Below are 144,179 nucleotides of genomic sequence, written 5' to 3'. Positions count from 1 at the left end.
TTATTATTATTATTATTATTATTATTATTATTATTATCATTAAAATTATTAAAAGTATTTTAATTGATAATTGATAAATAGTTTAATAGTGCATTAAATATTGATTTGATATAATTATAATGAAGATATGTTGCTAAATTAGTATAATTATATATTATATATTATTCATTTAGTATTAATTATAATATAATTATAATAAAATAATTTAGAATAGAAAAAAAAATTTATTCATTTTGGAGGGAAAATGGAGGCATGAGAGATCGACACGTCACCTTTAGTAGCCGAGGGAAAACCCAGTTTTAGTATATTAAGTAGATAAGTTATATAATTTTATTTTTAAAAAAATTACAAGAGTATATAAATTAAGAATAAAATTGTTACTCAATTATAATAAATACATTATAAGATAATTATAAGTTAAAGTTGTGAACAAATTTGTAAAAGATTAAAAATATTTAAGAATAAGTTTATAAATATTCAGGGCAATTATTTACCATAATAAATAAAATGACTTCTAATATTACTAATATATACAATTTGTAACTAGATACTAAAATACATTTTTTTGTAAACTAGCTAAACCGCGATAGGGAATCCGTGATTTACAAATACACGTAAACTGCTACAGGAGTGTCGCGGTTTACGTTCTAGGCCAAAATTAACATAATCCGTGATAGGGGTGTCGCAGTTTATGTGTGAATGAGTAATGTGCATAAACCGCGACAGTTTACATCATTTATGAAAAAAATGCATTTTAGTATCCATTTTGTAAATTGTGTATATTGGTAATATTGGAAGCCACTTTATTTATTATGGTAAATTGTCCAAATATTCATAATTAATTCATAAACCAATGATGCAGTCTTGGTGAGATAGGCTAAAAGATAAGGTGATAATAACTATTGGAGGCTGAATTTTAAAAGAAATAAAGTATTTTTTTTGTAAAGTTTTAATAATATCAAAATTTAATATACTTTATACAAGGAGTTCAAATTCATCAACAATTTAAAAAAAAATCAATACATAGAATGAGAATAATAGAGTCTTGTGGTGCTAATGACTAATGAGAAACTGCATGATCACCAAAATAATATATGTGTGTAACTATGACAATGATTATAGAGATGTAACCTTATATACGGTACTCGAGATGGAATAATACAATAAAAGGTAGAAACAACTTAGCAAGAGTTATTGTAGTCCTAGTATTTAGTGGAAGAACTTTTTTTTTGATTTGATGTTAGAACTTATATTAGGTGTGATTTTTTTTTTATTTCGGATATTTTTATATTAATAGTGATGTATTATTCTTGATCATTATTCTTAATAGCAATACCAAAGGAGATATGACTGAAATGTAAAATTTGTTTTGCATCTTCTCTTTCGGTTTCGAATCGAATTTGTAACCAACAATTGAAAAAAAAAACAATTCATATAAAAAGATAATAAATTTGTAGAGAAATAGAAATGTGTAAAAATTATATATTATTAAACAAATTTTAAAATTATACATAATCAACTTAGGGTCTAAAAAATTTCTGAATAAAAAACATTTATGGTTGCACCTTTATAAGAATATTATTAGATTTAAAAAAATTAACTCTTAAAAAGGAATGTAATAAATAATTCACAACATTAAGCTAATTTAATTAAGCACATAATTACCTTCATAAATTTCAAATTCTAAACTTAAATTCAAAGAAAAATTAATTGCAAACAACAAATCAAACATTTAAGTTTATTCATACTTAGAGGTGTCCATGGATCGGATCCGATCTGCATATCCGTAGTGTTTATCCGAATCCGATCCGAAAAATACGGATATGGATCGAATCCGCAAGGTTTTCGGATCGGATCGGATCGGATCCGCACACTAATCGGATCGGATTGCGGATTTTGTGTTGGTATTCGCATATCCGATCCGCATATCCGTGTATCCACAAAATTAAAGAAATAAATAAATAAATATTCTTTTTATGTTTTATTTCAATTAATAATTATCATATATGTTATATTATTTTAATTTATTATTTAAGAAAAGTATGTTTAATATTATTTTAAGAGTAAACATATTTAAAAGAATAGAAAAAATGAATTTTATTGATATTTTTTTAATAAAAATAAACCTTTAAAAATATTTTTGTGTTTTGCGGATATATCCGATATCCGATCCGATCCGATCCGCAAATGTGCGGATCGGATCCAACCTTAAAAGCTGCGTATATTGGATCCGATCCGATCCGATGATTTTAATGCGGATCGGATCGAATTTTTTGCCATATCCGATCCGATCCGATCCGCGGACACCCCTATTCATACACCAAAGAAGGAAAAAAACAAACAGAAAGGGTGTTTATAAGTTTATTCCAAGGCATCAAAGTTCTTAATCACTTACCTCAAAGTTAGACCCATATCTTATTATTCTTATGCAATTGATAGGGAATTCTAAATAATGAAAAATCTTCTAAAATATAAAAATAAAAACATTAACCAAAATATATTTTAATAATCGGGCCTGCTACACATACAAGTAAAAATGCCCTACAAGTTTTACAAGTTTTCAGTCCAGATTTCATTCACACGCGCAGTCACTCACTTTGAATGGAGCGTAAAATACACGTACGCTACTCAACGGTTGCGCTTCGCGAAAAGCGCTCCTTAATGGCACACTCTTCCACTTCTCCAAGCCCTTCGAAGAAAACACAAACTGTTCATTTTTTAGCAACATTGCAAACTGCAGAGATATAACTCGTCGCGAAGAATAGAACTCTCCATCAACACAAAATAGAACTCTCCATCAAAAGACGAAGTTATAATACTCAAGGTACGTTACGTTACTATTTTACTCATCTTGTATATTTTCCACATTTCGAAATCGAAGAACTAGGTTATACTGTTCTTCTATGTTCTTCTCGGTTTTACTGTTCTTCTTGTTCTAGGTCTCATTTTACAGTTTTTAATGTTTTACTTGTTCTAGGTTTTACTGTTATTCTTGGTTCTAGGTTATACTGTTCTTTTTAGTTGTTCTAGGTGTTACTATTATTGTTGTTCTAGTTCTTCTGGTAACTGATTTTTGAGAGTATATTGCGTAATTTGGTGGGTGTATATGGAGTAATTTGTTGGGTGTATATGGCATAATTTGTTGGGTGTATATTTATGAACTGATATACTGTAATATAGTCAACAGTTGCAATTGTTCTAATATTTGCTTGTCCATGGGTGTATATTGCTTGACCTTGTATATTAATGCATGTTTGAGTGATATCCGACTGATATCTATGAGTGTATCTGACTCATATCTATGGGTGTATCTTACTAATATCTATGGGTGTATCTGAATCATATCTATGGGTGTATTTTTCATTTAAAAAAAATGGCAGGCAAAAACCAAGCTGCAAAAAATGTAAAAACAAATATATGTCTTAGATGAAATCAATTTTATGTAATAGAAATATATCTGACTATAATTTTGCTTTGTTTACAGCAAACCAAAGACTTTAAGTGTGCAACCCATTTGTTAAATGAGAAATTCAGAAACATGAGCGAGGAGAAGAAAATAATTGTTAGGAATTTGAGATTTGGTGTCCTGATGCACATCCCGCCACTAAGGGTGCATCACCAAATATTAAGGGAGTTAGCTAACTCCTTTAAATTAGGGGAAAACAGACTCGAAACGGGCTACAGTTTGTTTAAAGTAACACCAAAAAAATAGGGGCTGCGCTTGGCATCAATGCGTCAGGTAACTCGCTACAAACATAGGTGTATATGAGCCATATTCAGGTGTATTTCAATTGATGCTTGGGTGTATTTGAACTGATTTTCATACTATATTATTTTCCTTTTTTTAGGAGATCTATTTCCTCAAAAAGTCAATTATAAGAATCTTTCTAAAGATGACAAACAAATTTTTAGAAGATTCCAGGGTAAGATCCTCAAAAATCTGACAGATGAGATGATGGCTATTGCCGTTGATAATGAACATGATCGCCTAATGTTCAAGAGAATTTTCATCCTCTATATACAAATGGCGTTCCTATTACCAACGACAATAAATAAAATCTCACCTGTGCACCTGGCACCAATTTTCGCGATGGATACAATAACAGAGCGGAACTGGGGATGACATGTTTTGAGTTTTATCATCAAGGGCATAACAGATTACAAGATGAAAAAAAAAGGCAATTGATGACTGTCTCTTTGCCCTGATGATAATTTACTTTCATTTATCAAAAAATAAAGACAAGAAGAGGGCAGAAAGACCTCCAGAATCCTGGATTGCCAACTAGACTAAGGAGCAGTTGGTTGAAAGAATGAGTGTAGAAATGGAGGATCATATGATAAGTGAACAAAATATTTTGGGTGTATTTTATTTACCTGAATGCTGCTAACTAAAATTTCTAATGTTTCAGGAGATTGTAAAGATGGCCGACACAAAGGAAAAAATGAAAGAAATAAAGAAAAAAGAAAAAAAAGAAGAAACAAAAAAAACAAAAAAAGAAAGGCAAGTTCAACATCATCATCTGAGACTGAAACAACTGAAAGTGACCATTATACTTCTGAGTCTGAGACTGAGGACGACTCAGAGGATTCAACAAGAAAACAACCCAACCGAAAAGCCAAAAAGTAAGTAACATACTTGGGTGTATTTTGTTTATCAAGTTGGGTGTATTTTATTTATCCAGTTGGATGTATTTTGTTTATCAAGTTGTATGTATTTTATTTATCAAGTTGGGTGTACTTTGTTCATTCATTTGGATGTATCTTGTGTATTCATTTGGGTGTATTTTATCCATTTTATTATGTTTTTAAATAATGATTGTTTGCCTTCCAGAATGGAGTCCAAAAAAGAAAGAAGATTCAGGAGGATTTTGATGCAGAATCTGAATCAACTGATGAGTAATGTTCTGAAATTATTACTCCTTTCCTTTGGGTTTATTATCAAGATTTCATGTATTAACAGAGTGTCTCTGATTAACTTATAGAAGCAAAGAATCATCACTAGTGGAGAAGCAAAAAACAAAGAAAAAGACTCAGAGAACACCAAAAAAGTAAACACTTCTTTGGATAGTGTTCTGTGATCAGATTAATTTTGTATTTCTGATTCATACTTATTTTTTTCCCCAAGACACAATCCAAAAAAAAAGGTCATTGTGGAGGATTCATCTCATGAGCAAGCTCAATCCTATCATGGTACAGTACTTTCTAAGCTATATTACCGTCTATCATCAAAATTATATTTGTTAACATGTTCTTTTATGCATATACTGTCATATCTGAAATTGGAACTTAAGAATTAGATGAATTCTTAAGGGAAAACAATGAAAAATCTGCTGCACAAGGGTATGTCTTGTTGTGGTGTATATTTCAGATTTTAGGGTGTTTTTTTTTGCTAATAATTGTTTCTTGTTTCACAAGGAGAAGGAAGCCAACCTGCGATCGACGGAAGGTCACTATGTCTCATCTGAAATGTAAGAAGCTTTATTTGATAAAATCTTGTTATCATGATTTAACAGTATGGTATTTTTTGTGAATAACATGTACTCTATTATGTTTAGAATACCAGACGTAAACTTGGGAAGTGATGATCCTTCCTCTCAATGACACACAGAACAAAGTAGCATAAACAAACCGGCAGAGAGCATGTAATTTCTCTTCAAATAACCGTTGCTTTTATTCTTTTATTACCTTCTACTTCTAATTCTGTATATATTTTTTTAGAAAAAAAGCTCTTTATTGTTTTATTCGAGAAAAAAAAAGGCAGGAAAAAAAGCAAAAACTACAAGTATGTAAGTTCTCAAAAAACAAAGTCTGTCTTTCTTTTGAATTATTCAGGTGTATTTTTTACTTTCTTCGGGTGTATTTTAGGTTGAGTCTGTTTGAAGAGAATATGATGGTTGTGAGGGAAGAGACACAATCTAAAGGGCTTGCAATGTGAGTTTTTCAAAAATATTTCAACCTTGTAACATTTTTATTTTCAAAGGCATTCTTAACCTTTTATTTTTCTTCTTGTTTAGAGTTCCGATTCAAGTTTGTCTACCACTGTCCCAAACAACCTCTATGCTGAAAAATGAACAAACGCCTGAGACAGAAAATGAACCAACCCCTCTGCTACAAATTGAAGGAACTACAAAAAGGTAATAAATAATATTGGGTGTATATTTGGTTATAGTTTGGGTGTATATTGCCCCTGTTAGGGTGTATATTTTCACGATTGATCCAGGACTAGCTTTTTACATCATGATTAATTTTATGTAACGTGCAGCACTCCTGAACCCCCCAACAACTTGAAGAAAGCACACCCACACTTCCCCCAGCTCCATCTAAAATGTAAGTTCATCAAAGTAAAATCAATGTTTGGTTATCATCCGTATATTCTTATTCTTATAATACGTTATACATGATCACGCAGTAATCCAGCCCCAGAAGATGCTGCTGCACTGTTGATGATGGCATGGACAGCATCGTATATTCCTAAAGCAGATCCGTTGCCATCATTTAGCCTTGGCTTAACTAATTCAAGCCAAGAAGAAATAGCAACGCAAGAGGGGGCGTCAACGCAAGAAGGAGGGAGGGAAAAAACTCCAGAAACCCCAAAATTGCTAGAACAATTAGGGAATTTGGTGGAAAAAATAGCAAGTAGTGGGGTGAAAGCAGAAAGTAAAAGTCCATAAATTCAAAAGGAGAGTGGCGGAGAAAGTTCTGGAAAGTTTGAAACTCCTGCGAGAATAAATCAGAATACGGCTGAGATAAAAGTGAAATGCTACATCTGGGGGACGCGATTGAAGAAATACGCAGATGGCAGAACTAATGAGTATGACAACGTGTGCACTCTGATTGCCCAAGATAAATACATTTTGACAAGAATGCACCTTGCATCACTCAAAGCAGAAAGTTATATAGAAGTTGAGGTAATATTAGAATAACATTAATGTTTTTACACCAAAGTTAACTGCAATGTTTATTAATGTAAATTGATTTCGGCATATTTTTCTAGATTGTATCTGCCATGTGCCTCATCCTCAACCAGCAAAATGATAAAAGGTTTCAAGAAGAAGTATAATGTCTCTCCCCTGATATTGTGGTAAGTGTTACTTCTATGAATTTTGGGTGTATTTTATGTATTCCTTAGGTTGTATTTTCTTTGATCAACTGGGTCTGTTTTTGTATTCATTTGGGTGTATTTTTTACGTTTAATTGGGTGTAAGTTGTGTATTTATTTGGGTTTATTTAAAGTATTCAGTTGGGTGTATTTTCAGTATTTCATTTGTTGTTTCACAATTGTTACAGAACATGGCCATTGCGAAGCATCCAAAGGGGGAATTCATATCACCTAAAACCAATAAAGAATTCAGGGTGGAAGACTACCCAATGTTTATTCCCTTCATAGATGCAAAAAAATTAACATCATATCCATATGTAAGTTTTCATTTGTAAAATTTGTTAGTACCATTCTTTACTTATATGCCAAATAAAATAAAATACTGTTGAAATGTGGCCATGCTTCAGATTTTTGCACCTGTTTGCCACTCAAACCATTGGTGGTTATGGCTGATTGATACAAGAAAGCAGAGATTTTATATACTCGACCCGTATCACACGAAATGTCCAGCCGATGAGAGAAATGAGCTTAATAAATTTATTGTAAGTTGGCTCTGTGTTCTTTATTTTAATAGTTGGGTGTATTTCAATTCAATATAAGGTGTATGTATGTTTTGCTTTGGGTGTAAGTATGTTCTCCTTTGGGTGAATTTCCTTCGGGTGTATTACTGATTTGTTTTGTTTTTTAAGGGATATATAATTTCAAGAATGAGAGTATATGCTGGCGGGGCACCTCTGAAGAGAAAGGAGAAGGAGAAGAAAATTACACCACCATACGTTAACATCTCAGGCCAAAAGACAAGGTATAAATTTATGACTATGAATATTAAACTTTCCTAAATGTGATTTGTAATTTATTTTCTTCGTTTTCAGCTATGAATGTGCTATTTATGTTATGAAGTAGCTTGAGTTAATTGAGCCCGAAAACATTAAAAGAGCGAAGTATGAGTGGGAGAATTGGACACAGGTAACTGTCTTTAAAACTATATAACTCGGTATTATTTTACTGAATTAATATTGTTGTTTAAACAGAATAGTCTTTTTAATTGTAGGACGAGGTGGACCACTATAGAGTAGAATATGCTTCTCGGATACTATTCAGTGAAATAAATAAAGATAGAGCTGAAGCAATTAGAGGGAGTAATGCAATAAGACTGTCCAAGCCATCCTCAGTATTATTGAGTTCATTTTGTCAGATAGATTCTAATGATATAGAAACTGAGTAATGTAACTGCTAGCTAGTTTGTAAATTGAATACATGGTGTAAAAATTTGCCAATTATAAACAACTTCTATTCAATGAAATTTTTTTCCATAGTTAAACTGTCTGTGCTGTATTCAAAAGCTCTGTATTATAAAGGAAAAATATGAAGGAAAACATCAAATCAGATATAAACACAAATTATAAAATTTTACACCCAAGAAAAGTTTAATATACACCCAATATTGCTTAATAAACACCCAAACTTCTACCCCCTAAACCCAAAACCCTAAACCCAAAACCCTAAAAACCATAAAACCATAAATCCTAAAACCCTAAACCCTAAAAACCAAAACCCTAAACCATAAACCCTAAATCCTAAAACCCTAAACCCTAAAACCATAAATCCTAAACCCTAAACCCTAATGTGTGTGTGTGTGTGTGTGTGTAAAATGTCAAACACAAGAAAATTCACAAATACACCCAAAAGAACAGTACTTTTACACCCATATTCTGTAACTATACACCCAAAGAGTTATCCGCTACTGCTGGTACCCTGAACTAATAATTCATAACACGTCCTTGATATTGGCTAGAATTTGAATGCACCACTGATCCAGCATCAAAGAGGTTTAACTGAATATAACAAACTCACATATTAGCTAAACTATTAACGACAAAATTAAACTCATTTACCACATATTTAAAAAACATCACTTTTACCTCGTTTAAAGCTTTCGTTTTCTTCTTCTTTGAGGCATTTTTAATATGTTTGTCCAACTTTGAACCTAGCCTATTTTTTGGACGTCCTCTTGTTCTAATCCTTGGAGGGCTTTGAAGCTCGTTAACGGATTCCAAGTTGGCGTCTTCGTGAGATAAAGAAGATGTCGCCTTCCTTTTGGCTTTCAATTCTTCCATCTCAACCATGACGGTATCGTACGCACGGTGCAGAATTGTAGTCAGCTCCTCCGATTCTGATGCAAATTCACAAATATTTTGCGAATGAAAAACCAATTTGTCAAACCTCTTACTTCTTGGCTCCAACAGTGGCTCGTTGTGGCTGCTCTTGATGTGTGTGTGTCGCTTCTTTACCTTCTTGCTCCATCGTTCCAGTATATATCTAGGTGACACTTGGCTTACTTGTTCAAAGTTTAACACGCTTAGTGCGTGACGGCACAATATCCCTCTTGACTCGAATAATAAGCATTGACATTTTACCTCGGCTGCTATTGAGTCGTAAGTAACCACAAACTTGTTGAATATTGAGCTGGAAACTTGTTCTCCAACTTCGTATACTGAATAGCCTAGAGCAGAATTCGTTAATCTAGTGATGCAGTTCGCCTTTCCTCTGAATTGTGCTTAGACTTTTCTAAACTTTTGATGAGTGTACACATCTTAAAACTGAGCTTCAATGGAGGATTTGGTTGCACACGGTATGACTGTATGAAAATCTGCAGCATCTGATTCTCTCTCTGCTTGCTCCCTGCTTCCGAGTCAATTATCGTATTGTTTGACAAATTGAATAAGCGAGTTGTTCCGGGTAATAAACTTGTTAAAAAATGAATGCATGCTCTCACTCCTTTGTGTGCTTCTCATGCCTACCCAGAAGTGGTGATCCAGATAGATTGGAACCCATATATGACGGTTTTCATAGAGATCTGCAGAATACACCCAAAAATAGACTATAAATACACCCGAAAGAAATTAAAATTACACATCTGCTGCAGATTTTAAACAAACATTACCTGAAAGCCACTTGTTGTCCACAATACCAAAATTTAGTAGAAAATCATTCAAATTCCTATCAAATGAGTCTTTACTATGAGAGTTCCAAACAACTTAGCTCATTTCTTATTCAATTTCTGCATGTCCCTTGTACCCGTTTAATTTGCTTGGAATCTTCTTCATAATGTGCCAAATACACCAACGGTGAATTTTTGTTGGCATACAAGCCTCTAAAGCCATTTTCATTGATGCGCATTGATCGGTGAGAAATCCTTTCGGAGCATTTCCTCCCATGCAACGAAGCTAACATTGAAATAACCATTTGAATGATTCAATTTCTTTATTTTTCATCAAAGAGCATCCAAGAAGTGTTGACTGACTGTGGTGATTCACCCCGACAAAAGAACTATAAACCAAATTATACCTGAAATAAATTACCATAGTGCAGAATAAAAAATCATTAGGTACACCCAACAAATGCTTTGTATACACCCAAAAACACCCAATATACACTTCTGCCGTGGATTCATAAAATTACATTAATTTAGCATCATAAACAAGGACAGTTTGTTACCTGTTTGTACTGTAGGTGGTGTCAAATGAAATAACATCTCCGAAATACTCAAAGGCAGCTCTACTTCTTGCATCGGCCCAAAAAACCAGCTTAATCGATTGATCCTCCTCGAGCTCAAGCTCAAAAAAGAAATTCTGATTCTTCTCTTTTATTCTTAACAAATATTTTCCAAATTCCTTTGCATCTTCTTGTTAAAAAATATTACGCACTTCTCTTGTAATGTAATTCATCACATCCTTTTCAATAAAATTTAACTCGCGGTGACCCCTGGCAGCCGCAACAAATGATTGGTAACTTTTGCTTGGTCTAATACCAGCCTCCTCGTTATTCTCTATTGTACGACGAATGGACATGCTTAGTTTCCTGTGCTGTTTGAGCATCTCTGCTTTACTTGGACAGCAGGGGTGTGAATGATCCAGCACAACCTTTGAAATGATCCAAGCACCAACTTCTTTCAATGAGTGTATATAAATTCTTGCAGGACAGTTTAAACTGGCTGTCAGATTCATCTTCTCAGTCAGAGATATTTTAGATTTCCATTTTTTCTCTCTGCTACATGTAATCAATTGATTCTTAATCTCGTTTCCCTTCCTATTTGTGCTCCAAACTCTTGTAGAAAACCCTGCAGCCTTGGCGTAGTTCCTGTAAAATTTTTCAGCATCTTCAAGGGTGGTAAAGGTCATTCCAACCTTGGGAACAAACTGGTCATCAACAACAGAGAGAGACTGCAGAATACACCATGTCAGAAATAAAGAATACACCCAATCATGTCTGATCTAATACACCCGAACGACAACAACTCAACTAAAATAGGAAGAAACTGGTCATCAAGAACAGAGAAAGGCTGCAGAATACACCAAGTCAAAAACAAAAAATACACCAAATCATGTCTGATATAATACACCCAAACGACAACAACTCAACTAAAATAACAAAAAAAAGCCATAAACTGTAAATACACCCACACTTCTCCTAAAAATACACCAAAAAAAATTTGATCTACACCCGAGCGTCTGCTATAAATTGCAGATAATTAATCAAAACTAATACATTACATTCAAGCCACAGATTTATGTTCACGTGTTAGTTTCATAGTCAATGTTCATAAATTATTCAGCTACACAATGCTATACAAATAACTGCAACAAAATTCAGAGTAATCGTATGTAAATCAAACCTTAGGAACTTCGTTAGATTCAAAATCATAATCCACTTCGCCCTGATTCAGCTGACAATCTGAGGTTGAATCATCCATTATCTTCAAAACGAGTTCAAACTTTGATTTCAGAAAACAAAAAATCGAATAGAAAACGAAGTTGGAGTTACAGAGAGAGGAACTAACGTCAATGACGAAGAACAAACCAGTGAGAAAGTAGGAGAAAAGAACGATCGAAAAACTAGGGGAAGACGCGCGAGAAGAAGAACGAGCAAATTTGGAAAGGAGAACAAAGAAGGAAACAAATCTTTTAAATTTGGTAGTTATATATACGCGAGATCTTTATATAGCGCGTGTAAGGGACGTAGCAGTTACAGCGTGTTTTGGGGAAGAGGGTTAGGGGTTAATTGACTTATAATACTTACAAGCCCTAATCGCTTGTATACAGAGCTTTTCCGTTTAATAATACCATATCAGAACAGACAATAATACGTTGAACAATGTACCACTCAATCTCCATAGCCAATCCATAAAACCATACAAAATATTTCAAGATGCAATCCCTTGTACTTAATCATTCTTTCATTGATCCATTAAAATAATGGTATAAATGTCCATAATTTTTTACACGCATCCGATTCAATCAAATATAATGGCTAGGTTGAAAAACTTACTCTTAAGTCGAAAAATCTAGAGGCTGAACACAACAATTGAAGAAAGTCACAACAATAGCTGCAGATGAGGCTGAAAAGTGTGAATATACAAAGGCTATGAAGTCATTGAGTGCTCAAGTTATATTCTATTAATAGTTTTTCTCCTATTTTATATTCTATTGTAGCAACATTAATTCAAACTAAGATATACGCAATATTAAGCACGGAACGAAGAACATAATCATGCAGTAGCGATAACATTACCAATCTACGATTGAGAAAAAAAAAAAAAGAAATCCCTTAGAGGAAGCGTGCCTCCTCCTGATAGTAGGAATGTGCCTTTTGAGAGTGATCTGCTACCTGCTTTGAAGGCACATTTTATATAAAAAAAATAGTGAAAATTCAGGTACAATCAACTTTATGTGAAGTTGATAATTTAAATAAGTCAAATCATTTAATATAAGCAGAGACTATAGAATTATTGCACCAAGTCCGTTGCTGGCCACTTCTGGTCTTCCGTGCCATCTATCGCCATTGGAATCATCTCAGCCGCACCAAGCCGTATGCCCATTGTTGTTGATGCCAATATGCATCTCATCGTTCCTCCCTGTCATGTCTCTTCTTCTTCCTTCTGCTTCCCCACAACAAACACCATTTCATAATCCATGTCACCATCAAGCACTCTCCGCTCGACAAAGAGAAGATAGAGACATACAGCTGGAGACAGGCACGGACCCAGTAAGGGCAATGAGGGGGCACTTTCCCCCACTGTTTTTTCATTTTTTTAAAATAGTTATATATAATAATATATTTCTATTTTAAATTTTAAATAATCACACTACAAATAAATTACACACAATTGGTTAAAGTCCAAAATTAACTTTTTTATTTTCTATTATTTTTATTATTATTTAATCTAATTAAATTTAATTTTTATACCGTTACTCTTTTATTCTCTTAAACTCTTTTTTTATTTTTATATTTTTAATATTTTTTTATTTTTTGCCTAGTAGTCATTTTCTGTTCATCAAAAGATAAATTTTAAATTTTTCATATTTTTTATTTAACTTTCTATGACTCTATGTATTTTCCAATTTTATTGTTTTTCTTTTTGATATTTTCAATAACAAATTTTAATTCAAACAATTATATTTTAGATATTAATCTAATATTTCTTTTCATGACTTTATATATTTTATTTTATTCTCAATTTATTCATCTTTATTATTTATTTTCTATTTTTTTCTATTATACGTACTTGTATTGCATATAAATTTTAAAATAAATTAATTAATTTACTAATTTAAAATATATTTTTATTTTTAAAAATAATAAAATAAAATATTTTAATATTACAATACATTATTAAATAGATAAATAAAATCTTTCATCTAACATTATATCAAAATTAAATTAAAAAATATATAACAAACTTAATTATTTTAAAAAGAACGAAAGAAAAAAAATTGTAAATTAAGGTTATATTATTTTATATAAATATACTTTTATATACAGATTTAATTTTTCTAGTATTTATATATAATTCTAGTTTTAAATTATAAATACTAGTGTGTCATTAGTTGCTAATGTGACAATTGAATCAGTCTTTTATTATTAAATGTGTATAAAAAAATTAGTTAAGATAACAAATTATTTATAATTTAATTAAAATATTTTAAGTTCAAGTTTTAGAAATAAAAAAATATTTTTTATAAAAATAAAAGTGTTTATTAACTTTTTTTTAATTTTTATATCTTTATATAATTAATAATGTTCAACAAAATTTATTTTAGTGTTTATATTTTTGTCTCTACTTCTAAAATTTTTTAGGTTCGTTATTGGTTGGAGAAGAAAGACATAAGAGGAGATAGAGAAAGAAAGAGGGTTATGGTATGAAGAAATTGAAATTTATTATCTGAGAGATGGTTTGAGTGTTTGATAAATTTGCGCATATTTAAAATTCAAATTGCATGCAGATTTAGTCGAACTTAAAATTTGAAAAAATTTAAAGAGACGGACACTAGGAACATCTTGAAAATGAAGATGAATCCTTGTCCGAATACAAGTTTAGTATATATAGACAAAACAATAAAGACAAATATAAAAATATTATAATATTATGATGTCATTTACGGTTTCATGAATGGTAACTCCTAATGTCATCTGTTCATATAATGTTGTGTAAACTGTGATGTATGTATGAGTTGATTGGATGGTTACAAAGTAAATAACATGAAAAATATATTGAAATGTACCAAGAGGAAGCCATCTAGGATTTCCACTACTTAAGAAACCCTCTTTTTTAAGTTCTGTTATAGGATAGGATAAGATGGGACAACCCATTAAGCATGATCAAGAAAACTTTCAGAAGAATTTGGGTTTGAGTAATCACCGCAGTCGGAAACATAACAACAAAGTAAATCAACAGTTGAATTAATTAAACATACACCATCATATATAATAGTCTGAATCTGAGTCGAGCTTGTGCTTTCTCTTTACAAACAAGAAAGTAGGTAGCTATAAATTCTACTATATACTTGAGGCACCCATTTATTTAAATGAAACCTCAATTCCCTTCATTTTGACTTTATTTCTTCGGAAACCACAAACATCACAGCGAAAGGGACCACCTTCGATACATACAACTCAAAAGTGCAGTGTCTCTAACAATAATATTTGATGGTAACAAAGAAAAACTTAGCGTTGGCTTTTTATGAATTAGGCCATAAACATTCACTTGTTGTAATGTCACATTGCCAACAATAGATACGGAAACACTTCCTCAAGCTTCTGTAGGAATGCAAACAAATCAGTAAACACAAAAATAATAAAGAAACTTACAAGCAAAATCAATGGGACGGAAATGATGATTTATCTCATCATTAGCCCAAGGCCCATCGAAAATATGGATCTACCCGTTTAATACAAAAAAGATAGAGACTCTAACATTAGAAGAAAAAAAAAACAATATTTCATCTTGTGAACATTACGCTTGTCCCCTGTCTAAAAAAAAAAAAAAAAAAAAACATTACCCTTGTCTTTTCCTGAATTTCTATTGACCTTTTATGACAATGTTTAATCTAAAGTACTAGTATATTGCTGTCTTCACTCTTCCGTATTGGCCTGATATTCATGAACAAAAACGTGGACTATGTTTGATAAGTTTTAGGATAAATGATCAAATTTGTTCTTAAAAGATTACTCATTTTTTAAATTAGTTTCTAAAACTTTTTTTAATCAAATTCGTCATTTATAGATTTAAAATTAATTGTATTAGTCCTTCTATTATTTTCTTTGTTGACAACATCAAAATTTGCTAATGTAATATGTTAAAAGTGATACTACGACTTGATTTGGTAAAATTTTTTAAAGAGGTACTTGTGCTTTTTAAAAGTTCAAACGCTTCTCATGGTTTCGGTGGCTAAAAGAAGGGGGGTTGAATTTTAGCCCCCTTTTTGCTTGCTAACACTTGCTGGACTTAGAGGAGACTTTTCTGTTTTTAGCTCGTCCCTAGCCACGAGACATTTTCATTTTGTCTCGTCATTTGGCACGAGACATTTTTGGATTTTGCTCTTGAACAGTAGAAACAGAAGTGGAGTAGGAGAGAGAGAATATTACACCCAGATATTTCCTGGTTTAGCTGCTAAGTGCAGTGCAGCCTACATCCAGTCTCCATCACAATAATGATGGAATTTCACTATAATCAACTTGATTACAAACTGTAAAGTGCTAACCCAACTTACAAGGGGATTTCCACAGAATCATGAAACACAACATAGATGAACAAAGGAACTCTAAGACATCTATGGCTTTTTCTTTTAATTTTGCACTCTCTACCTTTTTTCGCTCTATGGCTTTTTCATACAAATCTCACTGTTTGCCTTTTTCCATGAGACTCAAGACATGACAAAATTAAACAGAAAAATTACAAAACAGAATATATTGAAGGAGAAGAAAAAAACTGCTAGCTTAGGTAGCTCTGAGACTTCTGTGCCTTGCACTCTCAAACTTTCTCCTTTAATCAAACCGTGACTGTTCACCCCTTTTATAGAGAAGTGAAGCCTTCACAGTTGAAACACAAAACCGAGCTTAGCTTCTTTTCCTTCAAAACAGAATCGGTTCGGCCACAGAGAGAGAAGAGGAAACTCATGCAAAAACCAACATGCAAATACCTCTAGTCCTTCCTTGGTCATCACTCTTCATCAATCCGAGCGCTCCATCCTTGGCTTCCTCTCCAAGATGGATTTCTGACCCTTGATGCTTCATGATGATGATGACTTCATCTGCTCCAATCTCTGCCTCTTCCATCACTTCGCCACTCTAGCTACTTCCTGTGGTGGTTGAGCAGAGTCAGAGACAAGCCATGCCTCCAAGAATCTCTTCCTTGCTGGCCGAATATTTTTCTTTCTTTTTGAGTATGAAGGATCCGAGATTACCTCACCAAATCTTACTACATTTGGTGATTATCTCAGACACAGCATATTTTTGGTTTTCCTTTTCTTGCCATCATTAGCTTGATGGTCTTGATGCATGCAGCTTCTTCTTTTCATTGAGTGTTGCTTCCATGGCTTCTTGGTCAATAACCGAAGAGAAGAGAGAAAGAGATGAGAGAGAATGTGAAGTTAAAGTAAAAGCAATTAAATGAAATGAAACATATTGATGGATTGCTTTTACTTCCCTTGCTTTGAATAGCGTATAGCATTAATCATAATGATTCCCATCAAATCAAAATCAAGTTCTCTCTCATATTTTCAATGCTAGCATATTAAGTTTTGAAATCCATCTTTAGCAAGCAATGGAATCCGTTGGAAAGCATGAAGCCTATATGCTTTCTCTTTAGCTTGGTTTCGGACCAAGCTTGGAAACATTCAAAAAAAGTTAATGTTGGGCTTGTTAGCTACAAAAATTTAATCTGGCCCAATTAGTAACATTTATTTTCCTGATGAATTTTGGATCAAGCATTGGATCATTCATCAAAACTAAATTGGGCTTATGGCAATGTTTGATTTCTGGCCCAAATGATAAAATCTTTTCAGCCAACAATCACAAAACAAGAATTACATAGGGCTGAAATTTAATTTATTGGGCTTGGAATCTCTCATTTTATTTCGGCCCAATTAAAAACCTGCATCACAAAACTATTAATTAACATATGTTAATTGAAGATTAAATTAATAATTTTGTAATTAAATATTTCAATAATGTTTGTTCATCACAAATATTAATTTGGAGTTTTCCAAACTCATCAATCTCCCCCTTGATGACAAACATTATTAAAATTGAAATGGAAAGAAATTTAAAGATTGAGTAAAGAATACTCTCTTTGTATTTGAATTTCTCTCCCTTTCTAAATGTCACATAGCTCCCCCTTAATGTATGCTATTTTACCAAGGGAGGCATAAACCTGTAACATTTTAATCAAGCCTCAAAATATCAATGTTATTTAGCATATTTATTCATGATGCTAAATGCTTGATTTATGAGCAGATTTGAATGATATACAAAACTCATTTGTTATCAGTAATCTGATTTTTTGCTCAATGTTTACACACATCAACTGAGCACAAAACAATGTTGTTCAAAAACATTTCAATTATTTTCCAGTCAAGATATCAGAGCCAAATTATTCAAGTAAGGAAAATATTTTTAAATCACACATGATCAAAACATGGCAGCTATTAGATATCACAATTTAAAGGAACTGCCAACAATAAGTTTTTCAAACCAACATGTTTATCAACAACTAGACATTCATATAATCAAACATCATCATTGCCAAATGCATTTTCAGCAGTAACCATAGTGAAACAAAGGCAATAACAACATCATGCATTCCTTAAACAAGGGTGATCATAAATTTTCAATTAAAAATTTCATCCCCTGTTTCAGTAGATCCTACCCTGTTTTATTAGTTTTAATTTCAATTTTGGAAACTAATTTTCCTCCCCCTTTTGTCATCAAGGGGTACCTGCACAAAAGATGAAAGACACACCAAAATATCCATAGTAAAGTAACAGGAGTGTATCAAAGTATCATAGAGTAGTGAGTATCAAGTCATGCTTCTACAAAAAAAAATAGATTGAGCCTAATGGGGCCAATATCAATTAAAAGTAAAGAAACAGTCATGAATCATCAGAAAGATTGAACTCTGAACCGGAATCATCTTCGTAATCCCCTGTTCCCATTTCATCATTAAAGCTCTTAATCATGAAGCCAACCCTTTCGTGACATTTCTTCCAAACCCTTTCCTGTTCATATTCCAATTTCTGGGAAGTCTTGTGGGATTTGAACATCAACTTGGACATGTTGCGGAACTCATTAAGAACCTCCCGGATTGATGCAGTGACATTTAAGGGTTCAGGACAGCTCTCCAGATCGCTGAGAGATGGTTCAGAGGGAACAGATCGCTTGCCTTTCTTGCCCGAAACTCCTCCTCCTTTAATCATTGAAACCTTATTCTCAACAGATTCATTAGACAAATCAACCTTAAAATACTCAAATATACATGTGAGGAACATGCCATATGGAAGATTAGCCTTTTTAGTACTTTTCACTGCTTCCCACATATGACGTATCATAATGTAAGCAAATGAAATTTGGGAAGAAGTAATGAGAGCAAATAGGATAATAGAATCAGAAACTGTTACTCTATGGTGAGAACTGCCTTGTGGAGTGAGGATGTGAGTGATGATATGGTGCAACAGAGAGTTCTCAGGGCCGAGTGCTCAATGAGTTGGGATTAGTCCATCCAAACCAGAGAAATTTGCACAGATGTGTTGCAAAACTGTTTGCTGTGCAACGCCAACTTGATCATCCCACTTATCAATCATGTAAACTTTCGGCCCTTCATATTCATATCCAAGGGCAGCACCTATGGTTTGAGGATTGAGGGTCATGTAAACACACTTGACGTAAGAGTGGATTGAGCCATCAATCAAGCACATGTTTGCATAGAACTCCCGGACCAGCCCCGGGTAAACAAATTTCTGAATGTGAATCAGTGGAGTCCATTTCAGAGCATCAAACAGGGAAGAAAAGTTGATTCCTTTGGTGGCCAATTTTTCAAGATTTATCAAGTAAGAGAGGCAGAGAGGATGTTTCAGCAAAACATCTTTGTGAAATTCATAGAAAGCACATGAATAGAACCGAGAGGGATCAAAATGGGAGTGATTTTTGTGAAATTTGTTCTTGAACTCTAGTCACTCCAAATTTGCAGGTTCCCTTGTATCATGCAGTACAAAGATTTTCTGCCTTTTTTGAGAGCTTTTTTGTATGTGGAGTAGATCTTTTCGGCGGTGATGGAGGTGGTGAGGTATGTGATTCCTCTTCTTCTTCTCGAACACTGGATTGCTTGTTCTTTCCCGTTTTGCCTCTCCCTCAAGTTTTCTGAGCGATAACCTTGCGGCGCATGGTTTTGGTCCTTTTGGAAGGAGGTGAATGAGTAGAGGAGGAAGTAGAATGAAGATGGATATGTGTATGAGTTTGAGGTGATGAAAAAGGTGGGCTTTTTGGAATGGGGGTTCGGCCACTTCTCTTATGTGCCGTTTTCTTTTTCATGGTAGGATGAATGGAGAAGTTGAATATGAAAGGGTGGGAGTGCCAAAAGAGAGTGAGGAGGGAAGGAGGTCAGTGGTGCAATAAATGTGGATTAGAGAGAGATGATGGGGAAGTTAATGACCATAATGGCGCGGTTATTAACAAAAGGGTTTTGAAAAAGGTGGTTTCCTAGAATCAAGGGATTAGATGGAGAGAGGGATTTGATTTGACAATAGCCACTTCCAATAAGATTTGAAATGACACACAAAAAGATTTTGATCATCATAAAATGAGGGATCATTAAAAATCACGGTGGGATCAAATAAGATTTTGTGGGGCCCATGAGAAGCAAAGTCTGCGCAGCCTCCCCCTTAATCATAGCTCCTCCAGCATGCCTTATTTTTATCTCGTCCATTCCTACGAGATAAAACTGGACAGAATCAGAAATTCACAAATTTTCAACATGGCTTAAATCAAACATTTCCAAGCTTTTTCTTAACAAACAAAATCTATCTTCACAGAGGGGTTTTGTAAAAATATCAGCAAGTTGTTCTTCATATTTTACAAATTGAATATCAATAGTACCCTTTTGCACATGTTCTCTAATAAAATGATATTTGATTTCAATGTGCTTTGTTCTTGAGTGCAGAACAGGATTTTTTGAAATATTTATTACACTCATGTTATCACAAAATAAGGGTATACTATTGATCTTTAATTTGTAGTCTTCTAATTGAGTTTTTAACCAAATTAATTGTGAGCAACAAGCATATGCGGATATATATTCAGCTTCAGCTGTGGATAGAGCCACTGTGGCTTGTTTCTTGCTTGACCACATGTTGAGTGAGCTTCCAAGGAAGCAACACATGCCGGAGGTGCTCCTTCTATCCACTCTATCTCCCACATAATCTGCATCACAAAATCCTACTGCACAAAAATCATCAGATTTTGGATACCATAAGCCATAATCACATGTTCCCTTAATATATCTAATGATGCGTTTAACAGCCGATAGATGGGATTCTTTTGGGTGAGATTGAAATCTTGAACATACACCCACACTTTGAACTATATCCGGTCTAGAGGAGGTAAGATACATTAATGAACCAATCATTCCCCTATACCGTGTTTCATCCACATCTTTGCCATCATAATCTTTTTCAAGTTTATTATTTGGATGCATTGGTGTTCCCATTGGTTTAGAATTTTCTAGGCCAAATTTTTTGATAAGTTCTTTTGCATACTTTCCTTGATGAATAAAGGTACCACTAGGAGTTTGTTTAATTTGGAGGCCAAAAAAGAAAGTGAGCTCTCCCATTAAACTCATCTCAAACTCACTAGTCATGAGTTTTCCAAACTCTTCACACAAGGACTCATTGGCCGATCCAAACACAATGTCATCCACATAAACTTGAACTAGAAGAATATTATCATTAGATGCTTTAATAAATAAAGTTGTGTCCGTGGTACCCCTTTGAAATTGATTTTCCAATAGGAAGGCACTAAGCCTTTCATACCAAGCTCTTGGAGCTTGCCTAAGGCCATAAAGGGCCTTTGAGAGTTTAAAAACATGATTTGGAAAATCTTTATGTTCAAAACTGGGGGGTTGAGCCACATACACTTCTCTATCAATAAAGCCATTAAGAAAAGCACATTTGACATCCATTTGAAACATTTTGAAACCCTTATGGGCAGCATAGGCAAGAAGCAACCTAATTGCTTCCATTCTAGCTACTGGAGCAAAAGACTCATCAAAATCTATTCCCTCTTCTTGATCGTAACCTTGGGCTACTAATCTAGCCTTGTTACGAACAACTTGTCCATCCTCACCAAGTTTATTTTTGAATACCCACTTAGTACCCGTTACCTTCTTACCATCCGGATGAGGTACTAGTGTCCAAACCTCATTCTTGTCAAATTGAGCAAGCTCCTCTTGCATGGCCTTGACCCATGATGGATCTTCAAGAGCTTGTTTGACATTGTTGGGCTCCATTTGTGACAAGAGAGCAAAGTTGCTAGGTTCGGTTTGCCTTTTGGTGGAGGATCTTAATGTTACACCTTGAGAGGGATCACCAATGATGAAGTCATGAGGATAACCCCTCATAGACTTCCATTCTCTAGGCTTTCAGACAGGTGTAGAGCTTTGATGAACTTCTGGTGGTCTCACTGTTTCAGTTGCTCGTGCCTACTTAGGAGACAAAATGGAAATGTCTCCTCCAATCTGACGAGACAAAACTGGACTGGCAGATTCTTTATTTTGTACAGATTTGGGATTTTCTTTGCTTGTTCCAGCTTCTTCACCATCTGAATCACTATCTATCACAGTACTGGGAATTAAGTTAGAATCACAAAAAGTAACATGTATGGATTCCTCTATGGTCCTATGTTCTTTGAGATAAATCATATAGGCCTTACTAGTGGTGGAGTATCCAACAAACATTCCTTCATAAGATTTTGGATCAAACTTGCCAAGATTTTCTTTGTTGTTAAGCACAAAACATTTGCATCCAAAAACATGAAAATACTTAAGATTTGGAGGAGTTCCTTTCCATAGTTCATAAGGAGTTCTTTTCAACCCTTTTCTAATTATTGTTCTATTCAAAATATAGCATGCTGTATTTATAGCTTCAGCCCACAGAAATTTAGGAACCTCATTCTCACATAACATAGCCCTAGTCATCTCTTGAAAGCTTATATTCCTTCTTTCAACAACCCCATTTTGTTGAGGTGTTCTAGGGCATGAAAAATTATGAGAAATTCCAAAGTCATCACAGAATTTTTCAAAGTCTTGATTTTCAAATTCTCTTCCGTGATCACTTCTCAAATGAGCTACTTTTAAATCTTTTTCATTTTGAATTTTCTTGCAAAGGATTGAAAAATCATGGAAAGCATCATTTTTATGAGCAAGAAAAAGTACCCAACCAAATCTAGAGTAATCGTCTACCACCACAAGATCATAGTGTTTACCTCCTAAACTTTGAGTTCTAGTAGGGCCAAAAAGATCAATATGTAACATCTCCAATGGCCTTTTGGTTGAGATTCCATCTTTTGATTTAAAAGAGGATTTTACTTGTTTGCCCAATTGGCAAGCATCACAAGTAAGATCCTTATCAAACTTGATGTTTGGAATTCCTCTAACCAAATTCTTTTTGACTAGCTTAGAAATTTCGTACATGCTAGCATGACCCAACTTTCTATGCCAAAGCCATTTTTCAGATTCAAGAGATGTAAAGCATGTTACATTTTGTTCCTTTAAATCCTCAAGAGTTAATCCATACACATTGTTGCATCTTTTAGCTTCAAATAGAACATTCCCAGTTTTCTCACAAACAACTAAACAAACAAACTTCTTAAAAATAACTTCAAAACCCAAATCACATAATTGACTAACACTAAGTAAATTATGTTTCAAGCCATTGACAAGAAGAACATCATTTATACAAGATGAAAAGTTTTTACCAACTTTTCCAACAGCCACTATCTTTCCTTTTCCATCATCACCAAAAGTGACAAGTCCTCCATCATATTCATCAAGTTTTATGAAGAAGGTTGTCTTTCCGGTCATATGCCTAGAGCATCCGCTATCCATATACCACATATTTTCCTTCTTCTTGGATGCTAGGCATACCTACAAAATAAGCTCAAGTGACCTTAGGTATCCAAGTTTTCTTGGATCCTTTCACGTTAAACCATCTCTTATGTCCCAAATCATTGTAATAAAAAACAACTTTGTAAATTTTATCACCAATCAATCTTTCACCAAAGAAACACTGAATGGGAAAATGACCTCTTCGGTTACACAACCTACAAAACCTTGGAGTTGCTGTTTTATTAAAATAGGTGGGATCTTGAAACCTTATGTCTTTGGATAATGAAGGTTTATCTTTAAAAGAAGATTTCTCATCAGATATATAAAATTCCAAACCAGTTTTATCAAAGAGTGGTTTTTGACTAGACAAGATTTGATTAAGATTTTCAGAACTTAGAGTAAATTTGGCTAAGTCATTTTCAAGATTTTTAACATTTTTCAGCAACTCTTCATTTTCCTTAAAACATTTTACATATGCAACTACCGAGTGATCACTTTCACAGCTTCTAAGTTGGGCTTTCAACTGCTTATTTTCTTCCACAAGATCACAAGCAGTTTCGGCCTCCCTTAGCTTTTCTTTGAGAAAATCATTTTTAGCTTTAAGAATGAAAATTTGTTGTTCAAGATCTTGATTATCAGTCAGAAAACATCTTATTTTTTCAGAGAGGTGATCTATCATAAGATGAAGGTCTTCAGTGTCAGGATTTTGAAAAAATACCTGATCTACATGATTTGCCATGAGACAAGGCTGTGACTTAGTCTCAGATTCTTCATCACTGTCTGAGTCATTTTCTAAGTCTTCCCATGATGCCATCAGATCTTTCTTCTTTCCTCCTTTTTTCTTCTCCTCCCTTTTTAACTTGGGACAATCAGATTTGTAATGCCCCATTTTCTTGCAGTTGAAACAAGTCACTTTGCTAAGGTCTTTCTTCATTTTCCTTGAGTTGTTGCCTTTGCCTTTGAACTTCATCATTTTCCTGAATTTTTTGGCAAACAACACAAATTCATTTTCAGATGAGTTATCACTGGATTCATCATCCAGAGGGTTAGTAACAGAAGAAAATGCAATTCCTTTCTTTTTTGACTCTTTTTTTAAATAAGTGTTTTCAAAAGCAAGAAGATTTCCTCTCAAATCATCAAGTGTCATGGTATCAAGATTACTGCTCTCAGGAATAATTAAAGCTTTTGTTTCCCACTCTTTAGTGAGACACCTCAACACTCTTCTCACAAGCACAGAATCAGAATCTGTTACTCCCATAGCATCCAAGCCAACAGTGATAGTATTGAACCATTCGAACAATTCATCGATAAATTCTCCTTCCTTCATTGTAAACATTTCATATTCCCTGTTTAACATGTCTATCCGAGTCTTCTTAACTATGGTGGTTCCTTCATGAGTGATTTGTAATTTATCCCAGATTTTCTTTGCTGTTGTGCATCGTGATACCCGTCGGTACTCCTCGAAGCTGATAGCACAGTTGAGTAGATTTATGGCCTTGGCATTTAGCTCCACTTTCTTCCTATCTTCCTCGGTCCAGCTTGCTTCTGGTTTAAGAGTGACTACTCCTTCAGCACTTGTGTTAGTAGGAAACTAAGGTCCTTCTAGGATGATCGTCCAAAGCCTGTAGTCTACTGCTTGCACAAAGATCTTCATTCTCTCTTTCCAATAGGTATAATTTTTCCCATTGAAAAGAGGCGGTCTGTTGCTTGACTGTCCTTCTGTGAGATTGTAGGACACCAGATTTGAGCCACTGCTTTCTGCCATGAGGATCTTTTCTCCAAGCTGCAAAGCTTGATCTCTTTGAGACCAAGCTCTGATACCAATTGATGGTTTCAGTGGCTAAGAGAATGGGGGTTGAATCTTAGCCCCCTTTTTGCTTGCTAACACTTGCTGGACTTAGAGGAGACTTTTCTGTTTTTAGCTCGTCCCTAGCCACGAGACATTTTCATTTTGTCTCGTCACTTGGCACGAGACATTTTTGGATTTTGCTCCTGAACAGTAGAAACAGAAGTGGAGTAGGAGAGAGAGAATATTACACCCAGATATTTTCTGGTTCAGCTGCTAAGTGCAGTGCAGCCTACATCCAGTCTCCATCACAACAATGATGGAATTTCACTATAATCAACTTGATTACAAACTGTAAAGTGCTAACCCAACTTACAAGGGGATTCCCACAGAATCATGAAACACAACATAGATGAACAAAGGAACTCTAAGACATCTATGGCTTTTTCTTTTAATTTTGCACTCTTTGTCTTTTTTCGCTCTATGGCTTTTTCATACAAATCTCACTGTTTGCCTTTTTCCATGAGCCTCAAGACATGACAAAATTAAACAGAAAAATTACAAAACAAAATACATTGAAGGAGAAGAAAAAAACTGCTAGCTTAGGTAGCTCTGAGACTTCTGTGCCTTGCACTCTCAAACTTTCTCCTTTAATCAAACCGTGACTGTTCACCCCTTTTATAGAGAAGTGAAGCCTTCACAGTTGAAACACAAAACCGAGCTTAGCTTCTTTTCCTTCAAAACAGAATCGGTTCGGCCACAGAGAGAGAAGAGGAAACTCATGCAAAAACCAACATGCAAATACCTCTAGTCCTTCCTTGGTCATCACTCTTTATCAATCCGAGCGCTCCATCCTTGGCTTCCTCTCCAAGATGGATTTCTGGCCCTTGATACTTTATGATGATGATGATGACTTTATCTGCTCCAATCTCTGCCTCTTCCATCACTTCGCCACTCTAGCTACTTCCTGTGGTGGTTGAGCAGAGTCAGAGACAAGCCATGCCTCCAAGAATCTCTTTCTTGCTGGCCGAATCTTCTTCTTTCTTTTTGAGTATGAAGGATCCGAGATTACCTCACCAAATCTTACTACATTTGGTGATTATCTCAGACACAGCATACTTTTGGTTTTCTTTTTCTTGCCATCATTAGCTTGATGGTCTTGATGCATGCAACTTCTTCTTTTCGGTGAGTGTTGCTTCCATGGCTTCCTGGTCAATAACCGAAGAGAAGAGAGAAAGAGATGAGAGAGAATGTGAAGTTAAAGTAAAAGCAATTAAATGAAATGAAACATATTGATGGATTGCTTTTACTTCTCTTGCTTTGAATAGCGTATAGCATTAATCATAATGATTCCCATCAAATCAAAGTCAAGTTCTCTCTCATGTTTCCAATGCTAGTATATTAAGTTTTGAAATCCATCCTTAGCAAGCAATGGAATCCGTTGAAAAGCATGAAGCCTATATGCTTTCTCTTTAGCTTGGTTTCGGACCAAGCTTGGAAACATTCAAAAAAAATTAATGTTGGGTTTGTTAGCTACAAAAATTTAATCTGGCCCAATTAGTAACATTTGCTTTCCTGATGAATTTTGGATCAAGCATTGGATCATTCATCAAAACTAAATTGGGCTTATGGCAATGTTTGATTTCTGGCCCAAATGATAAAATCTTTTCAGCCAACAATCACAAAACAAGAATTATATAGGGCTGAAATTTAATTTATTGGGCTTGGAATCTCTCATTTTATTTCAGCCCAATTAAAAACCTGCATCACAAAATTATTAATTAACATATGTTAATTGAAGATTAAATTAATAATTTTGTAATTAAATATTTCAATAATGTTTGTTCATCACAAATATTAATTTGGAGTTTTCCAAACTCATCGGCTTCCTTTTGTGTTTGGTAAATAAAAAATATCATGTACCTCGCTTGCAGCTTTTAAAAGATCGGGATACCTTTAAAAGCACCTAACATATTTTTAAAGTTGACTTGTACTTTTCAAAATTTAAAAGTCTAATATAACTTCATACATTAACTAATTTTTAAATTTAACACTTACATTTATATCTATTATAGTATTTTTAAATTTTAAAAGCTATTTTACCAAACGCATTTGTTATTATTTGTGTTTGTTGAAAGTTATTTTTGATTTGATTTGCCAAATATAAATGTTACAACTTTTAAAAAACTATCTTTTAAAAGTTAGGTTTTATAAGCTACTTTTGAACAGTAAAAACTTTACCAAACTAAGCCTACAACACACACATTGGAATTTTAATACCCTGACGACATTGGAATCCTTTAATTTTGGGTTGATTTGATTTAATTTCATAAATTTATTATGTTAATCGTCAATTAAGACTACTAAATGTGTGTTGTAGTGTCACATGATACATCAATAAACTTTTATGTCATTAACAATAGAAGTGACGGACTAAATGACTAACTTAAAATATTTAAAAAATAAATTTAATTAAAAAAATATTTTGAAGATTAATTTGATCATTTACTCTTATAATGGCAGCTTTTTTCTTGGCTTAATAATGCAACTTTTTAAATGCGTTGCATTGAACTCCTATATTCCAAATTCCAACCATATTGACATATTGTGTATATGCGTTTCTGTGTGTGTATGTGAGTGGACTCCATGAATAAGTGTTGTTTTCTTTTTGCCTTTTGCATTGCCTCGTCTAACTGCTAAGCTGAATTTGTAATCCAGAAGCAAAATAAACACACACATAATGAGATGAAATATAAAATCACACCATATAGTGTCCTTGCTTCGTCCAACAAGATTTAAAAAACAAAGGTTATATATATAGCAAGGATAAAAAGGGAAAACATCAAAAAATATTAACATGTTGCTGCCCAGGATCGAACTGGGGACCTTCAGTGTGTAAGACTGACGTGATAACCACTACACCACAGCAACTCTGTTCGTAAGTTCTATTTACATATTTATATATAAATAATTTATTTATAATAGTTATCCACTAGGTCAAACTTTCAAGAAATACAAAAACGAATTTTTTTATAATAAATTTAATTTTGATACACTGACCATATAAATAATTTTTTGTAATTTTTTAATTACATCTATTTTTTTATAATCATTCACGTAATTAAAGTAAAAAAATAATTATTTTACTGATATAACGTTATATAATTAGATGTATACTGACAATGCATAAAAATTAAATTCACATAACATAAGAAAAAGGAATAATTTGGTTAGAATATGTTTTTCAAAAGATTAATTTCTCTATATCTTTCAATAAAAGAATTGGGTAGAAACTCAAGTGCAGTTTATTTCACGTGAAGTTGATACTTGAGATCCGTTAGATAATTTAATTGATTTGACTAAATTTTCATCTAACGACTCTCAGATATCAATTTCACACGACTTCATATGAGTTTTCACGTAAAAGAATATGAGAAAAAAGAGTTATGAGACACTGTGTACGATGCAACTTAACTGAGCCAAGGCTAAAATGGATTTTACCATTGCCACACCCCATAGTAGTGCTTTAGACCTTTACAAGAACTAGTTAGAATTTAGATACATTTGGCGATCAAACTTAGTAACTTGTAACAATCGGAACCAACCACGAATATGCATTTCAAAATGTTATTGACTTAAACGTTAATGACAATGGTCACTTTGCTACGTGCGTGCATCTCACGTACCCCCCAACAAGTTGAAAACTTAGTTAGTTAATCATACTCATTATGGTTTACAATAAAGGGCATCTTCAAGTTCATTAATTAATAGGACTAATGTTTCCAAAACAATCCTATATCATCGATGTCATAATTCTTATTAGGTAACTACCATACGTTACAATGGAAAAAACCAACCAAACCCAAACCGCTGAAGTAGATCTTATTCTTAGGTAGCCACATAATCCGCATTCCACCAAAGTAAGAACTACCACCTAATTAAAAAGTAGTATTTGTATTCAAAATACTGAAATTTACTTTCGCAAAATATCACCTTTATTAATATCCGTGGCCGCATACCAATCCGATTAGAATTAATTATTGTACTTCCATCTTTTTTAAATACGTGTCTTTTTTAAAAAATTATTAAAAAAATAATAACTATATTAAATATACACCAAAAATAATTATTAAAATTAATAATTAATATAAAATATATATTAAAAAAATCAAATTATATATATTTATATATATTTTTAGTATACGAATAATATTTTAAAAAAATAATATATCTAGATAGAAGAATTTTTCAAACACATTAAATTTTTTATGAACATATAAAATAATGGTTTTGATCTGTTTTTTTGTGTACCGAAATCTTGTATTTAACGTCAAATAGTGAATAGACGATTCAAGCAATTAGCGAAACAATATTTTGGTGTATTGAAAAATTGTTGAACAGGAATAACAAAATTGAAATAGTGAAAGCAGGCAAGCACCCACTTTTATGGTCATCGGGGGACAATAGGCCACCACATAGTGAACCAACTCATGCATTTGCGGCATTTATTGGTCCCTATCTCCAATCCGTGAACTATCATACAATACATACATACACCTTGTGGTAACAAAAAAAAGGAACATAACTAGATACACAATGCATGTTTCTTCATCACAAGGAACGACCACAAGCCACTTTAACATACCAAAACTACTATTCTTAATTCTTAATTATATACCATATACTGTATTACATGCTTATAAGTTATCTCAGATTGTGATATTTAGTTATTAGGACAATTAATATGAAATACCGTATTTCCTCCAAATTAGGATTTAATGCATAAGGGTAAAACTAAAAACTTGCATAAGAGGAGAAAATATGGGTCGTTATCACATGATTTATTGTTATTAAGCAAACGCCGCCGCATTTGAGAGCCATACTACCTAAATACATTGCATTGTTAACTCTAGGGTAGCGGTTTTTTCACAAAATAAAGCAATTAGTAATTAGTCTTTAATTGGGGTTAGGCTCCTCCTTAGGCCTAAGTTTATGATAGTGATGCTTTCATTGAGATCTAACGTTCGTAAAATATCACAAAAAAAAAAAGAGAAAAGCTTAAGGCCATCAATTTTAATTTATTTTGATTAATATTTTTAGTCAATAGTCTAATATTTATAATTCAGTATCTTAGTATCATACTTTTAAATATTATTGACTAGTTGTTCAGGAAAAATAAATTATACTAATTCTATAGCACTGTTAAATTTTTTAAAAATGTCTTATACAAGGATCAATTAAAAAAAAACTAAAAAGCTTAGAGTGAATCTCTGAACAGTAATTAACCTTTGAAGTAATGAATTCTGTTTGGTTTAGTAGTTAGTTCTTTAATCAAATTGATTAAGTAAGTATTGGAAATTTGAATCTCACCTTGTACATATAGTTTAGATTCGCAATTGATTAATTTTTAACTCGTCAATTTAAAAGATACTGTAAAAAAACTAAAAAAGAACCTTTAAATTAAGAGCGACTATATGTTATAAATTTAATTAGTTAGGATTTAGGAACCTAACACTTATAAGAGTAGTTGACGTAGAAAAAAAAATACGAATATAAAGAATGAGTGTCTTGATCACGAACCTTAAAATAAGAGTGACAATGTTACAAGTTTTAGCGTGAGAGCACTAGATATAGTACTTGAGTAGTCACGATGTGGTGGAACGTGTGACAATTACATTATTGTACTCTGTCAAAATTAGCATCCTTATTGAATTAATTAGTTATTCTTTTTTATTTTTGCATTAAAAGGACATTGAATAATACAGTGTGTGATATGGTCTTATCTGGTCGTGACTAGTAACTAGATTAGTAATTTAGAAGGCCAACTTTCAAAGCGCTCAAAGCAGTGAAAAACTAAATTTAGTAGACATTGGACAACATCCTGAAATTATTATGGAAGAAGTTCATGGCATCATTGGTGAGATTATGGAAGAAATATATGTTGTATATGTTGAGTTATGATAGAGAAGTTAAGCGAGCAGAAATTAGGATAGGCCTAACAGAAAGAAGCAAATGAAATAATGTTTTATATTATATTAGTGTAGAAAGGCTCCTTATTATAATTTATAGCAAAAAAGAGGCTACAAAGAAAACATGTAATATGCAATGGGGAGGTTAGAGGACATGATGGAGTGAAGTTCCCAACCTACACGTGCTAATGTCAATGAGTAGTAGTCTCTCTCTATTTTTCTTATGTATGCATTCAGACACCTCACGCAATGTATGTGTCCACATGCTTCGCTTACCAGCATGGCAGCATTCACCAAAACGTGCATACATTACTAACTACTTTACATTAGTGCCTTCTCTAACTCACTCTTAGCTTACTCATACTGTTCCCTCTCTCTTAATTTAGCTAGCTAGTGTAATATACTCTAATAAGCTGTTTACATCTTTACCCTCCTCCTCTCAGGCCAAGACGGCCACTATTCTTATTTTTGTTATTTTAATTGGTCCAGTCCTTTTCTGATCTTCATTCTGTGAACTACATAAATGATGAGAGGAGGGTTATAACTAGAAACTATATATATATACGGATAACGGCAACGGGTATGCATGATGATGGGTCCAATCCAAATAGTAGCTAGTGGACCACAGTATAACTCAGATCCCAATAATAAAACGTTTGTTTTTGTGGTCTGAGAGTCAGCGCGCGGTATCTTTCTCGGGAGCATCAATTTTCTAATGACATAATCCCAAACTTAATCCGTAAATCAATTTTAATTAATTGGACAAGGCGGTTGGTTAATTAGGTGAAACTGTTAGGCTTATTGTTATAGTAGGTGGTGGAGATGAAAAAGTGAAAATCTAATAAACATTAGTTGCAGATGGATGATGGATGTAATGTAGGTAGGTGGGGTGTGCGTTGCTCAATGGCAAAGTGGTAATTTTGCAAATATTTTATCCATGTCAATAAATGGAAATAGAGAGCGATAGCTAGAGTGAGAGTGAGTAAGAAAGAAGAAGCACATACACAGAAAAGAAGCCTAATCCGATCCGGTCCATGATTATTGGTTGTGGTGCTGATGCAACCAAACCCTAGCCATGTTCATTCCACTAGCAGATTATATATATATAATAAAATAAACATGCTGTATGACGATGCTCACTTTTCGTGAATGTAAGGCAACCATCAACACTACTAATTAACCACTTACTCACTCAAAGTATTCCCAAAATTTCAACAACTAGATCACCCCCAATAATAATAATAATAAAATTCACAATCGTAATAATATAAGGTGTATTGCAAATTAAAATAAAGCTAATAATTCACATTGATCATCGATAATTTATGATCAAAACAATAATAATGATAATAATAATAATAACAGCAATAATAATAATAATAATTTCCCCCTTAGCTTAGCTTGTTCAACTAATTCCCAACCTGGCCTCCTAATTAATAATGACAATCCACCAAAGGCGGTGCAGCAGAAAGCATCATGGTTTTCTGTGTGGACGAGAACTGAAACTGGGAATCCCGGTGGTGGTGGTCGTCGTCCGCCGGCGCCGGAAGGTTAAGATCCAATTCCAGAAGATTCCGCGGCGGCTTAACGACCTCCAGCCTGGCAGGCACGTCACAAGTTGGCTGAGGACTAGTAGTAGTGATGACAGCTGTCCTATGCCTCCTCATGTGACCACCAAGGGCTTGTCCAGATGTGAATTCTGAACCGCAAATTGAACACTCATGAATCTTGGGCTTGCCGTTATTGTTGTTGGTAGCACCACCATATCCCAATTGAAGGGAAATTGGAGGGCTTGTTGTCATCACACGTACTTGCTTTGTTTCTTCAAAGTCGCAATTTGTGATTAGCGCCAAAGTATTTGGTTGTGGTTGTGGTTGTGGTTGCGGTTTCTTTTTGTCATCTGATGTGACCTTTGGCTTTTTATGGCTGGCCCTATGGCCTCCAAGAGCTTGAAAAGAAGGGAATGTTCGGTTGCACGTTTTGCATTCATAGATGTAGAAACCGATTTTTGTAGTTGCGGTTGTCGTGACCTCCGATATTCTTCTGCTCTTCTCTCTCATCTTGTTATCTTCTTCATCATCGGTTTCTTCTCCGCCTGTTTTTCCTTGAGCAAGGAGAATCAAGCAGTTAGCCATGTCTTGTTCTTCGTCTTGAAAGGTGGTGGTGGAAGAGAAGGAAGCAGAGTCGTTGGCGCTTGAGGAGCTGGAAGTGATGGCGGCGACGTCGCAAGGGGAGAAGGGTTTGTGCCTCTTGGTGCGCTTTCCCTTGGCGATGTGGGAAGCATCGTTAAGAAACTCTTCCGTGCCTATGCCTAATTCCATCTCCATCGATGAATATGTGTATGTTGTATGTATGAATTATGAAGACTCAGGAGAAGAAAGAAGTAGTATAGTAGGGGGGAATAATGACACACATGTATGTATTTATATTGGTCATTGTGATGAGTGACCAAGTTATATATATATGCTACTCTTATTAATTATTTTTAATTATTAATATTTGCAGTGAAATACCCTGCCACCCAAAATCTTCCTTGCTTTTCCAACCTTGCAAGTGTGGATGTGTTGTGTGTTTCTGTTACTCACAGGAAAAAATGAGTTAGTTCTCTCCGCTTTGTTCACGCGCTTATTCATAGCGCGTCACCACACGATTCAATGATGGCCACACTTTTTGCTTGCGCGCTCTTTTTTATTTTTTAACTGCTGCTTCATTCTATTGGTTTCTTTTATGTGGCTTTGTTTTGTAGCATTCGCTTCCCACGTCCCACGGTGTTGAATTGCTTTTATGACGGAATATTTTTTATTTTCTATTTTTCTTCACTTTCTTTTTTTAATTAAAAAAATGCGACATTGTGGTAGGCACATTGTATTTTTGGACATAGAGTGCTTGGAATGCCTGATTATGATTCATCAATGATTAAACATGCTTTGTATCTCTAAATTTAATGTTGAATTAACTAGCAGGAACATGTTATGGTGATTCGTTTAACTTGCGAGTGGCCTAAATTAATTGTGTCTTAATCTTAAATCTTACTGTTTCTAATTACATATAAAATTTATATTAACTTATTTTTAATTTTTATTCCCTTGTATTCAAGTAAAAACTCTTGCTCTATACTATACTAAATATGACGTATAAAAGTATATTATTACTGTTTAGGCAAAACAAGAAGGCGTTGTTAAAGCAAAGATTGCACGTTAAAAGCATGCCATCTCGTCATTCATATGTTCAGTTCCAAAAGAAAAGAACTAATCCCCAGTTGGAGTGATTATAGAATAAGGTGGCTTTGAAGCAAACCCTTTTTTCTTGTTGGTATGTGCATACTATAAAATATATAAGATAGAGTAATCAGCAACCCAACAAGAAAAGCAAGGGACATAAGTGGCATGTGATTAAGTGTAGGATTCGGTTAAGGACCATGGAATAACAAGAGTATATGTAGCATACAAGTATATGACATAAGCACTTTAATTAATTACGATGTTTCCTATGCTTTGAATATTGTTTTCCTTTCACTTCCTTATTAGCTTAGTTTAGTGGTTATACTTAATCTTCTTCATAAAGGTATTTTTAGGTGATGGCTAATCTCTCATAATAACCAATTATTGCTAAACCATGTTAATGTTAATGATTAATAATATTATTGCTCATTAATTATGTAGAGTATTGAAAGCTAGCGCGTGCTATATACTACATAGTAAATTAAAGAAATGAAATAAAAACAAAAAATCACTGTACTGCATGCATGTAAATCTAAGATACACCTAAATCACAACTAACTAAACCCTTTACCTGTACCCAACCTTCTGAAAATTAGCCTAATTCATATGTATATGTCAATGAAAGTGAACCAAATCACACTGCCATGTGATGCTTATTCCAGATCTAACGAAAACATGTCAGCAGTTATATGCATAATAATAACTAGAATCTCGGTTTAACTCTTAAAATCTTTTGATATTATAATTTTAAATAAGTCTATCAATTTTACGAAATTTATATTCAGTCTAACGATTTTACAATTTAACTCTTGTTAAAATTTTACGTTTTACGTTTCTAATTTACTTTTTTATTTTAGGTAAAGTCTCAATTTTCTCTATCTTAGTTATATAGTATATGAGAAGAGGTAAATTATATAGTAAATATATATATATATATATATATATATATATATATATATATTATGATATAAAATAGTACTTGAGAAAACTATGATTCATATTTTGAATGACAATAATATAATAAAAAATAATTATAAAAAATTTATATTCTTTTTATACAACTTTAATTTATATAGTAGAGTATCTATAAAAAAAATATTATATTAATATAAAAAAATTTGTTATTAAACAAATTATTATATATTTATATAAATATATAATTTAATTTATTTTTAATATATATTTTATATTTTAAGTATTTTTTTATACAGTTCAAATTAAATACTTTGAAAATATATATTTGAAATATATATTTTGGGGATATAATAAAATATTAATTAATTAAATTATTCAAATTATATTACAGGATAAAAATACTTTGTGAATATTCAAAATATATGAAAACTTATAAAGAAAAAAAACATGTTTAATTAATTTGTTTAAAAATTCCCCATTATTAAATATATAGCTAATGAAATCTGTATGGATTATGTTAAGCAAGTTATGATCCATATGATTATGAGGATAAGTGGGTATGAATATTGTACATATATTGTTCTGATAGATGATATCATTATTAGTACATATGAGTTATCGAGATGAAGAAAGTCTTCTCCTTCTGATGAAGTGGTCCAGAATGAATTTGATTAATAAAAAAATGTTTGTTACTGATTATAATTAGATCTGAAATCACTGAAATAATTGTCTCTACTAAAAGATGGTCCACTAGTAGGTGAGCAATATGTTACCCATTAATAAGTAATACCATTCGAAAGCAGAACATGCAACACAGACCACTATCAGTGAAAGAATAATAGTTCTTGGTCGGCAGCTCTATAGGGTTATCTCATCTGCTTCACTCAAACCAATAAGAAAAAATCTAGGAGCCAACAATTTTATTAAAATTTGACCAGCACTTAACCATCAAAAATAAAATAAGTAATTCTAATTTTAACAATATTATTTGTTAAATAAACAAAAATTTTGATAACTAAAAAAATTCTATAAAAAAAAACATAAAATATATTGAATAATAAAAATATTATCTGCATACAAAAAATAAATTACAAAATATTTATATATATATATATTTATTTATATATTGTTTCAAAAATTATTATTATATATTTTATATTTTAACATATATTCTATATGAGTTACTGATTTTTATATTGATCATGTATAGTAACATGTTGAATAATAAGTGGAATAAAAGTATTTTATAGAAATTATTGGCACTTTAATTTACAATCCCTTTATATTTTATTAGTACGTAGCTAGTAAATATCTATTTTATTTATTGACTTTAGATTTAGTAACATTTATGTTTTGGGATCATCATTTGAACATTTTTAAAATATGTAAGAGATAATATATATAGATAACTGTTAATCCGAAATAACCAAATTTTATTTACCAAATAAGTTAAATACCTTAACGGTGGAAACTCAGATGCAGTCGATTTCACGTGAAATTGATATCTGAAAATCGTTAGATGATTTAACTAATTTGACTAAATTTTTATCTAATGACTATCAGATATCAACTTCACATAAAGTCGACTTCACCTGAATTTTCAACTACCTTAATATGTTGCCTATTTTTTTTTTTGTTGTACAAACAACACTAATCTTCATTTAAGAAACAACAACGTTGCATACACCCAAATAATAACTACATTTGTTGTTTATATGAACTAACTCAATAATTATATTTGAGAAATACTAGGTTAACACGTTATTTTTATAATTAAGTTTAACTTTTTTTTTCGTTTTTCTTTTATATATATATGTCTTCTCTTTATTCTTTAACTAATTTTTATTGTGTCAATAAATTATTAAATTAATTTAATTATTAAACTTAATTATCAAAATAAATAATTTAATCATATAACATCACCGAATATATATATATATGTTCCACATAGCACTTGTACTATGATAAATTATTGGTGCATCTTATGGAGATGACCAATTTCACTCTTACATTATTATTACCACACAAGAAGTAGCCAGTAGTCACCACCCACCATGGATGATGGATCTTTAATTTCATTTGGTGAAAGGATTGTGTTTTGCTGGCTTAGATCTAAAGTAGTCCATTATCTTGTTCATGCACCGTTGACCAACATCTTATGATGCTTATAGCTTCGCGATCATATATATAGTACTAATTAATAAACTAGCAGTTGCTCAAACATCAACCAAATTGGTAATCGGTCCAAAATAAATCCATTAATATATACTTAAATTGCATTCAGGCTCATGTAATTAGACAGTATTGCATATAAATAATTGCGCATCTTTAAAAAATTGTTTTGTCAGAGACATAATACACTTATGACTTAACAGTATAAGTTTGACCAACATATATGTGGCAGTAATAATTTTGCGACAATTTTTATATGCCAAATATATCATTAAAATTTATTATTTTTGACCATAATCTATAGTCATAAATTTAATTTTTTTATTTTAATAATTTAATAATATATTTTAACTCACATTTTAAAATATTAATAACTAATTAATTAATGAAAAAAAAATAAATTCTGCTAATATATTCTAGCATTTTTTTTATATAATAGTCTAATATTAAAAATATAACTCAACTTAATCCAATATGAAATTGTAAAATAAATTTCTATTTTTTAACTCTATTTAACTAATACACAACATTTATATTTTTTAATTAAATTTGATTTTGATGTATTAATAATAGTTTAAAAAATTTAATTTATATGATTATCAAATTAAATTCATGTATTTAGATCATTTTTTAAAAGATAAATTTAAAAATTAGTTAGTTTATAATATACAATTGGTTGTATGTGTAATTTTTTTTATATTTATCGTACAGGAATTTATTTTAAAAAAATAAGTTTTTGGTGAACCTTTTTTATGATATAGACATTTGTAAGTAGCACGAAGCATTTGGCAGAGGATGAAGGTTGAATTCAATGGACTGTGAAGTTTGGTTAAAAAAAAGTAGAGCAAGAATGAGAGGAAAAAGGTATATAAGCTAAGGTGGTGATGGTTCAAAAAAGTAACATGGCCTTAGCTTCTTCCTTATCCCTTTTGCCCTCAACTTGAGAAATAATGTGACTACGCAGCTTTTTTCAACCAAGACCATGCTGCACCTCCATTATTATTATTTTCACTTTTTCAACGTAGCTTCTCATGTCATCATGAATAATTTTAGGTGCTGCACAAATTAAATAATTCACACCACCCATTATTTCTTTAGAGGATTAAGAAAATTAAAATAGTTAAAAGTTACTTCACATATATATGCATGTGATCGAGAACCTTATACCAACTAATAAGACAAATATAGAGGCTCAAAATTAATTCCATCTTGTATATATGCATGATTTTCATGGTGTCCATGATATCCTCCTATTTCTATTTGCCTAATGAGATGATGACAAGGACTGCTCAATTGTACTTGGACACTGTTTTATTCAATATTTTATTTAATTTATTTAAAAATAAAAAAGAAACTCAGCTTAAATTATGACAAAATAGACAACAATATAGTTGGTGGAACACGCTCCTAAGACGGAAGTGGGGAGTGAATACAAGTGTATGCATTTGTGTGAAAGTGAAATATTGTTTATAAGAATTTGTGTATTTATTTATTTATATATTGAGTGATATATATATATATATATACTAACTTGATACACTACACACTTTACGTGAATCTGATAATGTTAAAAGAATAAAAAATAGTCTAAATTTATTTTATTTAATATTTATTAATTTTAATAATAATTAGTAAATATTAAATAAAATTATTTTTATTTTTTTATTAATTTTTTTGTTATTAAACAATTCCAACATAAATCAACATTTACAGAAAACAAAAATATAATAGAGAGAGTGAAAGTAGTGGACTTAATACTCCAACTCCACTTTATAACACTTACTTCTTGACACGTCACCGTACCCAACGAGCTAGTGAACCACTCATCAATCATCATTAAAACAAAACTTACATGCAGGTGTTGGTTCTATCTAAAGCACCCTCACATAAACTATATTAAAAAAATATATATTAAAAATTAATTTTTTAATTAATTAATATTTTAATTATAAAAAATCTCTTTTTTTTGGGATAATTTAAAATTTAAAATTAAAAACATAATTTAGACTTATAAAAAGTCATATCCTCAGACTTTATTATTTCGAGACACTTGTATATTAGTAAAATCTATAATTAACTGATACATTTTAACTCGAATAAAATAAGTGTTTGTTTTTACTCTTTAAGTATATTTTAAGATAAAGAGTTATTATGTATTTATAAAAAAATAAAAAATAGTATATATACACACAAAATTAATTAACATATATATTTAACAAATATTTCATATTCGACCATATATTTTATACGATTATTTTTAATTAATGTACATTATAAAAAGATTTGTAAATTTCATATTATCCATACAGCATTAATTAACATCGCAAACGCATGCCATTGAAGGATATAGATAGTGACAGGACCAAAACAAGGCACCTTATTTTATTTAATTTTAATTCTTCTTTTGTTGTTAAGCAAAATTCCCACTTCACTAGCTAGCATATATAGTTCTCTCTTTTTTTTCTTTTTTTCTTTTTCTTTTTCTTTTTTTTTTTCCGTGGGATAACGAGAAAGATGCTTGTTGCTAGTTGCAGAATGGTATTATTGAGGTAATTCAGAGAGCATTCTGTTCCCTCACGCATGATATGCTTCAATTTTATATCTTTAATTTTTTTTTCTTCCTTCATTTTAGTTATTGTTGTTTCATAACATTATTCATGAAAAAATTCCTATCAATGGGGAAAATAATAGTCAAGCCACCTTCCTGCCTCTTTTAGGACTGCATTTAGTTCTCAAAACATATAGAACATTGGCTGCTTTTGTTTTCAGAAATAAGACACTGAAACAAAAATACAGAGAGACAAAATTGTATTTGATAGATGAGACATAGATAAAGATATTATATCCAAGGATATTGAATTAATATATTTTGTGTCTATCCTAACAGGAAGGACACAGAGACACTAATAAAAAATATAATTTATTTTTTATTTTTTTTATTATTTTTTAAATTTTTTATAATTATATTTTTTAATTTTTATATTTTTCTTCTCAAAATTTTTAAATAAAAAAATTAAGAATAATTAAATTTTCATAATTTATTCTAGTTTATCACCAAACAGAATACAAAAATACAAAATTTTGTATCTCTATCTTTTGTGTCTTATTTTCAATGTCTTATCTTGTCCTCTTCTCAGAAACAAACACTGCCATTGAGAACAAGAACAAAGAACAAAAACACAAAAATTAGTGTTTTTGTATTTGTTTGGTAATAAATTAAAATAAATTATAAAAATTTAATTTATTTTCATTTTTTTCTAAAAAAAAATTAGGAATTGAAGAAAAATATAATGATAAAAAATATAATTATAAAAATTTGATAAAAAATAATAAAAAAATAAATTGTGTCTCTTGTTAGTATTTTCATATTTTTTTATTAAAAAAATACAAAATATACTAATTCAATATCTCTGAACATAATATTTATTCACATTTTATCCGTCAAATATAATTTTATGTCTTTGTATTTTTATTTCAAATATCTCGTACCTATAAACAAATATAATCTAATGGCCAAGAAAATATAAGCACATATACATATGTTACACAAGAAAATATAAGCTACCAAAATTAATATCTCTCTTTATTATCAATTTAACATTCTGAGGATGAAATACTTGAGAATTGAAGGTCAACTACTCTCTCTCTCTCTCTCAAACACACACAAAAGAAAGTCAACTTTGAAATTAAAGAATAATACTAATAATTAAGCTAGTGTATGGAGTTAATAAGTTAACTAAGGTGTGCAAACTATAGTATAATAAAAATTTTATATAAGCTAGCACTAGTTGAAACTTTCTCAAGCGTAACCATTGCTTATGTACAAAGTCATGTATGTGGAATGCCGCAAATAAATTAAAACTGGTAAACCTAATACTCACTCCACCTCAATTCTCCTGACACTAAAGACAAGGTTCGTTGTTTGTTGCAACTAAGCATATGAACCATTCACATCATAAGTTTATCAAGGACCATATCTTCTCTGTCTTTTTTTATTCAATTCGTTATATTATGGTGGCTTTAATAACACATACAACTTGTATTTCCTTTTTCTAAAAAAAAAAATTCTATAATCACTGTCTTGAATACATTCTAACGTTACCATGTTAATATTTAGACTTATTCAACCTCTTGAGTTAAGATTAAGTCAGTTTAACCTTTAATACTTAGTAAGAAAGCAGAGAAAAGAAGCTTTGGTAGAAAAACACTTTATTACTCAAGTGTTTGTTACAAATGATTCACACATGACTCACACTAACTCTCACCTCTTATTTATAGCCATTCACCTCCTCAATGGATAGTTAGGAATAAATCTAATCAACAGTCTAGATTAATCATCTAAAACATTCTTTACAAATATCTATCCTACACTACTTTCTAAATACTTCTAGATTGTTCCATACTATGCTTCATATTTCTATATACATCCACACTCTTCTATAATATTCTATGATCTTCTAGAGTCTTCTAGAACCTTCTAGGATATTCCGAGACCTTCTAGGACATTGTAGAACGTTCCGGAACCATCTAGAGCATTCTCAAATACTCTAGAAAACTCTACAAACATTGTTAAATTTAACCTTCTAAAATTTATCGTGACATTCTCCCCAACTTAATGCGCAGACGTCCTCGTTGCATTCTCTTCATGATGACGCTCCAGGTGTTCTTGGAATTACCACAGATCTTCACGAGCTTCCCAACTAGCTTCGGTTATCAGGAGCCCTTTCCACTTGATCAAGTATTGGATACTTGGTGGTACTCCTCGTCGTCGCACGATGCGATTAGCTAAGATCTTTTTGATTTCTTTATCAAATGATCTAATCACCACAGGCGGAGCACGACTCGAGTCACCTCTACTTGGTTCGTCTTGGTCTTCATGATATGATTTAAGCATACTCACATGAAAGACCGGGTGGATCTTCATAGAGGGAGGGAGTTGTACTTTGAAAGCAACCTCCCCAACACGTCCAATGATTTCAAATGGCCCTTCGTATTTGCATATTAAACCCTTATGAACTTTGCGAAAGGTTTTGAATTATTGTGGAAGAAGTTTGATCATTACATTATCTCCCACTTGATAGCTTGCATGCCTCCTCTTCTTATCTGCCCATTTCTTCATCCTCTTGGCAGCTTTGTTGAGGTAATTAAGAACGACTGTCATCTGCATGTTCTTCCCATGACTTAATCATATGATAAGCTCCAGGGCTCTTCCCTGAGTAAGAGGAAGAAACAGAGTGAGGTGTAAGCGGCTGTTGTCCAGTCACAATCTCGAATGGGCTCTTCCATGTAGACTCACTCCTTTGCAGATTGTATGAGAACTGAGCAATGTCTAGGAGTTTTGTCGAATCCTTCTGATTAGCGCTTACCAAATGCCTCAAGTAACACTTAAGTAAGACATTCACTCTCTCAGTCTGCCCATCGGTTTGAGGATAGAAGCTTGTTGAGAAATGAAGCTCCGACCCAAGGAGTTTGAACAACTCTGTCCATAGTCGTCCTGTGAAGCATGGATCTCGATCACTAATGATGCTCTTAGACAATCCCCGGTACTTCACCACATTCTTGAAGAATAGTCGTGCCACTTCCTCTGCAGTACAGTCAGTAGGGACAGGTATAAAGGTAGCATACTTCGAAAATCGATCCACTACCACGAAATAGATTCAAACCCCTCGGACTTTGGTAAGACAGAGATGAAATCTAGAGAGACACTTTCCCACGGTCGCTCTGATGGAGGCAGAGGTTCCAACAACTCGCTTGGTGCCTTGTTTTCAATCTGATCTTGTTGGCACACAAGACAAGTCTTCACATAGCTCTCCACTTTATCTCTCATTTGAGGCCAATAATAAGAAAATTCAATTAGTGCAAAGGTCCTTCATTGACCTTGGTGACCAGCCCACTTGGTGTCGTGGCATTCTCTCACTAATTTTCTTCTTAGATTTTCCCATTTAGGGACGTATAGTCTTCTCCCTTTAATGTAGAGAAGGTCATTTTCTAACCAAAATCTTTTGGTCTTATCTTCTCTAGCCAACTCCACCAACTTCTTGACTTATGGATCGTGATGCAACCCTTCTTTGATGGTATGCACAATATCTCCTTCAACCATAGAAATGGTCACCAACTCAGCCTTGCAACTCAGCGCATCTGCTACCATATTAGCCTTGTCTGACTTGTATTCAAATTCAAAATCAAACTCAGCCAAGAAATCTTGCCACCTAGCTTGTTTAGGGCTTAACTTCTTCTGAGTTTGGAAGTAGCTTGTAGCTACATTGTCTGTCTTGACGATGAAGTGTGAACCAAGCAAGTAGTAACGGCAAGTTCTCAGACAATGCGCTACCGTGGTCGTCTCCTTCTCTTGGACGGTGTATCGCCTCTCTGTATCATTCAACTTGCGACTCTCAAAGGCAATCGGATGTCCTTCTTGCATCAGAACCCCTCCAATAGCATAGTCAGAAGCACCAGTGTAGACTTCAAATACCTTTGAGTAGTCGGATAGTGCTAGTACTGGTCCTTCTGTAATAGCAGCCTTCAACTCATCAAAGGCCTTTTGACACTCCTTTGACCATTCCCAAGAGTGATTCTTCTTGAGAAGATCAGTTAATGGTGCAGCCTTCGCGGTGTATCCTTTGATAAACCTTCGAGAGTAATTAGCCAACCCAAGGAAAGACCTCAATTTAGATACCTTATTTGGCGACTCCTACTCTTTGATAGCCTTCACCTTGTTAAGTGCTCGATAGTCGATGCATAGTCTCAATGAACCATCATGCTTCTTTTGGAACAAGACTGGTGCACCATAAGGTGCCTTTGATGGATGGATGAACCCAGCATCTAGCAAATCCTTGAGTTACTTCTTCAACTCCTCGAGTTCTGGCGGTGCCATCCTATAAGGTGTTGAGGTGGACGGCTTTGCTCCTGACTCCAATTCAATCTTGTGGTCCACCTTCCTCCTAGGTGGTAGTTGTTTTGGCAACTCGGGAGGCATCACATCCTTATTTTCTTCAAGGACTTCCTTAATTTTAGGAGGAACGCCTTCTCTTTCGGATGTTGACTCCTCTTGTAATAGAGCTAAATATGTAATCTCTCCCTTCTTGAACCCTTTCTTGAGTTGCATAGCAGAAAGTATCAGTAGTCCGCCAATTTTAGAGACTGTAGGGACCATGCATGGAGACCCTTTCTCCATGACGCATACTACGTCGTAGTATGACATAGGTATTGTATTTGCCTTCCTTTGGAAATCGAGCCTGATGGCTATTTTAAAATCGTCCATGGGTGCTACTGAAAAATCCACAAGACCTTTCCAAAAATCAAGAGTCATCTCAACCCCTTTTGCTACTCCTTTAAGGGGTTCACCCTTGGTATTCACGAGTTTGAACCAGTCATTCTTTTTTATGATCTTCAACCCAAACCTCTTTGCTTCATTAGGCGTGATAAAGTTGTGTGTAGCACCAATGTCGATCATAGCCATGACAGGTTTTTCATTGATAAAGATTTTGAGATACATCAAGCCTTTCTTTTCTACAGTGCTTGCCTCTTTGCCCTTAACAGCATTTATGTGTTGGATAGATCCAACACACTCAGTTACTTGAGTTTGGACTTCTCGTTCCTCGGCGATAGATGCCAAAGTCCCTAGCTTGGGACAATCCTTCATTTGGTGTGGTCCTTTGCACACGAAGCATCCTCCTTTGGGCACGAAAGCCTTCTTCTTTTCTTCGTACTCTTTCTTTGAAGAGTATTTTCCTTCCTTCTTGGTTGAGAAACTCTTTCCCTTATCTCCCCCACCTTTAGCAGAACTAGGCTTAGTGGAAGACTTGAGTTTAGACTCTCCCCTATGATACTCAGTGAGTGATTCGGCCACCACAATGGCCTCATTGACATCCTTAACATTCCATCTTTGTAGTTCTTGCTTTGCCCAATGTTGGAGTCCATCAATGAAGAAGAACAACGCATCCTCTGATACTAAGTTGGGGATTTGAAGCGTGAGAGTAGTGAACTCCTTTACGTAGTCGCTAATCGTACTCTTGTGCTTCAACTCCCTCAACTTCTTCCTTGCTTCATAAACCACATTCTCAGGGAAAAATTGTCTTTTCAACTTCCTTTTGAAATCTTTCCATGTGGCTATGTTGCAAGTACCCTTTTTCCATATCTACGCACTTTCTCCTCCACCACAAAGTAGCATTATCAGAAAGGTAGAGAGCTGCAGTGCGTACTTTTATTGCTTCTTCGACCACCCCTTGGCCTTCGAAGTACCTCTCCATTTGCCATAGGAAGTTCACCACCTCGCGAGCGTCTCTTACACCCTTGAACTCCTTTAACTTGGGAAGATCAATCTTTGTTGTCTCCCTTATAATGGTTGGTCGAGATTTTGCCTCCTCGAACTAAACTCGAACTTCTTCAAATAACTTTAAGAAATTCTCAAGTTTATCTTCGATTTGGAGCATGCTTTCTTTGAAAGCATCTAGTTCTCCTAACACGTGAGCCTCGAGGGTCTCCTTATCATGTTCTATTCTTTGGAAACGCTTATCCATAGAGGATAGAACATTCTCCAACACAGAAAGTCTCTCTTCTAAGAAGTTAGAGTCCTTACCTCTAGGCTCACTTGAAGAACGGACCTTCTTGCCTCCCCATTGAGAAGGAATAACATTCCTTCCCATTTGAGACTCAACATGCTCCATGGTGATACTAGAAGCCATACCCATAAGCGACTTGTGCTCCCTCTCGAACCTTGCTCTGATGCCAAATTGTCATAGTCTTGGACACACTTCAACGCTACCGTGCCAGCACTCAGACTTACTCAAACTCTTGAGTTAAGACCAAGTCAGCCTAAGCCTCAATACTTAGCAAGAAAGCAGAGAAAGGAAGCTTTGGTGGAAGAACACTTTATTGCTCAAGTGTTTGTTACAAATGATTCATACATGACTCACACTAACTCTCACCTCCTATTTATAGCCATCCACCTCCTCAATGGATGGTTAGGATTAAATCTAATCAACGGTCTAAATTAATCATCTAGAACTTTCTTTACAAATATCTATCCTACCACTACTTTCTAAATACTTCTAGATTGTTCCATACTACTTTTCATACTTCTATATACATTCACACTCTTCTAGAATATTTTATGATTTTTTAGAATCTTCTAGAACCTTTTAGGATATTCTGGGACTTTCTAGGACATTGTAAAACGTTCCGAAACCATCTAAAACATTCTTAAATACTCTAAAAAAATTTTACAAATACTGTTAAATTTAACATTCTAAAATTTACCTACGTACGTCCATGGAATATTATCTCATAATATGCCTAAAACAATATTATAAAGCTAGAAGAAAATAAAAAGAACCAAAAAAAGGTACACATGTAATCTCTATATATTGATAATAAAATGGTTTGTGAAATTTCATAACCTCTTCTAGTTGCCTGTGAATTTACAAGTAAAAGATTTTCTAAATGAAAGTAACGATGTTAACATTATAATTATAAAAAATATTATCTACATCCACATAAAAAAATCAACTATTAAATCAATCATTATGTATTTATATATAAATATATATATATTAATTAATTTATTTTTAATATATATTTTATATTTTAACATATATTTTATATTAATTGATAATTTAAATTGTGTTTGTTTACAAAGACATGACACTAAAACAGGAATACATAAATACAAAATCGTATTTGACAGAAAAGACATAGACATAAATAATATGTCTAAAGATACTGATTTAATATATTTTGTGTCAATTCTGACAGAAAGGACACAGAAACACTAACAAGAGACACAAATTATTTTTTATTTTTTATTATTTTTGTTAATTTTTTATAATTATATTTTTTATTATTATATTTTTCGTCTATTTTTTGAATGAAAAAAAATGAAAATAAATTAAATTTTTATAATTTATTATAATTTATCACCAAATAAAATATAAGAATACAAAATTTTATATCTCTATTCTTTAAGTCTTATTTTCAGTATTTTATCTTATTATATTCTTAGAAATAAACGCAGCACTATTGACTAATTTTTGTGTATTAGAATATAAATAAACTCAACTGATTTTTGTGTATTTATAATATAGTTGATAATATCAATTATAAAATCCTTCTATTTTATATATTTAATTTGGTTTCTTGATTTTCTATGGCTTTCGCACTTTGCATTTCCTTTCCCTTTGTTTATGTGTATTACAATGTAAAAATAATATATTTAAAATCTCATCATGATAAAAAAAAAATGTTTATTCACACACAACTGACACGAGTACCTTTTTACATTTATATAATGATTTATATACATATAATAAACGAATTTAATTTTAATGTACTAATAATATAAAAGATTTTAAATTAATGTAAAATATAATTATTTTATTAATGTGATATTACAACTAAATTTATAATACATACATAATTGTAAAACTCACTCATTAATTATATGATATGATCTTTTCATTTATTTTGTCACATACACAACCAGTTAAGGTAGTTTGGCGCTCAACAGTTAACAATTAAAGCAAATATATATATAACATGAACAAATAAATTAATGAAGAAACTCTGGATGTCTCTGGTAAATTGAGTAAATTCAGTGTTGGATTAAATGTGGAGGTTATAAGAGTATAGTAACAACAATAATATAAGATGATGGTAGCTAGCTTTAGTGATGTATACGTTGGAGTGCCACTTAAATGGTTAACTTAGTTGAGTGGATCGACAAGTTTGGAGAGAGTGGAGACAAATTAAAGTTGGTATGGTCACGGCTCAGCAAAAAACAATCTTGTATCTCAACTAAAATGACTTGCTGCCTCATCTACCTTTTCTTAAGTTTACTGCTTCCGCAAAACTATATCTATATGCATATATATTTCATGTTTCACTACATATGCTCCCTACTATACATTTCTCTTTAATTTCAATTCTCACGCCAACCTCGTGACGAAAAATAAAAACTAGTTTGAATTTGGCATCAAAATTCCACCACATCCTCTAACTGCAAATGCTAACCATCTACTTAGATATGCCGTCATGCAAATGCTTAATATTAATTTGCAACGTGTGCACTTTATTTTATTGCTGTAGCTAGTTAAGAATCATACACGTGTATTAGCATCTTAGGGTGGCCCTTATCACATGAACTTGTTTGTTTCTTTCCTACTTGGAGGATCTAATTACCTCAATGTGTATTATTGTGAGTGCAAGAGTGTGCAATGCAAGTATATTTATCGTTGCTTTTAACAAATTAATATTTAAATTTGGTTCGTGATGACATGGTTATACCTTTTTTTAATTGGATAGTATGGTAGAGTGTAGTCACTCTGTTGAATACCTAATTATTGGTTGTTGCTTCCATTCTAAGCCCAACCTCTAACTAGAGACAGGTTGCATATTGAGAAAGTAGCTTTGATGTATTATTCATAACGGATAAGGGGGTTAGCTAAGTTGAGTTTCTTAAAAGTTAGATACCTGTCTTAGACAATATAGTATCTACATACATCAGCAACACTATCCAAACTCGAGGGTATCCGTTCCGCCTCGCACGAGAGCAGGTTGTCAATACCGCAGATAAGAGTGTGATTAATATTGAGTAAAATAAGATAGGACAAGATGAGGTCAGATAGTGCCAAAATCCATCCTTACTCCACTCATTTCATACATAAATTCATATGAATCATTTTATAGTGCATTGCTGTCATGCTAAATTTTTTTGTGAGTATAAAAAAATTATGTTATTTAAGTTATAATTCATTGGTGCTGAACTTACTGTACAATTGTATTTATAGTTGTATACTTATACATATGAATAATGAAATTAAAAAAAAAAAAACTTTTTTTGTCAGGAGTTACCTGAACCTTTCAAATCCACATAAGATTCTGTTTTTTTGAAAGAGAAATCCACATAAGATACTAACATAGAAACTTTCTTAAGGGCTTAGGCTCAGTATTAGTTTGGTTGAGGCCTGCTTGTTACTCTACCCACTCCTTATTACCATTGTTGGGCCTTTCATATCCTACTTCAATAATATTTGGTATAACATAATTCATCAATATATCTTGATACCAAATTCTATCCAGCTTATACCTCAATACAATTAAATTTGGTTTGGTAAAATTTTTTAAAAAAGTGCTTATACTTTTTAAAAATTCAAGTTCCTCATTTAGTATTTAGTAAATAAAAAAAATTATGTTCATGTATTTGTATTTGCAGTTTTTAAAAGATTAGAGTACTTTTGAAAGCACCTAAAATAGAGCTTTTCAAAATTTAAAAGTCTAATATAATCTCATATGTTAACTAATTTTTAAATTTAATGTTTATATTTATATCTATTATCGTATTTTTAAATTTTAAAAGTTATTTTATTAAATACAATTGTTTTTGCTTGTATTTATTAAAAACTGTTTTTAATTTGATTTACCAAACATAAATGCTACCATTTTTAAAAAGTAAAAAAGATGGAGTAATATTATTCAATCCTATTATAATAAATACGGGAGTAACGGACTATCTAAGAATCCATTTCAAGCAGGCTAATAAAAAGAGCTACATAATATAGTATGCGGAGTCTCTTGGATTCTTGTTTTGGAAGGACATCATGCATTCATGTTTCATAGTTTACATGGATAATTCAACAACGCTAATAACTGATATGCTAACATAGAGTTGCATTCACTCTGGAGTCAGACCAACAACCCCTGAAAACAAGGAAGCAAAAGACACAAACATCAGGTTTATGATACAGATATATTGAAGTATAAGTACTGTGAACATTGTGAAATTAAAAGAGCACTGATTGAGGATTAAAAAAAAAGGAAGCTTCATGTTGGAGATGTGAAATAGATAAGTCTTCAATGCATTGGAAAAAGGCAAAAAAAGAAAAAACTTCTGAAAATATACTCTTTTTTAGTATCTTTAACTAGTACTCTTAGAACAATGGAGACACTGGTCAGCAAAACCTGAATCATACATACAAAAATCTTATGTTACAAGTGAAACTTAGTTTAACATGATTAGTTGATTATGTATATGGACCAATGGGGATTTTATCAAAGAAACGCAATTAATCACAGATATTGAGAATCCTTCATCTTTCGACAACAAAGCTAAAAGTGCATCAAACTATATAATCAGATGGAATGGATTGATTGATGTATTTGAAAAGGTTCATAAAATTCTTCATACCACATGCCAATCTTCCACCAGCATTTCCAGTGCTCAAGCTGAGTTCCTTCCCACCTGCAAAAGCATAAGTAAAGTAAAATGCAAATTAGACTAAAGTAAATAATGCTCTAGTTATGAGTAAGCAAGGAAGTCATGATGTAAGTCCACAGTTACATGGCAACATAAAAAACATTAGCACGAAGAGAATAAGCCAATTCCATTTTCATCTAAGGTTTACTTGGATCAGACAACAGTGAAGAAGCTTTTAAGAAATTTCTTGTGCAGCAGCAAGAGTTGTAAGGCAGAGATGTATATAAAAATGTATAACAAGGAAATGCTAACCTTTTCCAAGGTCATCCTCAAGCTCATGAACCACCAAGGCTCTTCCAACTACTGAATTGGGGCCAATCAGTGGTATCTACACAGAGAAAAGAAACACAAAAATGATTGGGAATTCAAATTAACAGACGGAAATGAAACTGAACGAAAGAAGGCACCTGATTGTCGACAATTGTTGCTTCTGCAACTCCTGCATTTCAAACATGATGTACAGATTGATTCAAAAATCAGTCCAAAGCAAGCAAAGACGAAAGATAAGAGAAAGATGGATTACCATCTGCATTAGCAACTATGTTTCCCAGGTCACCCGCATGGCGAATTTGATCTCCCGGAGCACCATGTTTCATCTTATTAGGATTAAAATGTGGTCCTAAATATGCCATTGAAGAAGCAAACACTTAAAAATTCATCAAATAAGAACCACATAGCAAAAAATAGAAGGGGAAAACAACGGCAATACCAGTTGATACACAACCTTTGGTGGTATCACCATACTCATGCTGCAACAAATGAAAATGACTTCAATTAAAGGACTTGCAAGCAAAAACCCTAAAGACTAAGAGAGAAGACTCACTAGGTGAAAACCATGAGGCCCAGGAGTAAGGCCAGTAACACGGACATTAACAGTTGTTGAACCTACAAGAAAGGAAGTTGCAGGATTCATCGAATTTATTGTTATCAATTATGATTGCGTAGAAGAAAGGAAGGAATACCATTGAGTTGTTGAGTGAGGGTGACGATGCCTTCGACGGGGGAAGTGCCCCTGAGGACGGCGACGGCTTTCTTGGTGTTGGCGGCGATGGCGGTGATGGAGTTGGTAGGAAAGAGAGGAAGCTGGAGTGGGGAGGAAGCAGCTGAGAGAACAGTGTGGGCGGCCATGGCGGCCAATGCAGCCTCTTGCATTGTGTGATTGGAGGAGAAGAGTGAGTCAATGGCGGAGAAGTTTCTTTATCTTCTTCAATCCACATGCCACACATTCCACGTGCTCTTCATTTCCTTTCACTTTTTCCTTCAAAATCAAATTAAATATTTTGAAAACATTTTCTCTCTTTCTATTAAAAGTTATTTTATTTTTAGTCTATACTATAATATAATTTTTGAACAACTATTTTAAATAGATTGATTTTAATATTTTTAATAAGATTCGTTTAAACCATTTTTTAAATATTGAGTTAAAAGATTTGTAATTTTTATTTATATGATAATATAAGATAAGTATAATTTTTTTTATATTAATAATATATTATTTAAGGAAAAATATAGGGAGCCAACGGTCTAAGCGTACAATGTGTACAATAGAGGTTTAGGAAGTATTAGAGATATGATCATTAGTGTTATATTGTCCTGTCAGGTTATGCTTTTGGGATGAGTGGGTTATGACATGATATTAGAGTTCTAGATCCGAAAGGTCAAGGGTTCGATCCTTGGTGAATTTCAAAATTAACTTGAGTTTTTAGGATGAGTGATTTTATGACATGAGATGTTTATTATTCCTGGTATTCGATGGTTATTCTGGATAGTGATTTAGCCCATTGTACACATTATACACTTAGGCCATTGGCTCTCTAGCACTACCCATTATTTAATTTTAAAATCAATTTCAAATTACTTTCGAAGTTTTAACGCATTTTTAATATTTAGCACTTTAGCTTGCATCTTACAAAACGAAAAACAAAAGTTTAAGATGTTCTGAAAAAAGTTTTTGTTTACTTTAATTTTGATGAACAACAAAAATTTAAACATACACGTTATAAATTTTCAATAAATTTAAAGTGTAGTGCAATTTTAGTAATAAAACCTGAAGTTTTGAGTTGAATCGTTGAGACCGTACACGAACTAATAAGAAGTCCACGTTACAAAAGGGGTAGAAAGAAAAGTAGTGAACAGTGATTAGCGAACTGGAACATATCAATCAAGCTCCCCAAAACAATTATAAATCAAAACAAAATAATTAGGGGGATGAAGATGAAGATGAAGATGTTAAAGGAAGAAGAGCATTGCCGAAGCTCCCAATCTTGAAGAACCACGCTATGGAAGCGCGAAAACGGAACCCTTCTCCCTCTCCAGTTCGTGTTCTCATCCGCCCTCCTCATTCCCCTTCACCGCCGCCGCTGCCTCCGCCTTCCTCCTCCGACCACCAACCTCCAGCTCCCCCTCGCTCCGACGGAGTCGTCGTCGTCGGCGTCATCGCCCGCCGCCACGATGACTCCGCCCAACTCCTCAACCGCCTCGTCGACTCTAACGTCTTCGGCTCCGGCAGCCTCGACGAGCCGCTGCTCCTCCACGATGACGACGCCAGGGAGTGGTTTGAAAGCAGGAGAATCAGTTATTTCCGCGACCGCGATAACGGGATTTTGTTCCTGCAGTTCTGCTCCACGCGCTGTCCCGTGATTCATGGATTCGAAGACCCCGCGCTGGGATTTGATTCTGTTGCGGAGGAGCACGAGTTCGGCGACCTCCAGGGAACGCTTTTCATGTTCTCTGTAAGACATTTTGATTCTCTCCAAGTATCTTATTTGCAAATGCTACAACACTAATGTTAAATGAATTTTGTTTTCCTAATCTAATCCTATTGTTGTTTCAAAACTTTAAAGAAGTGAATTTGCCATGGTGTTGAGCGTTCCAAACTTGAAGAATTAGAGTAGGGTTTTTCAATTATAGTTATACTGTTATCGATTGGAGTTGTGAGCTTAAGAAATTGGTACGGATGAGATTTAGATGATAATATTTGAAGTTGTGCAGAGTTGTTTTAATTAACAATCTAGAAATGCAGGTTTGCCATGTTATCGTATATATTCAGGAGGGGTCACATTTTAATACTAAGATTTTGAGGAATTTTCGTGTACTACAAGCAGCCAAGCATGCTATGGTTCCGTTCGTAAGATCCCAAGCTACACTATCGCAGGCTACTACGCCGCCATTACCGTCCCGCTCACATTCGATGTCATCCCCTTTGCAACCTTCCACGTCGGGAAACAGTTCTTCTTCTCCAGGTAGAGGTGGTGGTAACTTGAGTCGCAATGCTTCGGCCATATCTCTCATGTCAGGATTAGGTTCTTATCCTTCTTTGTTTCCAGGACAGTGCATACCTGTCATACTGTTTGTATTTGTGGATGATTTCTCTAGTTTATCCAATTCAAGCACAAATGGGGAGGACACTTCTGATGCCTCTTCTCTTAGTCAGTCTTCAAGTTTGAATACAGTGGCCAAAACAAACTTGCCTGCAAAAGGTTCTGGTTCAGTAGTTGTGCTGGCACGCCCTGCAAGTCGATCTGAAGGTGGATTTAGGAAGAAACTACAGTCTTCACTTGAAGCACAAATTCGTTTTCTGATTAAGAAATGCCGTACCTTGTCAGGTTCTGAAATAAATCATTCTGGTGTGAGAGGGGCTACCCCAGTCTCTGCACCTTTGTTCTCACTTGATGCATCGAGAGCAGTTATATTGTTAGATCAGTTTTCTAATAAAAAAGGTGAATCTCTTGACTTTGCCAGTGGACTTGTTGAAGATGTGTTAAATGGGAAAGCAACATCCGATTCCCTCCTGTTGGAAACCCATGGGCAAAGTTCAAGCAAAGAAGATTTAATATCTCTTAAAGAGTTCATTTACAGGCAAGCTGATATTTTGAGAGGGAGAGGGGGACCAGTCAATACCAACAGTGGCTCAGCTGCAGGTGTTGGTATGGTTGCAGTCGCTGCTGCTGCAGCTGCTGCCTCAGCTGCATCAGGGAAAACATACACTACTCCGGATCTTCCAAATTTTGAAGTTTGGTTAACTTCTAGTAATCATATTTTGAGCAGAGTTCTCTGTGCAAAAGGGGGTTGCTTGGATGAATTGGAAATGATTAAAAGAAAACCCCGTCAAAGGAACACTGCCTTACCAGCGGCAGAAGGATCTTTGAAGGGCACAAATACTTTTGATGTTGCAGTATCTTGGTTGCAAAGTGGTAGAGGGCTGAACACTAAATTTTCGACTTCATGGTGCCAAAAAGCCATTCCAACTGCAAAGGAGATTTATTTAAAGGACTTACCTCCTTGTTATCCTACTTCACAGCATGAAGCCCATTTAGAGAAGGCTTTACATGCGTTTCATGCAATGGTCAAAGGACCTGCAGTGCAACACTTTGCAAAAAATTTGGAAGAGGAGTGCACTTCCATTTGGAAATCCGGAAGGCAATTGTGTGATGCTGTTAGTTTGACAGGCAAACCATGCATGCACCAAAGACATGATGTTGAGATTGGTAATTTAGATTCAGGAGATTCACACAAGCCACATTCCAGTGGCTATTTTTTCCTTCATGCGTGTGCTTGTGGACGTTCTCGACAGTTACGTCCTGATCCCTTTGATTTTGAATCAGCTGATGCTATTTGCTTTTCTGACTGTGATGAGCTACTTCCTGCAGTCAAACTACCAGAAGTAAAATCTGTGGGACCTATTCAATCTTCTTCTTGGAGTTTGCTTCGTATTGGGGGTGCAAGATACTATGAACCTTCTAAAGGCTTAATTCAGAGTGGGTTTTGTGCCACTCAAAAGTTTCTTTTGAAGTGGACAGTATACCTAGAGAAACAGAAAAGACCAAATGGGTTGACAGAGAGCACAGGAAAGCAAGATTCTGTAATTCCGCCACCCAAGGTTGAACATATTGCAGATGCAAAGAAAACTGGAGTCAGACAACCCTATCCAGCTGTCCTGAATGGAGCAGAAGATCATAAAACATCGTTAGAAATTATGAAGCCTGATGATAAAAAGATAAGTTTTGGTAGAGGAATTCCTATGCCCAAAATGAGAAAACCTTTTTCTGAGGTTGTTGCTGGATCAGTGGCTGCTGATTCAGGATTCCCTCCTCTCCAGCAAAAGAAATTGCCTATATCAGGTTCAGAGAAGGGTACAAAGCAAAGTAATCCCAGTAATCAGATTGCAGAACGAGTTAATACAGCTACTGATCATCAGTTATCTCAAAAATCTCAAGATATATCATTTACTCAGGGACCTGTTGATAGTAATGGCAATAATAGCAACAGAGGTAGTGATCCATTCTTAAAGATAGGTAGCAACGTGGTGCCTGTACACATGAACGGTGGTGAGAGGAGCCAATCACATTCTTATGCAAAGAATGTGATGGTGTATGTTGGCTTTGAGCATGAGTGCCCCCGTGGTCATCGTTTCCTGTTAAATGCAGACCATCTAACCGAACTTGGATCTCTATATTCTTTCTCCGAAGAATCTCGCAGATCTTCTTCTATGGACCCTACTGGCAGAAATCAGGCTTATCATGCTAAAGTCAGCAAGAATGCTTCCTGGGGCAAAGTGCATCGACGCTCAAATGAAATTCATGGTGCTTTCATAAATAAGGAAAGAGATGTGGTTAAATCAAGTGAAATGATTGCTAACGGTGATTTGACTTCAGATGGACTAATATATACTTCCATTCCACCAAATGAACACAATTTGGCATCTGTAGCTGAGTTGGCAAAGGCCCCAAATCATGCAAAAGAATTTGGGAGGGATCTTCAAGCTATTAATATGGATGGTGATGATCTTGCATTCTCGATGTTGAACCGCAACTTGCCTATCTACATGATCTGTCCGCACTGCAGGAATTCTAGGAATAAGAAAGATACACCAAAGGTTAAGTTTGCCAGTGGTATCTCACAGCTTAAGAGAATATTCATGGTATGGTTTGCTGCTCATTTAAGCATTTTTGAGTTTCACTTAGCATCATTGATTTTTGTTTCCCCCCTCTTAACTTAATGCATATTAATACTTAAACATCAATGCTGGTTCCGATAAATTTCTCTCCATGCTGAGCCTCTTTTTGGGTGTAATTCTTATTTTACAAATCAGGATCCTGATCTATGTTATTGCTGTAGGTTACACCTCCATTTCCTGTGATCCTAGCAACATGCCCTAACATACAATTTGAGGTATGTCTTTATCGTTTCAGTATGCATGTCTTGATATCGTTAATGTAACTATATAATATTTTGCATATTTTAGATGGTAGGCTTTTGGTAGATAAGAGTGAAATATGTCAAGAAATGAGTTTAGTGACTGGCGGTAACAACCTTCTGTTGTGTAGTTACAGATTCCAGTGGCCTTGATATATTTAGTATTTTCCATAGTCTCATTTTTGCAATTGGTAGGAACACTTCCACCAAAACATTATTCAATCAGCAGAGGACCAGAAAACCTTTAGAGTTACTTGTTTCTTTTTAGTATACTATCCCTGAAAGGCTGCATTGGTGGAGTTAGATTAATAAGGTGATGGTGTTTGATTAAATCCAGTTGTGCATTGTCATTACCTCTTTGCCCAGCAATTTTTATTGGACTTCTATTATTATGTTGTGATCGTTGTACATTCTGCTAAATTCGATATTATTCTCCTTGTAGACATCATGCCTACCTATGTCAGTTCCAGATCGTGAACGGAAATTGCAGTTCAGCCTTGGATGTCAAGTGATCTTACCACCAGAGAGTTTCCTTACCCTTAAATTACCATTTGTGTATGGTGTGCAGCTTGATAATGGAAACAAGCATCCTCTTAACCCCTTTGAAATACAACCAGAAATGACTGCCTGGATTACCAAGGGTACAGTACTGCAGATCTTGTCCAAGGGGATCAATGATGAGGGCTATCAAACACAGTAAAAGCTTGTTAAAATCTTTGGGTGACATTGCTAGACTGAAAAGGGAACGATGTCCATAGCTTCTCCAAAACTCAGGTGAAGTTCAACTCCCATTTTATCTGACAGAAAAATTTATGGGCAAAGTATACCGAGTTTGGCATCAAATGTTAAGCCATTAATGCAGTTTTTGCATTGATAAAATTAATTGCTGTTTCAAATGAAATTATTTTCTGTGACTTTGCCAGGATATTGTTTATATTCTGGTGTGCCTTGAATTAATATTTCATGTATACTTTACAATATACTTGCTACATGATATGCATACCAAGTTATGATGGAAATGTCCTTGCAGGACAAGAGACTTTGTGGATGATGAGTGTGGTCCAGGTGGATGAAACTTGTTAGCTGCACACATAGTATGTACATCATTATTCAGGCTCTCTCATCTAGGTGCTGCGAATTGGACCTACAGAATGCTTATATCCCTGTGGGTGGCTTTCTAGCTTGTTCATCCATTCTTATATAATCTCACGTGGATTAATGCAAATGAACAGCGCAAATATTGGTGTCTCCGCAAAATGAGTACTCAATCATTGGGGGTGTCTGTATAAGCATCAATAAGCAGGGAATCAGAACAGTCCATCGAATGGTACTTGTTTTATGCAATCTTATCTTTTATATATATTTAATTTCTCAATTTATTTGTTATAATAGTATTTTACTCTTCATTCTCTTGATTCTTGAACCTCCTTACTAACTATTGTCCCAAATTTCAATAGTAAATAGGAGGCTTCAGCCTATCAGAGACCTCATTAATGCCAATTTTAACCGTGCTACGTGTTTACGTTCTTGTGAATGCCACTAAACATTCCTTGTAATGAACTTCATCTGCTACAAACTGATTATAGAGCTGAAGGTTGATTGCAGGAGATACCCTCAAATTTGTACTTGATGCAACGGTTGATGGCATCATCAACAAAGATCTTGTACTTCAAGTCTTCAACATGAAGCATTGCAACTAATGATCAGAGACCTCGATCCTTGTTCATTTCATTAATGAAGCTGGAGAATGGAGATCAACAATAAAATACAGAGCGCATTGCTGTTTGTTGATTTTCATGGTGATTAAGGCGTTGAAGTTGGCCATTTACTGCCATATTATATTCATGTGTCTCCTTATTGGTTTAGGTTTAGTTTAAGGTTGTGAAAATCAGGATGCCACAAATATAGTTTGACTGGAGCATGTGGTGCTCTTCGTGAAAGCTTTACAGTTTACGCATAATGTATTGCAATTTTTTTTTTTTTTTGGTGACTTAATGTATTGCAATTTAGATAACGTTGAAACACCGTTGGTTTACGCTCTGCATTCTCAAAAAAAAAAAAAAAAAAAAAAAGACGAACCTTAAAGAGGAAAACAAGCAAACAATATCGTTTTACGTGCCTCTTGTACGTGAATTATTTCTAACTCGATGGGTTGAAATTTAAATAGCTTCTGCTGCCTTCTATAATACCTTTTCTGAAATAATTAGTTGTAACAGCCAAAAAAGAAAATGAAATGGTACATTATAATTACTTAAACAACTGAAGCCTGTCCAAAAACTTAATTCTCCTATGCTGTTTTTTAATGTAGAAATTGCAAAACTACATAGAACGAAGTTATGAAGCAACTAACGGTAGAGTGGTAATAAGAGCCATCATATCAGGGTCAATTTAGATTGGTTTTTGAAAAAGTATTTTTTTTATAAAATATTTTTTTTCATTTTATATCTAGATAGATTTTTTTAAAAAAATTTTAAATATTAAAAACGTCTTTTATTTCTTTTTTTTAAAAGTAAGATATTTTTTTTAAATAATTTATTTTTTTAATAAAAATATTTTTTTTAAAAAAATATCTAAATAAATTTTAAATTAAATAAAAATATTTTATTTTTTAAAAAAATACTTTTTTGATAAAAAAAACCAATCCAAACTAACACTTAATCTTGCAGTTACACTAATGAGTGATGACTATAAAGGCTTACATTTGAAAAGTTGTTTTGATTTGGAATCATAGAAGTCAAAAACATGGGAAATGTCAATAATGAAAATTTGCCATGAATTCAAAGCCTTGGTTGAGAAGAGCGCCTGTCACCCATAGCTTCAAGTTTGGCAGGTTAACTTCTGGTTCAAAGCCTTTAACCTGTTTTCCAACAACACATAGTAGTGATTAAATTAATTATTCTTAAGAAAATTGTTGACTCATTAGAGTGAAGTAGAGTATTAACCCACATTCAATGTAAATGTAAGTAGTATAGTGTCACAAACAGTTTCAAAGTTTGAATTCCGAACACTGAAACCCACAAGAGACTCGAGAGCCCTGTAGAGTGATGCAGCAACTCCTCCTCCTTTGTTGCACACTATCTTCACATAATACCCTCTTTCTTCCACTTGAACCATCTCTATCTACAAAGCACACATAATAATATGTTAGTCACATGCAAAATCTAACTAGAAACTTATGGAAAATCAAATCATATAAACCTGCACTATCTTCTTGTTGATCGGGTGGCTATTGTGTGTGACTTGAAAAGTTTTTATGTAATTGTCATCAAAGGATGCTTTGTAATTTTCTGACACAAACAGAGATGCTTCAAGTCCTGCAACCTCTGCCTTTAGCTTCTTAGCTTGTGCTTGAAGCTCATGCACGTACGATAATGCATCTCCAATGATCGATGCCTTATCCATCTGACACATGTTTGTAACACATTTGAGTTGAGGAACAAGCATATAAAACAATAACCAAACATAACTTAAGAAAAGATTGAGACTTGATGACACACCTTTGTTATGTTAGGGACCAAAGAGCGGAGTGCATAAAGCTTCTCCTTCATTCTGCTTCTCCTCCTCCTCTCAGAGATGAGAGTCTTGGACCTATCAGCTTTCAGCCTTGGTTTACCACTAAGATTAGCCTCATCAGTTGCAGTTGTGGTTGCAGAAGAATACTCTCCTTCATTTTCTCTATTAACCACCCCTTCATCAAAGCAAGAGAAGGAGCTAATAAGATTAGTAGGGCTAGGATCATCACCACACACATTATTCATCATCACTTCATTGCTACTATTGTTGTTATGGCTCTGATGAATCTCATCATATGGAAGAAGTAAATGATTCTGATTCTGATTATCATCAAGGAAGCAATCATTGATGATAATGTCTGAACCATAGTTAAAGAACACAGCAGCATCATCTTCATTATTATTATCCCCTCTAATTAAATTGATGAGCTGATCAAAGTTGGGGTCCTCAGTGAAATCATGCACCTCATAATCATTGTTGAATATCAGTGTTTCTTGGTGAGCATCCATTGTAATTAAGTGAGAGTTAGAGGATCTAATGATTTCTGTTTATTTCTTTGAGCTGAGGTACGTACATGACCAGGTTTAAAGGTTGTTACATATATATATAGAAGTTGGCATAACCATATAATTATTATAATGTTAATTTGTGGTGTGTGAATGGAATAAGATTCTGGGTTTCTTTAATTTGAGTGGCAATGAAGGTTACTAACTTTTTAAATTATGGAATGTTAATTAGCTATAGAGATGTATGGAGGTTTAATTGTATTTTATTTTAAGCATGAAATGAAATATAAGTTATAATGGTAATAAACAAAGAGTGCCAAATCAGCACTATACCTATAAGAATAAAATATATGTTCAATTAGAGATGCAGAAGTCAGTTTTGAAACTCCTTATCCAGAGAAGCAGTTATATATATATATATATATATATATATATATATATATATATGGGGAGGTATCTGGTGGTCAAAGATTAAGAGTGGTTAAAATTTGATTGACCTATAAATACATGATATATGGAGAGTAGTATATAAGTTGTTAGTAAGTTTGATCACGTTACTTGTTAGAAATTATTGCAGGATAAAGTAGTGGGTATTTGTGTGAAGAAAAAAAAAATTCATTGAGTGGATAACACTAAATACTTAAAATCCATTAAATGTTAGATCAATAAAAACTTTTTAATTATTAATTTATTATTTATTATTTATTATCTATTATATCTATTATATATTACTAATTTTATAACTAAAATAGGTCATATGTTACTCTTTTATTGTAATTGAAATTTAATTTTTTCTTCTAAAATTAAAGCGTCCTCTCCTCTCCAAAGATTTAATTATTTTAAAAAATTAATTTTTAAAGTAAGAGATATAAAATTAATTAATATTTATATTGATAGTTATAAAATTAATTTAAATTAATATTTTAAATAATTAAATATTTATTCTAAATAATTAATTATTAATCATAATATTAGTATTCTCTTCACATTATATATAATAAATATTTAAAGGAAGATATGCGAAAATATATATTGAAAAGATAAACAGTAAAAATTTAAAACTAAAACTATAAAAAATATACAAATAATAATAATAATAACAACAACAACATATATAAATAATATTATAGGATTATTTTTTATAGTTTTATGAGTTTATTTAAATTATATTATTTTATTAATTTAATTTTTTATAGAATATCAATGTAGAGAGAAATAGAGAATGAGAGAGAAAAGAGAGAAAGATAAAAAATGGAGAGAGAGTTTGTTAATTTTTGAAAAAAATATTTTATTTTAATTGTAATAAAAGAATATCTTATGATATATTTTGGTTTGTCAAATTAGTAATATAAATTATAAGTTATATATAGAGTGGAAGGATAGAGAGAAATAGAGAAGGGGAGAGAGATAGATAAGAGGATAGAAGAAGAAAGTTTATTAATTTTTGAAAAAAAAAATATTTTATCTCAATTTTAATGAAAAATATCATGTGATATATTTTGATTGTTAAATTAGTAATATAATATAGTTATGTTTTAATTTTAATATTTTAATTTTAATTTTAATTATAATTAGAGAATGTGATATTATATATTTTGATTATCAAATTTGTAATTAGTCATTGATAATAATATATAAAAGAAATAGAGTGAGTGAAGAAACAAAAGAGATAAAGAAAGAAAAAGAGACGAGAAGATAACACTCTAATTTTGAGAAAAAAATTAAATTTCAATTACAATAAAAGAGTAACATGTGACACATTTTAATTGTAAAATTTTAAATATATAATAAAGAATAGATAATAGATTAATAATCAAGGAACTTTTATTGACCTAATATTGTAATGAATTTTTAATTTTTTAATGTTACTCACTCAAAAAATACTAATAGAATTTATTTTCACATAAAAGTCCAACATAATATACACATAATTTTTGTCAACTCATTTCTTACTTTATGTAATCCCTAGCATATAACGTGATCAAACCCACTAACAACTTATACCTACTCTTCGCATGTCATTCGTTTATAAGTTAGTCCAATTTTAATATTTTTAGCCACTATAACTTTGGCCATTAAAGATCGCTCCTATATAGAGTTAAACTCCAAAATGGTTTCTGAGATTGGCGTTTTGCACTAAAATCGTCTCTGAAATTTCAATTGCACCAATTATATCCATGAAATTGAAAAAAATGCACCATATTAGTCCCTGACCTATTTTTCATTAACGACATAATGACATGGCAAGATGACGTGGACTGTATGTGACACGTGTCACTTCATGATTTGGCCACGTGTAATGATATGATGATGTGGTGACCAGTGACACGTAGCATGCTGACGTGGATGGTTGTGCCACGTGTCACAATGTTATTTGATAACGTGTCCGGTTGTGCCATGTGTCGTAACAGTATTCGTCCACGTGTCATCCATTATGCCATCATTGTATATGCACCAAATTAGTCCATCACTTTTCATTAAGTGACTCATTTTAGTTCATGAAATTGAATATCGTGCACCAAACTAGTCCTTTCACAAATTTTTTCTCATTTTTTTTAAATTTAAAATTTTAATATCTTGGATACACTAATTTCAATTCTATTTTTTCATATATCGTTTAAATACAAGTGTTTTTATAAAAAATTTTAAGATTTGTTTTAATTATATAATTTTTTTAATAATTTAACATTGGTAAATTTTGTAATATATAAGTATGTTATTATAAAAAAATAATTATATGATTGATTAGACACATTTTTTTCATAAAAAAATATATTTTTAACAAGAAATTAATAATTAAAATAAAAATTTTTTTCTTATGAAATACACGTTTTCGTTATGTATAAATGAGCTAGATTGAAGGAACTTCAAGTACCTTCACTACCACCTTTGACCTCTGCAGTCTAGACGAAAGAAGTCGGAGATGGTAATGAGGGAAGCTTGAAATGTCTTCACGTCAACTCTAAGACGGCGGCTATTAGAGGTATCCGCAAGAAAATTTTTTTATAAAAGTACTGAAAGAGGTCGGAGATGGTAGTGAAGGTGTTTGAAAAGTCTTCACGTCAACTCCAAGTCGGCGATTAGAGTATTCGTAAGAGAAAAAATATTTTATAAAAATACTTTTATTTGAAGAACATGTGAAAAAATAGAATTGAAATTAATGCATTAAAAAATATTGAGAATTTTGAATTTATAGAAAAAATGAGAAAAAACTGGTGAAGGGACTAGTTTGGTGCGCGACATTCAATTTCAGGGACTAAAATGAGTCGCTTAATGCAAAGTGAGGGACTAATTGGTGCATATATAACGATGACATAATGGATGACATGTGGACGAATATTGTTGTGACACCTGGCACAACTGAACACGTGGCCAAATAACATTGTGACACGTGGCACAACCATCCACGTCAGCATGTCACATGTCACTAGTCACTACATCATCATATCATTACACGTGGCCAAATCATGAAGTGACACGTGTCACTTACAATCCACGTCATCATGTCATGTCATCACGTCGTTAATAAAAAATATGTCAGGGACTAACATGGTGCATTTTTTTCAATCCCAGAGACGTAATTGGTACAAGTCTTTATCTAACTTACTTTAAAAATAAAATATAAAATATTTAAAATTTATTAAATTATCAATTTATCTTTTTAAGTAAGTTAAACATCATGTTAAAGACACTATATAGCATATATATGCTATGTTTATTCTGAATTTTTTTATAATAAATATTGTTTTGATATTAGTTTTTTTAACAATTAAATTTATACTTTTGTAATTAATTAAAAAATTTAAAATATATAATTAATTAATAACAATTATATTTTTAATTTTTTTATACAGATATTAAGGGTGTTCGATCGGTGTATGTACCTGAACGGTAGCTATCATCAAATCATGCAGGTTATATAGCATCATTGTTGCTGCTCCGCATGCAGTTTTTTAGAATAAATAGGCATCTTATAATTAAAGGCATCAATAGTTGAATATGCCATGTTGTTGCATTAGTATATATGTACTATGCGGATTAAGCAAATTGTGTATTATTATTATTATCCCAATTAAGAAGGGTCACTTCCTAATTCTGGTGGCTGGACACTGCAATTATACTATATTATATATATTGTATACAAGTTTCATTGTGTGAACAGAATCAAGAGGGAACACCATGACGTTTCTCAAATATATTTTTAAAACTTCATCAAATAAATGTTGCACACCCTTACTATATATAATCTTACCCTAAATAAATACATCCTAAATAATCAAATGCAACTTGCTGATGACTTTACAATATTGCAATAACCTGGACCAAACATTTTCAGCCAGGCCTTTTATGAAGGAAACAAATGTGTCTAGTTTATGAATAAGTCTTCGAATGTTGAAGTGTGAGTAAACAATATCTGCAATTCTGGATTCTTTGACTTTTTTTTAGGCGAATAATAATGCATTTATTTTTTAATTGTATTTTAGATAAACTATCATAATTGCATTCGAAAGATCAAACTAAAAAGAATTGTTTCATAAAATACAAATAACAAATAAAGTTACTGATTTAAAAACATAACAAAAATAATAAAAGAATATCATATATTTTTATAAGTGACAAATAACTTTTAAGTTTGGTAAATAATTTGTGTATTTGATTCAAATTTTCAAAAAGTATTTAAATAACTATTTACATACAAATAACTGGAATAAAATTTGACTTTTAGACTTTTTTTTAATTTTTTTTAAAAAAATGTGCTCATTTAAAAGAAAATTACTTGATGTACAATCACCAAATTTTAAAATAAAAAAAATATTTTTTTAAAGTCCTTTCTTAAAATATATATCTAATATTTAATTGTTCTTATTATATTTTTAAATATTTCAAGAACTCTTTTAAAATTAATATAAATTTTAAATATTATTTTAGTAGTATTTTTGTAAAATAGCTAATAAGAATACGAATGGCACATGATGGCAGGAGTTTGAAGTAAGACTTGCACGTGCCATGGCTCTTCATACAAATTATAATATTTTCTATTCATAGATACCAAGGCCATGGATCTCATCCTGGCACGGGTATACCATAAGCTTCATATATAATCCAACGTTTTCAACTAAAAATGTGATAAGAGTATAGATAGGAATCACAGCTCTATTTCTAGAAATATTAAGCTCTGCAGACATAAATTAAATTGTTGTTTTTTTATATATTTTTTATGTTTATATCCAAGGTTATTATTTTCATGTGACGTGGGTGGGGTGCAGCATGAACCATTCTATTATTTGTATAAAAAATCACATCACTAAGTCAACATTGCACTGTTTTGCAGTCTCAACTCTCAAGTGCTTAATATAAGTTATTAATTAAATAGAGATATAATTATTTAATATAATTAATATATTTATAAATTAATTATAATTTAATTATTTAATATATATATATATTTAATATATTTTTTAATTTGTTTTATTAATTTACTACATAGTAAAAAAATTATTAATTATTAGAGTGTACATGATATATATCGAATTAGATACTAAATTAATATATTTATAAAAATCTATCAAGTTAGTCTATTTTTTTAATTATAGAAATTTTAATTCTAATATAACTTAATGACATTAAATTAATATATTTTTATAAATATATTTATTTATTAATTGAGTATGTTATATGTCATGTATGATATGAATTAATAATTTTTTATATTATTAATAGTAAATAAAAATTATTAATTAAGTGACTAAGAGACAAATAATATTTTATAATATTTAAAAAAATAATTTGATTAATAAAATTTTTAAAAAATAAATTTAAAAAATAAAATTATTTTTTAAAGGTTAATTTGACTATTAACCTGTAATATACGCATAACAATGTAAGCGTATAATTTCATGAATGATATGTAATATTCTTTTGAAAGGAACACGTCAGTAGAACAATGATATTAAAACTTAAAACAATGATGTATAATCTCTCTCTCTCACACATAATTTTGCTGCCAGTAAACTCAAACATGCGTCTTAAATTACCCTGTGTGCCGTTTCCTTTGAGGTAAACTAAACTGCTATTTTATTATAGTATGATGTTCATCAGATTTTTTTTTTGTGACATGATTTCATTTGTTTCTTTCTTCTTTTAGTATCTATTATCCATTTATTTGATACATTGATAGATATTACCGTCTTACCTTGCGGCCATAAATGCATTTCAACTGTGCCAAAGAGATGGAACAAGATTATTCATCTTATGCTGCATGCAATAATCTCATTGATTTTTAGACAAACTTAAAATTTGTTAATTCATTGCTTGAAAATGCAGTTATTCATGCCCTGTTTGTTCAATATCCGTATGTGACATGACAAATTTGTGGTAGAAACTCGACCAAGTGATATGTAAATAACATGTTTTAGTCTCTTTCAATTGTGATTAATCATATGAAATCATAAATAACATGCTCACAGTGATAACATTCTTTTATTATGGTCAGGTTGCCTCAACCCCAATGCCTCAGATTATAGTCGAAATCACAGGTATTCTTCTTAGTAACAATCTTGTTCAGAACTCAAAACTTGTCATACATGTGTAACTAAGATCCTGTTTGAAATCAAGGTATGGATACTGTGCAAATCATTATGGAGTAAACTCACAAGTAAAATTCAGTTAAGGCAATCAAGTGAAGTATAGATAACCTTTTTTTTTTTGGTCAGGGTGTAGATAACTTATTCAAGAAAAGTAGTCAAAATCCAAATTTTGTACAATCCCCACATAACATAAGGGAATGACTTGGGCCAGATGAGCCCAACTAAACTGGCTTTTAACATGTTCTTGAGGGCTGAGGCAAAAGTACAAGTTGTCTAATCAACTAGATTAGTCGAATAATCAGCTCATTCGTTCGTTTAAACAAGTGTAGGAATTTAAATCCCATATTGTATATGCAACAATTTATTGACCTATCAACACTTAAATAGAGCTCAAATCCATGGTGAATTAATACTTGACTTGTCAAACTAAGATAAACTAGGAAAAAAGAGTACAAGTTGTCTTATTACTTATTACTGTAATTTGTACTCACTTTACTTCACACATTAAGCTATACATAAGATAAAATAAGTACTAAATTATTTCTCTAGAAGTATATGTTTGACCTTGAAAAAGGAATTGATAGAACCATACAATACTGGAATCAAAGAAGGCCCATTTTTACCACATGAACAAAAAATCTAAATTAGTAATTAATTGGATAAAAGATGGAAGCATAGATTATGCATGGAATGTGGAAAACCTTAATCATGGGGAAAAAAACCCAGGATGTGTCAATATACATTCAGTTAGGTACAATATACACTTTTCTTTTCTATCATTGCACACTAATACTGTCATACATCATTTAAAAATTCCCACTATCACTCCAAAAAGAGAAAAATTAAGAGAGTGCGGACTGGAGAGCAAACAGAATTTCTCATGCTTTATGTGAAAGCTGATACCATGATTTATTAATTCATTTTTCCCAGTTTCTGAAGATCTCAAAGGCCAAACCATCATACATCTTTCCAGACAAAAAAGCATTCTGACAAATATTAAATTCCCTCTGCATGAAAGTCTTAGAATAAGGCTGTCTTACACGTGAATCTATTTAAGAAGCACATACCTTTTGTTTTCTTTTGTAATAAAATAATTGTCTTCAATAGCAATAAGAATGTCTTTTCTTCAAAAGAAGTACCCTACCTTGTTACATAAAAATAACAAGTTTGAACGGTATACTTCCAATTTACAGCTGCATTGTTTCCAAAAGGGTCTATCAATAATTCAATACCAAACAAACAGCATTTTGCTTCATTTTAACTTCAAGAATTAATATTGTTATTGATGATAAAGACAACAATACAATGGCAACTTCAATCTCACATGTTCTAGCAGCAAAACCAGCAGGAATGCCAAGGAAAAATGAGATAGAATACGACCCTACTACTGTTTTTGAAAGAAACAAGTGCATGGTTGCAAAAGAGATAGATCTCAATATCTATATTTACAATGTAAATAACATTGTGGAGTCAATTCATTTCAGATAGCAGTCCCTATGAACAGGAAGGTTTAAGGACCACTGAGACAGGGACTAAACCTGCACTATTATCCAAACCCCTTGCAGTGTTTCAGTCATATGTTTAATGCTTAAGGTCCAACTTCCTTGCCGTTACCCAGGCACGCCGTCATTCGCCCTGACACGCCAACGTTAATCCCACGAATCATTTACTCCTTACAGTGTCTCATTTGAAACATGCAGCAAAAGGCAATAATCACCCAAGTTTGAGGATGTCTTAGTTATGATTTTTGTGCTCATTGCATTAACTTATATGAAAAACCTATTAAACCCAATAACATGCCACTAAGGTCCATGCAGTAGGCACAAATATCATAACTAGGATGCTCTTAGGAACATTGGTGGTTTTTTTTTTTCATTGTTGCATGTTTCTGATGTGGTAGGGGAAAAAAATGAAAAAAATTCATACACTATACCACTGAGTCTTATAAAATGTAACAATACTATATAATACCAGACTCTGGGTTCTTACACTATTATATGTCACAACATGTCTTCATTTTTCAGATTTACAAATTTCATGTGTACCTATATACCTATACCTATATATATTGTATTTACTAGTGGCCTAACCTCTGAAATAAAAGGTTTTAAGAGCTAGATGCTGTGTGGCGAGATGGTTTAGATTCGATTATAACCCGAGCTCCTGAAGCAAGCCTGTTGATTAAAATTAAACTTGTCAATCAATGATTGAAGACTATAAGCACATAGTGTGAATCATTAGTAACGAAGATAATGTCAACACTTAACTTTCTTCAATTTTGATCACCTTCTCCTCCTCAAAAGACTCTATCATCTTTGATTGCTTTTTTGCTGATGAAGGTTCAGTGATTCTTTTGCTGCTACCATAGGATGGTACTGGGGATACGCCTGAGCCATCAACTCTATCCATGGATTTTCTTGGTCCATCAGAAACTGTGTATCTCATGGATTCGCTTCGTGGCTGCTTGGTCAATGAAGCCTTAACCGACTGCAAAATGCATTTGGAATGTCCTGAGGATGATTCCTCTATGCCTTGTGATTTCAGCTCTTCACTTGACCTGCACATTTGTCATAGGTTTCATACATATGAAAAACTGCTCAGGTTGTTAAACCTATATGTTCCTATCAGATGTCAATCAAAATCAATTACAAAAAGAAACATTAATCCAAAATTCAAGCCACAAAAGAATTCCTAGAGTTACTACTTTTCAATTTAATTTTACCTTATCATTAAACCCTGATTTCATCCCAAACTTTGTTTCAAAAGTATAGTTATTAGACCTTATTATAAATGCCAAAACTTTATTGTGCCTTGAATCCATTTTGTGGGATTCTAGTATTTCATAGGAGACAATAAAAGAAGCTCACAAGAGAGAATTGTAATCTCCATTTGTCTGGTATTTTGCTTTTCTTTTTTATTTTGTTTTCTTTTGATTTTTCCTTAATTTATGGATGATGCCCGGTAATGAAAGAACTAATATAGATGTTAATTCCTTAGTGTGATAACTTTATAAAGCAATGAAGCCCCTATCTTTGAAGACTCCATTTACATGACCACGAGACTTGATACTATATAATATTAACTAAATGAAGATCTAACATGCAAAAGCATTTGCACTTCAGTGAATATTGTTTTGACTTTTAAAAGGTAACTGGCAAAAGAAACACAAAGAAAATTAGCCGCACAAACATTTTAGAATCTGATGCCCTGAACAAATTCAGAACTGATAAAGTGATTGGAGGGCTAAAAGATGTTGAATTAACTTTTTTTTCTTACTATTCAATGTTAAAATGATGTTTAAATTTGAAATTTAAAGAACAAAAGCACAAGTAAAATACAGTAGTACTGCAGAATTTGGTCACGATTGCATCTACATGAATGTTGAATTTGTAATAATGAGAAGATCAGTGAACTTTTTTGTGTTTATACTTTATATAATAGTAGTGAAATATCCACTGAATAAGAAAATAATTACTATATGCCAAAAATGGGTCAAATTCCTTAGTAATAAGACCCCAGATACTGCTTATGTCATTTGCTCAGTGTTTCTCTTACAATATCACTAATGCAGTCCTTGTGAAACGAACCAAAAGGCATGTGATGCACCATCCAGTGTTGAAAATGATTTGCCAAACCATGATTCTTGCCAATGCTAATTTGTAAAGTTGCAAGAGAAGAATTGAAAGTAGAACCTACCTCTCAGCATTGTAGGAAGAAGAGCGTTTCAGAACATTAGGTCCATCTCCTTGTTCATTTGATAATTTAGAATCAACTATGCTCCCACTAAAGTACTCTTTGTCTTCCAATCTTAGACCCATAACCTTTGGATTCTCAGCTAGGCAATCGAATTCCCCTAACACGACAGAAGTCGAGAACAATGGGGAAGGGAATTTTCCATTGGAAAACTTGGCCTTATAGGAAGGAATAAGGCCAAGACTGTGGTTTTTCACCGATATTGATCCACACGAGATCAGTTGCATCAGCAGATTTGAGGCTTTCAGCCTTGTGTTGGTTGGCATTCGTCCCTCCTCATCCATGATCCTAAATCTGTTCATTTTACTCAAATCAGCTCTAATCAAGGATTCCAAAGTTTCAATCTTCCCTCCAGAAGATGTGGGACTAGAAGTCGAAGGAGGAGGAGAAATGGTTTCCCTACAGATTTCTGAATTTTCAGTCACATGTGGCACTTCATCTTGATGTATCTCATGGCATTCAGATTCCATTGATGCATCTTCTGTTGATACGCCCCTGGTACAAGTTTTCTGTGTTTTGGTTATACTCTTAGGTTCTTCTGTCTGAGTTGAAGCATCTGACAATTTTTCACTCTTGTAGATTTTGTACTCTGGCAATGACAAGTTAGTAGAATCACTTTTTCCAGCTCTAGACTCTGGAGAAACATCAGAGGAACCGCTGCGTTGTCCTGTGGAAAGCTCATCATCATCTTGAGAGTTTCTTGCTTCTTTCCCATTCAGGCTAGAAGAAGTGGAAGCTCCATCATGGCTCCTGCAAGAGACTGGCTCTGGTAACTGCTTCAGGCTTTGTATTTTGACATTGTTAATTGGGCTAAATCGATCTGTAGACACAATTTCACAATGACTAAGTTTTCAATCAGGACCTAGGAAAATACCACATTATGGAAATAAACAAAACCGAAGCATGATATTGTACTTGACCTGAATTTGATTCATCAAAGAGTTCAGAACCTTTGAGGACATACTCATTCCCATGGGCAGGTAGAATTAGATCATCCTGACAGAGATCATGCCACACAAAACCATTCTTGTAGCTTCTGAAAAGCATAATAATACACAACATACATGGTGAATACTGAATATAAACAATTTGATCACAACATGAATCAACTCAGAGCTAAACAATCTTGATTGCTTCATCTAAAACTATAATTTTAAGTTGCATTGACTTGGCCAAAATTTAAAAGAGAATATCAAGGACAAGTACAGAATGCAGATACTTCCAAAATTCAAAATTCCTGTTATTCTTGTACTTTTATTTCCCTGTATGTTTCACAAACATACAAATTTAAAATCAAATAGAGGAGAGAGTAAATGCAATAACTAGCTAACCTCTTACAAGACCATGAATACAAGGAAGCCATGCCTCTACCTCTCAATGCATTGAGTCTATCAATCACATCTGCACACAAAAAAACACATTCCATAAATGGGGGGAAATACATTAAGACATTAATTACTATTAAGGTAAAAATAAAAAAAAAAGTTTTTTTTTTTTTTGCCTCCCGTATATCTTGATACCTCTCAAGTATAGGCCTTCAGGGGATGTAAGAGGAACCTCCATGAAATGAGGGTGTTCTAGCTGCCTGTTCCTGCAAAGATAGTAAATGACAGGAACCTTCCTATTCTGGTGATACTTTGGTGACTTCTCTGTCCACACTTTGGCCCTTTCAGGACTCACTTGTCGGTATTTCTTCATCCTTGCTTCCATCATTCCCACGTTCAACACAACCCCACCACCCCCACTCATAAAAATGGAAACTTTATTACCACCTGGTTACCGGGTGGAACTCCCTGCCACCGTTACTGCAGAACCAGATCTAAACCAGCTCATAATACAATCATTGTAGCTACGGAAGGTGCAAGCTTTAATAGTAGAAATGCAATCATAGATAATGAAGTGAATAACTTTGACGAGAAAGGAAGAAGATGGTTAGGAGAATCTGTGTGGGCATTTATTGGTTTGGACTTTGAGCTTCGGAGAACGTGAAGAAAGGAAGAAGAAAGTTATGAACAAGAGGGGAAAATGAACGCACGCCCCCCAGTAATAAATGGCTGAGAGAGAGAGAGAGAGAGAGAGAGAGAGAGAGAGAGAGAGAGAGAGAGAGTGGTGTTGAGTGAGGGGGGTGAAACTTGAAAGAGTGGCGGAGAGTGATGAAACAGGAACAGAGACAACACAGGAGGGAAGCTGAGTTGTGTTGGAACCTTATTATGATTTTCTGATAATAATCTTTTGTTTGATTTGATGGAAGGATTGATAATGATGCTGCTGCTGCTTCTCCTTCTTCATATGTTTGTGACTTTGTGTTGTTAACTTGTTGCGTTCATCTTTTCCATTCTTTTTTATAATAATAAATCCAATTTCCAATATAAATAATGATGATACAATAATATTTTGTGTACTGTTATCTTTCTGTCTTTTCTTCAAATTCCATCTATGCCCTTCTGAAACAAAGGCGGTAAAATTCAAAGAATGTGTTCTTGCTGTTGTGATGAGATTAAATTGAATGTTAGTTAAGACACACAGCAATAATAAAAACAAAAGTAAATGTAATTCTCTCTCTTTACTTTTATACTCTTTTTTATTTTTATATATATATTTATACAATTTTCTCTTTTTTTACTTTTTATACTTCTTTCTATCTTTATATATATACACATTACAACATATAATATTATTATATATATAAATCATTATTAAACTAATTATTTTAATATTAGAGTCTTTTATTTATACATCTTTATTTTATATTTAATATATCTTTTATTTATTTTACAATACGTTATCAGCACGAGACTCTGATCAAATTTTTAAGAAGACTCAGGTAACAATTTTTCATTATGTCGAAACTCTCTCATCTTGAATTCAATGCTCTTGATATATCTGGAAACAATTATTTATCATGGATATTAGATGCTGAAATTCATCTTGATTCAATGGATCTTGGAGATACCATTAAGGCTGAAAATAATGCATCTCAGAAGGATAAAGCCAAAGCCATAATTTTTCTTCGTCGTCATCTTGACGAAAGATTGAAAAATGAATATCTCACATTAAAAGATCCTGCAGATCTTTGGAAAAACCTTAAAGAAAGGTATAATCATCAGAAAACGGTGATACTTCCTCAAGCCCGATATGAATGGACGCATTTGCGTTTACAAGATTTTAAATCTATAAATGAATATAATTCTGCAATGTTTCAAATCACCTCACGAATGAAATTATGTGGAAAAAATATCACTGATCATAATATGTTGGAGAAAACTTTCTCAACCTTCCATGCCTCGAATGTGCTCCTGCAGCAGCAGTATCGAGAAAAAGGGTTTAAAAAATATTCTGAATTAATTTCAATCCTTCTTGTTGCTGAACGCAACAATGAGTTGCTCTTGAAAAATCATGAAGCGCGCCCAGCTGGCGCCGCCCCATTTCCTGAAGTAAATGCAGCAAATTACCCCAGAAGAGGTAAATGAAAGAGAAGATCAAGAAAAATTACCCCATTAATAACAAGAAAAATTACCCCAGCAAATTACCCCATTAATAACAAGAAAAATTATGGAAGGAAAAAGAATTATATTCAAAAGAGAAGATCTCACCAGAAGTGGGATAAAGAAAGAAATATCGGGTAGAATAAATCAACAGAGGATAAGTGTTTCCGTTGTGGTGGAAAGGGCCATTAGTCACGTACCTGTCGTACCCCAAGGCACCTAGTTGATCTTTACCAGGCATATTTGAAAAATGACGACAAGGGAAAAGAGTCAAATTTCGTTTCAAATGATGTTGAAAGTTCCACACTCATTATGATGTATCTGATTTCTTTGAAGATCCTGAAGGAAATATTGGTCATTTGTTCAATGATGGAATAGTTTAATGTGTGAGATTATTAAGCATTCATGTAAATAAATAATGTAAAGAACTTATTGTTAAGTTTTATTTTCTATGTATTTAAGTTTCAAATATGATGTATATAAATAATGAAATATTAATGTTTATGAATTTTGAAATTATTAAATATATCATGTTTTAAAATAAAATTTTAGTATATGACATTATTTTTATGTACAGTATTTCTTAGAAAAATAATTCCGATCAAGTATTCAATTTAACTGTGCATACTACTCATTTTATTATTATTTGTCTTTGAAGAGAATGACAAGGATATGTAATGAAGATGTATGTCTTGCGGATAGTGCAAGTTCGCACACTATTTTCAAAAATGATATATATTTTACCCATCTGGTGCCAAAAGAAGAATGTGTTAATACTATTATTGGCTCAGGCAATGTGATAGAAGGCTCCGAAAGAGCTATAATTTTGTTTCCTGGAGGAATAAAATTCATAATAAATAATGCATTGTTGTCTACCAAGTCTCGAAGAAACTTGTTGAGCTTTAAAGATATTCGCCGAAATGGATATCATATTGAGACTATGAATGAGGAAAATCATGAGTACTTATGTATCACAACTCATGATTCTAATAAAAAAGTTATATTAGAAAAATTACCCTCTCTTTCATCTTTATATTAGAAAAATTACCCTCTCTTTCATCTGGGTTGTATTATACCAAGATTAGTGCAATTGAATCACATGCTACTGTAAACCAGAAGTTTACTAGCCCAAATGAATTCATAACTTGGCACGCCCGATTGGGTCATTCGGAAACAACCATGATGAGGAGAATTATTGAAAACTCTCATGGACATTCACTAAAGAACCAAAAGATTCTTAAAACTAGTGAATTTTGTTGTGCTGCATGTTCTCAGGGAAAGTTAATTTTAAGGCCATCACTAGTAAAGATTGGGTTTGAGTCTCCTGAATTCCTAGAAAGGATTCAAGGTGATATATGTGGACCTATTCATCCACCATGTGGATCTTTTAGATATTTTATGGTCCTAATAGACGCATTTTCAAGATGGTCACATGTGTGCTTATTATCTTCTCGCAACCTGGCATTTGCGAGATTACTGGCTCAAATTATTCGATTAAAAGCACAATTTCCAGAAAATCCAATCAAAGCAATTCGTCTTGATAATGCTGGTGAATTTAATTTCCAGACTTTTGATGCTTATTGTATGGCTAATGGAGTAAGTGTTGAACATCTAGTAGCTTATGTTCACACACAAAATGGGTTAGCAGAATCACTTATTAAACGCCTCCAATTAATTGCTAAACCCTTGCTTATGAGAACAAATCTCCCAACTTTGGTTTGGGGGCATGCTATTTTACATGCCGCAGTACTTATTCGTTTGAGGCCAACAAGTTACCATCAGTTTTCTCCCATGCAATTAGCTTTTGGCCAGCAGCCAAATGTTTTCCATTTAAGAATATTTGGGTGTGCGATATATGTTCCCATTGCACCACCTAATCGCACCAAAATGGGACCCCAAAGAAAATTGGAGATATATGTTGGATATGATTCTCCCTCTATAGTGAGGTATATTGAGATACAAACTGGAGATGTATTTAAAGCCCGGTTTGCGGATTGTCATTTTGATGAATCAAAATTTCCAACATTAGGGGAGAGAATAAGATTCCTAAAAAGGAACTTAATTGGAATGCATCATCGTTGATGCATTTAGATCCTCGATCAGGGCAATGTGAACTGGAAGTTCAAAAGATTATACATTTGCAAAGAGTAGCAAATGAATTTCCTGATGCATTTTTCGATACAAAGAGGATAACTAAATCTTATATACCAGCAGAAAATGCCCCAATTCGAATTGATGTCCCAGTAGGACAAGTAGCCACTGAAGCAAATTCACGCCAGAAGCGTGGCAGGCTTGTCAGTTCCAAAGACAAAAATCCTCGAAAAAGAAAAGAGGTAATAATATTCCTGTTGAAAAAGACATAGTAGAGACACCTGTAGTTGTCCAAAATTCTGATATAACGCCAGAACACGTTCAGGTACCTGAAAATTATGAAAATGATGAGATCTCGATAAATTATGTCTTTACAAGAGAGAGATGGGATCGAAATAAGACAATTATCAATGAAATATTTGCATATAATGTGGCATTAAATATCATGATGAAAGTAAGGATCTTGAGCCAAGATCAGTCGAAGAATGTCGACAAAGGAATGATTGACCAAAATGGAAAGAAGTCATGAAGGCTGAATTAGACTCACTTGCAAAACGTGAAGTCTTTGGACCTGTAGTCCGTACACCTGAAGATGTAAAACCTGTTGGATATAAGTGGGTATTTGTGAGAAAACGAAATGAGAAAAATGAAGTTGTGCGCTACAAAGCCCGACTTGCGGCACAAGGTTTTTCACAAAGGCCCGGTATAGATTATGAAGAAACGTATTCCCCTGTAGTGGATGCGATAACATTGCGTTATTTGGTCAGTTTATCTGCATATCATAAACTACATATGCATTTAATGGATGTGGTAACAGCATATTTATACGGCTCATTAGATCGGGATATCTATATGAAAGTCCCTGAAGGACTAAAGATATCTAAATCATCCAATGAATATTCGCAAGGGTTATACTCAGTCAAATTGGAAAGATCTTTATATTGTCTAAAGCAATCTGGACGAATGTGGTATAATCGTCTTACTGAGTATCTGGCCAAAAACGGTTTCAAGAATGATGATATATGCCCGTGTGTTTTCATAAAGAAAACTGCTTCTGGATTCATTATAATTGCTGTGTACGTTGATGATTTAAATATCATTGGGACTCCTGAAGAGATTCTAACAATTATAAAAACTCTAAAAGAAGAGTTTGAGATGAAAGATCTTGGAAGAACTAAATTTTGTCTCGGCCTGCAGATCGAGCATATAAAAAGTGGGATCTTTATTCATCAAACAACATACACAGAAAAGATTTTGAAGAGATTTTATATGGACAAGTCACATCCATTAAGTACCCCAATGATCGTAAGATCTTTGGATGTGAAAAAGGATTAATTCCGTCCTAAAGAAGAGAATGAAGATATCCTTGGTCCTGAAGTACCATATCTTAGTGCCATTGGAGCGCTAATGTATCTTGCTAATAATACGCAACCTGACATATCATTTGTTGTGAATTTACTAGCAAGATATAGTTCCTCTCCAACCAGAAGACATTGGAGTGGAATCAAACAAATCTTTCGATATCTTCATGGGACGGTTGATATGAGATTGTTTTATCCCTATGGATCCAAGTCACAACTAGTTAGCTATGCAGATGCCGGATACTTGTCTGATCCACATAAAGGAAGATCTCAAACAGGATACCTGTTTACATATGGTGGAACAGCTATATCATGGAGGTCCACAAAACAGACGATTGCTGCAACATCCTCTAATCATGCCGAAATACTGGCGATTCATGAAGCCAGTCGCGAGTGTTTTTGGCTGAGGAGTCTGATTCAATATATTCTGTCATCATGTGGACTGATTGATCATAAGATAACTCCAACTGTCTTATTTGAAAATAATGCAGCATGTATTGCTCAACTTAAAGGCGGATACATCAAAGGCGATAGAACAAAGCATATTTCTCCCAAATTCTTCTTCACTCATGATCTTCAAAATCAAGGGACAATTGATGTACAACAGATCCGCTCAAGTGACAATCTGGCAGATTTTTTTACAAAGTCACTCCCAAAATCCTCCTTTGAAAGATTGGTACATGAGATTGGGATGCGCCGATTTCGAGACATTAAATGATGTCGGCAAGAGGGGGAGACTGTACTCTTTTTTTTCTTGATCAAGTTTTTTTTTCCATTGGGCAAAGTTTTTAATGAGGCAGCCTCATCATTAAAGGATATTGTACTCTTTTTTCCTTCACTAAGGTTTTTTCTCGCTGGATTTTTCTTTAGTAAGGTTTTAACGAGACAATCATCCTAAATGGGCATTCAAGGGGGGAGTGTTGCGATAAGATTAAATTGAATGCCCATTAATATGGGCGGTTGATTTTCATTTACAATACTGAATGAAGTTGGAAATCAAACTTCATTTGCCTATATATATAGAAGCCATCTTATGAACGTGAGACACACAACAATAATAAAAACAAAAGCAAATGTAATTCTCTCTCTTTATTTTTATATTCTTTTCTATATATATATATATATATATATATATATATATATAACAATAATAAAAACAAAAGCAAATGTAATTCTTTCTCTTTATTTTTATATTCTTTTCTATATATATATATATATATATATATATATATATATATATATATATATATATATATATATATATATATATATATATATATATAGAAAAGAATATAAAAATATATATAAATCATTATTAAACTAATTATTTTAATGCTAGAGTCTTCTATTTATACATCTTTATTTTATATTTAATATATCTATTTATTTTACAACACTTACCCTCATTTTTTGGGCATGTTTGTAAACTTTCTTATAAACAATAGCCTTGGATGGATTAATTTTAAACTTTCACTTTAAGTTTATATTTATTTTTAGTTGTTTATTTTTAATAATTCAGTACAAGACTTATTTTATATGTCATGTATCTAAGTCTTATTAGTAAATAAAATTTTATAGATATTTTTATTTTTATATTTTTTTTATATAAAAAAATTCTTATGATATTTGTGATTGATAGACAAAATTGATAACAAAAAATGTTTAAAATGAGTAAAATTTATTATTTTTTATTATAACTTTAAACATCAATTCAATTTTTTTATTTAAATTAATTAATAACATATTTGTAATTTATATTTTTAAATATTATTAATTAATTACTAATAAAAAAAATAAATTTTATCAGCCTTTTAATATTCTTTATTGATAATAACTAATTAACTATTGTAAAATATTCTGAAAACTTCTTTAATTTTCAAATTTTTCAATTTCTAAATGCTAGATTCATTAATCATTAGCATGATCATTTTTGTTATTCAAGTTTCATATGTATACTCTAAACTTTCCTGGATCTTGCTTAACAGAATAAGAAACTATATAATTATGATGTTTTCATTTTTATTTATTTTAATTACCTGTTGGTGGCGTAGATACCATAGAGTTATTTATATGTCATTATCTTCATAACTTCATTTGTGTCAACTCCACTGTTATTACTTACTAGCTTATAGGTTAACCATTATATGTTGTTACCTTCCCAAACATCAGGTTGTGTTTTTCATACAATTGAGTTGATTAATTTTGAATCAATTCAATCTTACCATGCACTCACCTATTTTGCATATATAGTCAAAGCATAGACATTGCTTTTAACAGCTATAAATTAGAAATCAGAACTCAGAGAACAGAGATTGAATGCATAAGAGAAGACAACCCTCTTTTATAGCTTTTTCAAAGCTCCACGTGCTACAGATCTGATATATGAAACTTATATTCATTTCTTTCTCTGTAAGCAAACCATTTTTTATTGCTTGGTTAGCTAAAAAGATTATTTGCAATATTTCCATGTAGCTAGCTAGCTAGAAAGGGTCAAAATCATATCAAATTCTCACACTTTTTAACATAAAGACAAATTGGAAAAGATACGGTTTCCATGTTATGAAATATGACACTTTCAAATAGGGGTGGATGTGAATCAGATACACCAAAATTTTAATTCGATCCGTACTAAAATTATTGGATTGAATTCAATATTCACATTTTTTAAATTCAGATTGAATTGATATTAAATATATCCAAAAAATATAAAAATATTTTTGAAAGTGTATTTTTATTAAAAAATATTAATAAAATTTATTTTTTATTTTTTTAAATATTTTACTCTTAAAATAATATTAAAAATATTTTTTAAATAATAAAATTAAAATAATACAATATATATGATAATTATTAGTTGAAATATGAAAATAATATTACTTATTTATTTATTTATTTATTTATTTATTTTTGCTGATCCACGGATATGTGGATACCTACATAAAATCTGCAATTCGATTTTATTAGTGTGCGGATTGAATTCAGATCGAATCCATATCCGCAATTTTTTTTATCGAATTCGAATAAACACCGCGAATATGCAAATCAAATTTGATCCATAAACACCCCTACTTGTAGGGGTGACAAAGGCCTAAACCCGCCGGGTCGGTCCGCGTAACCCGCAAAAAAAGGTGGGTTGGACTGGAAAATTGGGACCGCCAAATAGCGAAAGCACGCCTAACCCGCACAGCTTAAACCGCGGGTTTTGGCGGGACAGGGCGGGCTTTCTCGCCGGACTTAGTATTTTTTTGGCAAGGGGTATTTTTACAATTTTTTTGCCAAAACCCAACTTCTTCCAACCCAACTTACAAGAGAATGAAGATGAAAATTGAATGTTTTGGATTATGTTTATTTTGTTTTAAAGACAATATTTATAATTATGTTTTGGATTATGTTTATTTTGCTTCGGGAACAATATTTATAATTATGTTTTGGATGAAAACTTGGTTTATAATTATGTTTATTAGATATTTATAATTACAAATATTTTAATGTTTGTGAATATAAAAATTATAATTTGTTTATACTTTTAGAAATTATAATATTTAAAAGTAAAAAATAGAAGAGATTTTTTATGCCTTTATATATATTATTTAATAGTTAAAAGTAAAAAAAGGATCCCCCAGCCTGCCGGCCCGCCAGCCCGCTGTTAGGCGAGGCGGTTGGGATTTTGGGACTGCCTCATTAGGCGGGGCGGGGCGGGGCGGGCTTCCCCGCTTGCCACCCCTACCTACTTGTCAATGACTTAGTGTTGAGTTAAGAAATTAACTAATATAAATGATGATGACAAACATTAGATTATTGGACTAATTATCCAATTAGTTTTGATTATTTTAGTTGAGTGTTGCAGGCCAAAAATCATTGTTGTAGCAGCCCAATATGAAACAAGTGAAATCTGCTAGTGGGCTACGAATCAATAAACAGCCCAAAAGGAATCAAAGCAAATGAAATCAAATGGCCTAAAGAAATAAACGGATTGCATGAATGATAACCGATCCAAGCGTGATAGTAAGCAATTCTCTCCCATTTGCTTTCTCCAAAAGTAACGTTCACCTTTTTTTCTCTTGGTCAGAAACCAGAGAAGTGAGAGAGAGCTTAGTTCCTAAGCTATTCACAGATGAAGAAAGAAAGAGAAGGTTAAGCAAGAAAGGTTGAGATTTAATCAACCAAATCAAACCAAATCAAGTTAAGGCAAAGGTCAAAGGTAACACATTTTCTGTTGCATGCATATTGCTTTCTTCTCCTCTTCCTAACTCTCTGCCAGTCCGAAATGGGATACATGGAAAAGATGATTTCTGTTCTACACTGTTGTGCATCTACGGTCATAAGTGTGTCTTGGGTACCAAGTTGTGTTTCAATGGCAAAGATATGGGTTTACCATTGAAAATATTTGTTTCTGTTGTCCTGTGCCTTTCGATTAATAAAAAGGGTCAGAATCAAAGTTCCTAATTGGAGAAAAGATGGAAGACAGTGAAAAAGTAAGTTGGTGAAGCACACAACTTGAGGATTGACCTAAGAGATAGCAACTTAGCAACATGCAATAAGATACAGAAAAAGAGTTTTCACCATTCTAAAGCTAAAGAGAGATAACCAGAGTTTTGTGAGTTGTGTTCTGAGAAGAGTTCTCTAAAGAAGTTTATCAACTTGGAGAGTGCTTCCTAGTCAAAAGGGCATTTCGCCAGAATGAGGAACTAAATCAAAGGCTAGCAAATCTGGTTCATCACATAGCAAAGAGGCTGTTGAAGCATTAATCTCCTTCATGTTTTACAGATTGTAATTTTCTTTTCAATGTTTATCTTTTTGTAATTTCTTGATGTAAAAGGCTGAATGAGAGAGTCATTGAAAGAGTCTAAGAGTGGAAAGAGGCAGAGAGATACACATGAATGAAAAGCCTAGAGTTATTTCAGATTTTTTTAGGTTGAGTCTTAGTCTTGTATCTTGTACTAGTGAGGTATCCCTTTCTTAGTTGGGTTAGCACTAAGAGTAAAGAGTTAAGTATTAGCATAACCAAGTCAAGTTATGTTAGAACTTGAGAGTGAAATGATTGTGTCAATCATGTGGAATTGGTGTATGTAATACTTTAACTATAGTGAAAATTTCACTACTGTTGTGGTGGAAAATGGACGTAGGTTGCATTGCACAAGGCAATCGAACCAAGATACATGATGGTGTCAGCTTCTCTCTTTTCTGTTCTGTTCTGTTTTCTGATATTCATGAGATAAAATAAAATTGTCTCATAAATTTTTTGCTGCTGAATTTAAACAGATTCAAATTGAAAGTTTGTTTTAAAAAAATTATTCATTAACTTAAAAGAAGGTCATAAATTCAATTCTCCTTCTCTAAGTCTTCTACAACCGTCACTTAGATATCTTATTCCTTTTTCAAGTTAAAGAAAAAACAAAGGTGGAATATCTTTATGCATATTACTTAATTAGTGGGCCACCGTATGTTAATATTTGTAATTGTTTTGGAGATTATTTCATTTTGGATGTGGATTAAACCTTGCTAATTTTGGTAGATTTTTTATGAGGCAGTTGGTTTAATTTCACTTCCCTGGTTAATAAATGTTCCCTTAGTTGGAAGCATATATAGTCACTTTATGATGCACCATTATGCAGAGGCCAAATTGCAGATAAGATTTTACTGTATTCTACTATTAATCAGTTATGATTTATAAAGCTAGGAAGCAAGAAAGTGGAAAAGGAGTAATAAGCATTAATATGCTGTCACAGCCAATGAATATGTGGATATTAAAAGTTTAAAGTGCGTGGCATAGATCTATGAAATTAAAGCTACCACTAGAGGTAATACCGTTGAGCAGTTGCTGTATCTTAATTTTGAGAGGCATTGTAAGGTTTAGATCTATTATTTATCTCAGGCTAATTAAAGATTCAGATTTTAATAGTTTAAAGTGTAATTAAGGAAGCAATATTTTTCCAAGATTGAAGATTTCAGATAATGTTCGAAGCAATATTATTTATTATGAATAGAAAAAAGCAATGCCAAGTTGACAACCAAAGAGGTTTATGGAGGAAGGTTTATAAAGTAGTTCTATTTGGAGGTTTTGGTAGTTTCTGATAATAGTTGTGTCAATTAATTCATGTTTTGATATAAATATTATGGAATTTAGATTTATTTAGGTACAAACAAGAATTAGTATACACATAGTTTGATTGTAAAATAGATGTCTTACGTACGTGTGCACATTTTTTTATTTTATTTTAGAGAATAAATTACTAAAGATATTTTTAATGGAATCCAATTTAATTTAAATTAGTGCGATTTTAATTTGTTTTTTGTTTGGATTGGATTGAATAAACAGTTTTGTTTAAATTAATTTGAATCTGAATACTTTTAATTTGAGTATTAGTCCAATTCTATTCACCTAATTTATACTCTTAATATATATGCTGCACATGTTTAACAAAAGAGTAAACATTTGAGGTGGAAACTCAGGTGCAGTCGATTTCACGTGAAATTGATACCTGAGAGCCGTTAGATGATTTGACTAATTTGATTAAATTTTTATTTAACGGCTCTCAGATATCAACTTCACGTGAAGTTAACTTTACCTAAGTTTTTACCCAATTGGTTAGATGATTTCAAGTTGGATGATAATATATTAATAATATTTGATTTTATAAAATGTGAAAAGATTAAATGTTATGTTTAATTAACAAATAAATTTGTGTGCGGAAGTAGGATGGATAGAATCGAGTAGAAAGGTTAAGAATGTAGGTAAGATTTAAGTTTAAGGTTTTAAAACAGTGAACAACATTGGAGTGGAATTTATTAAACTCTAACCTGCCTTATTTATTCTGAGCCCTAATCCCACTAATATTATTGATGGTTGTTGCTCACTTGCTTGGCTATTTCCCAAATGTATATGTGATTTATAACAAGGATGTGGTAACGGGGGGATTACCAGACTATTGGTTGTAAATTGCTCTTAATTTGTTCACTCATTTGAACTATTTGATTGATTATTCTACCAACAACACCACACTTAGCTAGTTAGCTTATATTCAACGTAGCTTGTTAATGAAATGGAACAATTAATTAATACGTGTATTGCATGCATGCCCACTTCATCAAGGCATATAAAAAGCTTGAAATGAAATGTGGTCATAACTCGTAACTCATAATAATCGAGATGTGATCCACAATTCATGAATTGAAGCAATTATTCGGTTTTAGTTGAATGGGACATGCATATGAATCAGATAGGCTATGGCATTGAACACAATTGAGGAAAATGACCTAGTGGCTCTATATATTTTTTCATTTTCATTATCATTATCATTATGTCCTACCTTTCTTACCTAAATTGGGTTTGTAAGTCATAAAAACAATGGGGTATACTTTTTGAAATAGTGCAACAAATAAACATGGCAGGGTGTTGTGTAACATCATTCCAGTTGCCCACGTTTAAGGGGAAACTAAAACCAAACATGTTCACCAGTGTGTGTTTATGTCTCATGGAAAAAATTGCCAGGGTAGCCACTAATGTCTAATGCCTTTCTCTAAGGGTAACACTAACTTTGACTACTACTCGAATACGACTATTATCCTTCCCAAAATTAAGCAATACACCCAACAATAAAACTTAATTAGGAAATTAAGTGCCAATTAGTTGCATGCACAAGACAAGATTTGAATCTTTAATATTTTCTTAAGCTATCCCCCAACCTGACCCGACATGTCAAAGATTAATCCGTTGCGGATCTGAGTTTCATTTAAAGGTGATCAATGGATTACTGCATGTACAAAGCGAGATTCGAACACCCGACACTTACTTAAGCGGACGAGTGAGCTGACCACTCGACCAACCCAAGTTGGTTTTATTTTTCTTTTTTTTTTTTTTGGTTTCCCACGGTATCCCCCAGCCCGGCAGGCCAAGGACTAATCCGCCGCGGTACTGAGCTCCATTTAAGGGTTTGCCGCTGGCCAATGGGTTGCTGCATGCACAAGGCGGGATTCGAACCCCCGACACTTGCTTAAGCGGACTAGTGAGCTAACCACTAGACCAACCCAACTTGGTTAAGTTGGTTTTATTTTTATCTACCTGCAATAGTCGTAATTTGTGTTTTTCTTTTTTCTTACAACAGCTGTGATAAAAATCACTTTTTGATACATGGCCCTGTAATTTGCAACCCAAAAAGTTTCCTCTGGCCCACTTATTTTTCGACTGGGCTAACGTGTGGCCTATTTAAAGCATGACGTAATTGGGCTCTGGCCTAATTCCATTACCCAAAAACATGTTTGTCCAAATAACAGAGTTAATTGCACTTTTTTGTTTCTGAATTGGAAGGCCCAATTTCGTAGTACGGAAGCCCATATAGTCCCATTCCTAATGTCACTATGAGAGAGAATTTTTATTTCCACATGCATATGATTATGATGTCATAGATTGATTTTTCAATAATAAGATTTGTATTTTTGGCCCTTAGTTTCTTATTCTAGAATAATAGTTGTCACTGACTCACTGTTTCAATTCCACTGAATGTGATGCCCAAAAGGCAAGTTAGAAATAACGCCTACCATGTATTATTCTCTAAAGTCATGGGCAAGCCATAGATAGATCTTACATTTTTGAAAGGTTTGGAGAGAAAATGACTGCTCTCAATGATTGACTTGAAGCAGACACTTAGGGAGGGGTCTGCCTAATGTTTTGAACTAACAAGCTTCTTAGTCAAGCAAGTAATCATAATTCATATATAATCCTCTTTCATCCCTCAGCTTCCTCGAAACCGCTCTTAACTTGTAATTCCACTTGTTAATTATAGTGTCTTTTGATTTCTCTTGTGAGATCACAATTGAGCATTTTCCAATGTGAAAAGAAAAACGGTAGCAAGTTGTGACATTCTTTTTTATGTCTACTTTGGTAACCAGTTTCATTGTTGATTTAGGGTTAATTTGTAGCTCAATTAGCCTACTATGCTATATATATTGTGATTGACCAAGGAGACTTGATAATAATAAAAATAAAAATAGTTTCAAAAATGCAATGCATGAGGTGCGCCATTTGCGGCCTATATCGCTGTCTAAAATGTGTCTTAGCGTGTTTTCCAGGACTTTGATGCCGTCCCTCCCAAGCTTCCATTGACGTTAATCTATATCTACATTATAATTATAATTATAATTATAATTATATATACAGCTACCTATATGAAAATAACTACTATTTTGTTCTTATTAAAGAAATTTTGTAATAACAATAATCTTGAGGTCAAAGTAGCAATAGAGCTTTGAGGTTGTTTGGTACTATATATGAACAATTAGAAAATGAATGAGAATATAGTGAATTAAATTAACGTTATTGTGGTGTAACATTTTGGAAAATCTTTGCACTAGGTACTACCATTACTGATGTCTACTTTGTCCCCTCTAGAGAAGACTATCCATGTGACTACTTTCTAACCTTACCTGCCCTTAGACCGTATCAATTTTGAGTTACTGCACCATGCCAACATAGTTCCCACACTTCTCTAACTTGGCTAAGCTTTTGTGAATACTAAGGTTTACATCCTTGTACGGAGTGGATGATGTAAATTACTAACATGTATGATGATGGATCTAACTAGTATAAACTGAAGAGTTATTAAATTATAATAGATCATTATGTGAATTGTAAAGGAATCTAGTATTGGTATAAGAGAGGTGGCATACTAATAAGATTAGAAGGAAGTTTTTTTTCCTCAGTATAGCAACTGAATAACTAATTCGTTACAGATTAGAATTAACCACTAATAAATTGATGCATACACAAAACAAAATTTAAAATTTTTGATACTTATTTAAGTAGATAAATGAATTAACTATTCAACTAACAAGTTATTAATCACAAATAGGTAAACCATTTAGAAACCATCATCTTTATCTCATGTTTCATTTGTCAATAGAATCTTATGTGGTTTAATTTATTTATTACCAATTCCCACTTCCATTGAAGAACATGTAGGATGTCATGGAAACACTAGTCAACTAAGATTATTCCACTATTGGCTTGGCGCACTCTTAGTGGGAGCAGATACCAAGAAAAAATGTTAGTTAGTCTTAGTAAATAGTAACAGAACAAAAAAGGTTAGGGAAATCAGAAATCTATATAAATATTTTTGATAACTAAAATCATAATAATTAGCTAGGGATGCATAATGCATAGTCATAAGTTCCCTAACAAATTAAAAGGTACATTCACACCGGTAACAGAATCTAATTAACCCAATTAATTTTTTGTTGGGTCCCCCAAAGGCGACAAGAAGAGCTTCCCTTTGGTATTGTTTGTTGGTAGCAGTAACAGTAACACACTCAACTTCCAATCCAACCACTCCACCACACCCCCACTCACCATTCATTACAATCTCAAAAGAAAAATGAAGGGCTTAATTCAGTAAAACCCTGAATGAGTTAACTTAAAATCCTGAAACCTCTGTACAGATAAGTAGATGAATTTTGAGTTGCTTGCTGCTACTCAAAAAAAGTCTCTAACTTTATAACTCTAAGAACCTGCAAAATCTATATATGTAATAATTTAAGGCTGACTATAAGTCAGTGAAGTGCAACCCTTTGGTACTTGGTCTCAATTGGAGAAGACTCAGAGGCATCACAAAATTCTCTTTTTCTGCTGCTGTTAACATCTTGATGGAGTAGTGGTGGTGAAGGAATAGTGACAGGTGGAATCTCAAAGGACTCAAGGGGCGGTGGAGGGTGTCTCCATTGAGGGAGTGGGCCTGCAAGAAGCAGGGTTTGAAGCAGAGGACCTGCTTTCATCACTGCCTGCAACAGCTTACCCTTTTCTGGAAGTGGTCCTGTTGGTGTCACTGCTTCAATCATGGCAGACTCTGTTGCTGACAAGTGGTGCTCAATCACTGGTGATGACACAATGCTTTCTTCACAGTCTGATGAGGTGGTGTTGATGTTGTTGTTGTTGTTGTTTCTTCTGTGGTCATCTTCAATGCTTGAGATTCCAGAGACAGGAGCAGCACTATTATTATTGTGTTGCTGAAGAAGAAGCTTCTCCAAGAGAAGTCTCTGGCATTTGTCATTGGCTTCATCTCTTTCTCTGATGGTCTTGTTGAGCAGATCCTTGAGGATGAGGAGTTGTTCATCTCTCTTCTTGAGTTCCTCATGAACTGCAGCTCTAGTTTGTTGAAGCTCCAGAGTGGTGTATAGAAGAGAGTGTTTGAGGTCCTCCATTGAATTGAAAAGGATCATGAATTCTGAAAAGAAGAGGAAAGAAAAAGGGTATAGTTTAGTTAGTACTTAGTAGTTAATGTGTTGGCGCATGCTCTTTTATAACAACAACTAGTCCAACTTACTGTTCCCCAATCTTCCTAATTTTACTTCTTATGTTATGTATATAAGCAAATTTGGAGAAAATGTATGTACCCTTTATTTATATAATCCCTCATTACTTAATTCTTCTATATTTAATTAATTCTTTTATAGTTGTCATATGGAGGGGTATGTTTCATTTTAGGGCGATAAAAGTGAGGGCAACAGTATCCGGAACAAGTCCTTATAACATCATTGTAATTCCTTACTATGATCATGTTGTGGAGAAAATTTTCTAAGAAAGTGACAGTGAGAAAAACACGAGGAAAGTGTTACATCCCCTTTCAGGAATAATTGCTACCATGCATTGAGAGGAACGGTAAAATATAGTAGTTTTCATATAAGGTTAATAGTTGATAATTATTAAATAATTTAATATTAATTTTATATAAAAATAATTATATATAAAACTTTTACCATAAAATAATGTTCAATAATTATTTGTTGAATTGATAGTGAATAGTGTTTAATGTTGTTTTTGAAAGGCGATACATCTTAAATTAATCTCTAAAAAATATGACTGTGAAATAAACTGACTACTACAATTATTAAATGATAATATCATCGTTTAAGTAACAAAATAATTAATTTAATTGATTATTGTATTCTTGAAATACCAATTTAGAATGTCTCATCAAACGTTAACACATTATTGAGGAAGCAAACGCATCATTTTCTGAAGCGGAAAAATACTGGTTACGTCACACGTGGGCTGCGCAAATCAGTGAAGCCAACAGTTATTTTGTTTTGTACTGAGAGCAATTCCAATTGGTTGAATTGACATGAGTGCCACTTTGATTTCCTTCTTTCTCGTAATTTATTATACTTTTTTCTTTAGAGTTTAACTAATATTATTTGTTATAAAAGCTGACATTTTATTTACTGTTTTAAGATAATAAAATTACATATACAAAAACATACATATATAAAAATGTATATCTCATGTTTAATATTTTTATTTTCATTTTTTAAAAGATATTAAATGTATAGATTTTGTATATCCTTCAATGTCATCTAGGGATGTCAATGGGGCGGGACGGGGGCGGGGATGCTTCCCTACTCCCCGTCCCCGCCCCCAGAATTAATCCCCGTCCCCGCCCCATTCCCCGTCATGGGGGGATAATTGTCCCCATCCCTGTTCCCCGCATTTTCCGCGGGCCCCATTCCCCACTTCCTATGTTTAACATTCATATGAAAATTATAATATAAAATATCAAAAAAACAAAAAAACAAACTAAAAAATATTATTACAAATACACAAACATATCTTATCTAAAATTATAAGTCCAAAAATACAACATAGCAAATCATAGTCCATAAAATAAAATCTTAAAATGCAACTTCCATTATAAAGAAAGCAATAAAACAAAGTCTTTAACATCAAATATTCTTTCATTGTCGGCATAAAACTTCCAACAAACATCTCCATGTTCTCTGTTAAAACAATAGAGACAAATATGTTAACATACAGTGACGAGAATGAAAGCAAACACGCAGACGCAGAAGTGGAGAGGAGAAGGACGCCATGTCTAAGGAGAGAGAACGACGCGGTGAAGCTGCTAGGGTGACGGCGCAAGAGTGGCCGGTGGCTAGTTGTGAGGGTTTTGAAGTTTGAACAAAGTGGAGAGTGAGTGAGTGACTGGAGTCTGGAGAGTTGGGGTTTGGATGGGAATAGAGAGTTAGAGAGGGCGCAGCAACAAAGGTGAGAAGGGAATATAGGGTTAAGGTTTTTTAATGGGTGAAATTACTAAAATACCCCCTATGTTAAAAATAAAGTAAGAATATTTAAGTAAGTTTAACAATTCGGGAAATTATCGGGGATGGGGCGGGGATCCCCGCTCGGGTCCCCGCGCCTGTCTCGGGGGAATTTTGCTCCTCATCCCCATCCCCACGGAGAAAATTCCCCACCATCAGAGCCCCATTTGGGGCGGTCCCCGCGGAAATCCCCGCCTGCTGGGGATTTTTGACACCCCTAATGTCATCAATATATTTTTTTTAAATTTAATTTGTTATTTTTTTAAATAATAACAACCTTCATTCATAAAAACGCCATACAACACTTACAAATCACAATAAGAGCATTAAATCTGAAGATAAATATCCTAGCTATATGTTAAATTATAAATTGAGAAGGGTTACAAAGAATTTTAATGAACAAAAACAGAAACAACACTAAATCTCTTTTATTTTCAAATTACACACATGTGTTGCAACACAATAGGATTATTTTTTCTTGACTCCAAATAAATTCAATCACTTCTGAAATTTATATAAAATTTCATAAATATCCATCTTCTCTCAAAATATCTTCCTCCTATATTTAGATCTACATCACAGAAGATAAAATATCCATAAAAAAAAGCCAGTATACCATGAAAAGAAACTATTATACCACAAAAAAAAATCATTAGAGTTATTATTGTACTAGATCTACGAACTAAAACAAAAAAAAATTCAAAAACTAGAAGTCGAAAGCAGAAACATAAATTAGAACTCGAAACACCATAAGGGAAATAAGAGAGAGTGAAAGGAAAAAAAAAGGAAAAATAACGAGTCTTTTCTAAATCTAAAACTAAAGAAAAAAAAAGAACTTAAAAACACAAAAAATTAAAAAATAAAAAGTTTTAAAAAAATTTATTTATAATATTCTTAACATAATAACATGTAAAAACATATGTTAATTAATAAATAATCCACATGCATAATTTTATTAACAAATAAAGTTATTAACAGTGTTTTAATTACCTCTAAAAGAAGATTAAAGGCCTTTATACAAGTTTAATTGAGGAAGGCATGTGTTACCTCACTGCATTGCAGAGACATGAAAGAATGTTAATATTAAGAGTTAAATTTTATTTATCGATCGATACTTTATTTGATACCTTAACCATATTAATTAATTAAATTTAGAGAATTTTCCTAACTTACACTTGGAATTCCAAGAGAATTTTTGTTTGCTAGTTCATATGACAAACTAATCGTTTTCCCGTTGAAAATATTTACACGCTGCTTTGTCTATACACAATTAAGTTCTTTGATAATTGGAATGACTCTTTGACTTTATGAGTTTTTTGTTGTTTTCCTTTTCTTAAAAAAAAAAAAACATTTTGTATAGTACCCAACAAAAGAGGTTGTTGAAGACTCAGCTTGTATAGTCTTTTTAGGGTAGAATTTCCCTTCTTCAATAATAACCTTGGATTGAATTCTCTTATATATATAAAGTTGATTGAAGAAATTGATGGATTCTTTTTGTTTCCTCAATTTTATGTATATGTCTAGCTATGTTAACCATCTCTACAATTTTGTAGAAAAAAAAAAAAGAAAAAGATAGAGAAATTAACCACATAGCTGAATCTACATAGAATTGCATGTGACTAAGCGTATGAAAATTACATTATTAATTGATGATCTTCAACGGATTTTCCTGCACTTTAAAAGCAACATTATTAATATTATTATGCTATTTATCTCAGCATGTCATTTTTGACAAATATATATATATATATATATATATATATATATATATATATATATGTAATCAATATCAAACATCTAATTGCACTCTTGTGTTGACTTGAGTATGTAGCATTCCCTACACATGTCACATAATGTTACAGATTTCAATCTTCATGTGTGTCTCACTGAGGATGACAAGGGATATTATTAGTTTTAGTGGTCAGAAAAATGTAGCTAGTAACCAAACTTTCTCACCAATATTTTGCCCAAAGAAAGCTGATGGACCCCTCTTTGAAACTATAAAAATCCTAGCTAGCTTGTTTAAGGAAATAATTAAGCATATGGGGCTTCCATTTGACTTAATCAAGACCCCTAATACTCTAGTTTTTGTACCAACATTAATGACATTTTCATTAATTAATAAGGAGTGATAGAAGATCAGTAGATTTTATGATTTTATGATTGATAGTCATTAATTAATTATCATTAATATTTTTATGGTTTAAAATTATATTTAATAGTCTAAAATAACTCACTTTTTTTTTATTGATTTAGTTCTGATTAAATTTTACTAAAAATGATAGTCTCCTAAACTTTCTCTTAATTAATTACCAAACTACATCTTCTCAATGTTTTCATCTTTTGTGTGGTAATGAGACACGTGTATGGTTTCAACTAATATACAAAAAGATATTTATTGTTAATTTCTAAGGGTTTAGTTAAGGTATATGTTAAAATTATTAATTAAAAATTATTATAATTTTTTTTTGTAAAATTTAATTTTTAATATAATTATTGTGTATTTATTAAAATAAAAATTATAAATTTTTTATTAATAGTAATTTTAATTTGTATTTTTAAAATACATGTTAACTAAACTTAATTTTTAATAATACAATAGAAAAATAATAGATACTAAGAGAGTACCTGTCAATTTTTGATAATTATTATTAATTATTACTCTAATTAATAATTATTGATTTAACATTAAAAAATATGAATAATCAACCTTTATTAACATTTAAAATTATAAGGATTAGTTAACAAATTCTTTTAATGCTCGTACCGTATTATCCCTCCTCTATTATGAATACGTTACGTATGTGGATTCCCCCATAATAGAACGATTTGTCGTCGTCGTTGTCTATCGAGCATTGGTCGCTGGCGTTATCCTTTTAGTTGTTGTCGGCATCAACGTGTTGCACAGAACAGCCACATCGCACCATGCAACCAACCTCCACCCTACCCCGAACGCAAAGCCCCCCACCTAAACCTCAGTCAGCCCGGATCATTGCGTCGAACGCCAATATCCACCCCGCCCGCGTCTCCAACCGTTTTACCGACCAGAAGACGCCCCAACACCTACCATAATGCATTCGGAAGAAGCACCCGACGCCTTCCATAACGCCATTGGCGCCGTCATCAGCCAGCAATGGAAAAATAATAGATACTAAAACCCACATTCCCAAAGACATCTTTATTAAAAAACACATGTATGTATAAAAAAATACTTTCTGAAAACACTTTCATTAGAAGACACACGCATAGGAAGATACGTCCAAAAGACACATCCGACGTATTAGAAAGACACATCCAAAGACCAATTAGGTGGTAGTAGAGCAAGAGCATGCAACGATAAAAAAATAATTTTTGAATTGATCAGGATAATTAGGATAGAAGCTGGAAAATTGGTTAGATGATTTTTTGGTAATTTGGACTTTTGGATCCAGTCCATTAAGAGTTAGTAGGAGCCTGTTGATTGCGTAGTGGAGTTGTAATACAATTTGTATTTCCGTTAGATAAACAATGAAAGATGTGAACAACGTGAACAACAAACTGCATTTCAAACCAACTAAACATCAAATTTTACTTTCACCCTTCACCATCTCTTACCTAATTTCATCCCCTCCCAACCTTAGCACACAGCCACCATCGCCGGCAACGAAACTCCCGTCGCTGCCCTCGCCTGCGTGTCACTACCTCTATGATGAGAATCACTGTTCTGTCATCATCCCGACACCGCACCACTAAGAGAGTACCTGTCAATTTTCATCCTCAACTATTGCGCGTTGTTGCTCTTCTCGCTAACTCGTCGAGAAGAATCGTTGTTCTCCTGTTGCTCGGACACCATACCACTGCCATTGTGTCGTTGCCACGCAGTCGCAACTTCTCCCCATCCTTCGCGCGCTGCTGCGAAGGGACATCGCACCGTCACTGAGGCAGAGGCTTTGTTCCGCCGTTGCTCCAATGTTGCACTTCTGCCCTTACTTCCACACCGCTGCATCGTGTCTTCACCACTTCCATCGCGTGTCGCTTTGCTTTGTTCACTCTAATGGTATGACCCAAATAAACATTCACATCTTAGTAAAAAAAAGAATCTGCATACATAGTAAAATGAACATCTTGCGGAGCATATACATACAAAATCAAACAAATTGAGTAAAATACAAATGGTATACCCAAAAAAACATTCATTTTAAAATGAAAAAGAACCATCCACATATATAGTAAAGTGAACATCCAACTTAATTGATAAGAAATAAGTAACGAGACAACAGCTGCGAGGAACACCAAAATCGCAATACAACAACCGCTGCGATAACACAAAATTACAAAAAAACGATTATGACAAAAAAAATTATAATTATAATTAAACATAATTAATTAAAATTTTTATTTTTAAAATTAAAATTAAATTTTTTAAATTTATTATTTGTATTATTAAAAAAACATAATTCTCATGTACTTTCTCTTAATAATAATACATAGCCTTCCGTCATTAAACTAAACCTACTACATTCGTAGATTAATTAGTAATTCAACCATGTGTATTTCAATAGAAAAAAAATTATTCTCTACATATAAACTTTTTACCCGTCAACAATGTTAGGGAACCAAGAGCATATCAGCGAAAATCCAGCCAAATGTGTCAGGACTGGGACCCAAAAGTCCAATACACATCAGCACCATCCAAAATTGACTCAGGGTAAACCATATTCACCCTCCCCCAAAACCCTACCCTTCCTTTCACCGTTTTACCACACAAAATTTGAAAATCATCTACACCCGCGCCACGCCTCCGGAAACATCACGCAACCCTCTTCCCTCTCTTCTCCAGACACCGCGACGCTGCTCCTAGCGGCTCTGCCCATCGCGAATCCACTCAAACTACTTGAGCGCAACCTTCTTCCCTCTCTTCACCAGACGCTTTGATGTCGTGCCTAGCCTCCCCGCTCATCGTGCCTCCACACTCGGAACCAGAGCGACGCCATTCTGCTGTTGCATGCGGGTTTTTCTGGCGCCGCTGAAGCTTCCTAGTGCAGTTGCGCCGTCCACCGGTGGACCTCTACTTCTCTAGCCTGGAATCCTCCCTTCGTCTCACTAATTGGTAAGTATGGTAGATGTTCCCTTTGACTTCCTATGCATGTTTTGAAAAGGGAATTGGACAGTGTTTTGTTGTAGTGGTTTGTGTGAATTTTAATTGAATGGATGTTCTTTCCAGGTTGTATAGCTCAGGTAACACAAGTTTGGAGCATCACTGGTTTCGGAGCAGCTGCATGTTTTTCCTATTTTCGGAGTGTTGCAAAATTTTTATCACAAGTAAGTATGTTTTTTTTATTCCTAATTGAATTTGGGTGGATTCTGATTAAACTCTCTAAAAGGGAAGATATGAAAATAAAAAAGTAAAGGGGCTAGGATCATGGTAAGATGAAGTAATGGAATACTATTGTTGAAATAAAAATGGTCCATATATCCTGTTATAACATGCCATTTCTAAAGAGGCACGATGCCCAACATTTCATAAAGAATAATGAAAGTATAGCATTACTTCAATTAGAAATCGAATGTTGTTGAAATTTTGCTCGGATGTTGCAATTGGTAGAGATTGGATGTTGCTTTTATCTGAGTTGGATATTGTAATTGTAGTTGTTAGAGTTTAGATGTTTCTGTTCTACTCTATGGTTTAGATACTAGGAATGGTGTTCATATGAGATGTTCTTTGATATTGAAAAATTACTGGACGTTTTTGTTGAATAATTTTGGATATTTGAGTGTATGATTTTTTAAATGATTATAAATAGAGTGTTTTCTCTTTAATTCAGAAGTTGAGAAGTTCTTGAAAGTATGAAAATTTTCTTATGTTTTCTGCTGATTTATCGTAAGATGGTGATGTTATGTTGCATCATGTTTCGATTATCAAAGGCCGGAAAAAGAGTTTCTTTCTCTCCATCTCTCTATGTTTATGATTTGATTGGGGATTGCAGATGGGTTTGTTTTTGAAATTGGCACTGTTGTTTTCTTCTTCTTTTTCTTTTTCTTTTTTCTTTTACTTATTTACTTGTTTATTTATTATTGGTTTAATTTTGCTTACTTTTTCAGCCTTTGAAGGCCTTGTTAATTATTAGAGAATATCCATAATTCTAAAGACATTAACTTTAGTTAAGAATTGAATAATCACTGTTCAAGTAGCTATTTTTTCTTCATTTAAATTAAAAAACTAGGTTGTTGACTCCTAAAATTTGAAGTTGGTACCATTTGGAACCATGACACATAGATGCTGTAATATTTGTAAATTATTACATTGTTGGTGAACTATTTGTTGAACTAAGGTGATTACATGGTAATTATAGTGTACATTCGCTACTTGTTTTGTTTTTTTCTCTCTTCTTCTAAGAATAAGAGATGGTGTGTAAAATATCTTCATACTCAATTAGGCCATCAAACAAATAAACTATAAGATGTTTCTATTATATTTCACATCCTTTCACCATCACAAACAAACAAAATTTGATTGTAGGGACATTATATGTGGCCCTCTTTTTTGGCCTAAATAGTGGGTCCATGTTTCTATGTGAATTTTAGCCCTTCAACCGTGTGAATTTTTCAATTCTTTTAATGGTATAAATCATCTGTTAATGTTGTCTAAACCACTTTTTTTACTAGAAGCCAATTACAACATGAGGAAAACATTTATTTTTTCTTCTGACTTTGATTGGTAATTGATTGTTGCTGTTTTTTTAATTGTGTTCTGGATTTTGGGTGGTGAAATTATAATAAACGTTGGCTGATTTGTGTTTCGGATGGTGAAATGATTGTATTTTGGATGGTGAAATTGTTGCTATTTTTCTATATGCAGTTTTGAGGGGCTGTTTCTTGTGAGACCACAGCAGGATTGATTTGTAGTAAAATCCAACTAACATAGGGAAAAAGGTAAAATGATGTCTACCATTCACATTTTAACAGCCGGCATTATCTTATGTGTGACTTACAACTAGTGTAACAATTACCAGAAATTGTTAGAGTCCCGGTGCTCGCCCAGCTACATACATGACATGATGAGCACGCTGTCAAAAAATAGCTCCGTTGAGAAGCTTGCGGAGATTGATGAGATTGGTTTTGGATTCTTGAGGCTTGTTCCCAATTGGTCAGTAAAGCAGGCCATCATGGTTCACCTAGCTGAGCCATATCAAGTTAAGCCGAGAACTTTTATACTCGACATTAGCAACATCCGCCTCAATGCCGAATTAATTGGAAAGGTTTTCGGCATTCCATCCTGAAGTAACTTCTGCTATCTTGTTTACCTAGTCTTGCGTAGGCGTGCTGGTGTAAATATCTCTGCTTATGCATACATATTAACATGGAATAACACATGAACATGTTGTAGGGGATCCATTTCCAGCACTGTATGACAGTAATCCATGCCACGTCACCATAAAAAATCGGTTCCATAGACGGACAACAACCGAGCTCCAGGATTTAGTTTACAGTTGTTCAGTGGCCACAGAATCAGATAGGATGGAGTTTAGGAGATATTTCATACTGGTGGTGATGAAGATGTTCCTGTGCCCCACCACTCAACAGGTACTTTCTCCATGGCACATCTACCCCGTGTTAGATGTTTCTGATCCACGGAAATTCAACTGGCCGTTGGAAATTCTGAAGTGGTTTGACAAGGCAGTCGAGAAATATAAGCTGGAAGGGAACAAAACGTGTGAAAGTTGTATATTCGTCGTGCTGGTAGGACACAATGACCATTAATAAATTCTGTTTGCCTTTTTTTTTATGAAGATCATAACTTGTATGAAATTAATTTCCTATACATTAGTTTGGAGAGTTCAGGCTCTAGTACTGTTATTTGTATGTGATATACTGATATGTTACTGAATTACTTGAATCTTTGTTCACTAATTTTAGATGGTTCAGTGTATGATTTCATCTGAATGTTTCCTGTCACTAGTTCTGTGTCCATTGCTATATACCAAATGATTGCGAGCCTTATACAATCTTGAACCATATCTGATGCTAACTGCTTAACTTAAGAGTATATTCAACATGGTTTTCCATCATGTATAACTTAAATTGTGCCCATCCTCTGTGTAGATACTCTATTTTTAGTGGTTGCAATACGGTGTGCTCGACAACTGTCTTGAACATGAGCCATAGCTCGATGCGTGGGCCTCAGAGAGACTTGAAAAGAAGGCGCAATATATTCCATCTGAGGTACTCATTTCTCTCTCGTAATCGGTTAATTTATGCCGTTATGTTAGTTGGAGCTGCCTATCAGACCACTCAAGATGTTTTTTATGTTTGCTTTTTTGTCGTCAGTTGTGCTAGGTAAATGTCGCTGATCCCGTCTGTTTGAGATTTTTTTATTTTGCTGTTTCTGATTTGTGGTTTGGTGGTGCTTTGGGGTTTGATTAAGATCATTGATTCCCTTTGTTTCTTAATTCAGGGGCGCCTTTTGACTAGACATGGGGGAGATGAAGACATAAAGGGCCGGTCACCACAAGTTACGATGAGGAAACCGGGGAAAAAAGAAACACAGAAGCGTGGGCGAAAGGATTCGGTGCCGCCAAGGGTAAGCACGTTTTAAGGCTTTAGCGTGTTAAGAATCTTACTTTGCCATTGTTAATTTGGTTTATGCTATTACTTCAAACAGGGGAGGTCAGTCGGTGGAGAGAGTAAGCAGATATCAAAGGAAAGACGACCAAGGGACGCACAACATCTCCACCTCCAAGCTCCAACAAGGAGAAGTTCACGGCGCGTCGAACGATAAAAAACTAGCCTGAGAGTGAGTATACGATTACTGTTGTCTACCTTTTTAAATCATCGAATGGCTTTGCTTAAGTTTATTAGGTTCATTTGAATGTAATTGGATGTTCCTTCACATAACATATTCGTTATATGTAAAATAGCATAGCAAGGGAGCTGCCCAAAAAAAGGGTGGGGCTAAAAAGGACCGATCACATAGGTCCACCCCAAAAAAATCTGAGGAAAAGGATCTCCCAATTAGCACAGATGATGATGAGGAGAATGAGCCGCTTGCAAAGCGGATGTTCCGACTCTATAACTAGGGAGTTGACCAACAAAAACTAAGTGCCGAACCAACAAAAGGCAACCTCAATTAGGATAAGGGAACCCATGAAACACCTGTCTCTATAGTTTCCGATGCAGGAACACTCTCCATTGCTCTAGTGCAACATGAAGAATGGTAGTTCGACGGGCAAGTCTCCTAATCAAAACTATTTCATTTTGTGGTCTATTTTGTTTGTTAGTGAATTAGGGATTGTATCCATATACAACTACCATTTCTCTAACATCGGTTGTGTTTCTTGCAGTAATCCCAATTTCCTATCGAATCGAGACCCCGAGAGTGAACGAATATGGCATTACTTTGAGCAACTGCAGAACACGAGGCCACTGCAGACCGTGATGCCAACCACTCCATCTTGCATCACCCTTAGCCCACCAAGCAAGAAAATCTCACCAGGTAATACTCGGACGGAACAGAAGTATACGCAATGTACTCCTATAAAGGTGAATCCACTTCTAAAAGGGCAAAAGCTGGACGATGATGATGAGGAGCGAGTGCGACGATGGGCAGCCAATGAATCGTTGGAGCAAAGTTAGGTTGTGGCGTCCTATGAAGGAAGGCAGCATCTATCATTGGTCTGAGAGGATATTTGCTCACTGCTGCCCCGGCACTGGGTCACCAGCAATGTACGTATAACATACTAATACATTGATAGAATGAATATGTTTCTTAATATATATGGTGGCTAAAACAGATGACTGTAACGCAATTTAAATTTTTTTATGCAGATCGTTTAGTGGATGTGTTCAACCTTTCATAATCGTTGCGGTTTAGGGATGACTTTTACTGTATTCCTTTAGGAATTTTGCTATGCACGATTTTGCGGATTCTTATCTATAATGATTTGAGATCTGAACCTAAATAGTTCTTTTTTAACAGGAAACTGTGTTGCAAAAGAGGAACTTAGATTCCTTCAGGGAGGTTCCCACCGTTAGTTATGTGGCGCTGGGTCCTCAATTCGGTGATGATTCTAGATTTTTTGACAAGATAGCAGCTTCCATGCGAAAATGGGTAAGTTAATGCGCTAGTTGAAAAAAACTATATGGTTCTTGTATGGGCTAATGCTTGAAGGTTGATGTTTTTGTTTAAGTGCTTACACCCCGTGCTTATTACTTGGATGTTCCTTGTGATAGGCAATAGGATGTTCCCCTTAATTGTCAATTGGATGGTTCTGAATATGGTTTTTAGTTTTCATGTCTCAGGCGTTGAATTTGCATGTACTTAATTGAGATGTGATTGGCTTTCATTTCATTGGATGTACCGCAACACGTTAAATGTTTTAGAAATTTAGCGACTATATCTATTTGGTGACTAACTTGATCATGTAAATGCTTTGATATTTTTGTTTCTATTAAAGTGGTTTGCCCCAGTCTGTATCGATCATCATTGGTGGCTGTATGCCTTTGAGATTGCTCAGAAAAGGCTGTGGGTGCTGGATAGTATGAATACATGAGAACCTAACAATGAAAGATTAAAAATACCTGCTTATGCAGTAGGTATACGACAACCAATTAGTTCGCCATTAGACTTAGTAATTGAAACTGTATGATTGCTAACGTGTTGCTGATTTCCAGGGGAGAATCATTGAAGACATGGCGAAAGTCTCTATGCCCGCATATGAGCACACGGAGAACGACCTACCTCGTTTCTATCTTAGCGTCCCACAATAGCGTAACAGGTCAGTTAAAAATACACCTAACAATAGTCTTAATAGCACTTCACTTGATAATGATATCATGGTTGGGAATAATATTCTGTGTTTGTACATATAGATGTGATTGCGGTGTATTCGTCATCAAATTCATGCAGTTTTGAAGTTTAGATAAACCCTTGCAGCATTGGGACAAGGTGAATTTAAATATGTTATAACAATTAAGTTGAACCCCTTTCTTGTCAATTTCTTTCTCATTTTTAAAATTACCCTCCAACACGTAATTGTCATGCAGGACGTTGGACATGAGTTTAGGAAGGAGATCATACTAGACATAGTGATTGGTCCTCATAATTCAGAAATTGGCAAGGCGCTGCAGGCATTGGACAGCCATCATGTGCGCCGAAACCAGCGAAGGAAAAAGACTAAGGCTGTGAGATCATCTTTCACAGCACCAAGCACGAAGAGCATGCTGCAGCGTGCAGGGTTACCCACTAGAAATCCAAACAAGGGGGGAAGACAACGGAAAAAGAATTTTTGACTAGGTAAGAAAACATCAATATAGACACCTGCCTTACTACATCTATGGTTTCCTTGTGATAGAGTTATGTAGCTTAATATGGCATGTTCCGGCTTAAACTTGTTTCATGTGAGCCTGATAAATCCTCTTTCACTGCAGGTTTATGATTTCATGTTGCTGATTTTCTCAAGTTGATGGTGACAATCAATCGAAAACATCTGAGTGGATGGTGCTTGAGCTAGGAATTAGGATGTTTCTTTTTCTTTGTAAATTGAATGGTTCTAGATCCGTTTTATGTTTTATCATGTTTAAGGCATTTGAACTTGTTAGTACTTCATTGATGAGTGAGTGGCTCATGTTTTGTTAGATACTCGTCAGCAGGTTTCGTATATTAGTTATTTCAGGATTCTCAAGCAATAAGTTTCCAAGTTAGTGATATCACTAGTTCATTATGCAATGCATTGCATATTGATAATATTGAGTCAACTCTGATCGGTGTACCTAATCCTTTTGTTCATGTCTATGCTTAAGTGGCAATTCTGTCCATTAACTAGCATGGTGTTAACTAAATGGAGGTGTTATTTATTTTTTTATCACTATTTTCTAATGCTGGAATTGTGAAGTTGTTGGAAATTAAAGCATTGCACAGCCTTCAGTCATGATCAGTCTACAGAAGGTAGGATTTTAAGTGGATGGTGTTTCTGGTAGGCACTCGGATGTTTCTTCTCATTGTAAAATGGATGGTTTCGTATATGATTTCTTTGTTTCATGTGTTACGCATTAGCGACTGCGTGCACTTCATTGAGATGTCAATGCGTTTTGTTTTGTTTTTTTTAATCTCTTCATCCGTTTTCACGGTGGATTTAAACCATTTAATTTTTACGAACAAATATGTGACAATTCGTTTATTTAAAACCTTAATAAACAATAAATGGGGAAAAGATAACAAAAATTGTGATTTTGTTTCTTTGAATAAATACTTCAAAACAAGATAACTGCAAGTGACAAAACAGAAAAAGGAATAGTTTATTATGTTGTATCTAAAGAATGACACCAAACTCACACCAAGAATCCTAACTATATATGCCTAAAAGAATTCAACAGGTGCATGAATCTACCACCATCCGATGAATTTCACATAGTAGAATTCTCAAATCTTTTAGTAAGGGACCCATGATGATCATTATCTGACTAAAGGTCAACCTCATCCTACAAGATGCACAACACAAACAGAACAACATACATTAATCAAGAACACCATTTCGTAAGAAAAATTTAAAATATGCGTCGCTTCTAACACATATCGGATGTGATTTCCTCTTCCTTTTTTGCATTGACTTCTTAATTGACTTGTCCAAGTCTGTTCCAAGTCTCTTACTCTTCGGCCGTCCTTTGGTTTTGACTCTTAAGGGTCCCTGTATGTCATGTACAATAGCAACGCCTATTCTCTATGTAACCATGGTATTTTGAGACGCAGCAATAGTAGTGGAACACATGCTGGCACGGTAATCAGTCAGCTTGAACTTTGCATCCCAAAGGGAAGCTCGCAAGATGGCTGCTTCCTTATCACAAGCAAGAAACTCCTGCGCAACGTTATAGAACTCTGAACACAGATGCCTGAACAAGTTGTTGCTTTCATCACTCTGAGCCATGTCATGGCAACTCTTGATGTAAGTGTGCTTGCGGATGACATTCTTACTCCATTGAGGAAGAACATAGCAGCTCGGTACTGTGTCAACTCTGTAGTATGATCAGATCGCAAGGGTGTGGCAACACAATATACTAGCAAATTCAAATTTGTTGCACTCGCACTGACCCTTTCGACTCAAAGGGTCAAACTCGACCCTGAAAGTATGGTAGACAGGCTTCCCCCAAAATACCTTATGCTCGTCCACTTTAATAGAAATTGTATCTCCCTTTTATTCAATTGATCGAACCACGCAATCAATTTTTTTTCTTACCTCCAGTTGAAGAGTCCTGAACATACTACTGGTGTATTCCTGCTAAAATTGTCTCTCAATGCCCGTGCTCCCTATACATGGGATGACTCCTTTCGAGTCTGCAGCATCATCTTCCAGCCCCTTTTACTCCTTGTTTCCAAGTACATTGTCGTATTCATGGACGAAATGAACCAACCCACTCTTACAATGCAGGTATCCACCATAAAATGTGTGCATACTTTCACTACGCTGTGTACTACTCATACCTGCCCAAAATTCACTCTTGAAGAATATTGGAACCCACTTCCGTCGATTCGCATAAAGGTCTGCCAAAAAAATGCATAAGAGTGCCGCTTATAAACAACATGATGATCTCACTTCCAACGCACTGACAAAATAAATTAAAAAATATCCAGAAACACTATAGAAAAACATCTGTTTATATATTGAAAAGAACATCCACTGTTTATAGAGGTAGAAAACTCAGCTACATTTCTTAGCATAAACATAAGAATGGAATCAAGGCAGCAAAAATAACATGAAGTGAATAAATAGGCAACTAGAAACCAACATACGGGATTTAATTTAACAATCACCTACTTGCTAACCATATGTTGTGGCCTAAGTTAAATTGTTTGATGAAACCAGCCCAATCAGCCTCGAATGATTCAGTCAAAGGAGAATTCCACACAATGTGATTCATCATTTCATTCAATTCTCCATACCTAGCGTATCCACCGAGCTTGAATTATGATTTCTTCATTATGTGCCAGATGCACCATCGGTAGATAGTGTCAGGTAGGACCTTCCTAATAGCACCAGCCATCGCCTTGCACTGGTCAGTGATAATCCCCCTTGGTGCAGTCTCAACGCATCTCACCCACTGCGTGAACACCCATTCAAAACTAGGGATCTCTTCACTCCTAAGTAAAGCACAGCCGAGAAGAGTAGACTTCCCATGGTGGTTTACACCTACAAAGGATGCAAATGGCAGACCATGTCTGTGAAAAGAGCAAAAACAACTGTGAGGCAACAAGACAAATTTAACAAATAACTGCTCTTGCAATTCCTCAATAAGTATACAGACCTGTTTCTTCTGTAAGTAGTGTCAAACGACACCACATCTCCGTAATATTCATACGAAATCCTGCACCTTGCATCTACCCATAGTGCTCTCCTAAATTTATTAGAATCGTCAACATCTATGGCATAAAAGAAGTTGGGATTAATCTCCTTCATTCAAACGAAATAATTCATCATCCTCTGGAAGTCCTCATTGTCATCGGAGCATCGGAGATTGCGTCTGATGTAATTTCTGACATCCTTTTCTGAAAAACCCAGCTTTGTGGACCCACCAATCTCGTTTGCTAGTGCTAGATACGTCTTGTTGGGTCTTATTCCAATCTCGTTGTTTTCCGTAATGACGCACTTAACATGCATGGTCAGCTCCCGGTACTCATAATAGTGGACAACTTTCTTAGCCAAATAGGGGTGAGAATGCCTCAGTTTTAATCTAGACACAACCCAACTTTCCTTCTCATTGTCTAGCATGACATACATCCGTGCTCTGCATCTCGTGGCTGTAATTTTATTTGCTCGAGTTGCTGCGTTCGATCTAGACTCTCGATAACCTTCTCGCGTGCAGTAAATAGATTGATTAACCGGTATTTTTTATTCTTTCCGCATCTTATCAAAATTCGTGTTCTTGATTTTAGTATCGAACCCAACTTTCTTTGCATAGTTTGCATAAAATTTCTGTGTGAGAGGCAACGAACCAAAACTCATTCTTATGACTGGAATTTTCTCTTCACCTACACCACTATGATCCGACAACTGTAACGTCAATATACAAAATTAGATACGAATTAAAACTAGCCCTAACACAGTAAGTATTCAATACAAATTCTTAGCATACTTTAATAATATCTCAAATAAATATTTAATTGTACCCGAATTTTTCAAATAAATGAGCTTTTTGAATTTTAAAAAACATCTATATTATACATATTTGTTTCACTATAAATACTAACCAAAACTTTAGCCCAAACCAATATATTGAATGTTGGATTGGCTTGAATTTATATGGTTAACGAGTTGATCACATAAGGAACCAATACATTTGATAGGTTCACAAATCACAAAACACCTTTATATAGTAACCTAAGAAGATTTTCAGTAAAATTCTATGATGATAAATCTAGAAATGATATTTGAACTTTAGGAAAGTGTATAATCATCACTCTACTTGTTTTCTTTAATATCATTATATGGTCTAATACTATTTCAGGATTTATAAAGCACTTTATAATAGAGTTATACTATATTGAAAGCATATGCCGAATTGATGTAACCTACCCTAAGAAAGTAGATGAAAAGTAAAATCAAAGCATATTCTCATCAAAAACTTGCCAAGGCATAAATACTACCAAAAAGAGCACATATTCTTTCTTAGTCAACAATACAGAATTAACACAGTGAAAGGTCTAATGTGAGTTAAAAAACGTCTAATTAGCATGAATTAGAAACATTCACATAGCACATTCAAACCTCGTGTCCGTCGTCCAACTCATCCTTTCTAGTCACAACGACATCGGTAATTTTCTCGACCTTCAATTAAAGAAACCGAAAAAAATCATTGTCAAGTTAAGAACATTCCTTACTATATAATGAATGAGTTCAATTAAAACCATAAAAAAATATTGCAAAACAAAGCTGGGAGTCAAGCATACTTTAATGATGGCAATTCTTATAATTCGAAAATGCTGGGTAAGTATTTAGTAGCAATTTTTAAGCATACTTACTCATCTCAATATATAACTGTGCCAGAATTTTCCAAATAAATATATTTTTGAACTAAAAAAACATCTAATTAGCATGAATAATAAACATTCAAATAACACATTTTACAAAATTTCTAACAACGAAGGAGAAGCTTATGCAACATACCTTCAACCCTTCTTGCTCTTGAATAACTAATTCACCCACATTGAATTATTCATCGCCTTGTGTTGGATTGATCAATGTACTAATCGATCCGCCTTTCGGAGTTGAAAACGCCATGGAAGATGCTCTCTTCTGGAAGTGTTGCACCGCACCCTTCTTTTGATTGTCTGACTGGATGAGGTTGGCGCCGCTGATGTAACCAATGAGGCACCATGCACCGTAGCCGCCGTGATAGGATGAATAATCAGGAGCGTATACTTCACTTGAGAATGGAGCGGCGCTTGGATGGTTCGATGGAGGACGTCAGCGCTGTCAATGATATGAAGGGAGAAGAGAAAACCATGCAGCGTAACACCCAAAGGGCTTCGAGTGTGAGGTGTGAAGAAACAGGCTTGATTCTGCGCCGTGATCCTAAGAGCATTTTTGGAAAGATATTACTCAAAAGTTGATTTTCATTAAACAGAAATTAATAACAAATATTGTAAATTTAAAAAAATAAATTAATTAAGAATGAACCCAAAGGGCTTCGAGTGTGAGGTGTGAAGAAATGGGCTTGATTTTGTGCCGTGATCCTAGGAGCACTTTTGGAAAGATATTACTCAAAAGTTGATTTTCATTAAACAGCAATTAATAACAAATATTGTAAATTAAAAAAATTAAATTAATTAAGAATGAAATATAAATTAATGTGGTTTTGTTTAGTTTTTTGCTGGTAACCTCTTGGTTCCATATACTTTTCCTTTACCCATATAAATCATACAAGTTCATATATTCTATTTCACGTTAGACGCGCCTCTTCTAGCACGTCGATTTCACGTGCTTCCTAATTTAACAGATTTTTCAATCAACGCGCGCTTCTTCTTCTTCTTCTTCTTCTTCTTCTTCTTCTTCTTCTTCTTCTTCTTCTTCTTCTTCTTCTTCTTCTTCTTCTTCTTCTTCTTCTTCTTCTTCTTCTTCTTCTTGCTGCACGTTCTTTCGTTATCGTCGTCACCAACACCACCACCTCCTCCTCTTCCTCCTTCTTTTTTCATTGGAATTTCTTCTCCTCATTCCTTTTCCTCCTTCTCCTCATTATCTTGTTGAAAATAATTAATAATTCAAGTTCAGATTATCAATTGAACTAAAACGAAATTGATTATTGTTTTGAATCCAATCAAGTAGTTGAGGTGTGGTTCGATTCTAGTTAATTTTTTTGTTAGCATTTTATGATTCTGTAGGTGAATAATGTTTTTTGTTGATGATTTGAATTGAATATAATGTAAAAGTTCTGCATTAAAGAAAATATTTTTCTGTATTTGTACCGAATTCGAGTGTAACACGAAGACATTTTGGTGTATTCTTTAAGAATTTTTTATGTATGTGTCCTGATAAATGTTGCATAATTCAAAACTCTTCTTCTCCCTCCTCCTCATCTTCTGTTGCTTATTCTTCTTCTTTTTCATCATCATCATCATCATCATCATCATCATCATCATCATCATCTTATTTTATCTTCTCAAGTTTCTTCTTGTTTTACTCTTTTAACAAGAATAAAAACAAAAAAAATATCAAACAAAGAAAAAAACACAAAATAGTACAAAATTACTTGGAATATGATGAACTTATATTCGTTCAACTTAAAGAAAGAAAGAAATAAGGAAAAAAAGAAGAAAAAAATGCAGCATTAGAGGAAACATTTTTCTGTATTTGCAGCAAATTTGGGTGTATTTTTTAAGAATTTTCAGTGTATGTGTGCTGATAAGTTCTGCATAATTCAAAATTTTTCTCTTTCTCCTCCTCATCTTTTGCTTCTTCTTCTTTTTTTTTATCATCATCATCATCACCATCTTCTTCTTCTTTTTTTGTTATTCATCTTTTCTTTTTTGTTTTACCTTCTCAAGTTTCTTTTTATTTTACTCTCTTATCAACACCACCACCTCCTCCTCCTCCTCTTCTTCCTTCTTTTTTTTTATTGGAATTTTTTCTCCTTTTTTCTTTTTCTTTTTCTCTTTCTCTTTCTCTTTCATCTTCAGTTATCTCGTTGTTGAAGATAATGAATAATTAAAGTTCAGATTGTCAATTGAACCAGAACGAAATTGTTTATTTTGAATCCAATCAAGTGACTGAAGTGTGGTTCGATTCTAGTTAATGTTTTCATTAGTAGTTTATGATTCTGTGGGTAAATAATGTTGTTTTTATTTGTGAAAATTATTGCTCATCGTTGATGGTTTGAATTGAATGTAATGCAAAAGTTTTGCATTAAAAAAATATTTTTCTGTATTTGTGTATAACACAAAGATATTTGGGTGTATTGTTTAAGAATTTTCAATGTATATGTGCTGATAAGTTCTGCATAATTCAAAACTTTTCCTCATCTTCTACTGCTTCTTCTTCTTCTTTTTCATCATCATCATCATCATCTTCTTTTTTTTCTTATTCATCTTTTTTTCTTGTTTTATCTTCTCAAGTTTTTTCTTATTTTACTCTTTTAACAAGAATAAAAACAAAAAAATCAAACAAAGAAGAAGAAAAAACACATAATGATATAAAATTACTTGAAAGAGAATGAACTTACATTTGTTCAACTAAAAGAAAGAAAGAAATAAGAAAAAAAAGAACAAAAAATGCAGCATTAGAGGAAACATTTTCCTTTATTTGCAGCAAATTTGAGTGTAACACGAAGATATTTGAGTGTATTATTTAAGAATTTTCGGTGTATGTGTACTGATAAGTTTTGCATAATTCAAAACTCTTCCTCTTCCTCCTCTTCATCTTCTACTGCTTCTTCTTTTTTATCTTTTTATTTCATATTCTCATAATTTTTTTTGAGAGAAAAAAATCAAATAAAAAAATACATAATGTTGCAAAATCAATAGAAAGAGAAGGAAGGGAAAAAATGAAGTAACAACAGCAGTAATAAAAAAATAACAATAAAGATGAAATATGCGAAGAAAAAAAAAGAAAAATACGAAGAAAAAAAAGAGGAGGAAGAGGAACACGAAGGATGCTATAAAAACCGTTGAGTAGTGCACGTATTAACACGTTCGTATGAGTGAGCGTTCCTTTTATTGAATTTGACTCTTGTATGTGTAGCACTTCTATTAGAGAAATATATATTTTTAAAGTTTAAACTCTCAGAATTTAATTAACAAATTAAATTAACTTCATATCTAAATGAAAATCAAATCTGACGAGACTTTGCGAGTTCAAATATATTCCTTATTATTACCAATTAACCACGTTACTATATTTGGTGGTTGTTTTCTGCTCAAAACAAAAAAGAGAAAGGTAATAATCCAAATTGATAAATAGAAAAGTCCAAACTCAAAAAGAATGAAATTGAGCGCCGCGCGCCTTTATGTCCCATCTCAATGCATTAGTAATCTGATTAGTAATAATAATAACAAAAATATTAGGGTGCTAACACTTAGTGAATATCATATGTTTATATTATTTAAATTTAAAATTTAATACTAAAAATTTACTAGAATATTATGAGTCAAATATTAACTAATAATAATAAATTTTATTAATCATATCGTTATTCTAATAATCATAATTAGATTTCAGCTGGGTACTAATACTTTTTGAGTCAATATTAACTATTAATTTTCAAAAATTTTTTATTTTAAATTTTAAATTTTAAATTTAAATATAAATTCTCCAAAAAAAAGAATAAAAAATATAGTTTTATAACAAAATAAAAATAGTTAATATTGAATAATTAAGAGTTAGTTCTTTAATAATTAATACCCACATAAGTAGTTTCTAATCGAGTCCAATATTATTCAATCTTCAAATTTTTTTATCTAAAATTTTAAACTCTAAATTCTAATTATAAATTCCAAATCATACAAAAATAGGATAAAAAATAATTTTATAATAAAAATATGAATATTATTATTATTAATTAATTAAAAATTAATTTTCTATACTTATTCTTTAGGTAAATCCTTAAGGTAGTGTTTGGTGGAGAGACAGAGACGGAAAGACTGAGACTGAGAGACAGATATTAAGAGACAGGGATTGAAATAAATCTCAGTATTCTGTTTGGTGCAAAATGAGAGACATGAATTGAAACAAGAATGAAACTCTAATTTAATTTGCATAAAGGATAAAATTAAAATTAATTAGTTGAAATAAAAATATTTTAGGTATAAAATATTATTAAAGTTTTAGTCTTTATCTCTAAAAATTTCAGTCCACTGTGTCCCTACTTTTTGGAGGTACTGAAATTCCGAAATTTTAGAGACAGAGACAGAAATTTTAGTACCAGTCTCTGAACTAACAAACACGATACTAAGTTTCAGTTTCTCAGTCTCTGTCTCAATACCTCAAAACAAACGCTACCTAATAGTTAATACCTGCTCAAAGTTGGTTGTATACGCATGATTATGTGTGCTAATTAGTAATTACTGTTTAGGAAGCGGCAAATTTAAGCATTGGAGGTGCTTTTTGATAACTCAAAGGACACCTTAATTCGTGATTAAGTTTGCCTGGTAGGGAAGATGCCAGACAGAGACGACTTTGGAACCCTATTTATGTTTTATAACACTTTGGTTTTATTTTTATCTTCATTCTTGTGAATAACGACCATAACTTGATTTATCCCTTGAGTATTTTACTTTATTTAAATTGTAGCGTTGAGGATCTTTTTGGAGATTGTGCTGCCCACTATGGATTCTTTTTTATAATTTACACCATTCATTAATTAGTTTATTATGTTATCATACAACTTAGCAAGCGTGCCCATTTTTCTACTCGCATCCACTATAATAATTTCATAGGCATTATCAATGTTTCTTAATTATTTCATATCATACTCAACCAAAAGTTTAATATTTAATTTAGACGGTAGTTAGTCGTTAATACACTCATTTTGCTATTAAAAGAAAGTAAGAATAAAGAGCCTATAAGAGCATAAAGAAGTGATCCTATTCATTTCCATGTAAAGGTACATCATCTTAGGCATGTTATGAAGCCATGATTTACAACAGTGTTTAGACGTGCCATGATGCTTACAATTATGATTATTAATCAACTAATTGAATATCCAACAAAGAAACCCAATAAAACCTCGATTCATCATCTAACTAATAAAAATACCCAAAGAAATCTTTGGGAATTTCACTTTGCTTTTTTCAAATAAAGTGTAATATATATACCTCATAATTTCTAAAATTAGTTTTGTATATGTTTAGATCTATTCTTACAAAATTAGAGATGTCATGAAGTCATTTTTTTAGATTTATGTGAATTTTTTCTATAATTTTTTTTATTATTTCTATGTTGTTTTTTTTAAGTTAACAATAATGATATCTAATATCATATCATCATGAAGTCAATTTTCTAAAATTTAAGTGAAAAGGAAAAATTTATGAATGGTTATAACTGATCTCTAAAAAAACCATCAATTATTCTATATAAAAATTATATTTACATATAATACATATACTAGTACATACGTCTATATGATAATAATAGATTAATTTTCAATTATTTAAAAAATAAAAATAAAGAATCTTAATCGCCACATCTCTCTCTAAAAAAGTTTCCAACAGATTTTTTTTATTGTTGGATTACAAATTTGACCCAAAATAAAAAAATACAAAACATTGCTTAATAATTATCAAACATAATTTTTGTTGGCATTGTCATTAAAGATAATAGTCAATAATAGAGCATATAAGACCACATCTCCATTTTTATATATCCTGCTGATAATTAATTGATGCATGGCGCCTATATATAATTACCTAATTTACTAAAAAAAATAAAAATTAATATTTAATTTAAAAAATATAAAAATAAATAATTTTTAAATATTATTTAAAATTTACCATAAAAAATAAGTTGAGCAATTTCACACTGAACTTATAAACGCAACTAATTAACCTTCACCTTTGTTTAACTAACTGCGGACTACTCACTACAAGTTGTGAATATTGGAATTGGAGAGTGGTTTGATTTTATGAAGAGTGTTAGGACCAGCAATTTTTGTAATTTGTAGCCGTTAAATAACTATTAATGATGTTTTTAATGGTATGAGATTTCATTCAATAGTGTAAAATTACTCATTTTTATTTTGTTGATTACATATTGGCCAAAATTTAATAAAATTGGTGGTTCTGGATTTTTTCTAATTTTATTTATTTGTTTTGAGACTTGGCAAACATTATTATTAGGTCCATAATATATATGTAACCTGGTGGGAGTGGGACATTATAGATAGAAATGGGCCCACATTATCGTAAAATGGTGGTGGTGGTCGGAGCAGTGAGGAAAGGGGTATGATCCGGTTGGCAAATTGGAGTACAGAATGATATATATTGAGACTTATATATAAGAATATTAATGAGTTTGATCCCTTTACAAGGAATTCCAATAATGAAAATAGAAGAATGTGGATGAGAGGTTCTCCCATTTTGGTTGCAATTTCAGATATTCTTGGCAGTGCTTTTGTCGGCCAAATAACATGGTATCGGTATAGTCCCATTATTCCCATGCATGTTGTTTCTGGCATTGGATAAGAGACACTAAACACGTGACATATTCTTAATTCATTATATTGCTTTGCCATCTTTGTCTTAGGACTCACATTTACTCCATCCATCTCAATTCTTTTTATTTCAACAATTTCTTTATTATTATATATCAATGCAAGATTGATTAATTGAGTTAAAATTAAAACTAGCTCAATTTATTCTTTTTTGCGTTTGAGACTACCTTATCCCTAAAGGTTGTGATGGTAGTCCAATTTATTTGTATTAAATAATTGTGTATGCTTTGTTATTTGATTGCAGCGGAACCTTTGGGAGAGGAAGAGAATTTCTACACGCACTTGCACTTTGATACTGTACCACATCATGTTTCATTTGAAAATATGCCACATCAAAAAGTCTTACAACATCCATTAGTATCTTTTAATTTCATTTTGGTGGTTACTCGTATAAACATGGTTATAGAATATAAAATGCAATAGATAAAAATCTAGTTAAATATGTTAAATTATCTAATAATTGTGTGAATTATTAAATTTATTTGAATATAATATATAGTTTTTATCTAAAAATAACAGTTAAAATATTAATATTAAATAATGTAATTAAATATGTTAAATTATTTATGATTATTTATTTCTTAGAATATATAATTTTTATTTAAAAATAACAGTTAAAATAGTTATGGTCAATTTATTTACGATTGAGAATAGAGATTATTATATGGATAATCCACACATAATTTAAGCATACATACACAGAGGAATCGCTTTATAAAGAAATTAAAGAAAGGAAAAGATATATGTTTAGTGACCTAAGAATCATTTTGCGCTAAAACATCAAAGTAGTGATGTTATCCGAAATTAAAGTTAATTACATTGTCTCTTAAGAGACAACAATAATTACAGTTTCTCTTCAGTAGAAAAAGAATTAACGAATTTCTTTCAGTGGCAGTTAAAGAGAGTCATATATATTGAATTATAAATAATCAAAAGTGAGGATGATTAAAGTCGTATTCTATGCCCCTTTTGACTTGTCCACTTTTAACTCTTTTTATTTAAATAAACAAAAACGTATCAAAAAGAAAATGCGTGCGTTGAGAGATTTGGCGCGCAATACATCAAATCCAGTTATCTAAATGTTCCAATTAATATATGGTAGATAATTAATTAATATATTTTAAGCATGCATACACTTCGTGCTCAACATACATAACTACGTGTGTTAGTGTATATGATAAATATATAAAACCCTCTAAAACAATTCAAATATGAAAAAAAGAAGTGCCCCTCCACTTCAATCCCTTTCAATAATACAAAATATACGATCGAGACGTTACTTCCAAGTACTGACACAGAACAAATATTAATTATAAACTAAACTAACATGCATGCGTACCGTAATTTGAATAATAATATAAGCAATTGTAGACATGTGATGAGAAGAGCAAGTTTTATTTGCAAATATATATGAGACTTTACTAAAAAAATCAAAGTGATTCTGCAGGATTTGTCATAACAAAACAAGGCCTTAGATACAAAAGCTTGGAGTTATATGAAAGATGGAATATACTCCTACATTGATAAGGTATAATAAAGTTGGGAAATTAGATAATTAATTATTAATTAGTCCACAGGAGTGGGGTCTTAGCGGGTAACAACACCCAACTTTGTTTAATTTAAACCGCGTGGGATCCATCAACTTGAAGAATTTGATTAAATAGAGCACAAAAATAAATAATGGGTCACTACTTAGAGCTAACCCTTTGTTATATAAAAGTCATTTTAGGTAGGTCGTCAATTCCATCTCCAATCATGTCATGTTTTTGGAATCCCAAGTGATAGTTAAGGCTGAAGTTGGAGACCAAATTAACTTAAGTTAATACTTATTAATAATACTAGGGTGACATACTATTGCACTATATGCCTTAAATATAAAACCCGCTATGCTAGTGAATGTGATGCATTCCAAAATGGGAAAAATAGTACTACTTAGTACTTACTTGCAAGGAGGAACAGCAATGAATTATAGGATTTCAGTTAGAGGAAAAGGAAAAATGTGGGATTAGCGACTGTTTCATTTTCTGTAAGGTAAATTGTTCTTATGAGTACAAATTTTTATCATAAGGAATATAAATTAAATGAAATCATTGTTAACTAAACGCCAAAGTATGTAGGGTTAGGCATAAAAATGGAATAAAGATAGGTTCCACGCGCTTTGTCTATATGGCATTCTTTTTTGTTCTGTGCTTCTTCAAATGATGTGCATTTTATACAGCAATAAAGGCCCATATATGTATCCAAAGGCCCAAATTGAACAATCAGACTCGGCCCAAGTGGAATCCAAGTTTGCTACAGTACATAGTTATTCAATGTAAGAACTAAGAAAACAACAGTAAAATAGTAAGTTGGTAAATGCAACACACTAGAGTATATGTTAATATAGTATGGTTGATGTGGTTTTGAAGGAAGTTATGATTTTAGAAATGGTATTCGGAAGGAAGATGATTTTGAAGCAGAGATTGTTTGTGTTGTGACATGTTTTGCTTTTTGTTTAGGCCTTGATGGAGTGACATTCACAACAAAACTACCATCCTCTATCTCAAACAATTCTTCTAGAGGCTCCCCTTTGTCCTTTTGTCTAGTTTTTGGTGGATTCTTTGGGGAAGGAGTAGCTGAAAAATTACAAGTCAAGAACCATTAAATAACAAGTGTAAGAAAAGAAACATTTGATAGATTTAAATATGTAGGAGAGAATGAGCACCGTGCAAGCATTTACATCTACGCCTAATGGATCTTCTTCTATTATTCATGTTCCTTTTTTTGTGATAGCTAGCTTCTGGAGACGGTTTCCCTGCTTCATCATCTCCATCATCTGCCAAGTTTCCATTCTTCATCTCCACCTTTTCCTAACATGTAACATTCTATAGTATCATTTTCTAAGGTACAAAACTAAATGAAGCTCAGAATTGTATGTTAGAAACATACCACTACAATCTCAGTGTTGGTCTTGCTCCCTTTAAATAAAGCAACCCTCCATACAAGTTCATGTTGCAATGCTTTTATCTAAAATTGAGTTTCATCAAAAGGTTTATATCATTGCAAGATAATGAAATTTAAATTTGCAGTCTAAATATATACGGAAATGTTTAATAACCAAAGAAAAACAATCAAAAAAAGTCATAACTTGTTTTATTTAGCATTTATTTATTGTTGCGATAATTAATCAATGTTAAATAAAGCAAGTTTTGGCTGTTTTTCTTTTTAATTTTGTCTTCCTAGCATTACCGAAATATATATATAAACTCACCCTTTCCCTTCCTAAATTAAGCTCCTGCAAGAGCAATAATTCTAGAATTATTATCCCTGTGAAAATAATGATATTAATATGAATGTATAAGATGTAAAATGTACCGCTAGCATGTGTGTGTTTGATTGAGCAAGATTCCAATTCTGTAGTTGCAGTTTTTGAACATTGCCTCTCAACATCTGCATCTCAGCTTTAGTCCATTCAATTATTTTACTGTTTCCAATTTTAATCAAGGAAAACTAAATCAAATTCTTCCTAATTATATATTTCCATAGATTATATGAGAGGATACTTTTTCTCAGCTAGCAGCTTCAGCAGAGTCATTCTTTCCTGCATAAAAAAAAATTCAAGTACTTAAATAATAACACAAATTGAAAACAAGGATGATGAGAGAAATTAAACCTTTAGAAGTTGTTGAATGCAATCCTTATCAGCAGAATTAGAAGAAGTAGTATCCTCTAGTGGTTTTTGTTGTTCTTGAAGGTGGTGTGAGGAGTTGGTGATGTCAGAAAGCTTCTTCCGCATTAAGCTTCCAATGATAGTTTTCTTGGCCGTTGATCTTTCCCCTGCCATGATGATTACTTCAAAGTAGTGAGAATGAATATTTAGTTTGTAGAGAAGCTAATAAGAGTGAAAGAATTGAAGAAAACCAAAGACAAAGTTGAATTCTATTTGTGATAATAAAGAAGAAAAAAGAGAAAAAGCTCATCATCCAAAGGTACCGTTGCGTTTGCATGGTTCCAATCTAATTTCAAATGTATCTTAAACCCGCGTTTTATTTGCTTTTTCTTAAAGAGGATCAGAATTCAGAATATGAATATCAATTATTATTCTTTATTAAACTTTTTTTCCAAATCGTTCCACAAAAAGAAGGGATGATATCATATATATTTCATGTGGCAAAGAGGATAAAGTGATTCTTGATGTTAGAACTTTTATTGTCAAAAGAAACAAAGCAATCATTGCTTTATCATACGTGAGGAACTTTACCCTCAATAATAAACACTACTACTACGTACTCCTACTAATTATTCTTTAATTAAGGATAATCACAATCATACGAGATGCACTTGTATTTGAATGTGTATACCACCAGCTGGTATACATACATAGCCATATTAAATCTCTCAAGTATTAAAACGCGTATTGTTTTGTAATATCAATATGTTTTTAAACTTTTGGAATAAATAATTTCTTGCCATAAGAGTTTATAATCAAAATATTTAGGATTTGATACTTCATTGAAGTATTACCAGTTTACCACCATATCAATTTTGACAAGTATGACAAATTGACAACCATCCATTATTGGATTTGATTACTGTTCCTTTTGTTTGGGCTTCTAGGGCTACCCCTATTTCTTTTTTGGCATATTTGTTTTGGTCTGATGGGCTGCAAGAGATTCATCAAGATCACTGTAACATAATCAAATTGGGCTTAACGCTGTCCATACTTTGGGCGACGCCGTAATGACCCAAATTAAGTACCAATCCAACCAAGTAGAATAAAGTATCTATATATCGTGGGTTGAATTCTTGACCCAAAATAATACAAACGACAGAAAATTCTACTCTTAACCCATTTCGACCAAAAACATTTAAGAAAACACTCTTATCTTTAAGTTTGATGTTCTGCTCGGGTCAACAATGCTACCAGTGGGCCAGACCAAACCGGTCATACTATTCCTAAAAAATGTTTTTGAAATTATGGAACAATACATTGAAAGTGAAGATATTTGAACATTATATCGAAAGAAATTAAAATAACTTTTTTTTAATATCAACCGTGATTCCTAAATATCTTTTTTTTTACAAAATTTAAAAAAATAATAAATATGTGTTTTGAATATTTTGATTGCTGACAGAAAGTGACCTATATATATACTGGTATATCTTTTCGTAATAACATAATGAGAATATAAATATTTTTTAATAGTTAAATCATAATATAACCTTGACCCAATGGAGAGAAAAATCTTAAAACGTTTAATGATCAATTATATAAACTCTTTCGATATTGCTATTAAAACTACGTAATCACCTCCAAGCTCCTAAAGAAAAACAGACAACATCAAGAATTCAAGTAAACAATACAATAAAATTAAAACAAACAAAGAAGCCAACGCTAGCAACACCAATAGCTCTTTGAAAAAAAATAAACTCCACATAGTCCTTTTTCAAATTACATTATCTTCTATCAACAACACACAACCAACATAAGGCCTCCACTCAACACACAATGAGTGTCATCAATCTAAACAAGTATTATCAATTTACAACAAATATATATTTTTTCTCTAAGTTTTCTCTCCAAGTGATCCACTAATTTATTATAAATAATCCCTGTTATATTCACATTCTCTCAAAGTTTAGCATCCAATATATATTCACATTCTCTTTTCCCCATCTCACCAAATACTGGTCCTTAGATATGAATACTACTTCATCCAATGATTCAACTCCTCTTCAATAATAAATTATGTCACTAATTCTACACATTCTACACCAAGCACAACTGCACCCGCATTACATCCTACAGCTACAACTTCACACAAAAAAAAAAAACACGTTATTATTATGATTCAAGAGATAACCACCCACTGCAGTCACATATTTTTCATGAATATATTCTATACATAACTACCAACTCCTTTTTTCCTCGTGGTGTTTTCTATGGTCTATTCCTTTACTCCTTCTATTAATCAGTCTCAACTTCTCATAAAAAGACCAAGCATTCAATATTTTCATCTTGTTGAAATTTTTTCTTTTCAAAGAGCTTAAGATTTCTAATTCTCCATATTGTCCACACTTTTACAAACCATAAATTGATCCAATTTTTTCTCCCACATTTTGTTCCATCTTGATCATACCATGAAACAAAGAAAGTTTTTAATTCCGGCCTAACCTATCTAATCCCTTCTATATGCATTAGCTTTTCTCACATTTTTTTCACGTACTTACAGGCGCTTTCTTACATAAACCGCAATTTATTTTGTATAAACTTAGAGTTTATCTTGTCATATTTGTATTAAGATTGCTAATAATAGCAAACTATGTCATTATCTCCACTATTGAGAGAACCAATCTGCTCCAGATATTATCAAAACAATGTATTCTGACATGTCTAACTTTTTTTTCCGAGCTATGTTCACTAGCGATCTAACCGACCGAGAAGCTTCCTTCTTTTGAGAAATTGTAAGATAATCTATCTTCGTCACCTGCACACACAGAACAACCTGTTGTAATATAAAATCTAACTCTCCCACTCAAAAAACTGTCTTCTTCGTCTAAGATTCCAGTTCCATACCAGGTCATTCCAAAATTCATAGTTTGCAGTGGTCTCAAATTTTGTTCTGTTAGTGTGGAGATAGCCGAATTATAGCGGTTCCTCCTAGCAGTGTATTGCTTAACCTGGAGAGTTATATGTCGGCTTGACTTAAACACGGTGATGAAAATACTTATAAAAGATATTACAAATCAGGAAAGAAGCTTAAAAGAGATATTAATGAATATTCAAATAAATTAAGTGAAACCTATTTATGTCGATGTTAGTTCCTCGTTTACACAGATGATTAGTTTACTGATTCGTGGAGTTTGGCCATGATTTTAGAAAGGGCTTTAAGGGCCGCTTTTTAAGATAACGGCTTGTTAATAATCTTTAACTAGTTGTGGTTTTATCATTTCTTCTTCCAAGTTATATGATTTGTTACTGCTCGAATTTCTTCAGCGGGTAAATTAACTTCCCACTGTTCAGTGGGGTATCCATACACAGACAGAGGTTCTCCTTATATGGATCACACTGCCGACAACACTCCTCAACATCAATGGTGAGGGCTTTGATCATAGCAGCTCTGTGACCCTTGAAGTCGAGCAAAACTTCCTCAACGGTGCCACGGTTGTAGTGTCTGCCACGGTCCATCACTTCCTTTCTTACACCTTCACTAACAAAAGAAAATAGGATACGTATCAAATTTCAATGTCAATATCAAATAGAATCTTGGAAATTTATCTATTAGAGGCCTTTCTCCAATCTAAATGTCTTTTTAAAATCTTTCTGGTCTATCTCCAAAAATACCTAAGTTTCTTCCACATCCATCTTGATATCTATCCAACCCCTTGATTTTGGATCTTTATCCTCTGAGATATTCGAGTTATAAGCCCTTACTTCTTTCTTCCCTGGATGCTGTTGCATAATTAGATAGGACTTTCTTTTATTGTTTCCGGACAAAAAAAAAGATCAATGTATAGTATAGTATCAGTGTTATCTTTCTTCAAAGTTCTATCCATTTTGTCGCATCATGGATTGCTTTGGCTATTATACCATACACCTTTTATTATATATCCTTTCAGTTTATGACTCGACATTTCCTACATCTCAAAATGACTGCATATTTGGACTTCCCACCAAGATTTAGACTCCAATCCAATCCAAATTGACTACCGAAGTTGCCTTGCTTTTTCTTTCTCTAGCTCTAGATATAGGGATTAGCAGGTTGGCTTAATCTAAACTTATTTACTATAAGAAGATCGCTTCAGAGGTCTTTGTAAGTGTTAGAAGTGATTGATTTTTTTACAGGTAGAATCGGGCAACAAGTTATCTGTTATCGGAAAGTAAAAGTAGCTCGAGCCAAAGGTGACTGCGAGGTCCCCTGCTAAGCAGGGGGAGTGGAAAAGTGGGTTTACAGGGCTCCTCCACCATTAGGAATTTTGCCTTACAAAAGGTTAATATATAGAATCACCCCCAAGATGAAAAGGAGATTGGTGCCGGTTACGCTTTTAGTAAGGGCAGGAGCTCTAGAGCTTAGAGATGTTCTCTAGACCAGACAGAGGTCTAGGGGGAGTCCAGAAAGAGGACTCTTTTCGTTTAACCAGCGGACCCGTAGATGTCAAAAGGCTTAGGCTTTCGAATTGCGGAACAAAAGAAACTCTATTGAGTGGAAGAATAGGCTTGATGCGAGCCGTGCCAGTTCGAGTCTGGCGAGTTGCTTCTAGCTCCTGCCTTGCCTATAAAGAAGGCTTTTCGCTACAGACTATTCTGGATATGCAAGAAATAGCCTTTCTAATAGAAACCATGCCGCTCCTCCGTTTTCTTCTGGTAAAGAGTCGGAATCAGTCCACGACTGAGTTCCTTCTTAAAAAGATCTCCTGTTTTAATTCAACCAAGGCATAGTAGCTCTGATTAACCTCTAGGCATTTTTTATGGAAAACTGAGTGATCAGACATCCATATAACTCTATTTTATTGCTCACCGTTCAAGGGCTTTACATCCATAATATTTCTTGCGGATCTTGATTTGCAGCTGTAAGAAGGGACCATCCAAAATTAAAAAAAAAGTATGTCTGCAACTTTCACATTTATTTTGGGGAACAAAAGATTCCTCCATGATCTGCTCACCATACATAACTTTCCACTATAAAACCTGTAGGCAGCCGAGAGTCATACCAGAGAGATGAGATGAAATGTATTGATTTCATTGCCAAATTTTAGTATAATATATCTTATAGCCAACTCTCTCACTTGAAAAAAATTTCTACAAACCCAGTTACTTTCACTTGTTAGGAGTAGGGGCTAAAAAGAGTTCTTTGTATAGGTTGGGTTTGCTGGACTTTGATGCTTACCTTATTATTATGAAGACGGGAGGTTTTGAGAAAGGAGCTTTGAAGCCCTTTTGCTGGATTGTTGGTCTACAGCCTCGCCTTATAAAATGAATCAAATAAGGAGGGAGAGGCCCCTCTCACTGTACACCAATCCAATGTCAAAGAAAGTCAAAGCAACTACATCTCCTTCGGACTTGACGTGAGCGGACGCTTTTTGATAAAGCTTTTTCTTTCTCTACTTTACTCAAGTCAAAGCCTTTTGCTTTCTTCTCTTACGAAATTTCGTGTGAAATTTATAACTCCTAAAAAAATCCTTATTCTTATACTTATATACAATACCACCAGACTCTATGTAACTTCTATTTGGAAAAAAGTCTGTTCTGTATGCAAAGGATCTAATTCCTCTCCCCGGCTTCTGCTCCGCACCTTACTTTGAAGAAGCCCGTTTACTAAGAAGTAGAAGTTCACATGTCCTGCAACGGATCTCAAACAAAGCGTGGCTGACAACAGGGCTATCTTTCTAAGAAAGAAAGTATGGCTTACACTTCCTTAGGAAGTAAGAATTGGTTGAAGCGGGTTGGGTAATTTACCACAATATCTTAGGCCTAATTGGACTTATTAATTGTTTTCAGTCACAAAGCAAGCTATTCCTTTCAAGCAAGAAGGACTCGACTTACTCACCAGGAATGCACCCTAAGGGAGAGTTTGTTCCTGGGTCACTCAAAAAAGCTAGTCTAGTAACGAGATACTTAAAAAAGAAAACAAAGAAGCTAGCTATAGCTATATAAGGAAGCAATCGCGCGCATAGCACTCAAGCAAATGTGCTGTAGGGAAGAGAAGATAGAGCACAATGCTCAGAAAGAGGCTAAGCTAGGGTTGTTACTGGTTTTGAGGTCATCGATCTAACCGGGTTACCAATTCCCGCTATACCTTTTCGGCTTAGTCACTCTCTCGTTGTTCCAATTCAAGGATTGAACAAGAAGAGTTGCTACGTGTATCATAAAAAAGACTTTGAACCAGTGCTTATTCTCTTTGGGAATTTGTGAAGTATGATAGTTGTGGTAAATAACGTTCTTACCAGATGCTATGTACATAGGTATACGCCTATCTTCTATGCGGGTCTTTCCTCCGTTATTAGTCGCTTAGTGCTAGTTCCCTTGTTATGACCAAGGAGGGTTCTTGTTGGCTGATGAAAATTAAAAAAAGAGCTGTATTTTTTATAGTGATATCCCCCGCATCTAGACCACCATCATTTTTGACTAATAATTAATTATCTAAGACATAAAAAAATTTAAAAAATAATATTTTTTCTCTATATATAAATATATAATTAGACATTAGTAAAAAATTATTATATTAATAGTTATAAAATTAACGTAAAACTATTTTTTTAAACAATTAAATCTTGATTCTAATTATTAATCACAACATTAGTATTCTCTAAAAATTATATGTATTAAATATTTAAAAGAAAAAAAGTAAAATTACGAATTACAAAGATAAATGATGAAAATTTAAAACTAAATAAAAAAACTACAATAGTATACATAAAATAATAATAATAATAATAATAATAATAATAATAATAATAATAATAATAATAATTGTTCTGACAAAAATACTCTTTTCGAGCTATATGTCGGTCTCGTGTAGGTCTGGAGCGTCTGACAGCTCGAACTAAGCTGGGAATACCCTCGTGAACTCGGACCCAAACGTGGTACCTGCAAAAAGGACTCCGACGTTCAAGTCAATAAAGAATCACTTAGAAAAATGAGTATGTGATCAGTGGGTTGTTGTCCGATGATCCCCCTAGCTTAGTTGGCCTTATTCTTGTTTTATAGATTGGTTGGCGCTGAATGAGTAATCGATTTGAGCCGAGATCTTTGTGGCCGAATTTAGGGTGAGATCAAAGGAAAAGGATAAAGTCAACGTAGTTGAAGTAAACAAAGAAAATCCTTACCATTGGGTGCATGTCGACGTAAAAACTCTTGCGTCGTCATTTTGTGATGTCGAGTCCCTTCGTGAGCTAGAGGCTCTGAAGCTTTTCAGAGAGGGGTCGAGTGTCTGTGTTGAACTCCTCCCCTGTACTATTGAGGAAAGGGTTTGCGAAAGGAGAGAGGACTGAGAGTATTTCTATATGTATACTCTTTGTTTTACCGAGTTTCATGTGAGATCCCTTCTTTTAAAAATTTTAAGTCTTTGTTTATAAAGGTTCGATCTTTGGAGATCAAGTACCCTTTTTACCTAGATAGTGAACTGATAGAGAAGTTTCCTCTATATTAGTGTTTGGAGCCTATGCAGATTTTTTAGGCTGATGAGAGAAGTGAGGAAAAGGCCTTTTTTTGAATTTTTTCATAGGCGATAATCGGCTTTTTGAGTAGCATCTGTCCATCCCGCTGTCGTCAACGGTCCGCTTCCTTGAATGATAGTAGGTCTTCCCGCTATATCCATGAATACTGTCCGTTGTCCTTTACTTGTTTAGTGGTATCTGTCTGAGGGCATCTGGAATTGTCTGTTTCGGTATTAACTCTTGTAAACGGTCGCAAACGCTCATCTGTCCACCAATAAGGTTCCCTTCTTTTATTCAAGATAGCTTTTAGGGTTGGTTTTTTCCGAATTTTTTTCTTGAAAGATATGCTACTTCCCTGGCAAATGCTTGTCTATTCCGGATATGTTACATTTTGAGAGGGAAAATAATAAAGAGGAATTGAAAGCACATATAGATAATCATAGACCTGTGTTTTTGGTTTTGATGATTTTTGATTGCTGATGTACTGTTGCTGTTTATTGTAGGCGGACGAATTCCTCATCTGAACACTTCATAGCTCCAGTCCTATTCGAGTTAGAAAAAGGAAAAAGTTGGTAGTGGTTCTGGGTTGGTGAAAGAAACTGGTGGGGATGCTGCCCATCCTGCTGCTTAGCATTCTATATCTTTAAAAAGGAGGAGAAATGAATTGGACAAGTCTTTAGAAGTCATATCCGAAAAAAGTATGGGAGTTATTACTGGTGATAAATCGGTTTTTGAAAGACAAAAAAGATTGTGTAGATTTTTCAGAATATGAATATGAATTATTATTCTTTATTAAACTTTTTTTTTTCCAAATCGTTCCAAAAAAAGGGATGATATCATATATATTTCATGTGGCAAAGAGGATAAAGTGATTCTTGATGTTAGAACTTTTATTGTCAAAAGAAACAAAGCAATCATTGCTTTATCATACGTGAGGAACTTTACCCTCAATAATAAACACTACTACTACGTACTCCTACTAATTATTCTTTAATTAAGGATAATCACAATCATACGAGATGCACTTGTATTTGAATGTGTATACCACCAGCTGGTATACATACATAGCCATATTAAATCTCTCAAGTATTAAAACACGTATTGTTTTGTAATATTAATATGTTTTAAAGCTCTCATTATATTACTTAGAAAACTTTGAAAATATATATTATATTTCATATTTTCATTTATAAAATTAGATCCCTACTCCTCTCAGCAAAATTATTGCAATCTTCTATTCCAAGTACTTTAAAGTTTAAACAGTGTTATATATAATTGGAGAAATGACAATGACAACTGTTGTTATATATATATAATTGGTTTAAACTTTTGAAATAAATAATTTCTTGCCATAAGAGTTTATAATAAAAATATTTAGAATTTGATACTTCGTTGAAGCATTACCACCATACCAATATTGACAACCACCCATTATTGGATTTGATTAGTACTGTTTCTTTTTGTTTGTGCTTCTAGGGTTCAAGTCCAATTTATTTTTTTGCATATTTGTTTTGAGTGTTCAGGGTGCCATGTAAATCAGGTGATGGGCTGCATGAGACACATCAAGATCAGTGTAACATAAATTAGGCTTAATGCTGTCCATAATTTGGGCTTGCATTGGTCATTGTTGGATATCAAACATGACGCCATAATGACCCAACTTAAGTACCAATACCTGTCCAAAAATAAAAGTACCAATCCAACCAAGTAGAATAAAGTACCTATATATCAAGCTGAATTCTTGACCCAAATTAATACAAACTACAGAAAATTCTACTCTTCGCCCATTTCGACCAAAAACTTAAAAAAAAATGGATACTATCATGAAGATTTTACAATTGTCTTCATATAAAGATGCATATATTTTTTTTGCCATTAGATGATGAATCGTAAGATTTAATTTAATATATTATAAAAATATATTTTTTTTTTAAGTGTGATCAAACAAACAAAGCACACTTTTTACACAAGACTCTTCATAAGAAGATGTTTTTAACATCTTTATTTGAGTAGGTGCAAAAAAAGACTATCTTTAAGTTTGATATTCTGCTCGTGTCAGCTGTGCTAGTAGTGGGACAGACCAAAAACATAAAGTTTGACCGGTCATACCATTTCTAAACAATGTTTTTGAAATTATGGAACAATACATTGAGAATGAAGATATTTAAAAATTATATCGAAAGGAATTATAGAATCCTCAAACCTGGTAATCCCATCTATACATTCAGTGGAGTCCAAAAAAAATTTTAATCTCGGAGGGAGAGCTAATCTCTCTAGATAGCTAGAGCAACTACTTCGACAGAAAGCTTATTTATCTTCGACAGCGGAACTCTGTTAAAGGAAGAAAGAGAAAATCATAATATTATCAACCAAAACAATCACAAATTTCTGAGTCTAGATTCCAAGTTCAGCTAGTTAACATTTCAAGCTCATGGCAGCATTGGGTGGAGAAGTTCTTCACCTTGATGGAGACCAGGATGTCGGTGAACATCAGATCAGAAAGAAGTTGGTTGGAAGATTTTTGACAGAGAAGAATGTAAATAAGGTCACTGTAAAAAAAATCAATCAGGAGAATATGGAGAGAGCCCCAAGGTTTGATTATCTCAAGCATGGGAGCAAATACATATTTGTTCAACTTCAAGCATGAAGAAGATTCCATAAGAATTTATGGAGAAGGGCCATGGAGGGTGGACAGACATATGCTTAGCTTGCAATGGTAGAGGACAGAGCTTTCATTCGAAGAGGTATGTTATAACTCCATTGCTATCTGAGTCCAAGTTCATGTCTTGCCCTTAGAAAAGTTGAACAAAAGTAATGTTGAAAAGATAGGAGCTTCTTTGGGAAAACTATTAGAAGTTGAATATCCTTACGTTGACGGGAATGCTTAGAAACTTTCTGAGAGTCAGAGTGAATGTGAATGATTTGGAGCAATTGAAAACAGAATTTTGGTACAAAAAAAGTAATGGCAGTTATTCTTAGCCGTCATTTAAATATGAAAGGTTATATGATTATTGATATAATTGTGGAAGGATAGGTCATGATAGGAGAAGCTGTAGAGAGGAGAAGGTAATGACTATTCATAACTCAAACTTACCAAGATGTGGACAAGATCTTTTAGCTCCGGAACTCAGGTCGATTTCCTCATTAGCTGAAAAAGCAGGAATCAGGCAAAAAGACAACGAAATTAAAACTTCAGAACCGATTTTATGGGTGGCGCATGGAAAAAACGCATGAAATAGGTGGGTAACGGAAGGAGGAAGAGAATGCAGGCCTATCTAAGAGCAGGTAGATACTGCAGAAGCTAGAGACACAAAAGCAGACCTACATGTCCTGAAAAGTGTGATAGTCAGAATGTGGAGGAAGAAACAAAAAAAGATAAAGAAAGTGTGGTTGGAATAATATTAGTAGAGGGGGAGAGTGAGAAAGGGATTAATGAGAAGGGGATTGGGCTAGCTTCACAAGGCCCTTTCCAAACTTTGAAACCAAAAGAGAAAGAAGCTGAGCCCATGCAAGTAACCCATAAGAAAAAGGCTTTAAGTATATAGGAGCAGGAGTACTTGAACAAAGGTAAAGAAGTAGATAATCTTTCACAGAAAAATAAAGCAAAGATATATGGCTTTGAGAGGCAGGATGAAGTGTCACTAAGCAAGCAGGCTGATGCATCCCAAAAAATTAACAAGGCCATATTTCTATTAGAAAATGACCCACAGGAGGAAGAGCATGATTTAATTCTTGGGCAGCTGCTGAAGGGTCAATAAGGGGAAAAGGCAGAGGAAGAGCAGCGAATGGAGTTGGATAGAATAAATATAGAAGGCATTCAAGAGAGAATCAAATTCGATTATGTTAAGAAGTTCCAGAGACATTGCAGTCAGGAAGACGTAAAGAAAAAAATGGAAAACAAATCCACAAGGCTAAAGACGGAGGGTTTTATATTGTTGAACTTGCAGATGATGAAGAGGAGAAAGTAAACAACAACCAAGCTATGACAATAACATACCAGTATGAAATTGATTTGTCCCAAAGATTATGTAATACTTTACGACTAAAAAGAGGAAGGAAAGAAGAGGTACAAATGCAAATAGAAGACGTTACTGAAGAAGGGGAGAATTTGGCACAGTTTTAGAGAGTAAGAAAGAAGAGTAAAACGGTCCCAACAATTTCAGGTAAAGGTCAGAGAGTACAAGATGCGCAAGGAATTGAAGAAACTATGGAAGGCATGAAGGCTGAGGAGGTGGGTCTTATCATGCCCCACCCTCACCTATGAGTATAATCAGTTGGAACTGTTGCGGGTTAGCGGCTCCTGTGACAGTTTCAGAATTGAAAAATCTGTGCAAACAGCTTAAACCAGCTGCTGTCTTCTTAATGGAAACAAGAGCAAAGGAAATGTATGTAAACAAACTTAGGAAGAAGCTTCAGTTTGATAAAATGTTTAGCATAGAACTTCGGGGTTTGCCCGGAGGTCTTTGCTTATTTTGGAAAGAAAAAGTTTGGATATTAACATATATTCCTGGAGTATCAATTTTATTTTAACGCAGGTTAAGGATAAAAAAGAGAATAAAAGGTATTGTAATTTTGTAAATGGATACCCTATTTTTGCTAGAAGGAGGCAACTATGGAGTGAGCTCAATTCCAGAAAAGATGACTAACAAAAGCCTCAGGTTTTTATTGGAGATTTCAATTATCGATATTTTGAACCAGGAAGAAAAAAAATGGCGTTCACCCAAAACCAAACAGCCAAATCATTGAATTTAGAAAGCTAATTGATGCTTATGCTCTCATGGATTTAGAATTAAAAAGAGGAAGATTTACTTGGTATAGCAACCCAAGAAATGGTTTTAATACAAGAGAAAGGATAGATTGAGCTATGGCAAACTGGGAATGGAGAATAATGTTCCAACATGCTACCTTAATTGCTTTACTAGTTATAGTTCAGATCACAGTCCTATTATTATAATGCCAGAACCAAGAAAGAAGAGCAGCAGATTTTTCAAATATGAAGCATACTGGGAGGACCATGAAGAATACGGGGATATTGTGAGAAGAGGGTGGAATAAGCCAACAGAAAATGAAGAAGTGTGGCAGAAATTAGTAGAAAAAATGAAGAACTACACACAAGAGCTGAAGAAATGGAGCAAAAAAATCTTCTTAAGAGTGGACAAAGAGATTGCCAATCTAAGCAATGTATTGCAGAAACTACAAGCTTCGGATCTATCAAAAAGACATCAGGAGCAAATTTTTGAAATAAAATCAAGAATAGCCAATCTTTGGAAGCAAGAAGAAAAATTCTGGGGGGAAAAAGGGCAAGACTGAAGTGGCTCAGGTGGGGTGATAAAAATACTTCCTTTTTCCATGCAACTACCATTTAGAGATGAGATAAAAACAGAATTGAAAGATTGAAAGATAAGGATGGCAAATGGATTTGTGACAGGGATATTATGAGGATGATTGAGGAGCATTTTGGAAATCGATTTAAAACTTCAACCAGATCAGAGTGGCAAAGGTGCATAAGCAAGATTCCAAAGAGGGTCACACGAGAAATAAATGATGATTTAATGGAAGAAATTAAGGACAGTGAGATAAGGGATGCTGCCTTTAGTATGGGAGCTCTCAGAGCACCGAGACCTGATGGATTAAATAGACTCTTCTTCCAAAAGTACTGGGACAACATAAGTAAGGAAGTTGGAGATGTGGTCAAGGATTTTTTCATGAATAAAAGATTACGAGAGACTATAAGAGAAACTACTGTGGTCTTAATTCCAAAAATCAAGCAACCAGAGAGCCTTATCATTTGAGACCGATAAGCTATTGCAATCACATTTACAAAATCATTGCAAAAATCATGGTCACGAGGCTAAGAAAATGGCTTAACAAGCTAATTTTACCTATTCAAAGTGCTTTTGTGGGCGGGAGACTAATTCAGGATAACATAGTTATAGGTCAAGAAGCTTATCACAGTTTAGAAAAGAAAAGAAAAGAAGCTTCAGGAAATTTGGCAATCAAGCTAGACATGAATAAGGCCTACGACAGCTTGGAATGGGATTTTTTGGAAAAAGTCCTTCTAGATTTTGAGTTCCAAAAAGAATGGGTGCAACTGGTGATGACGTGTGTTAAGAGTGCAAATTATAGATCTAAAGTGAATGGAAACTTAACACAAAAGGTGTATCCACAAATAGGACTTAGATAAGGTGATTCTTTATCACCATACCTATTCATATTAGCTGCTAAGGTTTTCTCCATCCTCATGAAAGAAGCACATAGTGATGGCCAAATCTCGGGATTCAAAATCAGACCAGGGGCTCCAACTCTCACTCATCTCTTTTTGTAGATGATTGCATCATTTTGGCTGAAGCAAAAGAAGAAGAAATCTACTAGATTATACTTATACTAAATGAATATACGAAAACATCAGATCAGAATATTAGTGTGTAAAAATTAGAGATCACCTACGAAAGGCAGGTTCCAACACAAGTAAAGGTGAGCATAGAAGAAACCTTGGGAATGTTAGCTTGGAATAATCCAAAAAAATATTTAGACCTCCCAGCTCAGTAGGAAAGATAAAAAAGCAGGGCTCTAGGATGGATAGAAGAGTAAGTTATGAACAAGATGGATGGATGGAAGGAAAAACTTTTGAATCAAGCAAGTAAGGAGGTTTTAATAAAGTCAGTGATACAAGCTATCCCGACATACGCTACGAATGTGATCATGTTTCCCAACAATTTTTGTCAAAGACTAACAGCAAGAATTGCTCGATTTTGGTGGGCAACACCAGGTAGAGACCGAAGCATACATTGGAATGATTGGAAAACAATTAGCAAGTGCAAGCTGGAAGGTGGGTTAGGATTTAAAAATTTTCAATGTCAGAATATTGCCCAACTAGCGAAGCAAGCTTTGAGGATGATTAAGGATCCAGAGGCGCTGTGGGTAAAAATTTTAAAATCCATATATTTTTCCAGCTCGGACTTTTGGGATGTGCAAGTTCAAAGGAAACCATCATGGGTGTGGAGAAGCCTCTTAATTGGGAGAGATTTTTTTGAGAAGAAACGGCAAATGGAGAAAAAAGTAATAGGAAAAGATAGTTGGATTGCAGGCATGACAAAAGGTAGTGACAGGACGGGCAGCACGATTCGAAGAGTATGCGAGCTAATAATTAAAGGAGAAGGATAGAATAGAGCTAAGATTGAAGCAGAATTTTTCCAACATATGATTCAAAAAATCTTTCAGACACCTGTCAGCTTGAGGAAAATGGAAGATTTCTTATACTGGCCTTATAAACAAGACGGCATGTACACTATTAACCAGGATATTACATAACAAGAAAGGAAGTGTCGGCAGAAAAACAACAACAAAAGCCTTCGAGCTCAATAACTGGAGCAGACTGGAAGGAGTTATGGAAATGTATATGGAAGTTACCAGTACCACAAAAAGTTAAAATGTTTTTGTGGAAAGCTTCTCAAAATGTTGTACCAGTAAACTCTAATTTACACAAAAGGAAGTTAACTAAGACACCAATATGTCAGATTTGTTGTGAGGATGAGAAAACTACTGAACACGCCCTTCTACGATGCCCGTGGACCAGAGCTACTTGGTCTAGAGCGCAATGTCAGTGCATTCCAATAAAAGAGACAGTCTCATCTTTTGGGAATTGGTTCTTAGAAAATATTTTGTCGTGGGGCACATTACCTGGAGAGCACTGCTAGAGGGTTGGTTAAAAACTAATGTCGATGTAGCATTCAGAGCAAGCACAGGGGAGGCAGCAACTGTGGTTGTGATCAGAGACACGGATGGAAAGCTTCTGTTGCAAGCAGCAGAGATAATTGTTTCATGTTCAGCACTGGTGGCATAAGCAAATGCTATAAGAAATTCAATGATCATAATAAGTAATTTAGGACTAAGAAATGTTTTGATAGAATCAGATTGCTTACCTTTAATCCAAACATTGAAATCAAAAGGTAGCTTGGGGGAAGTGGATCTGATTCTGATGGATATTGCAGAGATGAAGCAGGAAGTCTCTGGTGGAGAATTCACATGGACACCTTGGGAAGGAAATCAACTGCCCCACCTTGTGGCCACCCTCATGCTCAACGGAAAACTCAGCAATGATTGGAATCGGCGTCCATCGGGAGAAATAGCAAGAATCCTAAAGAGGGAGGAAACGGCAGCATGGCGGAGCAGAAGAAGACAGGAAGATTTGCCTCAGCACCTCAATCAGGGAGAAGAAGCGCGGAGACACGGTATCATAACAGAGCAAGCGCGGCCGTGGACCACCGCGACAGCAAACAGCGAGGAGTGCTGGTGGACTCTGGTGCAGCAAATCGGTGATGAATGTGGTAATAATTTGCGATGGCAAGAGAAATCAATGCAACTGGCAATAGAGATGCTTCGAGGAATACAAGCACAACGAGGAGCAACCAGCAAGCAACAACGACGATCTTCGAAAGTCAAGGAGCAAAGTAGCGGGCTTGAAGGCGCAGTATCAATGCAACCATTGCTGGAGGCCGAAGGAGGCAACAGATACCAGGCCGATGGAGGGGACGACGTATCCGTTGAGGAAGACAGCGCAAAGTCAATTGGAACAGAGGACAACCATTTGAAGCTACGCAGATGGCGGGGTGGATGGCGACGCGAACAGCGGTGTGAAAATGTCACCGAAGCTGTAATGGAACCAGAGAAACGAAGCAAAGGAAAGACCAACAATTGCGGAACCAATGACGGTCGCAACGACCATGTGAGCACAAGAAAGGAACTGGCCTAGCAGGAGAAGTGGGCGACGGTGGCATATTGCGGTGGATGAAGGAGGAAGAAGTTTGAAATATGGGTTTGGACCCGGGTTAGACCCCGCGTTTCCTTGGTTCTGGGCCTGGATCTGACCCAAAAAAAGAGAAGATTATATCGAAAGAAATTAAAATAACTTGTTTTCAATATCAGCCATCATTACTAAGTACTTTTTTTCACAAAATTTTAAAATTAGTAAATACGTATTTTGAATATTTTGATTGCTAATAGAGAGTGACCTACATATATATATGTTACACTAGTATTTTTCTCCATAATAACATAACGAGAATATAAATATTTTAAAACTACGTGAGTCTTAGTATGACATTATAGGTTATGCCCAAGAAAGATTTATAAAATCAAACTACTTTTATAAAAAAATCGTAGGAGATAAAAGTCCTCGATGGCGAAGAAAATCATAGTACAACCAGAGACGGATCCAAGTACAAGGAAAGGGGGCACTTGCCCCACTAAATTAAAAAAAATGTAATAATTCTTTATAAATACATATATTTACTTCTAATATAATAATACTTTTTGCCTCCACAAAAATTTATAAAATTTTATCTTGAGATTTATATTAAAATAAATTTAATATATAACAATATTTATTTTGTTAAATTTAATTTAATATAAAAATAAATAAATAAATAAATCAACTTAATAAAAAATTTATAAACAGTGTTAATATAATTTTTAAAATTAATTAATTAGTTAATTATCAAACTAGAACTCAGTATTCTAAATATAAATAAAATAATTAATATCTTTTTTTTTCAAAAATTAATAGAAATAAGAAAAAACAGTATCTATTTATTAATTAATATTCTTTATTTTAAAATTATATAATATTTTTTAATTTTATCTATTAAATAATCTTGCTTGTAATAACTATTTTGGATTAAAAAGTATTTTATGTCATAAATATTATAACAAATAAACTTTCTATTAATTCAATGGGTGGTAATTAATATTTGAAAATGATAATGAGTAGTTGAACAATTGTTTAAAATCATAGAAATTAATTTTGATATATTAAAATATGTATTTTTTTACATAGTCATTTAATTAAATTATTTATGTGATGAATGTAAAAATTTATTTTCTTTAATTACAATACATAATTAAATAGATGGATAAAATTTTTAATCTGACAGTGTATCAAAATTAAATAAAAAATATATAAAAATTTAATTATTAATAAAATAGAGATTAAAATAATTATAAATTAAGTTTCTATTATTTTATATAAACATACTTTTATATATCAGTTTAGTTTGTTTTTGGTATTTATATATAGTTCTAGTTTCAAATTATAAATATTAGTATACCAATAAGTCCTAACATGCTAAATAATTCACTCCTTTTATTAGTAAATGTGTATGAAAATAAATAAAAGTAAAATTAGTTAGGATGACAACTTTTTTATAATTTAATTAAGATATTTTGAGTTCAAGTTTTAAAAATAAAAACATATTTTATTTATAAATTATAGATAATGAATAATATTTTAAGAATGAAAGTGTTCATTAACTATTTTTAATTTTTATATCTCTATTATATTTTTAGTATAATCAACAATGTGCAATAACATTTGTTTCAGTATGTAAATATTTTTGCTCCCATTTCTAAAATTTTCTGGGTCCGTCACTGATTACAACCGACCCAATTGAAAAAAAAAAACTTAAAAGGTTTAATGATCAAGAATACATAATCACCCCAAAACCCCAAACAAAAAAATGAAATACAAATAAAAAGAGAATTCAAGTAAACAATACAACAACCAAATAAATTCTTTGAACAAAAAAAAACTCCACAGAGTCCTGTTTGAAATCACATGGTCTTCCATGAGCAACACACAACCAATATAAGGCCTTCGCTAAACGACACAATGAGTGTCATCAATCCAAGTAAGTATTATCAATTTAAAACAAATATAAATCTTTTTTCCAAATCTCCACTCTAAGTGATCTACTAATTTATTACAAATAATTCCTGTTATATGCACACAAGGAGCAAGTGCGTCAAAGAGTAATCTAATCTGATTCTATCTAATTTAATACTATTCTTCTAATAGAGAGTTTTAAGTTAGTGGAATTCTACCATGTCAATGCTCTCAATTACAGAAATACTGTTCATGATATGTATATCATTCACTGCATGCCATACAATGATTCATATATACATTTTCATTGACTTATTGGCTTATGTCATCCATTACATGTCATGTTTCAATTCAACCATATACTTATTGGCTCCTTTCACAATTGAGTTTTACTAATATTGAGCGTGAAATTTCAAATTTTGAATTCAAAATCAAAATTGAAAAGGGATTTACGTTATTTTTCTCTCATTTTCTTTTTCTTTTTCTTCTTATTCTTCAGTTCCTCCTCTTCTGTTTTTCTTCTTCTTCTTCTTCATATCTCTTTATCACCTAATAGCTTTTCGGTCATTTGGTGATGCCGTGCCAAGATCATGGTGGTCACCAATGTGGTGGTGGTAGATACAGAGGAGGAAGCGGTGAAAGAGAGTAGATCGATGAAAAGAACTGAGCGGTTGCCACAAAAAGCACATGCAGCGAGACTAGGCAAGAGGGAAGCACAGCAGCAACGGTGATAAGAACAGAGCAGTGAGATATATTTATTTTCTGTCATAGTGAAAGGGACAACAGCAGTGGTGGTAGGGTGACGGCAATAGAAGAGGTTGTGGTGGCAGCTATGGTAGTGGAGGAGTCTAAGGCAGCAGTGGTCCAAGTGCTCGCAGTGGAGTTCGTGGTGATAGTTGACATGGTAATGGTGGATAAGGTGGAGGATGCGATGACGGTCGTGCATGTACAACCATGGCGGGCTGGGTCAAGAATTGCAACCAGGGAGGAGGCGGATGCCAAGGTAGGTACGGCAGCGTTTGTGGCTGCGGAAGCTGCTACAACTATGGGAATTTTCTGAGCATTTTACAACAAACTACCCAACAAGCCCTCTGAGAAAATAAAGGTATAAGATTTTAATATCCCTTCACATAGCTTTTTTTTATTTTTTAATATTATCTTTTTTATTTAAACTGTCTTCATAGTAGGCAGCAGCACCAGATCACTCTCAAAAGACACACTCCCACCTCGGGTGATTTTTTTTTTCCTTTTTTCTTTTTTCCAATGACAGATTAATGATGATTCGCGATGAAGAGTTATGTGTTCCTTACTATTTGATCTGATGTGTATATTTGTAATGTTGTTGTTATTGGCGTCTTTTATCTGGTGTGGAGCCGTTAATGCAGAAAACCCAGAACCACACTATTGTTGCCAGGACTCTAATTGCCCTTTGACAAAAGGTCTTAATCTAATTCCCTCTTATCTTCAATTTTGTATCCAATAAAACCAAATGAGATTTCTAAGTAATGGAGCATGAATTTTTCAACATAGAAAATGAATACCACATTGGAATCTTTGATTGCTATTTATCTTCCAGCTTCTTTTTTAGTTTCAAATTTTTTTATCTGAGTCATACATTTTTTTTGAAAGAATTGGTTTGGGGTGCATGATGTGGGAGTAACATGAATCCAATGACATGCTGATTTTAAAGCATCAACATGATCAAGAACTTGGAAATGAACAGATGAAGTTGCAATTCAAGGTTCTTCTTTTTGTTATCAAAGTAGTAATATTTAATTTTTAGCATTCAGGCTGCTCTTTCCATTTTTTGTTTAGATTTGGTTGCAATTGAAATTTTTTTTTGCTCAATTGTTTGTTGAGGTTAATTTATTTTTATGTATTAATGTTAAGCCAGCAGTTTCACTTAATGATTTCCACTAAATTTCATATTTGGAACAGCTTCTTCTATTGACTAGGTTTTACTTTTTCTTTATTTTCTTTTTATGTTTTTTTTTTATTTTTTTAAAAATTATTTTTATTTTAATCAAGTAGCTAAGTATGTAAAACTGTTGTTGGATCTGAATAGACATGCTCATATTTAATTGATTTATGAAAATATTCAAATAAATTTATTTATCAAAATGTCATATGTTGAAATCATGTCCAGCGTTCAATGTCTTTAGAACGATGAAGTTCACACTTAGTTACTGTCCATAGAATACTTTGGCCTATTCAATTAATTACTCTCTATTCTGTTTTCATATTGACTTAATTAATCATCGTAAAAAAGTCTTTTTATTTATCAATCACTTCTTTCTATCATTAGTGATAGTTAATTAAATCTACGCTTTTAATTTTCTGGTTTGATTTAGTTTTGAAACTACCTTTTTCAGGAAAAAATTTGATATTATGGGATTTCAAATTAAGAGCACTTAGTTAATCATATTTTAATAATTTCTTTTGTTTTTCAGGTAAAAGGTAATTTTCTAAGCTAGCTTGGGTTCAAATCCAACGCTTATGAGATAGTATTTAATTTCTTGTTCCCATCCTTTACTTTTGTTTCATCATCTGTGTTAGCAAAAGTAGCAGTAAAAATATGAGTGGAATTTTTTTGAAAATTTATATAATTATCTGCAAAATTAGTTGATGAGTTGGTGATATATCTGCCATAAGTATCACCAATATAATGCTAGCTTATCTACTTAATTAATTATCTATTGATGATTTGATAAGTAGTTGGATAGAAGGCACAAGCACTACTTCAATCAGATGAAGGGAGTGGCGGTGTCATTTGAGGTCGTGACTGGAGAGGGGCTGCCACTCTGCCAATGGTTAGAACGCTTCTAACTTGGTACTTGAATGTTCCCACACTAGCTATTGTTGAATAGTGAATATGAATATTATTATTTTCTAGTATTTATAATTTCACTATATTATTTTATATGATTTTTAGTTAAATTTGAGTATGGTACCATTAGTAGAACTAATGCTATGATTGATTAATTCACTTTATCAATAGAGTATTATGATATCTTTCACCTTGCACACTGCAACGGGAGAGAAATTCAGATTCTTAAAAATGTTAGTGGAATAATAAAATCATCAAGGTAAAATGATTCTCATTTATATTCAGTTATATTTCATGTATATAATGAGAACAATTTAACATTTACTTTATGAAGCCTTTTTCTGAAACAAAAATATTTGAATACCTATACATTTCTTTTTTTCTGGTGTGAAATCTCAGGATGACATTCGTGCTGGGTGTTGAGAGAACTACATTGCTTCTAGCACTTGTAAGAAAACTTGACCATAACTTTAGAGTTTGTTCCTATTTCAGTATGCTTTCTGTTACGTTGGGTAACTAGAGATTATTGGGTTGGACTCATTGGGTTGGCCCAATCGTCTGAAGGAGGAAGTCTCTGACCAGGTTTGCGTCAGGGAGCCTCCGTCCGACTTGTGTGTATGAAAGAATGGGGGTGGTACCTGCAAAGACACTCCAATGCCTAAGTCAGCAAGGAGCTAAGCAGGTTTAGAGAGTATTGAGGCTTAGAGATACCTGAGGGGTGTCAGAGTATTTATAGTGGTGAACCAATAATCACCATTGGAGTAGTTTCACCTTTTAAGGAGGATAACTGTCCCTTTATCTTAGGAAAGTTGAGATATGGCTTCTGGAAGTGGGTTGAGAGATTTCAGGGGCAGTTACTTATTCGAATAACTGTTATCTGCCAGCTAACCTTCGATGCCGACTTCCTTAGAGTGAAGTCTGTGTTGAATCCGACCTCTTCTGAGGAGGTCGGTTATGTGGGGAGGCCAATCTATGGATTGGGCCTTTTTAGCTTACTTGGACATGGGCCTTAGTATTGGGCCAGGGTATGAACAGTGTCCCTACTCGAGTCCGATCTCTTTTGCTTAAGAGTTGGATTCGAGTATTTGAACACGGGCTTGTAGCCAATATGAAGTAGGAAACGACGTGATTTTTAGAGCTGACGTGATTTAAGAATTTCCAACACTTGCGTCTAATCAAACGTCGCGTTCGTTAGAGTTTTTTGCATTTACACGTGGGGTGGAAGTTACATTGGTAACGGTGCATTTTTTTAATGATTGCATTGATTTACCATTATGCCCCTAGAGTGTTTATAAATGTTTTTCCCTCTCTTTCTTTGTTTTCTTTCTGAAAAACTTTTTGCCTACACCCTCTATTCCGAAAGAAATATCATTCCTTCTTCGAGTGCCTTAGTTGCTGTCGCATCTGTCCTTTTAATTGACATTTGGTTATTGGGTCCCGGCCTGTGGGCCCCTTATTTTTTAAACAATTTGATGTTTTGTTTGTTGTTGTGGTGATTTGTTCTTAACACTTCCTGGTCCTTTGTGGCCGTAAAAAAAATTTGAAATACCCTTTTTTGGATAAGGGTTTAGCATATCTTTGGTGCGATCATGCTATTTTTCCTTTAGGTTTTTCATGAAAACCCCTTTTGATCTTTTTGTTTTTTGGAAAACCTCTTATCTGGGCGAGTTGTGTTTTGCCTGAATTATTATTATTATTTGGATTTTCAAAGACTTGACACAGCTTCTGCCTTTTCTCTTTTATCTCTTTTTAACATTCCTTATTCAAATTTTCTTTATTTGAATTGTAACTTGGGTTATTTTCGTGATGCATTTCCATTCTTCTCGGTTCTGCCGACTTGTAAGTCGATAGTTTCCCGAGTTTATCATGATCTACTTTCATAACCTCTTTACACCGATTTGTGCCTTGTCGTTTTATCCTGACGACCACTTAGGTCGGTTATGGGATTTTCATGTTTTGTCAAGCTTAAGTTTGGCGCGTTTCGTAGAAAGAATGATAATATCTTAATGGAATTTATAAAGAGACGTAGAAAAAGATATTTATTTATTTGTCAAAGGTACTTTTTCGCTACTAAGGGGTTTAAAAGTTATTGCCCCTTAGTCTCCACTTTGATGCCTTGTTAAAAACCCCCTTCAGGAAAAATCCTTTCTTTGGGAAAAAACCATGAAGTCGGAAAAAGAGTGCATCAGGGAATGGAGTTCGCTCTTAACTATAATACCTTTTCATATTACAAGCATGCCACGACCTAGGTAGTTCGGTGCCGTTCAAGTCGGTCACCTTGCAGTAGCCTTTTCCTAAGACCTCACTAATTTTGTATGGTCCTTTCCAATTAGCAGCAAGCTTTCCTTCCCCAGACCTGTTAACTCCAATGTCATTTCTAATCAAGACCAAGTCGTTTGGAGTAAAGCTTTTTCGAATGACTTTCTTGTTATATCTATTTGTTATCCTTTGTTTCAATGCTGCTTCTCTTATATGGGCTTGTTCTCGGATTTCAGGGAGTAGCTCAAGTTCTTCTTTGTGTCCCTGTATGTTTCCAACCTCATCGTAGAAGCTCACCCTTGGACTTTGCTCGTTGATTTCAACTGGTATCATGGCTTCTATGCCATAAGCAAGTCGGAAGAGTGTTTCCCCTGTGGCCGACTGAGGTGTTGTCCGATAAGCCCATAGTACTTGAGGGAGTTCTTCAACCCAGGCTCTGTTTGTATCTTGCAACATTTTCTTCAACCCAACCAGTATGACCTTGTTAGCCGCCTCGGCTTGCCCATTCGCTTGTGGGTGCTCTACCGAGGTGAACTGACGCTTGATCTTCATATTGGCTACTAGGTTTTTGAAGGTAAGGTCGGTGAACTGAGTGCCATTATCAGTGGTGATGGAGTGAGGTACCCCATACCTTGTGATGATGTTCTTGTAGAAGAATTTCCGACTTCTTTGGGCCGTGATAGTAGCTAATGGTTCTGCTTCTCTCCACTTCGTGAAGTAGTCTACTCCCACTATTAGATATTTTACTTATTTAGGTGCTTGGGAAAAGGGTCCTAGCAGGTCCAATCCCCATTTTGCAAAAGGCCATGGAGAAGTTATACTAATGAGCTCTTCGGGGGGAGCAACGTGGAAGTTTGCGTGCATTTGACATGGCTAACACTTCTTCACGAATTCGGTGGCATCTTTTTGCAAGGTTGGCCAGTAGAATCCTGCTCGGATAACTTTCCTAGCTAATGACCTTGCTCCGAGATGATTCCCGCAGATACCATTATGGACCTCCTCAAGTAATTCCGCTGTCTTTGAAGTCGGGACGCACTTCAATAATGGTGTTGATATCCCCCTTTTATAGAGGATATTTTTCACCAAAGTATAGTTTTGTGCTTCCCTCTGGATTTTCTTTGCCTCTTTTTCCCCTTTGGGTAGGATGTCGAATTTCAAGTATTCAATAAGTGGATTCATCCATCCGAGGTCTAATCCAGAAATTTTAAAGACATCTTGCTTGACATCTGCTTTTGCGAAAGAGGTTTCTTGGAGAGTTTCTTGGATCAAGCTTTTGTTGTTCCGCTCTGATTTTGTATTTGCTAGCTTGGAGAGGGCGTCTGCTCTACTATTGAGATCCCGAGTTATGTGTTTGACCTCGGTTTCTGCAAAACTCCTAAGATACTCCAAGATTTTGTCTAAGTACCTTTTTATATTGGGGTCTTTAACTTGATACTCTCCATTTATCTGGGAGGTCACCACCTGGGAGTCGCTGAACACAACTACTTTGGTTGCACCGACCTCTTCTGCCAGCTTTAGTCCTGCAATCAAGGCTTCATATTCTGCCTGATTGTTGGAGGCGGGGAATTCGAATTTGAGACTTTTATTTGATTTTCCTCTTGGTTGTCTAATATTATTTCTATACCGCTTCTAATCTTGTTTGAGGATCCATCTACGTATAACTCCCATGTAGTGGAGGCTTCCTCTTGATCTCCTGCATATTCCGCCACGAAGTCGGTGAGGAATTGGGCTTTAATTACCGTCCGAGTTTCGTACTTTAAGTCGAACTCGAATAGCTCTATTGCCTACTGAACCATTCTGCCCATAATATCCGTCTTCTGGAGGATTTGCTTCATGGGCTGGTTTGTTCGAACTTTTATTGTGTGAGTTTGAAAATAAAGTCGTAACCTTCAAGAGGCCATAATTAAGACGTATGCAAACTTCTCAAATTTTTTATACCTCAATTCAGGGCCTTGTAGAACTTTGCTGGTGAAGTATACAAGATGTTGTCCGACCTCATCTTCCCGTATTAGAGCTGATGCTACAGCTTTGTTGGCTACGGATAAATACAGGATGAGTTCTTCTCCAACTTTAGGTCGGGTCAGAACGGGAGGTTGGTTTAAAAACCTTTTGAATTCCTAGAATACTTCTTCGCACTCAGGAGTCCATTTGAACTGGCATCCTTTTCTTAGTAGGAAGAAGAGAGGTAGGGATCTTAATGCTGATCCAGCCAAAAACCTGGAGAGGGCTGCAAGTTGGCCATTCAACTGCTGGACCTCTCTTAATCAAGTCGGACTTTTCATTTCTAGGACTGCTTTGCACTTATCGGGGTTGGCTTCAATTCCTCTTTATGTAAGTATAAATCTTAGAAATTTTCCTGCCTCTACTGCGAATGTGCACTTTGCGGGATTCAACCTCTTCCCATGCATCCTAATAGTGTTGAAGACTTGCGAGAGGTCAGCCTCATCCTTGGTCTTTACTAGCATATCGTCTACATAGACTTCCATCAGACTCCCAAGGTGAGGTGCAAACACCTTATTCATCAGCCTTTGGTATGTGGCTCCTGCATTTTTTGACCCAAAGGGCATGACCACATAGTAATAGTTTGCTCTTGGCATGATGAAATATGTCTTTTCTTGATCCGGCTTACACATCGAAATTTGATTATATCTCGAGCATGCATCCATAAATGACAAGTATTGGTACCCCGAACTGTAGTCTACTAGGGTGTCAATATTTGGGAGTGGATATGGGTCTTTAGAACACGCTTTGTTCAGGTCGGTGTAATCGATGCACATCCTCCACTTGCCATTTTGCTTTTTGACCAGCACCACATTTGCTAGCCACGCCAAATATTTAACCTCTTTGATGAAGCCGGCTTCTAGGAGGGCTTGCACTTGCTCTTCCACCACTTGTGCTCGCTCGGGTTCGAGCTTTCGTCTTCTTTGCTGGTCAGGTCGCGATTCGGGGTATATTGACAATTTATGCGACATGAGTTCGGGATCGATCCCTGGCATGTCGGAGGCTTTCCAGGCGAAGAGGTCATAATTTGTTGTAGGAGCCTTATAAGTTTTTGTTTCAGATCTTCTTTTAAATTGGCTCATATGTTGGTATTTTTTTCTTCATCTTTCCCAACCTGTACTTGTTCAGTTTTTTCCCCTGGTTGTGGTCGCAATTTTTCCTTAGCTCTAACTCCACCGAGCTTTATGGTGTGAACCTCCTTGCCCTTT

The 144,179-nt window shown here is 33.6% G+C and overlaps 7 protein-coding genes, 1 long non-coding RNA gene and 1 other non-coding gene across 20 annotated transcripts; 2 read left to right on the top strand and 7 right to left on the bottom strand.

Moving 5' to 3' along the window:
* Positions 1–28,175: 28,175 nt before the first annotated feature.
* TRNAV-UAC (transfer RNA valine (anticodon UAC)) lies at positions 28,176–28,248 on the bottom strand. The gene has a single exon. It is a non-coding gene; the product is annotated as a tRNA-Val (tRNA).
* A 4,247-nt stretch (positions 28,249–32,495) lies between these two features.
* LOC112706840 (zinc finger protein ZAT5) lies at positions 32,496–34,226 on the bottom strand. The gene has a single exon (XM_025758357.3). The coding sequence runs from the start codon at positions 33,611–33,613 to the stop codon at positions 32,720–32,722; it is 894 nt and encodes a 297-aa protein (XP_025614142.1). The 5' UTR covers positions 33,614–34,226; the 3' UTR covers positions 32,496–32,719.
* A 15,863-nt stretch (positions 34,227–50,089) lies between these two features.
* On the bottom strand, positions 50,090–52,131 carry LOC112706839 (superoxide dismutase [Cu-Zn], chloroplastic). Of its 4 annotated transcripts, none has more exons than XM_025758356.3 (8): positions 51,806–52,131; positions 51,667–51,728; positions 51,553–51,592; positions 51,367–51,462; positions 51,251–51,282; positions 51,096–51,171; positions 50,775–50,828; positions 50,090–50,287 (listed from the first exon to the last, which is right to left on the bottom strand). In XM_025758356.3, exons 1-8 carry the CDS (start codon positions 51,993–51,995, stop codon positions 50,262–50,264), a joined length of 576 nt encoding a protein of 191 aa, XP_025614141.1. In that variant the 5' UTR covers positions 51,996–52,131; the 3' UTR covers positions 50,090–50,261. The 4 variants fall into 4 exon arrangements, with proteins under 4 accessions (XP_025614141.1, XP_072057141.1, XP_072057142.1 ...); XM_072201040.1 differs by having other exon boundaries at positions 50,778–50,828; XM_072201041.1 differs by having other exon boundaries at positions 51,568–51,592.
* A 662-nt stretch (positions 52,132–52,793) lies between these two features.
* LOC112706838 (uncharacterized) lies at positions 52,794–59,073 on the top strand. 4 transcript variants are annotated; one of them, XM_072201038.1, is made up of 7 exons: positions 52,794–53,575; positions 53,866–54,085; positions 54,170–56,763; positions 56,961–57,014; positions 57,481–57,812; positions 58,069–58,365; positions 58,644–59,073. In XM_072201038.1, exons 1-5 carry the CDS (start codon positions 53,123–53,125, stop codon positions 57,736–57,738), a joined length of 3,579 nt encoding a protein of 1,192 aa, XP_072057139.1. In that variant the 5' UTR covers positions 52,794–53,122; the 3' UTR covers positions 57,739–57,812; positions 58,069–58,365; positions 58,644–59,073. The 4 variants fall into 4 exon arrangements, with proteins under 4 accessions (XP_072057139.1, XP_029144283.1, XP_025614138.2 ...); XM_029288450.2 differs by having other exon boundaries at positions 58,633–59,073; XM_025758353.3 differs by having other exon boundaries at positions 52,795–53,575; positions 53,866–56,763.
* Positions 59,074–59,262: 189 nt separating this feature from the next.
* On the bottom strand, positions 59,263–61,169 carry LOC112708381 (transcription factor FER-LIKE IRON DEFICIENCY-INDUCED TRANSCRIPTION FACTOR). The gene is made up of 4 exons (XM_025760544.3): positions 60,536–61,169; positions 60,237–60,440; positions 59,985–60,158; positions 59,263–59,895 (listed from the first exon to the last, which is right to left on the bottom strand). The coding sequence occupies exons 1-4, from the start codon at positions 61,058–61,060 to the stop codon at positions 59,791–59,793; spliced, it is 1,008 nt and encodes a 335-aa protein (XP_025616329.1). The 5' UTR covers positions 61,061–61,169; the 3' UTR covers positions 59,263–59,790.
* A 5,806-nt stretch (positions 61,170–66,975) lies between these two features.
* On the top strand, positions 66,976–70,538 carry LOC140174826 (uncharacterized). The gene is made up of 2 exons (XR_011864745.1): positions 66,976–67,114; positions 67,551–70,538. It is a non-coding gene; the product is annotated as an uncharacterized lncRNA (long non-coding RNA).
* LOC112706836 (protein SOSEKI 3) lies at positions 68,727–73,755 on the bottom strand. 3 transcript variants are annotated; one of them, XM_072201036.1, is made up of 7 exons: positions 72,918–73,755; positions 72,729–72,798; positions 72,318–72,433; positions 71,341–72,217; positions 69,913–70,201; positions 69,735–69,820; positions 68,727–68,837 (listed from the first exon to the last, which is right to left on the bottom strand). In XM_072201036.1, the coding sequence occupies exons 1-6, from the start codon at positions 73,144–73,146 to the stop codon at positions 69,752–69,754; spliced, it is 1,650 nt and encodes a 549-aa protein (XP_072057137.1). In that variant the 5' UTR covers positions 73,147–73,755; the 3' UTR covers positions 68,727–68,837; positions 69,735–69,751. The 3 variants fall into 3 exon arrangements, with proteins under 3 accessions (XP_072057137.1, XP_072057136.1, XP_072057138.1); XM_072201035.1 differs by lacking the exon at positions 68,727–68,837 and adding an exon at positions 68,890–69,279; XM_072201037.1 differs by lacking the exon at positions 68,727–68,837 and having other exon boundaries at positions 68,890–69,818; positions 69,912–70,201.
* Positions 73,756–88,415: 14,660 nt separating this feature from the next.
* Positions 88,416–89,721, bottom strand: LOC112706834 (uncharacterized). The gene has a single exon (XM_025758349.3). It carries the CDS (start codon positions 89,543–89,545, stop codon positions 88,880–88,882), a length of 666 nt encoding a protein of 221 aa, XP_025614134.1. The 5' UTR covers positions 89,546–89,721; the 3' UTR covers positions 88,416–88,879.
* A 26,524-nt stretch (positions 89,722–116,245) lies between these two features.
* LOC112706833 (uncharacterized) lies at positions 116,246–118,181 on the bottom strand. 4 transcript variants are annotated; one of them, XM_025758348.3, is made up of 8 exons: positions 118,061–118,181; positions 117,741–117,904; positions 117,631–117,668; positions 117,443–117,551; positions 117,339–117,362; positions 117,017–117,094; positions 116,793–116,937; positions 116,246–116,703 (listed from the first exon to the last, which is right to left on the bottom strand). In XM_025758348.3, the coding sequence occupies exons 2-8, from the start codon at positions 117,861–117,863 to the stop codon at positions 116,501–116,503; spliced, it is 720 nt and encodes a 239-aa protein (XP_025614133.1). In that variant the 5' UTR covers positions 117,864–117,904; positions 118,061–118,181; the 3' UTR covers positions 116,246–116,500. The 4 variants fall into 4 exon arrangements, with proteins under 4 accessions (XP_025614133.1, XP_025614130.1, XP_025614132.1 ...); XM_025758345.3 differs by lacking the exon at positions 118,061–118,181 and having other exon boundaries at positions 117,741–118,044; XM_025758346.3 differs by lacking the exon at positions 118,061–118,181 and having other exon boundaries at positions 116,366–116,703; positions 116,808–116,937; positions 117,741–118,046.
* Positions 118,182–144,179: the final 25,998 nt, after the last annotated feature.

This window comes from Arachis hypogaea, chromosome 8, assembly GCF_003086295.3.
Source record: "Arachis hypogaea cultivar Tifrunner chromosome 8, arahy.Tifrunner.gnm2.J5K5, whole genome shotgun sequence".
Classification (NCBI taxonomy): Eukaryota; Viridiplantae; Streptophyta; class Magnoliopsida; order Fabales; family Fabaceae; genus Arachis; species Arachis hypogaea.
Note: the sequence above shows the minus strand (reverse complement) of the source record. Positions and strands in the feature narration are given on the sequence as shown.

Bases quoted from the DNA above. Each gene is read 5' to 3' on its own strand.
- LOC112706834 (XM_025758349.3), bottom strand. From the start codon at position 89,545: ATGATCCTTTTCAATTCAATGGAGGACCTCAAACACTCTCTTCTATAC.
- LOC112706833 (XM_025758345.3), bottom strand. From the start codon at position 117,911: ATGGCAGGGGAAAGATCAACGGCCAAGAAAACTATCATTGGAAGCTTA. The intron at 117,552-117,630 runs GTATCCTCTCAT...AATTGGAAACAG, and splicing joins AAGCTGCTAGCTGAGAAAAA to TAAAATAATTGAATGGACTA. The intron at 117,095-117,338 runs GTGAGTTTATAT...ACTCAATTTTAG, and splicing joins TTAATTTAGGAAGGGAAAGG to ATAAAAGCATTGCAACATGA.
- LOC112708381 (XM_025760544.3), bottom strand. From the start codon at position 61,060: ATGGATGCTCACCAAGAAACACTGATATTCAACAATGATTATGAGGTG. The intron at 60,441-60,535 runs GTGTGTCATCAA...AACATGTGTCAG, and splicing joins TGGTCCCTAACATAACAAAG to ATGGATAAGGCATCGATCAT. The intron at 59,896-59,984 runs GTGGGTTAATAC...GTTGGAAAACAG, and splicing joins TACTTACATTTACATTGAAT to GTTAAAGGCTTTGAACCAGA.
- LOC112706836 (XM_072201036.1), bottom strand. From the start codon at position 73,146: ATGAGTGGGGGTGGTGGGGTTGTGTTGAACGTGGGAATGATGGAAGCA. The intron at 72,218-72,317 runs GTCAAGTACAAT...TTGTGTCTACAG, and splicing joins CTTTGATGAATCAAATTCAG to ATCGATTTAGCCCAATTAAC. The intron at 70,202-71,340 runs GTAGGTTCTACT...ACAAATGTGCAG, and splicing joins TCTTCCTACAATGCTGAGAG to GTCAAGTGAAGAGCTGAAAT.
- LOC112706840 (XM_025758357.3), bottom strand. From the start codon at position 33,613: ATGGAGATGGAATTAGGCATAGGCACGGAAGAGTTTCTTAACGATGCT.
- LOC112706839 (XM_025758356.3), bottom strand. From the start codon at position 51,995: ATGCAAGAGGCTGCATTGGCCGCCATGGCCGCCCACACTGTTCTCTCA. The intron at 51,729-51,805 runs GTATTCCTTCCT...CCTTTCTTGTAG, and splicing joins CCTCACTCAACAACTCAATG to GTTCAACAACTGTTAATGTC. The intron at 51,593-51,666 runs GTGAGTCTTCTC...CATTTGTTGCAG, and splicing joins GGCCTCATGGTTTTCACCTA to CATGAGTATGGTGATACCAC.
- LOC112706838 (XM_025758353.3), top strand. From the start codon at position 53,123: ATGGAAGCGCGAAAACGGAACCCTTCTCCCTCTCCAGTTCGTGTTCTC. The intron at 56,764-56,960 runs GTATGGTTTGCT...TTATTGCTGTAG, and splicing joins AGCTTAAGAGAATATTCATG to GTTACACCTCCATTTCCTGT. The intron at 57,015-57,480 runs GTATGTCTTTAT...TTCTCCTTGTAG, and splicing joins GCCCTAACATACAATTTGAG to ACATCATGCCTACCTATGTC.